Source organism: Furipterus horrens, unplaced genomic scaffold (genome assembly GCF_987537825.1).
Source record: "Furipterus horrens unplaced genomic scaffold, mFurHor1.1.pri manual_scaffold_3, whole genome shotgun sequence".
NCBI classification, from domain to species: domain Eukaryota; kingdom Metazoa; phylum Chordata; class Mammalia; order Chiroptera; family Furipteridae; genus Furipterus; species Furipterus horrens.
In genome coordinates, this window is record NW_028327173.1 from 17443888 (window position 1) to 17584997 (window position 141110).

General features: G+C 52.1%; 2 protein-coding genes, 1 long non-coding RNA gene and 1 pseudogene across 11 annotated transcripts; 2 read left to right on the forward strand and 2 right to left on the reverse strand.

The window, feature by feature from the left end:
- Window positions 1-13929: 13929 nt before the first annotated feature.
- LOC150014443 (uncharacterized) lies at window positions 13930-26269 on the forward strand. The gene is made up of 2 exons (XR_016509931.1): window positions 13930-14233; window positions 26038-26269. It is a non-coding gene; the product is annotated as an uncharacterized LOC150014443 (long non-coding RNA).
- A 2411-nt stretch (window positions 26270-28680) lies between these two features.
- AHDC1 (AT-hook DNA binding motif containing 1) lies at window positions 28681-92466 on the reverse strand. Of its 9 annotated transcripts, XM_090268890.1 has the most exons (9): window positions 91988-92190; window positions 91665-91762; window positions 79011-79107; window positions 78812-78926; window positions 50324-50501; window positions 44937-45048; window positions 44751-44788; window positions 39434-44341; window positions 28681-29329 (listed from the first exon to the last, which is right to left on the reverse strand). In XM_090268890.1, exon 8 carries the CDS (start codon window positions 44265-44267, stop codon window positions 39477-39479), a length of 4791 nt encoding a protein of 1596 aa, XP_090125016.1. In that variant the 5' UTR covers window positions 44268-44341; window positions 44751-44788; window positions 44937-45048; window positions 50324-50501; window positions 78812-78926; window positions 79011-79107; window positions 91665-91762; window positions 91988-92190; the 3' UTR covers window positions 28681-29329; window positions 39434-39476. The 9 variants fall into 9 exon arrangements, 8 of the variants coding, with proteins under 8 accessions (XP_090125016.1, XP_090125015.1, XP_090125011.1 ...); XR_016509653.1 differs by lacking the exons at window positions 78812-78926; window positions 79011-79107 and adding an exon at window positions 36672-36799; XM_090268889.1 differs by lacking the exon at window positions 79011-79107.
- A 7770-nt stretch (window positions 92467-100236) lies between these two features.
- On the reverse strand, window positions 100237-118049 carry FGR (FGR proto-oncogene, Src family tyrosine kinase). The gene is made up of 13 exons (XM_090268892.1): window positions 117864-118049; window positions 110666-110728; window positions 109394-109626; window positions 108799-108901; window positions 107918-108016; window positions 104627-104730; window positions 104173-104322; window positions 103435-103590; window positions 103158-103337; window positions 102527-102603; window positions 102197-102350; window positions 101151-101282; window positions 100237-101041 (listed from the first exon to the last, which is right to left on the reverse strand). The coding sequence occupies exons 3-13, from the start codon at window positions 109611-109613 to the stop codon at window positions 100833-100835; spliced, it is 1584 nt and encodes a 527-aa protein (XP_090125018.1). The 5' UTR covers window positions 109614-109626; window positions 110666-110728; window positions 117864-118049; the 3' UTR covers window positions 100237-100832.
- Window positions 118050-129912: 11863 nt separating this feature from the next.
- LOC150014446 (large ribosomal subunit protein eL32 pseudogene) lies at window positions 129913-130674 on the forward strand (annotated as a pseudogene).
- Window positions 130675-141110: the final 10436 nt, after the last annotated feature.

The window sequence follows — 141110 nt, forward strand, 5'->3', positions numbered from 1 at the left end:
GGGGGTGATGTGCATTTTAATAATATTAATGAGCACTAACATTGAATATTTACTATTGTAAATGTGCTAAGTGCTGTATATTCATTAACTCATAAATCTGCATAGCCAGTCCTACAAGTTAGATCGCATTATTATCATCATTTTACAAATGAGATAAAGGGAACAGAGAGGTTAAGTGACTTGCCCAAAGCTACCCAGCTAGGAAGCAGCACAGCTGGAATTTAAACCAAATCTTGAACCTGAGGGGTTTGCTGTTCTTGAGGGCAAGCCCTCCCTCTTCTGTTGAAGGAGTTAGAGTTATCACCTGGAGGGCTGAAATTACTCACTGCCAGTAGTAGCAAGTCACCAGGTTCTGAAAGTCAAGCCCTATTCCTTTGCTATCAATTCTAAAAAGTAACCCTTGTCTATTCCCTGTCCCCTGAGGCCGATAAGAGCAGAAAACAGGTCCTCTTCCTCTGCCAGGGGGATAAAAAATATTTGGAGTCACCACGTATGGGTCTGAGTCCCAAATATGCCACTTAATGGCTCTGTAATCTTGACGCAGTCACACCACCTCTCTGAGCCTCAGTTTCCTCATTGATGAAATAGAAATGACAACAGTCCTGCCTTTGGGGCTGTTGTGAGGAGCACAAAAAATAAGGCCTGCATAAACTACCAAGTGCTGTCAGCACAAGAGTCCCTCTCTTTGTTGCTATGGGGATGGCAAGAACTCTGGGAAAGCAGCCAAACCAGTATAACAGGCAAAATGGCCTTCTCTGAAAAAGAGTCCTAGGTTCGAGTCCAAGATCTTCCTTTTACACCCTGTGTGACCTTGGGCAAGTTACATAACCTGGCTGAGCCTCAGTTTCCTCATGTACAAAATGGAACGAATAATACTGGTCTTGTAGCGCTGGAAAGAAAACACGAGAATGCATAAAAAGCCATGAGCCAATGGCTGGTACAGAGCTGGCAAAGTGAAGCCTGCTAAGGGATTCTAGGGGGAGAAACCAGGAAGACTTACCCTGACCCCTCCATGCCACCCCTCTTTGAAGGGAAGAGAGTAGAGTGCTCTGTGCTCAGAATCTGGGTCTAGAATGGTCTCCTGCCACCACCCTACCTCATCCGGCATTCTCAGCTCTTTCTGGGATACCTTTCTGTCTCTCTCTCTGTCTCCCACTGTTTCCCTCTCTGTCTCTCTCTCTGTCTCTTCTGTCTCTGTCTCTGTTTCTTTCTTTCTCCCTCCCTTACTCTGTATCTATCTCGCCAAACAAGTTCTTCCCCACTGAGCAATCCCAGCCACCCCCCCACCCCAACCTCGGTTCCAGCCAAGCTCGAAGGCTTTCCCCGCCTCCACATCCTTAATCCACAGCCTTTGCATTTGCCATTCCTTCCACCTGGAATGCTCTCTCCTCCCAGAGCGCCTTTGATGGGGACGAGGCGGGTGCTCGAGGGAAAGGATCTGGAATGATTCTCCCCCACCTCCTCACTCCCCTCCCTTGCATCCCCCACACTGCATGCCTGACCTTCCCCCTTTCAGCTTGGGGACGAGGCAGCGCTGGGAGGGGGAGGATTCAGTGAAGGGCCCTCTGTGGGGTTTTTCACCTGCTCAGAAGAGGCAGACGGAAATGAAAGCTCTAGAAAAATGCCTGCTGCTCTGCTCCTGAGGCCCCAGCTTGGTGAAGCCTCCCTGCCTTCCCGCTGAGCCATCTTCTCTTCCTCCCCCTCCTCCTGCAAGCAGGTGCCACAGTCAAGGAACATTGGTGGGCGGCAGGCCACAGAGACCAGGGTTCAAATCCCATTCTTGCCACTTACCCAGTGAGTGGCCTGCTTATGCCATATTCTTTATGAAAGGGCACAGCAATGACTGCCTTTCAGGCTGCTGTGAGGACTAAGTAAGATGTCAGATGAAAGTCCCTGACATAACCAAAGTGCTCAACAATGGGGATAATAACAATGACAGCAAAGACACACCATGCCCAGGTGTGCCTGGCACAGCTCTCAGCACCTTGCATGTAGTAGCCTATTTAATTCCTCAAAAGGTAGATACCATTACTATCTTCATTTTACAAATGAGGAAACTGAGGTACAGAGGTTATATGACTTGCCCAAGGTCACACAGCCAGTACGAGGCAGAGCATAATCTCTGTTCTCACTCACCACACTGTTGTTGGTGTGCTCAGTGATAGCTGGTCATGATTACTGTTAATATTTGTTTTTATCTGCACTGACTCTATGCCTTCAGTAAGTATATGTTATTCTCTTTCCGCCTACCTTCAAAATTCCACCTGAATTTTTTCCTCCTTTATGACATCTTTTAATCTATTCATTGAATGAGCATATATTGCTATCTGCTCTGGCCAGGTTTGTGCAGGGCACTGGGGAACCAGGGACCGATCCACCCAGTCTCTGCCCTCCAGTGGCTCCCAATCTGGTGAGGAAGAAGACACATATATAAAAATTACAATAAGAGAGGGAAACACGAATTGCAGCAGGATCTGTGAGCTCACAGAAGCATAGAATTTAACTGGGGGATTGGGGCAGGCTTACAGAGAGGGGTCATTTGTGTGGGGTCTTGAAGAATGAGTAGAAGTTCCTCAGAGTTATGAAGTGGAGAACATAGAATATGATGTGTACTGCAGATCCTGTGAAAGGGACTGAATAAACCAAGACGAGAGAGTAACATGTCTGGGGTTAGTTCTATGCCAGGCCCTGGGCCCTCAGGGAATTTACAGATTTGGTGTGGATGGAGGCATGGGGCTGAGGAGGGGAGGAGGGGAATGGAAAGCAACAAGTAAAGTAAAAATATTGATCTTAAAGAAAAATCCAGAGGAGCTTTGAAACTACCAAAAAGATACTTAAACCTGTTCAGGGTTCAGTGAAGGCTTCCTGGAGGAGTATTTGATGTCCAGCCTGAGACTTAAAGATCAGAGCTGGATTATGCCAGTCCAGCCCATATATAAATTCAACATAAAAACAAAACTAACTAGAAAATAAGAATAAGAAACGCCAATGAAGTTCTGATTCTTCCCATGAACACTACTTCAATGGCTTTTTTCTTTTAATTATCAAACATCAAATTATTTTTTTAAACGTTTTTAATACCCCTGCTTTGCTGCTTGCTCTGTTCACTGGGTAATCTAACAGGGTGACAGGCCAAAGGGAGCAGCCAGGTGAGAGGTGGCGAAGGGTGTGGCAGGCACTGGGAATTTCACCTGCAAAGGCCCAGAGGCAAGAGGAAACACGGAGGGGAGGGGAGGAAGTCCTTTGTTGAGAACTGGTGAGTGGAATGTGGTGGGGATAAAGAACTGCACTAGGTTACTAGATTCCCAGGGTGCTGGGAACGCACAGAAGGGTTTTTACCAGGATTCACCGTAATCAAATACTATCCTTTTTGTGAGATCACTCTGAATGCAGTATTTACAGACTTATTTATGGTTTGAATTCCTTCATTCAAGAAACACCAGGTACCTACTGTGTTTCAAGCACTGACCCAGGCACTGGGGCTGCAACAGATAATTAAGAGTTCTTCAGACAGAGCAAGACGTGACAGGGACATTGAGTGCCACCCCCAGCAGAGGTGTCTGAATGGATAAAGGTTTGGAGTGTGAAAGTGTATGACTTTCACAAAAAGAAAGCTAAGCCTCGTGCTGGACAATGAAGCAGGAAAATGGGAGATGGCACTCAGGAAGCATGAGGTAGAAAGACCAATGATTCATAAGACGGGAGAATAAAGGAATAAAAGCTGGAGTAGAGGCAGTGGGTTAGGGGTGAAAAATCCTGATCTTGTAACCTCTTCAGAAGGTGGCCAAGTGGGCAGAGGGGCAGAGGCCCCAGCCAACCCCTTCAGCACCCCCATGCTTTCTCAGCCCTGCTGCGCCCTGCAGCTTGTCTTCTGGCTCCTGAAATCAGACCAAACCCTGAAGGAGAACAGAGGTGGGTGAAGAGGGGGCCGCCGGGAGACAAGCCCAGACCTCTCGCCCCAGCAGGGCCTTCCTTCCCAGCCGCTGGAGCCTACCCAGCTGAGGAACCAGAGGTTGCAGGGAAGGATTAAGGAGCTGGTTGCTTTTTTACCCAAACTATGGCTGCATTTTTCTTTCTTTTCCTCTCTTTCTCTCTCTCTCTTTTTTTTTTTAAAGAAAAATGTTCCTGTACTCGCACCCGGAGGCGGCTGTTGGAGAACCTGGAAAACAAGCCAAGAAACAAGAGAGAGGAAAAAGACCACGCCTCGCCTGGCAGATTCCTAATGGCCCAGGAGACCCGAGGCTTTACAGTGGGAGTCCAGTGGGGGCTGCCTTGGGGAGGAGGGAAGGGCAGGCCGAAGGACAGCCACTTGCTGGCCGGTGACCTTGGGCGGGATGCTGCCTGCTTCCCTCTGGTGAGAATGGGGAGGAGGGGAGCAGGGGCAGGGCTGGCCGGCTGAGGTCACAGGAAGGCCCCTTCGAGCCTGAAACGCGATCTCGGGATGTGGGGCCTGCCAACCTGCAGCGACCCTGGGCCAGCAGAGATGAAAGGCTGCCTGTCCCCAGCTTCCGGACCCCTGAGGCCCCAATGCCTCAAACTTGAAGGGCAGTAAAGTTGCTGCAGCTGGCTGGAGCCAGTTGCTGGGCTCCCCACCCCACCTGATGTCATCCAACCCTCCCTTCCCTGTTTTGCAGAAGACACTCAGGCCCAGAGAGGGTTGGTGACCTGCCTGAGGTCACACAGCAAATTGGAAGCTGAGCCAGGACTCATTACAAAGTCTTTGTACTCCAAGTGCAAGCCTCATTCCCTTTCCCAGAAACTTGGCTGCCTGAGGGCTTACCCTGGGGAGTTGGAGAGACCCAGACTTAGAGAAGACATTTGGGGGCTATGTCTGTTTGAAAGCTTAATGTTGACTAAAGTGCTTTTCTTTTCTTTTCTTTTTTTTTTTTTTTTAAAGACAAAAAGAACCCTTCCCAGCCCCTGCCATGAGCCTGGACTTGCTCTGCTGGCAGGGGAAGGAATGTGGCTCTGGCCGCCACAGCTGCTGGTGGCCAGCTGCGGCTTCAGCTCCTGCTGCTCCCGCCCCACCGGGCAGAGGGACAAAGGCCTCTTCTCAAGCCTGTCCCCTCCAGCTCCCTGGATCAGTGCGGGGAGAGAATCCACCAGGAGGCTTGGTCACTCTGACCAGCTAACAACTTAGCTGTTCCCCTCTGGACCTCAGTGCTCTTACTGGAAAATAGGGACACAGTATTTGCCTGACTTATTTCTTGGTATTGTTTTCCAAAGGGGTGAAGCTACAGAAGTATCCACCTCTCAACACCTCCTTCTGCCTGAGGATAGAGTGAGTGTCTGCCTACTCAGAGACCCCCTCTGCTTCAAATGCCCCTCCCTACTTCATACTTCACCTGGCCACCCCTACTCAGCTCAGCTCAGTGGGACCATCCCTTGCTCCGGGGAGCCTTCCCTCACCTTCAGACTGTGCTGCTCCTTCGGGGTATTTATCACTGTTGTGGTTAAATTATTAATTGTGTTATTGGCTCTGTCTCACCCATAATAATAATGATAGTAGCTGACACTGACTGAACATTTCCCCAGTGCCAGAGACTTTACATGTATTAACCTGCTTAATCCTTTTGGCAGGTACTGTTAGTTTCCCCATCTTACAGATGAGGAAACTGAGACAATGAGAGGTTCAGTAACTTACCTGAGGTCACAGCAAGTTGGAGGCTGAGACCGGACTTAGCACAAAGAAGTTGCAGAATCAGGATTCAGGCTGTAACGATTACCCCACTAGTAAGTCAGGTCAGCTTGTTTCCTACTTCTTCCCAGCTCCCAAAATGTCTGGTATACAGTAGGTGCTCCATGTATACTGGGTGAATGAATGCACAAACAGGTGATGAATGCACATGAGTATTTGGAGAAGAATAAAGCACCTTCTAGGAGTGAGTTTTACAGGCACCGTACGTGGAGCTGAGGCATGGTGAGGGGAGCAGATGCCCAAAATACAGCAGTTCCCCCTTCTCTGCTTTTTCTCTTTCTGTGGTTTCAGCTACTGGGAGTCAACCTTGAGGTCTGAAAGTATTAAATAGAAACTTCTAGAAAAAAACATCACAAGTTTTCAATCACATGCCATTCTGAGTAGCATGATGAAATCTCCCACTGTCCTGTTCTGTCCCGCCCGGTACAGGTATCCACACTGTATACACTCTCTGCCACCTTCTTAGCCACTTAGTAGCCACTTCAGTTATCAGTTAGCTCAACTGTCAGGGTAGCAGGAAACCTTGTGTTCAGGAAACCCTTATTTTACTTAATAATGACCCCAAAGCAGAAAAGTAGTGATGCTGGCAATTCGGGCATGCCAAACAGAAGCAATGAAGTGTTTCCTGTAAGTGAAAAGGTGAGTATCATAGTACAATAAGATGTTTTGAGAGAGAAAGAGACCACATTCACATAACTTTCATTACAGCACATTGTTATAATTGTTCTATTTTGTTATTGTTAACTTCTTCCTGTGCCTAATTTATAAACTAAACTTTATTATAGGAATGTATATATAGGAAAAGAACATAGTACATATAGGGTTTAGTACTAATATTTGGTTTCAGGCATCCCCTGGAGGTCTTAGACCGTATCCCCTGCAGATAAGGAGGGACTACTCTATTGTTAAAGACCAGTTATTGGGCTTCCTTCTGGAGCATATGGGCCAAAAAATTGGGACATCATATTTGACTCCTTCTACTTCATCTGTTAGAGCCAATCAGTCCCCAGGTTCTTCTTGGTTTCTCCCCAGTGACCCCCCCTTCTCCATCTCTTGAACACCTATCTTTTTCTTGGATTTTTTGCAGCAACTCCTACACAGGTTTCTCTGTCTCTAATGTCTCCTCCTTCAAAGTGGGCCTCTTAAAAACAGGAAGCTAGTTGTGGGTGTCATCCTTCTTTACCCCTCCCCTCACTAATGAGCCTTCCATGGCTCCCCATTGCTCTTGGGATAAAGCCCACACTCCTCACCAAGGCTTCCACCACCCAACCCCTTACCTCCACCCTTCCAGCCACGCCTCCTGCACCTCTCCTCCACACGTCCTTTGCCAAGGCCACTATATGTAGTAGAATTTAAGAGCATAGAAGCACACAGACCTGGGTTCAAGTCTCAGTTTCACCACTTACAAATCAATTCCTTTCTCTAAGCCTCAGTTACCACATCTGGAAAATGGGCATAATTATAACACCTAGAGTCATTGTAGGGATGAAATGAATACATAAGGTGCCGAGCACAGTAGCTTAGACTCTCAGGTGTAACTATAATTCTTATACTTTCTTCTGCCACAAAGAGCACTTCTCACTGTCAGTCTTACTTACTCTTTATGACCTAGCTCAATTGTCACTTCTTGGAAGAAATTTTCCTTGTTATTCACACTCTGTTCCCCAAGTGAAATCAGCCTCACTTGCTGTACTCCCTTGCACTTTGCACCTTTATAAAGCACTTGTAATGTTGCACACTATTTCCCTCATTACCCCAAGAGTTTCCCTGAGAGCGGAAACAATAATATTCTTAATTCTAGCACAGAGCCTGGCATGCAGCAGGCACTCCATAAATGGTGGCTGACTTGAATTGAATTGAATTACCCTTTTCAGTGCCTTTCTTGAGTACCTTGCAGGGAGGAGACCTGAGTGATGAGATAGCTGGGACTCTGCTGGGACCTGGTTGCTCGAGTCCCACTCCAGCTCTGGTTTGGGGTTTATTGGTATGTGTGGGAGTGGGGAGGGATGGAAGAAGCTCCTTACCTTTGGGCTCTTTCTTCCTGGCAGGCACTCTTCCGTCCTCCAAGGGAGAGAGAGAAAGGAGAGGGGAGATGAGGAGGTCCAGGTGCTGAACAGGGGTGAAGGTGGGGCTACCGCTGGAGTTGGAGGTATGGATGGGAGCTGGCAGACTCTACCTCCTCTAAGGCCAGGGTTGGGCCTGGCAGAACAGGGCCTCACAGCCCAAGTCCCTACCTGCAATGCGCCACCTCATCCCGGTACCTGGACTACGTGACTTTTCAAGTTGTAAAACTACATCTTAATTTGCAAGGAAGCGAAATCCAGGCCTGGCCTTTTCAAGTTACTGGGCAGGGAGAAAGGGGAGTGTTTCCTTTTATTCTTTTTGTGTAGGCAACATCTTACAATCCTGGTGTATATCACAGAAGGTAACACTCTAATAAGTTATCATGTATTTCTTATTGCACTCAAGTAATTGTGACTTTGACACCCTAAACTAGGCCTTCACTATTACTTTTTTGATGAATGTAATAAAGGTGCTTTATAGATTATTTGGAACATCTGAGAAGGTATAAAGAAATAGAGACTAAAAATTGAATAAGCAGAAACAAAATCCACCTAAATACAATCAATGTTAAAATTTGGCATCTTTTTTCAGATATTTTTTCTTTGCATTCAAAAATGTAATAGACATATTGAAGTTATTTAGTATCATGGAAAAAATAAAGAAGGTAATACTCAATTTTGCAAACCCAGGTTAAGGTCACTTTATCCCCAACTGTTGCTTCAATTGCTGCTCCTGCCACCCACTCTACTTAAAACCCTTCCCTGACTGCCTAGTCCGCTCAGGATAAAGCCCTAACTTCTAACCTAACCCATGAAGCATTGTGTGACCTGGCGCCTGTATACCTCTTGGACTTTCTCTGATTTCACTCTTCCTTTGCCTTCGCTCCACTTCTGGCCTTTTCTCAGTTCTTCCAACACACCTTGCTCCTTCTTTCCTCTGGGCCTTCACACATACTGTTTCCTCTGGCTTGAATGCTTTTCACTATCCCCTGATAATTTTGTTTTATGTTTAGTGCTTTAAAAACAATTCTTTTTTTAAATTTATTTTTAGAGAGGGGCAAGGCAGGGAGAAGGAGAGGAAGACAAACGTTGATGTAAGAGAGAAACATTGATTGGTTGCATCTCACATATGCCCCAACCGGGAATCGAAACGACAACCTTTCACCTTGTTGGATGATGCTCCAACCAACTGAGCCACACCAGTCAGGGCTGTTCAGTGCTTTTTTTTTAAAAAAAATGTTATTGATTGATTTGAGAGAGAAAGAGAGAGAGAGAGGAACATCGAGTTGTTGCCCCAATTATTATATGTATTCTTCGGTTGATACTTGTATGTGCCCTCACTGGGGATTGAACCCACAACCTTGGTGAGCTATCCGGCCAGGGCTGTTTAGTGCTTTTGATGTCTAAGAAATCTTTGCCTATCACAAGGTCATGGAGTTATTTCCATATATCTTCTTCTAGAGGCTTTATAGTGTCAACTTTCACGTTTAGGTCCATGATTCTTCTTGGGTTAATTTTTGTTTGGTGTGAGGTAGGGATTGAAAATTATTCCCACTCTGTTAATTCCTACTCATTCTTTACAGTTCAGTTTATACCTCACCTCCTTTAAGAAGCCTTCCTTGAGTACTCATGTGGTAGATCAGATTCTCCCACTCCACAGCCCATAGCACCCTCTACTTTATTGTAGCATTTGTCATGCTTGTAATTAAATAATTATTTGTGTAATTAGTTGTTTAATATCTCATCTCTTCTAGTATACTGTAACTCTGTGAGCTCAATGCTTGTAACTGTCTTTTTAAAAATCTTTTTACTGAAATATACATTCAGGAAAGTGTGCACATCAAAATACTGTGTTGGCCAAAAAGTTCATTTGTTTTATTCTGTAAGATGGCTCTAGTAACAGTTAATTGTCTTTAACTTCATTTTAAATGATTTTATTAAATCGCATTGTGACAGCTGCCATATCAGCATGCATTAAAAAAAAATCAAACTTGGTACATTTTTGTGTAGCCATTTTCATATTGAAGATGGAAGAAAATACACAACATGTTTTGGCATATTATGCTTTATTAAAGAAAGGTAAAAATGCAACTGAAATGCAACAAAAGATTTGTGCAGTGTATGGAGAAGGTGCTGTGACTGATCAAAGTTGTTAAAAATGGTTTGTGAAGTTCCGTGCTGGAGATTTCTGACTGGATGATGCTCCGCGGTTGGGTAGACCAGTTGAAGTTGATAGCGATCAAAACAAGGAATTGAGAACAATCAACATTCTACCATGCCAGAGAGGGCTGACCTACTGAAAATATCCAAATCAATCAAGTTATTGGTGAAAATGAAAAATGTGTCTTTTATTTTATGGAATAAACTAAACGGACTTTTTGACCAACCCAATATACTGTATAACGTGGTGAATTTTCACAAATTGCACACACTATGTAATGGTACCCAGATTAAAACACAGAATATTCTGACACTGAACATTTCCTATACCCTGAAGCCCCCTCATGTCTTTTCCAACTATAACTGTTCCTTTTTATTTTTTTTACGCCTATATTTTCAGCACCCAGCACAGACATTATTAGGCTTTCAAAAAAGAAATCTTCGTTGAATGAATGAATTAGTTGGTAATGATGCTTAATTCTCCTTCAAAGAACTCAACATGGAATCTAATATCTCAGCTCTAGCTCCAGTTCAGTGTGATCTTAGAGGTCCCTCCTGCTTTCTGGGTCTGTTTGCTTGTTTATGAAATGGGGATAGATGGAGGCACGTTGAACTAATAATCTCCTTGCAGCTTCTCCAGACATGCCATTTGGGGCCAAATTAACCCCCTGGGTTCTGACAATACATTGTCAGGAATTCTTTTGGTCTCCTGCCTGATAAAGAGGACCTGGGAGAATTAGGAACTTGATCCATGCAGTGCATCAGAAGCCTGGGCCTGAGAGTCAGAAGGCCTAGGTCTGATTCTTGGCCTGACTTCTGGGTGACCTTGGACAAATCTCTTCCCTTCCCTGCGCTCCCTGAGTCTCTTCACCTAAAATAAGGCATAGGTTCACCTCAAACATTTGAAGAACAATGATGCTGGCTTGGGGTCTCAGCACCAAGTGTCAGTCCCTGGAGCACTGGCAACTCTGGCTCCGGGCTCCTCCCTGCCAGGCACTGTGAGCCGAGAGGGAAGCACACTATGTGATAACTGCCCTGGGGAAGGGAATTCACAGTCTGGCCAGGGGGACCCAGTGTTCAGCCAGGAACCAAATGGAAAATGGGCTGATGGTCCAAGTGATTCTCTGTGTGGGGGGCTGAAGGGAGAGAAGCTAGAGTGTTCCAAGCAGGGGTAGGAGACCTGGGGTGCGGGTGCACGGAGACAGAAATGGCTTCCTGGGGGAGAAGCCTTTGAAAATTGGCAGGGCAGCCTAGCGGAGCTTCCCAGAGATGGGAGGAGGCAGGAAGGAGGAAATTGGGTCCAGGTGACCACAGAGCAGCAACTTGGCCAGGGAGTAGGAGAGGCGGGGCTGGAGGGAGCTTGGTCAGCCGCCCCGCAGCTGGGCCTTGAGGGGGAGGGGGGCTGCTGCCTCTGCTTTGGCTCTGGGAAGGCGCCATCTTCTCAGGCCACAGTCTGGGAAGAAGGGCATAGTTGTGAGCTCGGGCGGGCTGAGGGCCTCTCTCTGAGCAGCGCTCAGGGCCCTCCCTGCCTGGCTATGCTGGGGCTGCAGAGGGTGAGGAGCAGAGTCAAACTCCAGTCCCCAGCTCCTTCTACATGGCCCTCCCTTTGGCTTAGATCACATTTCTGCCTCTTCCTGGCTTTGCAACCAGGGGGCACTCAGAACCCCTTTACTGATTTCCATTCCTTAGACTTAGGCAGAGTGGCTACTAGCCACACTAAGAAACTGAGTTATAACTATGATAATGGTGACACACAGAAGAACCTAAAGTTAAGACCTTGACTGCCAAGGCTCAACTCTCAAATCTGACACTTAGAAGCCATGTGAGCTCAGGCAAATGCCTTAACCCTTCTGTGCCTCAGTTTCCTCATCTGTAAAGTGGGACGATAATATTTGTATCAGGGGCTGTGAGAATTAATAACTGTAAAGGATGTGGATATAAAGTACCGCCACTTCAGAGGCAGTACAAGAAACAAGTCTGGGGTCGCTCCTCTAGTCTGAGCCTCAGTTTCTTCATCTCTGAAATACCGCTAGTAATTCCTGCCTTCCAGGGCATTTGTGAAGATTAGTAAGGGCAAGTTGGTCCTGAATAAGAGTACATCAGAGGCCCTTCTCTCCCATCCTCTCTCTGCCCCACCATCTGCATGTTCAAGCTCTATTCACCTGTCCCCAGAACAGAGCTACCCCTTGGTCAGCTCTCAGGACTAGGAATCTACCCTGGTAGTGGGGTCTGGACTAGGCAACAGCCCATTCAGGCCCTGGAAGCTAATCCTTTGAACGGAACTCTAGGAGCTGAGTACCCAGAAGGGGTCTAGAAGTGGGTGGAGGTGGACTTTAGGTGGACATGGCCTCTTGGCTTCTCTGACTCCTCACTTTGTGGAGAAGGGCCCAACAGAGCTGGGCTAGAGTGGGCCCTCTGAAATGCAGGGGCTCCTGCCTCCCTTGTTGCCCGGGCCTAAGTGCCAAACTAAGAATAAGTGACAAAGCCCAGCACAGCACATAGTAGACACTTGGGAGAGAGCAAGAATGACTGCCATGCATTATCTTCACAATAACTCTGACAAAGCAAGTACTATTGAGCCAATTTAAAAGAGGAAGAAACTGAGATTCAGAGAGGTAAAGTCACTTGCTTGGGTCACACAGCTCTATCTAAGGGCACAGCTGAGACTTGAAGCTGGATCTGGTTCTGAAGGGACTGCTAGCCAAGGGATGGGAATCTCAAGGTCACCAGCAGAATCTTTCTGGGGCTGGGCCAAGAGCCAGATGCTGGACTAGGCATGGTATCTATCCCAAGATGATGGCCAGATCCATTCAAGACAGAGGGGTTTAATTTACCCTCAGAAACCTGTGAGCCCATCTCACAACCCTCTTGTAGCATTCTACCTGAAGTTAGTTATTTGCCCTGGCTGGTGTGGCTCAGTGGATTGGGTGCTGGCCTGTGAACCAAAGGGTTGCCAGTTCGATTTCCAGTCAGGGCACATGCCTGGGTTGTGGGCCAGGTTCCTGGTTGAGGGCATGTAAGAGGCAACCACACACTGATGTTTCTCTCCCTCTCTTTCTCCCTCCCTTCCCCTCTCTCTAAAAATAAATAAATAAATAATTTTAAAAAAAGTTATTTACTCATCCTACACACATTTGCCCACCCCTCCCATGTGTGGTGCTATATGCTGGGCCCTGGGGACCCTGGATGAATCAGACTTATTTCATTTGGAAACTGGGCCAGTCATGCAACCTTACTGAGACTCTGTTTCACATGTGTAAAATGGGGATGATGATACTTTCTTACAAGATAGCCATGAGGATTAAATAATATGAACATAAAATTCTTCTATAAAGTCTAGCACATAGGGAGGAATATTCAGTGAATATTAGCTCTCTGTAATTAAGTGTAATGGGGGCACAGAAGAAAAACTGATTCTTCTTGGGGAGCAGGGGTCAGGTTCTTCTTGGAGAAGGGGACATGTTTGTTGGGCCCTAAGAATGAAGAATTCACCTGGAGAAGTGGGGGAGGGGCTTCCAAGAGGAATGCACTGCATGGACAGAGGCCCAGAGACATGGAAAGATGTGACCTGTCTGGGTGTGGCTGAGCAGAGTCAGCCGGGAGGAGTGACAGGAAATGAGGCTGGAAAGGCAGTTTCAAGGGCCTCAAGTGCCTGACTGCTGAGTTTAGACTTTAAAGGACTGGGGACAGAGCAGGACTTGAAGAACTGGGCAGGGACATGACTGTGCCTATTTTAGAAAGATGATTCTAACTGCAGTGTGGAGAGTGAACCGGAAGAGGAGAGGCTGGATGCCGGGGAGCAGATCTGAGCATGCTCCCTGTGGGTTCAGGTCCCCCAGTGGTTCCCCACCAGCTGCAGATCAGGCTCTGACCTTTTACGTCCTGTCCTGCCTGCCCACGGGCTCCTTCCTTTGTCCAGCCACTTCCTTGTCCTCCTTCAGGTCTTAGTTCACCACATTTTCTCCTGGAAGCTCCTCTAGGCACCCCAGATGAGGGTTATCTAGATTACGTCCGCCTCCTCCTCCTTCTCCTCCTTGTACTTGTGGACCTGCCTGTCTCCCTGACTGGACTCTGGCCAGGGCAGGGACTGTGTGGTCCTGCTCAGTGCTGTGTCCACAAGTCTCCGCAGACTGCCCAACACACAGGGGACACTCAGCCTATGAGCGGATGAGGGAATGAACCAGTGTGTGAATGGATGAACCTGTCTGTCAGGGGCAGGTGTGACAGTTGCAGTGAAAATGATGGGGTCTGCAATGGCAATGAGGAGAGAGAAGACGGTGAGAGAACTGACGGGACACCAGACTGATGAGAGGTGAGCATAGTGGGAAAGGGAAGAGTTGGCGGTAACTCAGAGTGCCCTCCCCCGGATAAGCCCTGATGCCTTTAACCGAGGTAGGAAACATGGGTGGGGGTGGAGGTGGGGCAGGAGGAGCAGGCCAGGGCTGGAGACTGGGGCCCTGGCCCAGGCTGTTGCCTGGAATGCTCTTCCTCCCTGTCTCCCCACCAGTGGGTCCCCATCAAGGTCTGTGACTCTGTCAAAATACGGCCTCCTCAGAGAAGCTGTGCTGACCACCGTAGGTAGCCTGCCCCCCTACCCCAAATTATTCTCTACCAACACGTTGTCTCCATTTCCTTCCCGCTCCTCGTGACTGTAATCATGTATCTGTTGATTTGTATTTTACTTATTGTATGTATTGTATGGGAGTTCCTCAAGGCAGGGATCTTGCTTCTTTTATTGACCATGCATACCTGTCGTATGAATGAGTGAATAAATAAAGGAAGGAAGGATTTGAGCGCCGTGATAAGGAATTTGACTCTTAGCCTCAAAGGAATGGGGAGCCATGGAAAGTTCTTCAGGAAGGCAGTGTCAGGATTCAGCTTGTGTTTTCGAAAGCTCACCCTGAGGGCTGTGTGGAAGATGGATTAGGAGGGAAGGCAGGAGGAATTGAGGAGCCACAGGGGGAGACAAAGACATAGCACCTGGGGCCGGGCTTGGGAGCCCCCCTGCCCATGGGAGCCCAGGGCCCCCTCCCTGTCCTCCCCCACCCACCATTCAGCCGGTTGTCTCTGAGCCCAGTGCTGGCGGCGGGAAGAGCAGGGCTGGCAAAGCCGACACTCACTAATCACGGCCCTCACCCCGGAGCCTCACTGACTGTCTGGTCTCCATGGAGACACGGCAACCTCCGGCCACTTGTTAATGGCAGCTCAACAAGGCTGCAGCAACTGGGACGGGCCTGACCAGAGTGCCCCAGCCCTGCACCACCTGTCCCAGCCTGGGCCTTTGCAGCAAACCCTGGGGGTGCCTGAGTTGGGCGGCAGGACCAGAGGCCCGGTGGCCCGGAGGCTCCCCAAGTCCCTCTGCAGTCCCGCCTCGCTTGGCATTGCCAAGCAGTCAGAGGGCAGAGACAGCCTCTGCTCTAGCTGACTCCTCCGCAGGGCTGCTGGGAAGCTGAGCTCATGCAGGTCACCCAGGCAGGGTCAGAGGGCTGGAGGGGGATGGTGGGGAGAGCGTGTGTGAGGGACCTGTCTGCATCCCACACACCAGAGGAATGGAGGGGAGGGCACTTCGCCTGCCCTGACAACCCTCTGCTCTGCTTGCCCGAGGCAGGGACCTGATTGAGAACCATCTGTCCAGAACCTCTTCCCTAGTTTGCTGTCACTACATCTGAAATCTGAAATGCCACCATTAGCAGTTCACTCCTTCAGGAGTCACCGTGGCAGAGCACAGACAACCCCGGCTTTGTGATCAGGCGGGCCCGGTGGAAGGCCTGGCACTGGCTCTCCCACTCTGAGCGCCGATTTCTGTAGAACGGGGTAGTAATGGCACCTGCACAGATGCATGTTCAAGCAGGCCAACTGCGCCGGGCTTGCTCTGCCTCACCCCGGAGGTCTGAGCTCAGCCCCTGTGACTCGTCCTCCCGGAGGCCTTTCTTCACCCCCACAGGTGAGCTGGACGCCTCTTCCTCAGTTACCAGGACTGACCCCACAGCATTCATCACTCTGCTGCTCTGTCTCTCCCACATTTGTCCTCCCCACAGACTGTGCTGTAGGGTGGGGCAGAGGGAGCACAGGGAGAGAGGGAGGGAAAGCTTTATGGAATAGACAAAGGAGCTGGGCAAGGGGAGAGCCTCCCCTGCCCTTTGTCCTCCTTCCTCCTCAGGGGGTGCTAAGCCCCTGGAGCACTGGTTGAGGGCCTCTCTTCCCTTCTCTCCTTCATACCTTTGTCCATCTGTCTGTCCACCCATCCATCCTGCAAACTCCCAGAGTGGGAGCTCAGGGAGGGCCCAGACGCAACCCTAGCCTATAGGTGAGGCAGGGGCCAGAGTCCCCTGCTCCAAACATCTGAGACACACTCATGGCCGGCTAGGGCCAGCTGGGGACCTTGGTACAGCTATCTTCTCCGTTGTGTTTCTCCTTGGTCATTCCCTAGGCAACTGTCCAAGCTGAAAGGTCCCTTGGAAATGGTTTATTTCAATCCACTGCAGCCAGATGAAGAAACCAAGGCCCAGAGAGGACTGTGGCTTGCCCAAGATCCCACAGCAGCTCTGTTTTGAGTTGACAATGTACCAATTATGTGGGCCTGCTTGGGAGGTGGCTTTTGGCTCTCTTGGCCCTGCTGACAGCTGTGTTCCCAGTGGCAGCTGGAATGCCGGTGGGAGGCCTGTCTGGCCTTTGCACCCTGACTCCCCAGGGCAGAACCAGGTGGCTTGGGTGGGGCCCAGGACTGGAGGATACGGGGTTCTCAGAGGGGCAGTTGGGGGATGGATACAGGATGACTGGAAGATGAGGGAGACAGCATTGATTTTAGAGATTAAACCAGAAGACCTGAGGTCCTGTCCCAGCTTTGCCATTCACTTGCTAGGTAACGTTGGGTGCATCACCGACCTTTCTAAACCTTAGTTTTCTTATCTGTAAAATGGTGCTGCCTTTGTTGAATAAAAACATTTTGTCAACAGTGACAGCTATACAGAGGTGAGGAATTTTTACTGCTGGACAGAAAGGCTGAGTCTTTGAGAGGGGAAGGGACTAGCCCGAGGCAACAGAGTGAATCCACGTCTCCTTCTTATGAGTTCCCTGCACTGAATTGATACAAGCTTTTGAAGCTGGAAGAAGTGTCCAGATCCAGACTGTTCACTTGCTGAAGGAGGAAATAAGACCAGAGAGTAGGAGCAAGTGGCCCAAGGTCACCCAGTGAGTCTGGGGCCAATATGGGCCCAGAGCCCAGCCTGGGCACGAGGTCCCCCTGCCCAGCTGCCTTGCTTGCTCATCCAGCCCCCTTGGTTTTGTCTCCCCCAGTGAGTGGGCGCTGAATGGGCCCAGCTTCCTTCCTGCCGTCCTGCCCGCCGTCTGCCACGTTGGCAACCGCCTGCAGCCTTCTCGCCCCTGCTGCTGCTGCTGCTGATGCGGCATCAGCCGAGACCAACCCGCGGAGAGTTTGCCCAGAAAAGCCAGGGCTGCTGGAGCAGGGGCTGGGCTGGCTGACTCTGCCAGATGGGAGGGAGCGGAGTGAGCCAGCGGGCAGAGGGAGGGAACAAGGGCTGAGCCAGCCCCTCACCTTCCCAGCCCTCCCCAGTGAGGGAGGCAGAAGGCTGGGGTTAGGGGCCTGCAGCTTGAGTGTCTGTGTGTGAGGTTCAGATAGCTGGGTCTGCTTTTGTGAGCAAGCACACTTAAGTGTGCAGGGAGGAGCACGTTGGGGCGACTTGTGAGTCTGTGTTTGCCTCAAAGTGCAGAGGTGATGCTGTGAGTTTGCGCTGGTTTGTGCATGCACAGGGGGCCACTGTGGGTTTGTATAAGCACAAGGAAAGCTGTGTGTGTCCTAATTTTGAACACATGCCAGCCAGTGTGTGCACATGGAAGACAACTGTTAGTGACAAGAAATCCAATCCATACATGCACACATACATGCACAAAGGGGTGTTTGAGTTTTATGTACTTAGTTCATGTCTGGATGTGTTGGGGGCCACTGTGAATTTTATTTTTCTTTTAAATATTTTATTTATTTATTTTTAAAGAGGGGAAGGAAAGGAGGAGAAGGAGAGAAACATCAATGTGTGGTTGCCTCTTGCGTGCCCCCAACCGGGGGACTCGGCCCACAACCCAGGCATGTGCCCTGACTGGGAATTGAACCGGCGACCCTCTGTTTTGTAGGTTGGTGCTTAATCCACTGAGCCACACCAGCCAGGGCTGAATTTGTTATTATGTACAAGAGGATAAGGATGTAACTGTGAGTTTGGGCTCATCTGTGTGTGTGTCCAAGAGACAGTGTTTGTGTGTGCATAGGGAAATGCTGCATGCAGCTGTAACTATGCATGTCTCTGTGCCCAGGAAGACACCGCGTAACTGTGTGGGCTTGTGCAAATGTCCATGCAGTGTCCTTGTTCCCGGCAGACCTTGTGTTCTCTGCAGTGAGACAAGGGATCACCATGTGTGGCTGTCTGGCTATGCTTGGCTATGTGCACAAGAGAACTGGCAGCAATGGTGTTGTGTCCCTGTGATGCATCTGCACAGGGCGGTGGCGATGGTGACGGTGGTGGTTGTGCTGTGCAGGGAGACAATATGCTACGGGTTTGCACTTGCTTCTCTACATGGCACAGCCTGTGTGTGACTGTGTTTGTGCGTGTCTGTGAGCACCATGTGCTGGAAACTGCATGCTTCTGAGTCTGTGGGAAGCTGAGGGTAAGAAGTGGGGAGTACATGGCTGTGTTTGTACTTGTCTGTGAGCCGGGGTCAGATGCGCTCCATGTGCTGCCTCCTGTGTGCACAGGTGGCCGCTGTGTCCAACCGTGTCTTTGTGTGTTTTGGGTCGTCTGAATGTGCACAGGAGGAGGACATGGAGGGAGGAAGGATTTGAGTGCGTGCCTGTGCAGGCACCTTTAACGTGGCAAGTCTAAGAAATGTCGGCCTTCTTGGCAGCAAATCTGGGCTTGGTTCCACTGGGGGTGTCTGCAGAGAGGGGCTCTTAGAAGGGACGTGCTTGAACGAGAGAGACAGGAAGGGAAGGGGGGGCCAGCCCCAGCTTGGGGTTTCCAGGAGGGAAAGCCAGACATTGGAACTTGTCAACGCTACCTCCTTCCCCACCCCCACCTCGTGACTGCTGCCTCCTCTCCTGGCGCCTGAAAGCTGCTGGCAGCTGGACAGACAGAGAGACAGCATACACATAGACCGGCTCACCGGCCCAAAGCCCGAATGTGAGCCCCTAAATACACAAGCCTGCACACTGAAGGTCCAGAGAGGGCAAAGGATGTGGCTAAGGCTTAAGGGGACACATGAGTTTGTATGTATTGGGGGCAGGGGGAGCTACTGACCTCTGGTGCATTAACTCACACTATACCCCAGGCCTAGGAAGGGGAGGAGGATTCAGGAAGGGTGGGGGCAGAGGAGAGAGCCTTTGGGGAGGGGGCTGTTATTGCTCTAATCAGACTCCCAAGGCTCCCAGGCCCCCTCCCTGATTATATAACAGCTGCAATGTCTTTGAGAATCTCTGCCTCAGAAATCACTGACTACAACTTCCTCTTTGTACAAAACCAGAAAAGAGACTCAGAAAGGGGCAGCAAGTGATCTAGCATGGCACAGCAAAGGCAGGACCGGAACCCAGGGCTTCTTCTTCCAGTTATGTCTGCTGTGCACGTAGCATGGGCCCGCCGTCCTAGTCTTCTCTTGGTTCATTTAGCCCCTTCTCCTTCCCAGGTCTTCAGGATATGACAATAACCTCTTGCCTCGCCCCGCCCCCTCAAGTGACCTGTCTGTTTGCTTGTTAGTCCATCTGTTTGTCACAAGGGCTCCACTACCCTCTAAGACAGCAGAACCAGGAAGAGGAGAGTTTGGTTCTGTGCCAAGGGCTACCAGGGAGGTGGGGGTGGGATGGGGAGGTAGAGAAAAGAAGGAAAAGAATCAAGGAGAGAGTGAGGAGGGGAAGGGAATGAAAGGAGGGAGCTGGGGAAGATCTGGGAAGCACAGGCTCTTCTTTGTCTCCACCGCCAGCCTGTACACCAGGGTCAATGTCTGAGCTCAGAGAGAGTCCTGCCCCTTGGGGTCTGAGATGAGAACCTTAGGGTTTCTCTATGGCCTGGACTCAACCCAATAACCCTGGGGGCAGCAGGGTTAGAATCTTGAGGACAGCATTCTGGGGGCTTGTGTGGTGTGCAGTGACCACACTCACTTAAGAGAAAGGAGGGAGGGGGCTGTGGGGTCGGGGTGGGGGTGTGAACTTGGATATGAACTGACTTAGGGTGTATGGCCTCTTGCGAGCATGGGTGTTGGGTATGTATGTGAAATTGTGAATGTGCTAGGACTCTTCGTGTACATATATGAACGTGCAATGAACAGGTCTGACTTCACTGAGGGATGGGGAGAATTGCAGGAATGTGTGTATGCATGTGTCTGTGATGGAGAGAAATTTTACCAAGGGAATGGTTGTGTGCGTATGTGTGTGGAATGCATGAATCTTGGGGCTGTATTTTGTATATGTAGGTAGGTGAATCGTATAGCTATGTACAATGTGTGTGTGGCTGGATTTATGTGTTTGAATTGCATGAGTATATGTGAGTGTGCAATTGCATGGGTGCTGCTGTGTACACACATCTGTGAGTTTTTGAGGTACATAGTAGAGTTGTCTATATGAGTCTTGACTATGGGTCGTGTGTGCAGTTGTACTTGTGGGGCAGTGAATGTTAGGAAGCTGTTTAAACATGTGGTTGTATATCTTGGGGGATTGGCTTATATGTGTAGTTCTTTGTTTATTTATTTTTTATTTATTGTCAAAACTCCCCTGCCAGAATGTAAACTCTATAAGGGGTTGAATTTTTGTCTCTTTTGCTCACAGTATCCTTAGTGTTTAGAATAGTGCTAACACAGTACTAGGTACTGAATCACATTTCTGGAATGAGTGATGAATGTGTGCATGCTTAGCTAGGTGTGGGAAGTATGTTATATATATATATGTATATATATATATATATGAATTGTGTGTACATGTATCTTGGAATGTGAATGGATACATTTTGTGTGTCCAGGTGTGTGAGGTTTTAGGCACAAGTGGCATGTGAAACAAGTGTGTGCACAGGGGCATGTGTGTGTCTAGGCATGTGACTGCGTACCTGAAGCTGTGCCGCTTATGTGAGCATGGGGAGTGTTGGAGGATGTGTGTGCACAGTTGTGTGTGCATTTGCACTGTGCATGGGGGTGGGAAGGCGCTGTCGGCTTCTCCCAGCCTTCAGCACTCACTCAGCTTCACCCCAGGTCGCCTGCTGTGAAATGTCAGTGGCAGAGAAGCTAAAAATATCCCTCTCCTCCTCCTGCTCACTGCTTGGGCTGATGGGGCTGTGGGGCCCCAGCAGGCCCCTTGGGCCCTGGGGGGAGGAGGAACTGCTGGATGAGGGGCAGGGTGTGGGGTGAAGAGAAGGAGGCCTTCTTCAGTACACCCCCTCCCCCTTTCCTTTTGGGCTCCAAAGCCAGGCCCCAGGCTCACCTCTGTCAGGAAGCCCTCAAGAACCCCCCAGGAGCTACTACATGCTAGTGTGTGCGTATGTGTGTGTCTGTGGTGTCCTGAGCTGCTGGGGAGGGAGATAGGGCCTCCATCAGAGTGGGGCTCATCTGGACAATGCCACTTCTGTCAGTTCAGGGACTCTGGAGGATAGAGCTTCAGATAGGGGGCTCCTGGGGATGGGCTGTATCTTTCCCCTCAGTCTGGGGTTTCCCAGGGAAAGAGTTGGTGCTATTTCCTCTCTAGAACTGAGTCAGGGGTATAGCCCAGGCTGTATGGGCTCATCTGGCATTGGTCCTGGGGCCACTGGAGCTCTCTGACCCCAAGGCACATCTGCTGCTGCTCAGAGCTTGTGGGCAGGGAGGAGTTTCAGCTCTGCCCACGCCCTAGGCCGGCATGTGTTTGTTACGGGTATGTGTGTGGGTGCGGTGGGACATGTCAGGGCCCGTGGTCTTTCAGGGACCTCTTCACATGTTGGGATCCTGGGTGTGTCTCTGCCTATGTCAGTGGTGTCAGCGACTGCTTCCATTGAGCATTATGGGAAATCAATAGAAGTTTGGGGCATTGTGTTTTTTGTGTGTGTGTGCGTGGGTGACCCTGCGTCGGTCTGGGTTTCTCCTTTTATAATGCAGACCTGCAAACTCTAGCTGGAGTGAACTGTGTTCATGGGAGAGTTGCTGGCGTTAACACATGGGTGTTTGTGTGTGTTAGTGTTTTAAGTATGTGTTTCTATCAGATGATCAGTACCTGTTTGTCCTCCGTATCAAGAGGTCTGTGGGTGTGTGTCTGTGATGGTGTTTCAATCACATGATTACTGCATTTGTGAGTCTGCTTGCCTGAGTATCATCATGTCAATGGGTGTCTTTGCGCCTGTGTGTGTGTGTGCCTAAGTCAGTTTGACTTTTGTGGGTCTGTATGTCCATGTGTCCTTATGAATGTTGGTGTTCTCTGTGTGGGTTGAAATCTGTGCACAAGCTGGACATCCCCTCCCCCAGTCCTTGCTTAGTCTCCTGCCATTTCTGTTTTGAAGGCCTCAGGTTGTGTTTCTGTATGTGTGTACATCAACTTTTTCCAGCACTAAAGCCTCCAACTCTGAAATCTGCCCTCCCACTCTCTCCTACTGGACTTGAGGTAGGAGCCGAAGCAGAGAGCAGGCAGGCACGAGCCCACCACAGCTGGGTCCCGGGTCAGGCCGCCACCAGAGCCCTGCCTCAGCTTTCCTCCAAGCAAGCGCTAAGCCAGATCCTCAGTTACATGTAAACACCAGCTGTGTCAAGAAGGCGCAGCTTCTTCTAGGTCAACAGACAGCTGTGGGGTTGCTAGGCAACTGCCTGGCTCCCCCCTATTAGGTCCCCCTCCTACTCCCTCTACTTGCAAACCCTCTGCTGGTTGCCCCCACACCAGGGTACCGCCACTCCCCTCCATGCCAGTTAAAACAGTAGGGCTGAGGGAGTGGGGTGGGGTCAAGGTTGCAGGGAAAGTGGAGCTCTGGGACTGGGGTCAAGGTATGGGGAAGTGTTAACCTTTCCGATGCCACTGGCCCCCTCTCCTTAGTCCTCAGTGCACTTCTTGCCTCCATCCCACCAATCAGACTAGAGCAGAACTTAAGTGATGGTAGCTGATGCCCCACTCCCCTGCAGGTCAAGCCAGAACTGGAGAGATGCTAGAAGCAGCTGGAGAGGGGAGATGTGGGTAGTGTTAGCGATTGGTCAAGTCCTCTGCCCCTCCCAGGCCTAGCCCAGGGAAGACAAACTGGAGGGCCGGCTGGCAACAAAAGCGTTAAGTTCCCCCTTTATTTGCCCCTTCCCAGGATAGTCACCCCCACTTCCAAAGGAGCACCTGTGCTCTCAGCTGCTGTACCCGCTTGATGCCTGTGTCCAGGTTGGGCAGCCCGGCAGCGCCCCAAGCCCTCAGCTCAGCAGGGCCTGGGCCTTCTCTGTGGGCAGCCTGGGAGGCGAGGGCTCTGCAGCAACCTCAGGCCTCCCAACCACCCCCAGTCCCTAGGCAAGGGGCTCAGGCCCTCTGAGTGGGTGCGCGGGACCAGCTGCCAGACCCTGGCGACTTCGGCTGAGCTGGAGGAAGCAGTGGGAGGAGGCAGCCAGGCGGCAGGGGGCAGCGCCCCTGGCCACCCCATTAGTATGCGGCCGCGCTCCACGCACCATGGCAACCGCTCCCAACCACTCCCCCTCCCGGCCCCCCCTCCCTCTCGAGCTTCGCAGCAGGGCCGCCCCCGGCGCAGTGCGCACCTCTCCTCCCACAGGTGGTGACACGCACCGGCGGGTACGCACGCACAGGCGCGCGCACACTGTGCACACTAAGGGCGTCAGCGGGCGAGCTGGGTTTTCCCGGTGCTCTGGGGCCACCCTGTCTCTGCCCCCAAGACCTATAGGCGTGTCCCCCAGGTGCTCCAGAGTAAGCCTCTGGGGTCAGGGGTGTACCTGAAGAGGTTCAGCCCATGCAGGGTGCATTCCTCGGTGTGCCTATTGTGCCTGCATGTCTCTGGTATCCTCAAGGGTACTTGCCTGTCTGTGCTCATGTTTGTGCCTTCTCATTCCTGAATGTATGTGGTTCTGACTATGACTGCCACGGTGTAACTGTGTGCGATTGTCTGTGCTTTGTGCTTGTATAAAGATGTGTGTGTGTGTATGTCTGCATGTCCATGGCCCTGGGTTTCCTCTGGATGACTGCCCTAGGTGTGCCTGTACCTGGATAAGTACTTCTCAGTGCACAATCCCTTGGTGTCTGCATGTGACCCCCCATCTGGCATCCTTGTGTGTTTCTGGGCATAACTGCATATTGCAATGTGGATTTTTCTGGGTGTATGTCCCTGTGACTCCCCAAGAACCCAACTCTCCATGTCATTATGCATTCCTGTGAGTGCCGACTGTGTGTCCTGGAGTGTGGGTGTGTGTCCAGGGGCAGCTGGCTCTGTGCCCTCCCCAGCTTCACTCCCTGCTGCCTGAGCAAGCTGACACCTGCTCCCTGAGTACTGGGCCCCCTCCCCCCACCTGGCAAGGACAAGGAAGGACACAGAGACAGAAGCAGACATAGAGGCAGAGACAGTCTTGAGAGGGATACAGAGAATCAAGCAGGCTGGAGAGGTAGTGACCTGGGGGTCATGTGATCAGCCTTATAGTCCAAGACCTAGAAGCAAGACGCAGAGATGCCAAGATCAGGACATTAGAGAGACAGAGACCCAGAGCACCAAGTCCAAAACTGCTGAAACAGGCCAGAGAACAAGATGTGGGTCCCTGGCCTCCTCTGTCTCTCCCTCAGCCCTAGCTATACCTCCGCCTCCACATACCCAAAGCAGAGTCCTCCTGCCTCTGCGGGTCTGTGTCCTGGGACTGGAACCCAGCCTCTTCCTCGCAGCAGCTGGTTGTGTATGTGTGTATGCATGCATGTGCCACCATCTGTGTGCTGTTCTGGGCTGGTGACTACCTTGTACATAGCCCTCCCTACTCCTCCCCACCTGCCCCTACAGTTTCCAGTTTCCCATATACTCATTCAAACCCAGAAACATGCCCTGGATCTATCTCAAACACATCTGCACACAGGGCCAGAAGATCCACCATGTACACAGCCACACCAGCAAGCCCCATCTTCCTAAGCTCTCCCAGCCAGCCACTCACCCCTCACAATCTCCAAGGGGTTCCAAACCTCTGCTACCCACAGGGAAAGACAGAAGGCAAAATTGGTAAAGACTAGATAATTAAAGGCATGGACCCGATCTCTTTGGTTTACTGTTGTATCCCCAAGTGCCTGGGACAGTACCTGGAGTCTTGTAGGTGCTTAAGAAATATTTGTTAAATGAATATGTTCACAATGTCTAATAGTCACTGAGAAAATCCATAATAATTTACAGCCACTCAGAGTGAAAAACATGAATGCATACCATAGTGTACACACAGGAAGGCACAATAGCTAGATTAGAGGTTCTCAACTTTGGCTTCACAGAACCACCTGGAGAGCTTTTAAAATTTTTGATGCAGAGGCCCCACCCAGTTCAATAAAATCCAAATCTCTAGTTTGGGAGCCACTGATTGAGGTGAATGGCCTGGAAATGCAGACACAGGGGTTATTACCAGGGATGGCGGTGGAGTGGGTTTTCGTTTTACCGGTACAGTAAAGCAGACTCCTGAACCAGACTGCTTGGGTTTGAGCCCTTGGCGTCACTATTTACTGAGTGGTCTTTGTAAATTACCTCTCTGCACTTGAGTTTTCTATCTGTAAAGTGGGGATAATAAACATTACAATAAAGCCTCATAGGATTGTTGTAGAGAACGACTTTATATGTGCTTATGTACGTAAAGTGTTTAGAACAGCATCTGGTACATAGTGTTATAATTATATAATTATTTTCTATTTTTACTTCTATTAATTTTAATTTTTTTATTATAGAATGAATCAATTTTTTGATGAATTTTATGAGAATTTTTTTCCCTTTAAATTGTTATGAAAAAACAAGCGCTCAGTGTCAGATTCTGGACCATCCTGCTTCTGCCACTTTCCCTGTGATCTTGGACAAGTCTCTGAAGCTGTCTTTTCATTTGTAAATGAGGTGAATCTTTCTCTGCCTCAAGGACTGTTTGTTTTTAAATCCTCATCCGAGGACATTTTTTCATTGCTTTTAGAGAGAGAAGAAGAGAGGAAGGGAGAGAAATATCCATGTGAGAGAGAAGCATTGATCAGTTGCCTCCTGCGTGCACCTCGACCGAGATCACACGTGCCCAGACCCGACCAGAGAATGAACCCAAAATGGGAATCGAATCCACAACCTTTCGGGATGATGAGCCAACCAAATGAGCCACATGGACCAAGGGCTCAATTGTTTTGAGGAATAAACACCTTTGGCAGTATTTAATACATGGTGGCATAATCCAAATATCTAGAAGCCATCTTGCCTTGATACATTCTGGGACAAGGTGTGGGCTGTGGTAAGAACAGATCAAGTAAGAGTGCCACTCGTTCCTTCCCCACCCTCCTGGTAGGGTCTCTGCTGCTATTCCCCCAGAGGCCTGAGGGCCCAAGAGCACAGAACACCTTAAATACCAAAGGCTGGGCCCTTGGCCCTGACAGATCTTCCAAGTGTGTTCTCCAAAATACATCTTGGCCCTCCTTATCCCTTACTAAGTCACAGAACCCTGTACTACCCGAGCCAACATTCTCTCGTGGACCCCCTCCTTTCAGGGAGCCCCAGTTCTCCTCACAAAACCTGCCTCCCATCCCAGAAGCTATAAGCCCTTCTCTGGGTTCCAATCCCTCTCCCAGTGCCCCTCTTTATAGTAAATCCGTCTCTCCCAACAAGCCCTCAAGAGAATGAGCCCCCTTGCTGGGCTATAATCTCCCATTTCCTTCATGGGTCTCCTCTCTCCACCCTCATTCCAATTTCATGGCAAGCAGTCCTTCACTGGCCTTCCTCTTCATCTCAGGTGGAGTCCACAGCCACCCCCCACCCTCGCACTAGTACCCCCCTTTACCCAGCCTGCCTCACCTGGACAGCCTCCCCAAGTCTCTTCTGCTTCCTCAGCAGCCACTTAACCTTTTCTCCCTGTAGTGCATGAGATTGTTGGGGCTGAAAACAAGCTTCACCCCCAACCCCCCACTGGTTCCTGTGATGCCACCCACCCCCTCCAACCAACCTCTAGCCTTGTCAAAGCTCTCTCACGTCCCCAAACATGCAGTGTCTACTCCAAACAGACCTAATTACTTGTGGTCCCCACCCCTACTACTCTCTCACACCTACAGGCCTTTGCACATGCTCTTTCCTCCTCCAAGAACAAAGACCCCTCCCCAACCTTCATGGGGTCTTACTGCTCCCTGCCCCCATTTCAAGCACCATACTGGATTGTCAGTTTGAGACTAGTGTTGATGCCTTTGCTCTCACCATGCTGGAGAGTGAGAACAGTGTCTTCATCTGATTCTTGGGGATTCATGGAGGAGCCTTGGTTGGGTGGACGAGACTTCACATCCAACACAGGCTGCAGCTGTTATCTGCCCCCATCTGAATCCTTTGGCCTCCTCTTTCAGACAGGGGTGCCCAGAAGGGAAGGTCTCCCTCCCTCCCAGAGAGAGGGTTCCTTTGACTCTTCCAAGGCCTGGGCTTTGCTGGTAGGGTCAGGGAGGGCAGGCCATGTTGAGCTGGCCCTCAGGGTCTCCCTGAGCTTCAGCAGGGAGGGACACAGAGAAGCTACATTGGGCAGAGCTTTAACATACAACGGATCTATAGGAAAAGCTGCTTACTAAAGACCAGGCAGCCCAAGGTGGGCATTACTTGGTCAAGCAGCCAAGAATTCCCTGAGGTCAGGCAGTGGGGAAACAGCTCAGTTCTTCCAGGTCCACCAGAAATAGGCACATGATTGAGTTGTCTTTTGATTTCAAAAGTTTATGAAAGCTGGGAGGAAACCCAGAGCCAGCATTTGGGGCTCGGGATGGCAAGGGGAAAGCATAGAAAGAAATATTGGGGCTACTTGCCTAGTCACACCCTGGAGTTCGCAGAGGCAGAGGTAGGTGTCTTGGGGCAAAATGGAGGCCTGGAGACAGAGGAGGCCCCAGGCCCTGGGGCAAAAAGGGAGACACACAAAGAGGAGGGCACTCTAGTCCTTGTGGGAAAGCGGGGTGTCCCACAAGAGTTGTTGGGCTTCAGATAGAATGAGTATCTCAGACAGGTATCCCTGAACCAAAGTAAAACTGTGGGGCCCAGAGGCTGGGGAGACACAGGACAAATGAAGGGGCTAGTGTCAGAGACCTGAGACCTAGGGTGAAACGAGGTGCTCTAGAAGTAGGGGAGACCAGAGACTTGACCCAGGGAGAGGAAACTAGGAATCAAGGGAAAACAAGGTCCTAGTGGCAGGCATTCCTGCACTTTGAAAAGAAGTGTGGTCCAGGGGCAGGGACATAAAAAAAGACCCAGAGCAAGGGAGATCCAGGATTTGGGATAAAAGAGGGGTGTCAGAATGAGGGGAGACCCAGGATCTAGGGCCAAATGAAAAATTAAGGGCAGAATCCCTGTACCTGGGACAGGATGAAAAGATCAGGGACCAGAAAGTCCCTGAGGGGGCAGACCAGGGAGTCAGAGGCAGGGAGACCCAGGGCCTGGAGGAATTGGGGTAGGGGGCCCAGATGTGACAGTGACTCAGATCTCAGGCAAAAAGGAAGAAACACATGTCAGTATTTCAACCCCTCTGGGGACCCAGTGGCTGATGACCAAACCCCAGTGTGCCCCTTCCATTCCATCCACCCTCACTCACCCACTTCCACAAGACACAACGTGTGTGTGTGTTTTTTTTTTTTTTTCTTTTTTTTCATTTCTTTTTAATACAAACTTGGATCTTTGGGTGTGTCCTGCCAACAGAAAACAACAACAACAACAGAAGAGAAAAACCCAAAAGAGTGAAAAATAAGAAAGAAAAAAAAAAAAAGCTCCCGCAAGAGGTTCTTTTCCCTCCCCCCCACCATGCGAATTTGCACACCACGGGACCACAGCAGGTTTACAGAATGCAATATACAATCCACGATTTATAATAAAACAGTATATACAATAAATAGGATATTGTTCATTTTTGTCAAACGACCTGTAGATAAATTTCTCAGTGCATACTTGCAGGGCTCTGGACACCGCGAAGCCCCACTTGCAAACCTCTTGCACACGCTCGCTCTCTCGCTCTGTTTTTTTTTTTTGTCTTTTTCTAAAACTGTGTTTTGTTTTTAAGTTTTGTACATTTTTAAAAAGTATTTACAATTGCTGGTTTTGTGCAGAAAGGGCTCACCTTGGGCTTCTGCGTGGAGGAGGTGGGCAGGGAGGGGTGGGGGCAGATGGGGCTGCAGGGGGTGCAGGTGGGGTGGGGTGGGAGGCAGAGGGGCAGGCGCTCCTGCCAGAGGACGATGTGGACGCTGGGAGGGGTCTTGGCGTTGGTTTTCTGAAAGCTGCAAAAAACACAAGAGAAGAAGCAGAAGTCAGTGGCAGACAGACACTGAGCTCTGAGAACAGGGAGGCAAAGAGTGGGACCCCACCCAGTTCCTACCAGGGTTCTGGGAGAAGCTACCCTATTGTTCCTTCTCCCACAAAACTCAAAGCAGCACCCTTTGAGTCTCTGGACTGCTTCTGGCTTTCTTTGAGCTCAGATTTCCTCTGTAGAATCAGTGTGTAGCCCAAGACCCAACCCACTAAGAGGTAAAGGGTGTGCCTGGCAAGGAGCTCGAGTTCCAGGCAGTGCAATTTGTTAAGAGCCTGAATTCTAGAGTCAGACACAGCTAAGTGCAAAAGCTAGTACCACCATTTAATAGCCCTATGACCTCAGGCAACTCAGTAAATCTCTGTGAGTCTCAGTTTACTCATCTGTAAAAAGGGGATAACAGACCTATCCCATAGGTTTGTTGGGAGAACTCAGTGGCTTAAGGCAGATTAAACCTGGTACATAAATGAATAATAAATGACACTAATTACTCCTCATTATTATTTTCCTGGGGACTGGGCCAACCAGGCTCTCCAAGCCTGGGTTTCCTCAAGTAACAACTCCTCCAACCTAGGCTGCTCAGAGGAATGAGGTAATGCAGAAGAAGATGGAGCCTTAGCACAGGTGTGAACTGCAGTTTTACTGTCTTCTAAATGGAACCCTCTCCCCAGCCCCCACCAATGCCACTCTGTTACTTAGAGAAGTAAGATGAGGAAGAAGTCTGTCTGAACAAAGGAATAAAGAAATTGCCCAACACAATACCATCTGTGTTTGGCTGCACCCCCTGCCTTCCTGAAGCTCAAGAATTCCCAAGTCCCCACTCCCTAGAATCACCAGACACTGAAGTCTGAAGTACCACCATCTCTAGAAGGTAGATTTATGTTTGCAGGGACCTGGGGGACCCGAGTTCCTTATCCAGACCCCAGATTTGCTGGGATGAGCAGGAAGGTGCTCAGAGGGACAAGAATGGGCTTGGTCATTTTCAAGACCTCCAGTCATTAGCTTGACCCTTTTCAGAGTTCTGTCATCCTCTCAGGGCTCTGAAATTCAGGTCTCCCACACCTGGTGAGTGACTGTCCCACCAGAATTCAAGGCGTGGTGGGTGTGCTAAAACCACCTTTGAGGACTCAGCAAACCAGCCCCCCAGTCCCACCCTTTCAGGAACCAGCAGCCACAGAAAGCCTTTCCTCCCTTTCCCTGTTCTTGGCTTCCCTTTCCAGCAGGGCCACATTTAAATTCTGCTCAGCCTCAGCTGCTGTCTGCTGGGCAGTCAGCCCTGCGGGAAGACTTTTGTCCTGAGGCTGGACTTGCCAGTACTCCCCCAAGGCCAGGGGACCCAGGTGGGTTTCTGAAAGGTGGGGACAGCACCCCATCCAGGTGCCTCAGCCCAGGTGGCAAGCAGGTGTGAGGGAGAGGGTGGGAGCTGCATCTTTGTTAAGCTGTCAGGTTCTCCTGCAGCTGAGGGGAGGCTGGAACATTAGCCGCAGGGGTAAGAGGTGTGCCCCTTAGGGTGGCAGCTGTATTACAACTGCAGTCATTGGTAGGAAAGGAACTCTTGGGACAGGGGTGCAGTTGGGAGGGATGTGAGCTCTCCACAGGTAGGGCGATAAACAGGAACAGCTGCAGAGATAAGCAGGGTATCCATCGGGGGCAGAGCTATTGGATGTGGGGGGACAGGTTCAGCTGGAGGGCCGGAGGCACCCTTCTGTAGGACAGTTTTATTGCAGTTTAAGAATAGCTGCTAAGGGGAGACAGGTATAATGTGTTGGGGAGACAACTGAGGGGGAGACTTAGAGTGGGTTGCTTCAAACCACTTAGCAAGTGAATTCTACCAACCCCCAGCCTTTCCTGCTCCCCCTAAGGGCCCCAGGGCAGGCTGGGAGCCTCCTCACAAATCCCTGTCACCCCCACCCCCTCCCAGCCCTTAGCCACTGCCAGTGACCCTCTCCAAGCCAGGTCTCCATGGTGATCTCAGCCCAGCAGGCAGCTCCTGCCAGAACCATTCCCATGGTGCCGCTGGCCAGGCAGCAGGGAGGCTTTCTCACCCTCTGCTAAGCCATCCCTGTCTCACCTTCCTCCTCCCACCGCCCTCCCCAGCTTTCATGACTTGGCCAGAACCTGGGGGATGCTGGGGGATGGGGAGAGAATCAAACCCAGAGGTTCCTGAGCAGGGAGAATGGAGAATGCGGTGGCTCTGTAGAAAGGACCCTGACCTCACCGGGTTCAATTCTCCACAAAATGGAACTATGGCTGACATGCCAGGCAGCCCAGGGCCGGGCACGGGGACAAAGCAGAGAACAAAACTGCTCGGCATGGCCCTCAAGGGGCTCACAGAGCAGAGAAGGAAACAAAGCAGAACCCAACCCAGGAAGTTCCAATGGAGGGAGATGAGGACTGTGCCAAGGGGAGCACAGAGGGGCACCTAGCCCAGCCGTGGCGGGAGGGGCTGTGGCCCTTCTACCCGCTGCTGAGCACGGTGCCCTGCACATGCTGGGGTCAAGAATGTGCACTGACTGAATGACAGCGAAGACCGGTCTAAGTCCGATGAGCGTGTCAAGGTCCAGCTCAGGTCGGGCATACCTCCTGGATGCCTCCTTAGACCACCCTGTTACCATAGCTACCAGTGCACTTGTCATTCCCTTCCCTGCTCCTCCAGGGCAGAGACCTGTGCGTGGTACCTCTGTATCCCCAACACCAACACCGGCATGTGCCTGGCGCCCCAGGACACCAGCCATTGTTCATGAGACTTAACCTTTTAATGCCTCCATAATAAATGACTGCAGAGTCACATGCCGAGTCCTTGTGCTCCAGCAGTTTTACTGTCCGAGGTGCCAGGGCATTAAATGATCTCTGCCTGTCAGCGGGGGCTGGCACTGGGGGGCACGAGGGGATAGATGAGCCGGGCCTCAGAGGGCTGCAGATGGTGTACAAATCAGTTTGTCCAGACGGAGCTGCTCTCCCCACAAAAGGAGCATTTTATCTTCCACGACCATTTAAGCAGCCAGCAGACATAGATCCACACCCACTAACTGCAAGCCATGAAGCTAAGGTCTAACCTCCACCTTCTAGTCACTGTCCTCCGGAAGGGGGCCTCAACATCAAACAAGGCAGTGGAACAGAAGGCCAAGAGGATACATGGGAACTGAGACTGATTTGCTGTGTGGCCTTGGACAAGTCCTTTTCCTCTCTGGCCTTCCTAAGTTAAGGGGGTTGAACAGGTAATGGGAGAGATCTTCAGGCAAAGTGGTCAGAGACAAACTGTAGCCGCCCAAAGACTAATGCACCCCTGCGACATTTTCAAGCAGTTAGGCCAGCAAGCCCTTCAAATGTCGAGAGGACACTGGTTCCCTTGGGGATCCAGATTACACGTGAGAGACGGACATACACTGAGGGGTGAGGCTTCCAACGGGGGACGGGCAGGGTGTGGGGTGTGGGGTGTGGTTCCCCTCCCCAGGGAAGTTTTCAAATTCTGTGTCCACCAGTCAGGTGCTTCTCAACTCTAGCTTCCCCACTCCATCCCCTCCTTAGGAATCTCCCGCCTCCTTCACCGCTGAGCATATAGGAATGCCATGGGGCCAAAGAGTGTTCACATCCATGGTCGTCCACCAAGCTGTGTGACCTTATGTCTATCTCCCACCTCTTGGAGCCTCCTACGTCTTACCCGTCCTGGGAGGAGGCTTATGTCTTACCCCACACCCTCTCCAGCCTCCTGATCGGAGATGCCTGTGCAAAGACGGGTGTTACCAACGGGTACGTGTTGGGATGTGGCTGAAGTGGAGGCTGAGGAAGGAGCAAGAACAGTGGAACTGCGTGATCCCTGAGTGCCCTTCCTGGCTCTACCATGCTGTGTTTCCCTGCCTGGGTGGCTGTGTGTCTTCAGGCAAGTCCCTCTCTCCCTCTCTGTAAGCTGGGAAGGTTGTACTTGGAGACCTCCAAAAGCCCAGCTAACCCAGCTCCACTTATTTGATGACAGTGGGGGTAAGAGAAATCATCTTCTACCCATTCCCCAATACTTTCTCCTCTCACAATTTCCCCCTAATCTACATGCTGTTCTTTGACTCAAGGGGAAAAAAGAAACCCTGACCCTGAAATGTCCTAGGCATGATGACACACTGGGGAGGGAGATGGGGACAGTGCACAGAGATGAGTAACCAGCCTAAAGGAGCTGATGGCGTGGGGAGGACATTCCCAGGAAGGGCTGTCATGGATGCATAAACGTTTGGAGATTAGATGGACCTGGGAAGGATCCGGGAACGCTTCTTGGAAGAGGTGATGTCTGAGTGAAAGATAGGAATTGACAGGTGGGAGATGGATGGTGACTAGGAAAGGGAAACCCAGACCAGAGAACAGCTAGAGCAAAGGCACAGGGCACACTGGGAAAAGCCCCCGCCCCTTCTAGTCCAGAGCTGGAAAGGGAGGGTGTGAGGTCAGGGCTGAAAAAGTCTTGAATACCCAGAATATCAGACTAGGAAGTTGGGCTTTCTTTGGTAGGGAAGGAAGCTAGAGAGGGAAGGATGCTATCAAAAGGTGTTAAGCAATGAGGTCACAGGAGCAAATGTGTCTTAATCGATTCATCCAGTAAATATTTTGGGGGCTCCGGACACCATGCACTGAAGAACAAACCTTTTGGTGGCCACAGCTGGGAAGAATGCACTCAGGCAGGAGGAACAGATCTTGGGGCAGAGAACTGGAAGGCACTGGGTGCTCTGACCCAGTTGGCTCAGCTGGCACAACAGCTTCTGAAGCCTCAAATTTGTTCAAGACCCATTTTCTGCCTCCAAGAAGCCCTTGCTGCTTGCCCTGCCATGGTTCAAGAGAGTGGTCCCTGACATTTCTGGTGGGAGTGTTTCAGTTCCTCCCCTGAAGAGTGATGCCCACATAAAGGCAGTTTTTAAAAAAACTTTATTATTTACTTTTAGAGAGAGGGGAAGGGAAGGGGAAAGAGAGGAAGAGAACATCAGTGTGTGAGAAATACAGTGATTGCCTGCCTACCCCACGCCCCCAACTGGGGACCTGGCAGGCAACCCAGGCATGTGCCCTGACTGGGAATTGAACCGGCAACCTTTTGGTTTGCAGGCTGGTGCTCAATCCACTGAGCCACACCAGCCAAGGCTACTTGGAGGCTTTTAATAAACACCTATTTATAGGCTGCAAACTCCATGAGGGCAGGACACATTGCTTGTCTTGTTCAGTGGTACCCTTCGCACTAGCTGCAATGCCTGGCCCGAAAATGTGGCTGGTGCATGTGCTTTGAATACACAATTAACCTACTTCCTCCTGCCCTCCAGCACAGAGGGCACTATGGCAGCAAAAGTTATGGTGACAAAGGTGACAAATCTGCCAGGGGAAAAATCATGACCTATTATATTACAAAGTCACAAAAAAATCTTCTTTAGATTATCTGCACTGAGAGAGACAGGAATGGTGTAGGTAAGTGTGGACAGGGTTTCTAGTTCACTTGGGTCCTGATGTGCATTAGGCTTCAGGTCCTTTGGGGCAGGGGCCTATAACTTACCCCCCCACCCTCCACATCCAGGGAGGACTCAGCCTTAGTTGTTAAGACAAAGACCTGGTGGCATTTCATCTCCCACCAAAAGCCCCAAATCCACAAGATCCTTCCTAGGAGAGAAGCAAGTTGAGCAGGTGGAGGCCTGACTACAGTGTCCTGAGTAAGCAGGAAAGGGTCAGGGGTGTGTGACTTAGACTGGGTCAGAAGGGAGGACTTTACCCCTCCATATACCAACCGCTGATTATATGCTTACTACGTGCTAGGGATTGGGCTAAGTGCTTCATGGGTAACCTCATTTAATTGTCATAAGAGACACAGCAAGTTGCCGTGACTTACCAGGTCAGACAGCTAGTATGAGATGGAATCAGACTTGCACAAAGGCCTATCTGTACCCACAGGCATGCTCTTAGCCCACCCCCGACCCCCCACCCTGGCCCCCCGTTTCAGAGCTTTGCTCCCTTGGGTTCTTCTTTCCAGGGCCACAGGGATGTGGCAGAGAAGGAGCGTGAAAGGGCATGTTCATGGAGAGATTAGATTTCCAGGAAATGAGGGCTCAGAATAAGAAGGTCTGGCCTGAAAATGGCTGCAGGAAAGGCAAGAGATAGGACTGAAGGGAGGAGAGTGTCAGGGAGCGAGAAGAGGAGCCCAGAAGAGGCAGGGTAAGACTGGCTGACCCCTGACGTGGCGGCCTCTTGCTCAGAGCCAGAGGCAAGATCAAGTGACCTCTTGAGATTTCAAGACACGAAGAGACAAAGCCCAGAGCAGCCGGGGCCTGGCCCAGGTCTGGGCATGCCTGCTGACCCTGGCTGGATGGTGGCCTTGGAAACTGCTTCCTGCTCTGGTCAGGCTTCAGCCGGTGTAACCTTGGAGGACCTGTGACATTTCTCTTGGCCTCAGGTCCAGGCCTGAGAGGGAACAGAGAGGAGAGGGGGACTCGAGATTCCTGAACACCTTGGAGGGCCCTTCCTACCCTCCTACCCTCTTCCTAGGGTCTGGTGGGGCCTATCCTCAGCCATGAGGGCCCAACGTGGAGCCAGTCTGTCTGGCTCTGCTTTCCATCTAAGGGACGAGAGAAGATGTCTGCCTGGGCTCAGGTGCCCCCACCCCCACCCCTTTCCTTCTCTGTCCCATTAGCTCAGCTCCCAGACCAGTCTGGTCCCACATTCCCCACCCTGGCTCCTCTGAGCTTTCCTCTTTTATTCCCACTGGGATGTGACCTGTCCTTGCCCACAGTTCCCTCTGCCTGGAATGCCCTTCCCCCATTCTCCAGTTTCCAAATCCTGCCTGTTCTTCAAGGTCAAGCTCAAAGGCAGCTTCTTCCACAGAACCTCAAACCCATTTAAAATGTCAGACCCAGAAACAGTTGTAGGGAACTTCCAACCAATCCGTCATTTTGCGAGTGGGGAGCTGGGGAAGTGGGATGGATGGGGAGCAGTGTGGCAGGGGACGTGGGGGACACTGAAGTACTGGATTCAAATGCTGGCTCCACCATTTACTGACTGACTGGATCCCCTGGGCAAGGTTCATAGCTGCACCTATTTCCTCAACTCTCTGATCGCGGGTGGGGCCTCACCTCCCAGGCTGTTGTGAAGGGTCAGTCAAGTGGTGTCGCACAAAGGGCCCAGCACAAAACGTGTCCTTTTTCTCACCACAGCGGCAGAGAGATACGTGACTTCTGACCTCGACACCCACTTTCCTGGTGCCCAAGCTTTGTTTCTCCTGGCCCCTGCGCACCTGCCACTTCCCACCAGGTGTTCTCAGGTTCTTTGCGTACTTGTTTTAGCTCCCTGGGGTGGATGCTCACCTCTGAGAACAGGGCCATGGCTGCTTTGTCTCCCTGTGTCTGGCACTGGGACGAGCATGGAGGGGCTCAGGATGTGAGGCTGAGCTGAAGGACTGCTTCTCCAGTGCCCGACATCAAGTGCTCACAGCCTGTTGGTGAACGAGCATGTCACTGTCCTCTCTGCTTAGGCCCTCTGCTGACAGTGACACTTCCTCTGCTAACTCTTCTTCCTCACAGTTCTACTTCCCTATATCCCCAAATCCTCCTCATTCCCATAATGATTTTAATTAGTGCCTGGCACCAGAGGGTTGTCTGAGATGAGGGACCTGGTGTGACATCTTCAAGAAGGAAGACAGCCTTACCACAGCCTTGGTCCAAGCCACCGTCAGTGCCTGCAGGGATTACTGCAGCTGGTCCCCCTCCTTCACCCCTTTTCCCTGCTCCGCTGTGACTCCTGGCACATCCCAGCTGAGGTTCACCTCAGTGGTTCCCTATCTGTCTTGGAATAAAGTTCAAAATCCTTCCAATGCCCTGCGTGATTCTGGCCCTGCCTGCCTTGCCCCCTCACTCAGTGTTACTGTCTTTAAAGCTGAGCTCCTTCCTGCCTCAGGGTTTTGCCCACTGCTGTTCCCTCTGCCCAGAATGTTTTTCCCTCTCCCTCATCCTTGAAGCATAAGCTTCAGATCTGGTCAGCCTGCTGCAGTCCTGTGGCCTCCTAGCTTTTCTTCTCTGTGCAGTCTTTCCTACAGCGATATTTACCAAATACTTTGCGTCATTCTGTTTACTCTCTTTCTCTCTAAACTGGAAGCCCCCTGAGGACCAGAACCTCATTTGTGGTATTCACTGTGGTGTCCCCCCCCATGCCTGGCACACAGCGGGTGCTGGACAGATGTCTCTGGAATAACTGAATGCTTTGGTCTGAGGATAGTGCTGTCAACTCCGAGCTTTGAGTGGGGAGCAGGGCCAGAATGTGGGGCTGGATGGTGTCCCAGTTCCTCCTGTGTTCAGGCCTCACTGGTAGTTCCATTATGTATCTCACTGAGCTGTGACCTGCCCAAACACCCAGCCCCCACACCTCCCAGATTCTGGGAGGAATGGCTTTCGGATTATTTCACATTTCTGATTATCCACAAGACTTCTCCCCTCTAGTGAGAAGGATCTAGAGTTTGACATTTTAAACCTAAGCAGCTCCCCCCTGGCCTGCTTCAGATCTGTGGTTCTAGTGCTTGCAATGAGACACGTGGGGAATGGTAGGCAATTTTAATCTTGGCCTGGCTTCATTAGGAGGAAAAATATACTGCCAAAAAAAAAAAAAAAAAAAGGTTTGGTCTATTGTCTATGCCATGTGGAGTTGTGAGAGCCTAAGAGATTATCAAAGTCTATTTCCTTGAACACATGGGGAAACAAGAGGCGGGAATTGGGGAAGGAAGGATAAGAACTTGGTCAAGGGCATATAACAAGTTGAAGGCCAATTGGGGAATGGTCCTTCTCTAGGCCTCCAGACTCCCATGTGCTGCCTTTGCCACCCCAGGTACCAAGGGAGCTGAGGTCAGGAAGAGTGGGTAAGAAGTTTCCACTGACATGACTTTAGGACCCTGAGTCACCCTGACCTTGAATGGCCTCCCCAGATCAGGATGGGGCTTTCCAGAAGCCCTGCTGTGCCTTCTCCAGGAAGAGACACTCCCAGGAGGCTGCAGTGGCAGCAGAGGTGAAGAGTGAGGGGCTCAAGGCCCTCAGCCCACTCCACCAACACCCATCCCACCTGAGCCAATTCTGCGGCAGGGCTGTTGTTCAGCAGTGAGATCTGATGGGCCAGCTGTGGCTGTATTTCTGGAGCAGGTTGTTCATCAAAAAAAAATTTACTCCCATGTTCTCCGCTTGTACTATTTTGGGGGGCATTTTCTCTCTTTGGTTTTCCTTTTTTCTAAAACACAAAATCTTGAGAATATTAAAAAACTGTGACTCTTAACTACTGAGGTCACACTGCCTAATAAAAACATCTAAATATCTACCAATAGTTAACTCTTAGCAAAGCATTTGGCTTCAGGAAAGGGACTGGCTTTTTTCTAGGCAGGAAACATCCCGCGTGGGGACAGACCCACTGACACAGGCGCGGCAGGACCCCAGCACCCCCTTCTCCACTTCTAGGTCCTTGCCCCGTATTCCTGACCACACCGAGCCTACCTCAGGCCAAAGATGTTGAAAAACAGCCTTTGGGGGTACCATGTGAGACCAGGAAAAGATACTCTGGGCATTTCATAGAGCCCTTGCAGCGAGTATGACCAGACACGCTGGCCATACCTTTAGCCTGGCCCTTGCCAGACTGCACCCTGGACTAAAGAAAGCTCCTAGGGAAACAAAGGAGCCCACAAGGGTGGGTGCCCTCAATAGTAATTACGCAACCTGCTTCCCCATCACAGAGCAATTCAAACACCTTTTCTTACACGAGGTCAAGTGGTAACTGTTTCTGGGGACTTAGGTGGTGCCCGTCAAGGACTTAGCATGGATGAGGGAAATAAATGCTCGATGAACCAAACTAGATGAGACTGTCCGGGCTGTGGTTCTCCAGCCATTTCAATAACATCCAAGCCCTGTGCTGGGTTCCCCACTCAAGCAACCCATCTCCATAAAACTGTTCCCAACATAACAATCCCAGACTCCTTCCTGAATCCCAACATCTTTTTTTCCAGGTCCCCAATCTTGTTCTTAAATCCTTCCTGCTCATCACTATCCCCTCCTATCCCCCAGGCCTCTTCCCACTACACCCACATCCCCAGACTCACCCAGGAACAAAACCTCGAGGTCCAGTCGGCACTTCAGTTGGCACTACAGGGAGGTGACGGTGAATGTGTCCTCAGGGTGAGGTTCCGCCATGGGCCCCAGGAAGCCGCTCTTGGGGCCCCCACCCAGGCCGGGATGCGCCTGTGGCATAAAGCCTGGATACCTGTAGGCAGTATCCTGCAGGGGCAGCAGCGAGTCCCTCGGCACAGGGGACAGTGTCAAATCACTAAGAAGCGGGCAGCCATAGCCAGCAGTGGCTGCAGCAGGGCCACGAGGTGGGCCAGGTGGCCGGCCCATCTCCAGTGGCTCCTTGTCGGCCTTGGGCGTGGCTGGTGGGCTAGCCAGGTGTGGGGCACTGAGGCACGCAGCCTCCGTCCTGCCCAGGAAGTCAGCTAGCAGCCCTGTACCCACCTTGCCTTCATAGGGTGGACTGCGTGCAGCTGAGCCTGGTGGGTACCAATATGCTGTGCCCTTGCAGCTGGGGGAGTCGTAGTGGGGCTGGCCCAGTGGCAGGTCCCGGCAGCTCAGGTGGGCCTGGGCTGCAGCAGCATGGCCCAGGCTGGCCCCCGGGAGCCCATGCTTGAGGGGCTCACAGGCAGCCAGCTTTGTGGGTGGCGGCCGCAGTTCTTCCTTGAAGCCCAGTGTGGGTGAGCAGGTGGGTGAATACGCCTTCTGCAGGCCAGCATCGAACACCGTGGGAGGATGGGCCAGTGGTGGGAAATGCTTGCCATCCAGCTCAGGGGCACCCAGGCTGGGCGAGTCACAATGGAAGCCTTGGCCAAAGGTGCCATCAGATGGTGTGGATGGGTTCATGGAGTAGGGTCCCATGAAGTCGCAGGGGTCTCGCTCACCCACACCAAAGGCCCTTGACTGTGAGGGCAGTGGTGACATGCTGCTGTCCCCACTGTAGTAGTCCAGGCCAAGGTCTGGACTGTCCTGGAACAGCGGGTTGACTGGCTGTGGTTTGGGGATGAACTTGGCTTTGGCTGCTGCGCCGCCCCGTTCCTTCTTTGCTGAGCAGGCCCCACCGCCCCGTCCCCCCCGTGGCTGCCGGGGCCCTGTGCTCCGTTTGGACGGGTAGACTGAGGCAGTGGCTGAGGCAGATGACGGGAAGCCCAGATGTGAGGCCTCAAACAGGTCAACCTTCTTCCGCCGTCCACGGCCTGGCTTAGAGCTGCTCTGGAAGAGGACGCTCTGATTCCAGTTGTAGCCGGGGGCAGATGATGCCTCGTTCCAGTCCATCATGAGTTTCTCCAGGCTGGATAGGCTCGACTGGCCCTCACTGCTGGAGGCCTCACTGTTGGCACGCCTAAAACCGCCACCGACTGGCTGACTGAACTGGGTGCTGTCGGAGGACGACTCGGAGAAGGTCTCAGACACAGCTGTTTGCTGCTTCACCTTCTGCGGCGTGTAGTTGGAGATGTCCAGGATCACGTTGGGCTCACTGACATGGCAGTCGAAACCGGGATTGTAGAGCTGACTGAAGGCCTCTGAGGCCCAGTCCAGGCCTCCATAGCCCTGCCGGAAAGGCCACTGAGAAGCCCCCACAAACTGCCGACAGTTCTCAGGTGAGGGCTGGAAGGAGGAGGAGGAGGAGGAGGCAGCAGAGGCGGCAGAGGCTGTGGTGCCCTTGGGCACCATGTAGCCACCAGGTGAGACAGTGCTGGCCCGGCTATCACAGCGCAGGGGTGTAGGGGCTGAACCGGAGAAGGCAGCCCCTTCGGAGCTGTTGAAGAAAGAGGCCTTGCTTGGTGGCAGGCAGGGGCCACCGGTAGGCGGCGGGGCATAGCCAGCGCTGTGGGCGCTGCTGGGCGAGGCAGGCAGGCTGTTGCCGCTGCCATAGGCAAAGCTGCAGTCCTTGCTATTAGCACAGTCCTGGCCAGTAAAGGGCTTTGCTGGGGCGAATACACTCTGTCCAGCCCCATAGCCACCGTACTGTGGGGTGTAGGTATTGGTGGGTGGGTGGGTGGTAGGTGAGCGGGCCACAGCTGAAGGGGGGGGAACCAGCTTCGGAAAGGTCTCAGCTGCCCGGCAGTCTGAAGTGGCTGGGGTTATCCCATAGCTCACTGCCCGGCCCGGTGGGAAGGTCTGGCGAGTGGGCAAGACAGGCTGAAAGGAGGGGTCTGCACCAGCCCCACTGTTGCCCACTGCCACTGGGCTGGCCTTGGATCCCCGGCTAGGGAAGGTGGCCAGGCCCCGCTGGGCAGGCAGGGCGCTGGTGGGGGGCCCTGTGTAGGTGCCTGATGCCTTCCGGGACTCGGGGCGTGAGGCCGAAAGGGCAAAGTCCAAGAGGTCGGAGGAGTCGTCCGAATCAAGCAGGGAGCGAAAATAGCCAGTGAAGAGGTTTTGGCGCTCCTGGCTGAGCTCGGTCTGGCCGGCAGGTGTGCCTGTGCTGTAGTAGCTGCCACGGCCTGAGGCCCCACTCTCTAGCCCGGTGGAGGCAAAGGCCCGGGCCTCAGTCCCCTGGAACCCACAATTTCGACCAGCTTGCCCGCCTGGGTGCCCATGGTGAGGGGCCCAGCCACCACCCTTATCCCCAGCCCACTCGGCACCTGCCTCCCCAAAGCCTGGACCACTGGGCACCTGCTCTGGGAACAGAGTCCCATTCTTCCGGGACCGTCTCTTGCGCTTGGGCTTCCCAGTCAAGGCGTCCACCTCACCCCGGCCCCGTTTGCGGGGATGACCCAACTCGGTGAGACCGGGGCCCCCCACCCCAGCAGCTGCCACTGCCACCACCTTCTTTTTCTTGCCAATGCCTTCAAAGAAGTCACTGAAGGAGCATCGGGCTGCCTTGGCTGCATGGCCCCCACCCCGGCCACCAAAACCACCTGCTTTGCCACCACGCCGCCGGAAGCCCTGCACGCGATGCAGGAAGTGGGAGATGCTCTGGGTATCGGGTGCCTGATGCACTGACTCGGGCTCACTGGGGGTCCAGCAGCGGGGTGGTGAGCAGCGCCCGGCACACTGGCTCTGGCGGTTCAGGAAGGCCAGCTTGGCGAGAACGTCAGAGTACTCAGCCTTGCTGTCGTTGGCATCTGCTGCATAGGACGGCTGGGGAGATGCCAGCTTCTGCTTCCGCCGCCGCCGTTTCTTCACCTCTGGTATGGCCATGGTGGCCGCTGTCACAGTGGTTGCCTCAGCCGTCACCACAGCTGGCTCCTTGGGCTTGCCGGGACCCAGCAGCAGGTTCTTAGGAGGGCGGCCACGCTTACGTTTGAGAATAATGGGCATTTCACCGGGTGGGAAGACCACCACCACATTCCGTCCATTGTTCTTCATCTTCAGCAGTGGGGTGGGCTCTGCGGATACACGCAGGCCCAGCTCCTTGCCCTCCACGCTCAGGCTACTGCTCAAGGACGACACCTTGTATGTGGTCTTGTTCCGCCGTCCCAGTGACACAGGGATCTTGGCCATCTTCACCACCATGCGCCGCACGCCCCTGCACTTGCTTTTCCGGGTAGGAACCACTGGGGTCTGGGAAGATTCCGGCTCCAGCTCTGGGACTGGGACTGGGCCTGGCAGGGCAGGAGGTGGTGGCGGCCGTGGTGGTGGAGGCTCAGCCAGGGCGGCTGCCAGCCCTGTGGGCATAGGCAGAGACAGCAGGCGGCCCTCAGGTCCAGCATCTGCCTTACGCCCCCGACCGGCTTTCCGCCGGCGACACAGAATCTTTGGCCTATCAGTACGCCTCAAGGCGTACTTGGGGAGACCCTCAGGCCCAGGGGGGCCATGAGGTGAGCATAAGTCCAGGCGCAAGGGCTCGGCCAGTGGGCAGGGCCCTAAGGGCTGCTGGGGCTCCAGACGCCGGCCAGGGACGTCAAGCAACTTGGGCAGGGGGTCAAGTCCCTGAGGGTCAAGCAGCTGTGACTCCAGGGAGTCAGGCAGGGTATCCAGGGCCTGAAGAGCCAGGCTTGGCAGCCCCAAAGGATCAGCAAGAGGTTGCAGGGGCGGCAATTCCAAAGCTTCCCCAAGTGGCTCCAGTGCCTGGGGGTCCAGGAAGCGAGGCTGGGGGTCCAGGAGCTGAGGCTCTGGTTCAGGCGATGGTGGCTCAAGGGCCTGGGCCTCCAGCAACTGGGCCTCGGGGCAAGTAAGGGAGGCCAGCTCACTAAGGATGTCGGCGTCAGCGAGTTCTGAGTAATCAGGACCGTCCGGCTCAGGCTCTGGGGGCAGACCAGTGGCCGCGGCCGTGGCTCCGGGACTATGGCCTTGACTGGGCTGAGGACTGTCCCTAGGCTCAGGCTCAGGCTCGTAGAGGGGGTGGCTGGGCCGCTCAGGTTTGGCGTGGGGGGTGGCCCGCTCCTCAGGGCTGCGGATGCTGTTGGCTAGACTGGGGGAGGAGAAGAAGCTGTACTGAAGGTCACCGGGGGGTGGGGCGGGCGGGCGGCTAAGTCGGAGCCCACCGCAGTCCAGGTGCACGCCGCTGTGCTGTAGGTCCTGAGAGAGCCGAGTCAGGTCCTTCATGATGTCAATCAGCTGCACCACTGGATGCAGGTTCACCCGCCCGTTGTCCCAGCGACGTCGGGAGCTGCTGCCGTCTTCAGCAGGTGTGGGGCAGTGGGCCTGTGAGACTGGACGGGCTGCCCGAGGGGGCAGCAGGTTGTCCCCCTTGGCAAGGACTGGTGGGCGCCGGGTGCTGGGGTCCCGGCGTGGGGGTGGGCGCGGGCTCTCGGAGAAGGTGTGAGTGAAGGCCTTGTCAGGTGGGCTGGCAGGGGGCCGGGTGGGAAGCAAGGGCCGGGGGGTAGGGGGGCCGCTGGGATAGTACTTGGGCTCCCGGAGGTAGTCAGGAGAGCTGCACACAGCACTGGAAGTCACCACCAGGCCCTGGGGCTTCACACGCATCCTGACCTTGTCCTCCGAGGGCCGCCGGGCGGGGCCGGGGCTGACATGAGGGTGCGAGAAGCCGGGACCAGGACCTACAGGGCAGGACAGACAGGTCTCTCACTGAATACCCAAGTCCTTGTCAGCTTCCCATATCCTCAATGAGCCCCTGAGCCCCTCCCTTAAGTGCCCTCCCCAAGTCCAACCCACTTGTCAACCCCCAGCTTTTCCTAAACCACCAAATGCACCATGAGCCCCTCACAGCCCCCAGTTCCACTTACTGACAGCTCATCCCCTTTAGACCCTGGCTATTTGCTCAGAGGGAACAGGACACCTGTCTCTGAGAGGGAAGAAGATCAGCAGGGCAGGGCAGGGCAACCGCTCCAGATCAAACTGAAGGAGAGGGCCAGGCCCCTGCCAGAGAGCCGGGAAGTCCTATCAGGGACAAGGCCTCCCTCCTTCTGGCCCCATCCCCAGGGTTCCAGGGGAACCCCGGCCACTCACCCTCGGCTCTGCCGCCTGGGCTGTCACACTGGATATCTCTGTGGGTGACAAGACAGACAACAGGAGATCTGAATGGTCTGGTGGCCACAGCCTAATCATTGCCCACCTGCCCATCAACCTGGTCTCTTCAACATATGCCACCCGCAGCTCCCTCGATGTTCCCTCCAGTGCACACACCCGGCTGACCTGGGAGAGAGAGGGCCACGGTGCCTGGGGGCTCTGCCAGTTGCTGGCTGTCAGCTGGGGGTGCTGTGGAACAGCTTCGGCCTGAGCCCAGGCCTCAGGGTGTGGAAAGCGCCTGGAAAGGACCATGGGAGCTCAGGTTTAGTGAGCACCTACTACAAACCAGGCACTGGCGCTGGAAGATGTCCAGGCATCATTTCATTTAATTCTTCATACCAATCTTGTAAGGTAGGGGCTACCAATGACCCCATTTTGCAGATGAAGAAATAGAATCTCAGAGATGACCTAACATACTCATTCATATTATTTATGGGGTGCCTCCTTTGTATCAATACAAGGACTGGGTAGATAAACATCAGATAATCAAAATGACTTAATTATTATTGGGATAAAAGCAGCACAAAAAAAGTGAAGAGTGCCTGAGGTCAGAGGCTTAGCAATCATACCAGGGAGTCAACAACAACAGAAGCTCATACTTTGGGGACCCTTTCTCTGTTGCCAAACAATGACCTAAGTATTTTACATGAATTATCTCATTAACCCCCTGCAAACCCAAGATCAATATGATTATCATCCCCATTTTCACAGATGAAGAAACCATCTACTGGAAGGCTTTAAGCACCACGAGGGCAACGATTACTGTCCTGTTCACTTCTGCGTGTGTCTCCCAACACCCTGATCAGCATGTGGCTCACAAGAGTGCTTCAAAAAATACTGATTGAATGAATGAAGCACAGGGTACCCAACCCTGCCTTTTTCCATGGGGCTCTCTCCTCTCCAGACCTGTGGCCCAAGAAGGGTGAGGGAGGGAGACAAGAACATGGGAAGGAACATTTTCTGACCTCTCTTCTACCTTGATCAGAGAGGCCCTCTCTGACCCCCCAGCATCCTGCTTCTGCCTTGATATGGCCCCTGCTACACACTCTCACACCCCTCTCTATTTCTCCTTCACATTTTTTATCATGACCATAATCAATTACTTGTATAAGTGGCTGTTCAGTGTGTCCCCCTGGAATGTGGGCACTTCAGGTGCAGGGGCTGCGTCTGTCTTGTTTACCGTTGTATCCTGAACCCCAGGGCCTCGGCTATGGATGCTATATAAATATTTACCAGCTGATTCCCAGAGCTGGCCTGGGCAGAGCTGGGATTTAGATCCAGGTGTGTCCAACTTTCAAGAAAGCCTGGGGACTCAGGGCCCTGGCTGTTCCCCAGGAGATGAAATCTTGGGGAGCAAGGAGTTGAATGGGCCTTGACTATCATGAGGGTCTTAAAGACTGACTCTGCCCTGGCTGGTGTGGCTCAGTTGGTTGGAGCATAGTCCCATACACCAGAAGGTTGGAGGTTTGATCCCTAGTCGGGGCAGGTGTGGGAGGCAACCAATCCATGTTTCTTTTTCTCTCTCAAGTCAATAAACACGTATATATAAAAGGCTGACCCTGACACTGCATAGTGTTTGGCCCTGACCTGATCCCTAGGGTCCATCTCTCAGAGACACATGCAGACTCTCATTGGCTGCCGCACTGCCCAGTACTGTCACCCCACAGCAAGACTGCACAGCAGACCCAGAGACAGTATGGTGTAGATAAGGACACTCTTCCACTCCTCTTTGGTAGACATTGATTTGCAACCTACAAAGCATGTCCGCACATATGATCCACTGAATCCTCAAAGCAACCTAGAAGGAGTGGCTTATAATTCCCACATTACAGAGGAAACAGGCGCAGAATGATTGTGTATCTTGCCTTAAGTCACACAGCTACTCAGTGGCAGGATTCCTAATTTTGCCCTAAGTCCAAAGCCTCTTTCCACTCCCAGCTCCTGCAACTCTCCTCCAGCCACTCCTAAAAGTGCTCCTTCTAGAGCCGTGGTCTAATTTAAGGTTGGGAGGAACCTTAAAATCATCTAACCCACTGGCTTCCCAACCCTGGGCTGGGGGAGCTGTGTAACATTCCAGATGCCCAGGCCCTAGTCCAGGGGAGTCTGACTCATAGATGTGAAGGGACATCTGGGAATCTGTATTTTTAATCAGCTCTCTCAGTGGATACACTGTTCTAGTGCCACCTTATGCCCCTCCTATTTTATAGGTGAGGAAACTCAAAGAGGGAAAGAGACCCAAGGCACGGGGAGGGCCTTTCTGTTTCTCATCCAGGCAGAACATCCCTTTCCACTGTCCCTTCCCTCTCTGTAACAGGTCCCAGGTCTTAGCTGTTCCTCATAATTGTCCCGCCTACTGGATCGCTCAGGATTCTGCTCTTTCCATGCCTAGCCCCTCCCAGGCCAGGCTAAGTAGGCTCTCTCTGCTTCAAGGATCTCGCCACTGCTCTGGCTGGAAGGCCTGAGGGTAACACCCTCACAAAGGAGGGAAGAGGCTGAGATTCTGGAATCTCCAACTCTGATTTCCAACAGTATGATTGACCCATGGCTCCTGATGCCTTCCTAGAGATGCCTCCCAGAACCCACTAACCCTCCCCTTCTGAGGGTGGTGCTTACCAAGCCTCCCTGCTCTAGGGACCTCCCACTTGGGGCTAGAGGCTGTGATCTTGGCAGACAAGGGAAACCTCTCCAGTGGTTGCTTCTGTTCCACCCACCAGTGAAGACCTTTGAGCATGTCCTCCTGCCAGACCTCCTGACTGTCCACTGCTCTCTTGCAGCCTCTAGGATCTGAGGGAAGCAGCTGGCTCTCCTCCCCACCACACCCAGGTGGCCATTTTCTTGGACTCCTCCCAAGGGCACCACCTACCCTATGTCTGAACAAAGCCAAAAGGGTCCTTCTGTACCTCTGTCTGCTTCTGGGTCAGTGTGTCTGAGCCTGCCCATGGGGACACCAGACAGCTGGGAGAGGGCCCCAATCTGCTGTGCACAGTGCCGGGAAGCGCCAGCCCACATCCTTGAGTCCCCAGCCCCACCCTCTGGTGGCTGCGGCGGTGACCACCCCACCCCTTCCCCAGACAGCCTCCCCCTCCCCCACCCACAGCCTCCCCAGGGGAGCCAGACTGCCAGGCCTAGCTCTCACTTCCGGCCTCATGACCCTCTCTCCATGCTGCACACCCTGCCCCCCCACCATTTCCCTCCCAGCCTGGATTGAAGGTCCAGGGATGTCCTCAAATGAAAAACACTGCATCAAAAGGGCCATTACTGCTGCGGTGAAACCTCCAGCATCTCCCTTTGGGCCTTTATCTACCAGGACCTGTCCCCTCAGGACCTAAGCATGCCCTCTCAATCTCCTCCCTCCTCTTCACCCCCCTCCCACCAACCCAATTATACAAAAAATCTTCTTCGAATCTGACTCCAGTTCAAAAACCATAACAAAAATAACAATAATGAGAAAATATGAGTAGCTGTCACTTACTTGGCATTTAACTGGAAGCACAGAGAGGTTAAGTTATGCCCTTAAGGACAAACAGCCATGAGGTAGAAGAGCATAAGTCTTAATTTAGGTTTGGCTCCTTAAACCAAACTTCTTCACTGTCTAGAGTCAGTCCCCTACCCTGCAGCCTCCTCCAAGAGCTCCAGTCCCAACCACTAGTTTTAATTTTTGACTTCTAATCTACCCCTGTCAGCTTCTTCGCCTTCCCCTCCCACCCCAGCCATCCTGATGCACTACCCTCCCTCACCACTAGGTGTCCCCTCAGAGCCACCAATGCCCCCAAGGGGAGCAAAGCCCCGCCCCGCCCCCTGGAGCCAAGAGCCCCCGCCCCAGCACAGCACACCCCACTCCACCCTACCCCCAACCACACAGAGCTCCTTTGTGCAGCCCTCGCCCACCCCCTTCCTGCATGGAGTGGGGCACCTGGCAAGCAGGTCTGCCCTAGCCCCACCCCCTGCCAGCCCCCTGACCTGGGTGCCAGGTGTGCAGACACCACAGCCAGCTCTGGCTGAACCTGAGGTTCACCCTGCTGGGTGGCCCTCCCTTCCTCCCTCCGAGGTCACCCAGGGACTGTGCTTCCCGCCCTGCTCCGCCCCCATCCCCTCCTGCCCTTGGCCCTTCCAGACTTCTGTCCTTGTCTTTCCCTCTGTCTCCCAGAGGACTCCCCTCCTCCAGCCCCATCAGGCCCTCCCCACAGACTCTCACCCCCGCCCACCTCCTTCCCCTGAGAGCTCCTTGTTCCACCCCCCCCCCCTCCCTGACCAGGTCTGAAGAACTCCTCCTCCTGGAAAGTTGCTGCTGGAAAGGAAGTGACTTCAGCGATTTGGCCACAAGGCTGGGCACTGCTGAGCCCAGCTCAGCTGAAGGCTTGCTCAGCCCACCTCCAAAGCACAAATGGTGCCATGTGCACACACCACCCCCAACATGCATCCAGAACCCTGAACACATGCTTTCCCAGTGACACATGGAGAGATCCCAATGCATATGCACCATACCATCCTAGTGTACCTGCCTCTCTCCATGTACACTAGCACCTTATATGCATACACTATCCAGTGTGGCAAACACAACACTCCAGTATTCCCGCACCTGCCCAGGACACACTCTGAATCCTGCACACTCATCACTCCAATGTACCACATACACAGCCCTCAAACATCCCCAGCTCAGTCTACTTACGAAAGAACTCTTGCATACAGATCCCTGCACACCTAAGGACAGAGCCCTACATACACCTGCTTGCATGCATGCTTGTGTGCTTGCACACAAGATGCCCTGTACTTCTACAGTGGGTACACACAGCTCTGCATCCTCCCACAGCTGAACCTCCCCGCCCTTACAATCCCAGGAGGCCCCACCCCCAGACCTCAGGCCCCAGGAATGCTCTTTTGGAAGCTGGGTGGGGTCCCCAGGCAGGCTGGGCTCTGGGGAGCTTCCTGGAGCCTGGAGGCTTCATGTGTCAGTTCAGGGAGTTGCCTCTGCAGGGCAGGGCAGCCCCACCTGGCCTCTGGCTCTTGAGCCTGGGTGGGCTAATCTGGGCCAGGAGAAGGGAGGCGGGTCTTGTCCCCTGCTTCACCTCATCCTAGTTGGGCAGCGTAGCATACCTGGACTACCCAGGTCTTACCTTGGCCTCCCAGCTCTTGCTTCCACAGATTTCAGTTCTGGGGGAGAGCAGCATACATCAGGCACACTCTGGTTTCCCCTTTGCCCTGAGTTCTGCTCATTGTCATAAACCCTCTCGTCCCAGTTCTCTCAGGTCATCAAGGAGCAGGGAAGAGATCCCAGACTAGGGAGCAGGACTCCAGGAAACCTGCTGTATACCCATGGGCCTCAGTTCCCCTTTTTGGGTAATGGGGAGTCTGAGTAAGTTGGGTTAATATATTTGGATTCTCTCAAGGGCCTCTTTTTGGCCTACGCTGGCAGGGAGAAATCCCTGCTAGGATGGGAAAGTAACTCCCCCTGATGCTCACTTCCTGGGGGAGGCCGAAGCACAGACCTAGTTTCCCTGTCCACTGTTACCTACCTGAGCAGGCTGTGCAGACAGTCCCAGCTCAGCAGGAAAGGCCAGTCTTCACCAGTGATTTCAGGGTGTTCTCTGCGGCAGCCTGAGAGTTGCCCCAAACCCGGGGCCTTCTGCACGCACTTAGCTGGGTGGGCACTGGGGTCCAGGCCAATGGGCAGACAGGCAGGCAAGCTCCCATCTGCAGAAGCAAAAGTACCACAGGCGTTAAGCATGGACACAGGATGAGCTAAACAGAGGGACCAGGAGGCTGTCCTAGACTGGGTCCACTCTTGATTATAATTAAATCAGCTCACACCTCATTTCATTGGGGGAGTTGTGAACCTTGAAATCTCAGGTTCCTATTGGGAAGCAGCATCTTGGTATATGTAGGTATATGCATGAGTGAACATGTACACATACTATGGTGGAAAGAACCTGGCTTTGGGAGGTAGGCAGTCCTTTTGGGCAAGTCAGTTAACCTCTCTGGCTTTCAGTTTTCTATCCATAAACCGGGGAGATCTTGTGAAAGGGGAGGAGCACTGTGGGGAAACTGTAAATGCTAAGAGCTTATTTATAATACAGGTACGAGTTGCCATTCAAAGTGATGGTGTATGCAGATTTCCCTGAGGAGTGTGTATGCAGCTGGCATTTACCCGTCTCTATCAGCTGGTTACAGCTCTAGTTTTCTGTAACAGCTATAGCCCTTCTGACTATCCTGCTGCTTCCTGCCCATTTGTCTGCCTTGAGGTCTGTACTGGAGCCCAGTGGGAGTCTGAGAACCAGGTCTCACGGACTCCTTACAAGTTCTGGTTGCCTGGGACTGTATGAATGCATGTCTATAAGTGTTCAGTTGTCTCAGTAAATACACCTCCATGTGGGTTCCTGCGTCTGTTTAGCTTTCTGTATGCTTCTCTATATTTTTGCATGTCTGTGCAGGTATATGTATGTGTATTTGAGTGTACATATATGGGATCGTATGTTTGCTCAGTTGTGGTCTGTGTGTGTCTGATGTGTACCTGGGCTTGGTGTCTTCAGTTATACATGTGGGTGTGTGCATCTGGGTCTATTCAGCTTTGTGTATGTCCAGCTGAGCCTGTGTTTGCATGCCTGTGAGGACAGAGGTGAAAGTATGTGCCTCTATGTGACAAGGTGTGCCCAGTGTGGTCACGCTGTGAGTGTGCCTCTCTGCATGCACTCTGCCTGGCTCTCTGCATCCTACTGTGTCAGGATCTGCACTGGCTTCTGCCTGTCTCAGAGCTCTCTGAATATGTATGTAGGGTGGGGAAGGGGCATGCGGGTGACCCTCTGCTGTCCCTGCAGGTTTCTAATCTCCAGGCCTGCGATGTGGGCACTGGTGTCACTGTGGATCAGTGTTGACTCTTTCCTACCTCTGCCTTTCTCTGGGTCTTCAGGATCATAGTGTGATGGCATGACTGGTCACGGTGTCCCTGTGGATCTGTTTCATCGTGGATCAGTATGTGCTTATGCATGTGTCCATGTATGTGTGCACAGTATGACCTTATCACACTGTGTCTGTGGGTCCTTGATGCCATGTCATTGCATGTCTGTACTAGTACAGCTCTGTCAGTGTCAACATGTGTGAGAGTCTATGTGCCAAAGTGTGCCTGTCAAACCAAGGGTGCCACAGTATCTGTGTGGTACCTTTGTGTAACTCATCAGAGCGTGTGTGTGTGTGTGCGTGCACGCGTGCACGTGAGAGACCCTTTGTGAGACAGTGTGTGTCTGTGTCATTGTGTTTGTAGGCCTGCTTGCCTCCTCCCTATCTACTGCTCTCCCTCTCTCTCCTTCTCTCTCTGTAGGAGCCAGACAGCTCCCCAAGCCTGGATTAGGGACAATTTATCCACAGGCAGAGAAGGAGAATTCCAACCTGCCAGAGCCTCCCTCCTCTGATCTATCCCCCTTCCCCTGTGGTTGGGTGGGCACAGAAATGCAGCCCAGCAGCTCCCAAGCCCTCAGGGAGCCCCCACCTCTGCCGCTCCTCAGAGGCCCAGGAGGGCGGAAAAGATGGAAATCTGGGTGGCTCCAGAGCCCTCCATGGAGGTGGACTGGCTGCCCCCCCATCCAGACCCCCACAGCTCAGCTCATCTTGGCCCTGTTCTCCTACATATGGTGGTAGTGGTGGGGAGTCTGCATGGGGTCTGTCTGGCCCTGGGGGCTGGGGGGAACCAAAGGAGCAAAGCTGCTCCCAGCCCCTCCACAACCCGATACTCCCCAACTGATAAAAGACAGTTCCCCCCAAACCCCTAAAACGTAACTGACTGGGGAACTGTGACTGTGCCCACACAGGCCAGGGGAGCTGCTGGGAGGCGGGGGACAGGGCGGGGGGGGGGGGTTATGCAGCGAGGGGGGAGCATGGGCTGAGCTGGGACTAAGGCTCCCTTCACGGTGCTCCAGGCGAAAGGCAGAATCACATGTTTCCCATTAGCTGCTCTGGCCTGCTTGTTCAGGGGGTGTTGGCTGGGGGAGATTTGTTCTGGTTGCAGACACCAGCCGAGACCACACAAGAGAGAGAGAGAAAGAAAGAGAGAGAGAGAGAGAGAGAGAAGTGCCAGAAGGAAAGAGAAAAACACAGAGAGTGAGAGAGACACCCGCACACACAGAGACAGAGATATGAGAGACAGAGACAGACAGTGACAGACAGAAGCTGTGTGAGACACAAAAACAAAAGCGGAGAGGTGGTGGGAGAGGCGAACAGAGATTGGGGGACAGTGACAGGGAAATGACAGAGGCGGAGAGGCTAGTGAGAGGCTGAAGAGCTCGTTAGTGAGGCGCACAGTGTGAGTCAGGCCAGGTAGGACTGGGAGGGAGAGAGCCAGAGGGGATGGTGCATGGGGGAGGCCAGCCTGACAGAGGGAGACCGGAGGGCGGTGGAGGGAGACAGGCCAGGATGAGCCAGGCACGAGGGCTGGGTGAGGACGCTGTGTGGGCAGCTGCAGGGCCAGGAGGGCAGAGGGGGGATGGGTGGGTGGGGATGCGGGCAGACGGGAGGAGACAGCAGTGTGGGCAGGGGGAGTGAACCTCCGAGCTGGCGGGACGGACGGGGGTAGCCAGCACGCCTGGAGCCTCCGCCTCCTGACCCTCGAGCCTCCGAGAGATAACAGGCCCGGATAGTGCTGACTTGCGGTTCAGAAATCCAATATCCTCCGCTGCGCACTAATCGACTACCTGAGCTCCCGGCCCGCGCCGAGCTGCCCCGATTAATCCTGCAGCTCCACAGCCTTAATTAGTTTAACAGTTTCAGGGGCAGAAGAGGCAGGGAATAGGGTTCCCTCAGGCCTAGGGGGACAGCCCCTCATGCAAACCCCTGCCTGGTGCCCCACCTCTCCAGTTACACCTGCCCCAGTCCCAGAGGCCCCACTGCGACTGTCTGAAAAACACTGGGTCTTTCCTCCTGGGGAACAGTCCCCAGGGTCAGCAGCTGGGTCAGAAGGTAGGTCATGTGGGAATGCGCACCGCCCCCCCCACCCCCCAAGCCAACCCAGACTTGTTCTGGTGCTGGGGCCTTGAGCGCGCCCACTGGCCAGCCCTTTGGCCCCTGTGGTCTCAATGGGAAGGCCCTGCCAACTGCAAGCTCCATACCACCGAACACCATGTTGTCTCTTTAGGGTGAGAGACAAGCTCCTAAGTTACTGACAACCTCCCAAGAGCATGAGATAATCATACATGTCACTCCCCACAACAGCATGAGATGGGCACATGGTGACATCTCACACATACCCAACAGTCAAGAGACAGGCATATGAGCGACTACTCCCCTAACCTGTCACTTCCCACAAGCGTAAGAGGGGTACATCTGATACCCCCAGGCAGTATTAGACAGGAACACAGGCTATGGCCCTCACAATGGTGTAACTAATGTATAACCAGGTATCTCCACACCCACTCATTGGATGTGAAATGCATGGAGAACCTCCCCTGACCCAACACACAGAGGAAGAAACAGACCCCCACAACCCCATCCCATGGTATATGTCAGGAACACAACCTTGCTCCTTCCCCTTGAGTCCTCCCTCCAGAATTGGATGGGTACATGACATGTTATCCCCTGACTGCTTCGGAGAGGTGACAGCCCACTCCCACCCCTCCCCCATCACTGCCAGCCTGGGTGATGCTGTCCTCTGCCTGCAGAGGCGTCACAGCTCACAGGGCATGAATGTCACCCCAGCACTGCCAGAGCCAGGCACAGCCGCACGTTGCCCCAGTGACAAACACCACTGGCCCCAGGAGGAGGTGGAGGCGCATAGGGCTCTGGGTGTGACCTTGGTTCCTGGACACCAGGAGAGGAAGCACAGCGGTGTCCCTCCTGGGTAACCCAGTGTCCTGGTGCTGGGGAAGAAGCCTCCCGGGCACACAGACAACCTGGAACTACCACCACCACCCCGAGCTCCCACCCTCACCTCATTACGATTGAATGTAATAGTTGTTGTTTAGGGAGGGGGCAGAATGAGTGGTCACTGAGAAGCAATTCCCATAAGACTTAGAGATCGGTGGAAGGGAGACAGGTTATGGGTTGCTGTCTCTATGCCCTTAGGGTGCAGGACTGAGAAGGGAGAGAGACGATAGCTTCAGAACCCCTCCTGCTGCCAGGGGAGCCCCTCTTTCTTACAAAGCCTCCCCTTCCAAATTCAGACCACAGAGCCTGACAAGGCCAAAGTCCCAGGGCATGACTCACCCAGGGAACAAGCCCAGCCTGCTGGCCAGAGTGAAGGAGGCCAGGAGCCAAGGGGCCTGGGTTCAAGTCTGGGCTCCTCCCAGGCCAAGCTGAGTGACCCTGGAGCAGCAGCTCAGCCTCTGGCTTTGGAGTGGGGGGAAGGGGCAGCAGCCAGGAAAGTGCCAGGGTCTGAAAGTAGCCAAAGCTGGAGACCAGCAAGTAGAGCACCGGGGGCCATGGGAAAGAGGACACAACCATCCATCCCTGGCTCCCACAGCTTCCTCATCTTCCTGTACCTCAGTCTGCTCATCTGTAAAGTGGGGACGATAACATCAGTCTCAAGAGACAAGGTGGCATAAAGTGGGCAGGTGCTCAGGAAATGGGAGCTTCTTATTAAAGAGAGGGAAACAGACAAAGAGGGAGCAGGAAACTTGCCCAAGCCACAGAGCAAGTTAGTATCAGCTGGGCTCAGCCTCCTCCACCTCCCAGCTTCCCACTAGAGCTGTTTTTGTAAGACTGCTTGGAGTTCCATAATGTGTGTATGTGGGGAGTGTAAGGCAGGGAATCCTGGGGTGCTGCTGCATACAGAGCCACTGAAGACCAAGGAAACTGAGAGGAGTCTCTCATACACCCAGACTTTTACCCTAAACCTGACCTGGCCTACCTTCAGACACTGGGCGAGAGAGAGGCCTAGCCTATACCCTAGCCCCACATGACCAACATCAGCAGCTGGTGCTTGGAAGGACTGGGGGATCTAGGATGTCAGTGTCCAGGGTCCTCTTGTTGTCTAGGAGCCCAGAGAGGGACTCTGCCTAGCCTGAGGTCCCACAGCATGACAGCCGAAGAGACTAGAGCCCTGGCCAGGGACAGCTTCAGAGCAGAGTCCCTCTAGCCCCTGGGGGTGGCTGGAGCTGGGGGACCCTGGGGGACTGAGCAAAACGTGGCGACAGATGGCCTGCCGAGGCAGCGGCGATCTGGGCGGCTGGCAGGCATGCTCGTTCCCGCGCAGGGAAACGGCTAATTTTAGCTGAGGCCTTGATGCCAGCTTTGTTCCCCCCACCCACCCGCCGAGGGGGGCCCAGCATGCCTTGCGTGCAACCCGCCTCCCCCAGGCACCCCTTCTCCCCCTCCTGGCCCCTTGGTAAGTAGTGCCAAGACCCCAGGGTCCTAGAACTTCTGCCTGACCAGGCCTCATCACACCCAGAAGCAAGGGCTGAGCCCTGGAGTCCTGGAGCCCCCATCCCAGGGCCTGTTTCCCATGACTCCAAGCTCATTCCTAGAAGAGGGGCTGCTGGGAGGAGGGCCAGAGGCCACTGCCCAGACTGGGAGGGAGGGCCTGACAGCAGGGGCTGCCAGTCTTGGAGTCTTGGGGGGAGGTGGGGCACTGTCCTCCACCGGATACTTAAGGAGACAGGACCCTTATTCTACCCCTGCCCTGAGACAAACAAATTCTGTGCTGGAGCTCTTGTGGGGTTGGTGAGCAAGGGGGCAGGAGTCACTCTACCCTTTCCTTCTTCATAACTTTGACTTTGCTCCTGGTATGCAAAATAGTATAAAGAACTCAAAGATACAGCAAGAGTACCCCTGTGCTGTTGAAGGAAGCTGAGGCACAATCTGAGATAGCCATCACTGTGGTAGGGGAGGAGACAAATCCAAGGAATCATTGCTTTTCTTTGAGTCCTTAGAGCTAGGGAGCTTCTTGGGCCAGCTCAGGCCCTAGAACTACCTTCTGTCCCTACTTAGAACAGCAGAGGTAAACTAGACAGACGGAGCCCCATCCTCTGGAGCCCTGGAAAGGGAGGCCTGGCACGCTAGGTTCCTGGTGCTCCATTCGCTATAGACTCTTTGACCTTAGACCCTCTCCTCCCCATCTGAGATTCAACTACACCTGCCTAATGGGGTGCCAGGAACATCTGGCCCCTACTTGAGAGGGGACTCCTTTGGGGTGACTCTAGTAGGACCCCCTCTCTCAGCTCCAACCCGGGGGGGAGGGCCCATGAGGAAAATGACCAGGTGGGAAAGAGAGGAAGAAGACTTGAAGGAAATCTACATATTTAGAGGGAGAGACCCAGGGAGAAGAGAAAGAGCGTGGGAGAAACCAAGGCAGAGCATCAGATTCAGGAAGAGACTGAAAGAGGAAGAATGGAGCGGGGGGCGCAAGAAAACAGGACAGGATGAGGCAGAAAGAGATGAGGAGGGAAAGGATGAGAGACAGAAGGAGAGGAGAGGAAGGCAGAGAGAAGAGAAAGAAGCACAGGATGAGGCAGAGACAAAAGACAGAGTGAACAAGATACACACAGGGGAAGAGATGGAGAAGGGGCCTGCCACAGACAGGGAAAGGCATGGAGAACTGAGGACACTGCAGAGAGCTGGAGACAGACAAGGGATTGACACACCCAGAGACTAAGAGACAGCCAGAGAGAATGAGACACACTCAGAGAATGGGGCAGGAAAGAGGAAAAGACCCTAAGTGATAGATTGTGTTTGTGTGTGTGTGCGTGGGGGGCAGCAGTAGACAGACACAAGGAGGGAGGGGCTATGAGGGGGAGAGATGTTGTCGCCAGAGTTTGGGGTGGGGGAGAAGAGGACAGAAATGGAATGTGGGTCTGGGCATGAGGCTCGCAGATGCATCAGCTCCAGTTTCAGCTGGGGCAGTTGGCTGTTGGGGTGGGGGGAGGAAGGAACCAGGGAGGAGGCCTGTTGCCATGGCTGCGGGCACGGCAGGGGCACAGTCTGCTGGCACTTGGGAGTTCTGGACATGGTAGGGGGCTGACTGAGGGGAAAGAGGGGGGTGATGATGTAGCCTCACTCCTGCCCTCCTGGCTGTACCAGGAAAAGTTTCCAGAGTGGAATGGAAGCTGAAGAGGGCCCTGGGCCCTGCCCCACCCCTTGGTGGTTGCCAGTGGGGCACTACTTCCCAGGTAGCCTGCAGGCATCCCAGGTTCCCACCCATGCCTCAGCCTGGCCCCTGGGGATTCTCCTTCTCTGCCCCCTCCAGTCTAGCTGAAGATCCAAAATGCTGCAGCTGCGGCTGCTGCTTCTCTGCTTGCAGGGGAGCAGCAAGATTGTGAATTCAGAATCTGTAATCCTAACGCAGAGCCCAGGCCTACCGGGTGCCAGTTGCCAAGGCGACGGAGGGTCAGAGGGCAGCTCAGGGCGCCTGCTCCTCCAAGTCAGAATCCCAATTGTTAAAGCCCAAGAATAAACAGCTGAAGCGGCCATGGGGGGGCTGTGAGGGGGGCTGAGGTCTGCATCAGCTCAGTGTGGTGTTGTCAAGCGAGATGTCACTAATTGTCTGAAGGAACGGGCTGAGGCAGCTCTTAACTGCTTCTGTGCCACCAGAGACACCTTGGCTGCCTGGCCCCCATCCCCCAGGCCTCCCAGCATTCCACCGGGCCAGCTTGTTGGTAGGGGGAGTGCTGGCCCAGCACAATCCCTGACTCCCTTGCACTGAACCCCCACATACTTTGGCTCCCCACACTCTTCTCTGCCCAACTTGGAACTTCCCACCTGCAAGCTAAGTCCTTATGTCCCCGTAACCAGTACCACCACCCCCCAAATCACTGGGCCCACAATACTCCTTGCAGCTCAGAACTGCCCCTTTTGCCTGCAAAAGCCTTCTCACCTTCTCCAGTATCCTCTCCCCCCACTGTTCCTTCCAGAAGTCAAGGGTTCTGGTACAAGGGATATGGACTGCAGAGGAAGACAGACTTCGGGTTCCTTTGATCATTTTTGGGGAAGGGGAGCCTATGGCACCTTTCCGTGTAACTCCCTACTCTTAGCCTCACACAGGAACCAAAGAACTGAATGGAGCCAGGAAACCTGGTTTCTAGCTTTGATTGTTCTACCTACTTGCTGTGTGACTTCTGACAGAGCCTGTCTCCTCGTCTATCATTATCCTAAACATTTAGTAGTGGCTCTTCTGAGTGAGGCCATGTCTGAAATGCCTATCCAGAGGAACTCCCAATCCAGTGGGTGAGACAGGCTCATAATACAAGATCGAAAGCAATCAGAGATCTATCATCAGGTAAGATATTCCATGAAAAACACGGAGCAGTCGGTACACAGTAAATTGCTCAGGGGATGGCAGTTGGTGTTAGTAGTAGTGCTGGTATTGCCATTACAGAGCGTCACTAAAAGGGTGTAGGCAATCAGAAACATGATTGGAGGAAAGTCAGTTCCGGAAGGCTTGCTGCAGAAATTGGTACCTGGTAAGGGTTGGGCAGGTGGGCAAGAAGATAAGAGTGCTCCAGGAGAGAGAAGGTCTTGTGAAGCTCTTCAATGGGAGCTGAGCTAGCTCTAAGGTCTCAGGGCCGCTGTTCAGCCCCTCCCAGGGCAGGAAGGGCGAGGCCTTCGACGGTCTCCCCACCCCACAGGCCGGCCTTGCCTCCTTCTCCACCCACTGCACCGCAGGCTGGCAGGAGCGCGGTGCCCAGGGGGAGCGGCCGCCCGTGGGCAGGGCTTCCGGAGATTGGTAGTACCTGGGGTGATGTCACGAGGGGCGTGGCCAGGGGTTCGGGCAAGCCTCCTGTCCCAGACCCCTGCCCCAAGACCAAGGCCCGTTCCCCGGGAGGGGGCGCTCAGGCCGCCTCCCAGGTAGCCGGCGGAGCCAGGGCGCTGTCGGTAGGCGGGGAGCTGGGTGCGGAAACAGGGGATCCCCCAGAGAGGGCCCAGCCCAGCCCGAGGCTGGACGCGTACAAAAGGCGACTTGTTCTTTCTTGGGATGCCTGCGCCTTCTCAAACATACCTACAGTCACACTCCTGGGACAGTTATACCTACATGTGGCTGCACGAAACATGCCGGCAAGGGGCGAGCAAAGAAGCAGCCTGCCCCAACCACCCCTTGTCACAGACTCAACACCATTCGCCTGACCCCATTTCACCCCAAGTGACCTGGATAATTCCACAGCCTCAGGCACAGCCCTGGGGACACTGGCCCACTCACATTCTCACAACTACCCTCTCCCTCATCTATAGCTCACCAACTTCCTGTTCTGGAGCCAGACCAGCCTGAATGCAGCTCCACACTGCATGTGACCTTGGCATACAATGAAGTTAATTAAGGTTACTTTTTACCAAGCACTTATTCTATGCCAATCCTTGCATCAGCCTTTATGGTGAATACTATCAGTCCCATTTTGTGGTTGGAAAACTGAGGCTTAGGTTAAATAACCTGCCTAAGGTGAAAGCAAGGATTGGAGCCCAGGTCAAGCGTGACTTATCTCTGTCTCCCATCACACCACCTTACACCCTAACACCCCACCACACTTACAACCACAGACGGCAAAGCCATCTCAGAGTTGAGGTGTAATTCTCCACCCCAAACACATCTCAATGTCACAGTCTAGTATCAGACAGTTTCTCACACTAATCAGTGTGTGTTAGGGGATGGGGGTGGGGTCTCCTACCTTTAAGCTTTAGTCAGAATTATAAATGGGGCACAGAGTGAGAGCAGGGCCAGAACAGGCCACCTCTAACCTTTCCAGCAGGCTCACCTCCACCTCCCCTGACCCGAGGATGACAAAGCACTGACATACTGGCTGGGGCACCAGGCCTGCAATTCTCCCTGACCCCTTTGGCCAGGATCCTCCCCTAGACCCCAACCCCTGCTGAGAACAGAAACTAAGTTCTTCCTGGGGATGTCAAAGCACCTTTCCTGGGGGAGATGGCTCTATGATCCCTTGAGCCTGGCTAGGGAGAAGGATCAGATTACTCTTTCCCCAGCTGTGCCTGGACTCCTTGGGGCTGACCTTTCACCTCATCCAGGCCAGGACCCAAAAGGGGCAGGAGTCCAGCCCTCACCTCCTGTTAACCCTCTGCATTCCTCATCTTTCCATTCTAGGGCCCCTGCCAGGGCCCCAGCAGGTCTCAGGAAGCCCAGCTGGGCATGCCAACCTTTCCCCATCCTCCATCCTGGGGTCCGGTTTCCCAGAGGGCTTTACAGAATGCTTCTCCCTGCCCCCTGCCCAAGCTGCCCTGCCCTCCCAGGATCAGATACCTCCGCCCAAGCAGCTGAAAATGACCTGGGCTATTTTCGCTCTGGGATCGTGTTGCAAACTCCCCCTTGAGCTGGAAGCTTCCCACAGCCCTCCAGACTATTGCCCCCCACTCCTCATCCCTCACCCAGAAACACTTAACAGGACAGGAGGGCTTTTACAGACCACTGACTTAAGCCCCTCAGATGGGGAGACTGAAGCCATGAGTCAGACACAAGGCTGGGCAGAAAACCAGGTTTCCTGGGTCCCCGCCCAGGTCTCTTTCTACTGTCTAGCACAGCCTGCTCTGTACCCTAGATCTCAGAGCCTCTGACCCAGCCAAAAACCCAGCCGACCTCCAAGCACCAGAAAGTCACACTGGAGGCTACCCACAAGTCTCTGTGCCACCCTTCATGTCAGAAATTGCTTCTAACAACACTCTTTGTTTAGAACTGGGACCAGGTCTATACCTGTATCACAACTATGTGGACCACAGGAACATTTTGAAGGGTGCAAATGGGAGGAAAGACAGGGAGACTGAGGCCCAGAGGAATGGGATGTGGATTCAGTCTTCGTCAGGTCTAATACTTCCAAGTTCTGAGCAACCCCTAGCCCTAACTTCTCAGTAACCCGCCCCCCTTTCCAATCCAACAAACCCAACTCCTTCCAGGCCCTTGCCCCTCCACCTCAGGCTCTAGGCCTCCTGGGCAGGAATGTGACTGGTCAGGTCTGAGCTGACCACATGAGTGGCTGGCTATAAGGCGACAGACCCCCCCTCCCATCCTCCCAACCCCCAGCCTGGGGGAGCTCACATACCAAGGCAAGGTGGGGGGAGGGGAGTGCTTTAACCCTTTGCAATTAGGCTTCTAGGGTGAAAAAGAGGGGTACTCTACTACCAAAGGCCAGTCCCATGAGTGCTGCCAGGTAGGGGAGAGCAGGCACCAACGGGATGGGATGGAGGTATTTGCCCCACTAGTCTCTGTTAAGAAAAATTAGACTTTGCCACACTAACTGTTTGATTTCATCTCCCATGACATATGGAAAAAAGTCATGAGGCGGTGCTGAGGGGCAAAGGAAAGAAGGCATCATGAACCCCAACCTCAGGAGCCCCTAGCCTGATGGGAGAAATACAACCCTGCCCTGGGGAGTCTGATTGGGGAGACCAGCCACAGAGGCTGGGACAAAGAGCTGAGAGCAGAGAGAACACGGAGCTGCGCAGAAGTGGGAGGAAGCCAAGGCAGGAGCAGAACAAGCCAGGTGGGGTCAGATCGGGCAGGCTTCCCAGAGGCCCCTCGGCCGACACCCCTCCCCCCAGGCTGTGGAATCTCGGGGGTCAGGGCTGAGGGACAGCCCCGCCCCCTGCTCCCCTCGGGCTCAGGAATTCCACCAACCAAGGGAGGGGGGCCTGCTTCGGCCTCAGTCCAAGTTGGCTCCCAGTGGACCAGGAACTGCAGCTCTTCCTCAGTTCCCCCCACCCACCCAAGCCGCTGGGCTGGCCCCCGTCCCCCTCGCCTCTCCTCCCCCTCCCTGGCTGGCACCATGTGTGCCAGGCGCTGGCAGAAAACAAACCCGCCGGGGTGGGTTTGCAGGAGCGGGGTAACCTTGACACAGTTGCGGCAGTCGCTAATGGCAGACACACACTCCGCCTGTTCTGGGGGGACTGTTGCCGTTGCTAGGAAACTGGCAGCCGCGTGAATGGAAATGGGTCAGTAAACCTGGGGAGAGATAGTGTGACACTCGAACCACTGCAGCTGCTCCAGCCCACACCGAAATCCCTCCTCTTCAATATTTATCACTCCTGCCTGGGTCCTCAGCTTCTTCACTAGCCTGGCCCTCAGGCCCCCCAAGGCTCAACAGGGGAGGGGAAGAAAGATGGGGCTGCTTATCCGCTCCTTGGTGGGGGGGCCCCCAGGCGGGATGGAACTGGTTCTGGAGGAGAATGAACAGGAAACAGAGTCTAATCCCATGGCGGGTAAAGGGTTAAAAGGTCAATTCACGCCTGTTCCTGACTTAGGCACCATGGTAAAATTACTTTGAGTGTGAACAGGCTTGCCTGCTGGCTTGCCTACCTGGGGAGGGACTGATTAAGGCCAGGAGACATCCCTTCCAGTGTGTAAGCAATGTGGTGGGGGGAGGCACCCAAAATATGGCCAGGATTCACTCACAGCCTGAAATCATCCTCCCTTACAACCCAGCAATCCCAATGTAGCCCAAGGCTTCCTAAAAGCCAGAATTGATGCCCCCAGTACAATCTGATAAGCACCCCAAATGGATGGAAGCTGCCCACTGCCTTACAATACCATCCTGTACAGACACATGCACCCACAAACAGCCACTCACTGTTCAGAAAATCTTGACAAACACCCTGACACAGATACCCCCACAACAGAACATGACAGCTGCAGTTCAGACCAGTGAAGCTCAGGTCAACACCTATAACAAGCGGACAAACCTAGGCACAGGCAAGACTGCACTGTGTCGCACGGTGCTGAATCTTCAACCACGCCTCCCCACATAGCCTGCACTAATCCAGAGCCTGGTTCTCTGGTTCATCAATATTTTTTTTCCTCCCTCCCATTGCCAGATTCCTTGTCTTGCACACACCCCAATATACTGCCCCTGCAATCACTCTTTTGGACACACCATCCCACTAACTAGCTGCCTCGTGCACCACACCCCCCATTCCCTGGAGGCTGACTGGTCACTGACACATACATTCCCTTCCCCTAGAAGCCAGGAGTCTCAACAGTTCTGCCTGAGACACAAGCTCCTGTTCTTAGGCGCAGGCCTCTCTACTTGTAGCAGAGACCCTGGGATCTAGTAGTACCACTCACTTGGGTGATCTGCTCCCTCTACCCACCACAATCTCAGCCAGTATCCCTAAAGGGTGTGTCTTGGGAAGGGAGGCACTCCAACCTTGGGAGTGAGGGTGGGGGGATACCTCAACAGGAATCTCCCAGCTGACTGGGTTCTGTGTGCTCCTATCTCCTAGGATACATCAGTCAACACAGGCTCAGTGTGTCAGAGCTGGAAGGTGCCTTAGGGAGTCACTAATCCAGCCTCCTCCACTGTGCAGGAGGAAACTGAGGCCCAGAGAGGGGAAGTAGCCAGCCCAAAGTCACACAGCCCAAGTGCTTCTTCCAGCCCCTGACTAGCGCCCTCTATGGGCTGGAGAGAAAGTGAGGAGAGGAGATACAGTCAGCCCAGGAATGCTTCCCTGAAGCAGAAGGAGGTGGGACTGGATTAGTTGGAGTTTGTAGTACCAAAGAGAAGTTTGTGAGAACTGAGCATTTAGTGACATGGGCACCTGGCCACCTTGGAATCTAGGCCACATAAATTTGCGTGAAGATGGACTTTGGCAAAATGATCTGATGGATACTCATCCCCACCCCACTTCCTATGCCAGGACCCCAGAGAGCTGTCTCCCCAAACCAAAGGTACAGGAAGACTGCTCAGATCTCAGATCTACCAGGAATCCTCTGGGATGTGTGTGAAAGAGATTTTATGCCAGAAAGTTTTTATTTCAGCTCTATTTTGCAGAAAAACAAGTTGAGGCTCAGAGGTGGGGTAGTTTGTTCAAGTTCACACAGACAACAAATGGAGCCTTGAGTTCCTTCCAGTACACAAGGAAGGCCAATCCAACAAGGAGACAGGGAGAACTTGGGGCGGGGTGGGGTGGGGGGGTAGCTGCCATAGGCCCAGGCCCAAAATCCTAGGCTGAGGGGGAGCCAACAAGCATCTGAATTTAAATCTGGGTTTCTGGGTTCCACCCCTACCCACTCATAACAGTGGTGGAGTGAAAGGTCAGCATGGAGTTGGGAGGGAGAGGAAGCAGAATTCCACCAGCTTCTCAGCCAGCCTGGGCCATACCCTAGGGAGCTGGGCCAGGGGCTGCCCCAACCTTCCCCAGCCCAGAGCTCTTGCCAGCCGCTGTCCCCACCCCTACTGGAACAGCAGAAGGAACATTATGAGGAGACCCAGCCCCCTTGCTGGGCCTCAGTTTCCCCACCTGTACTAAGAGCTAGCCTAGCAGGAAGGCATTCTAAGGGTCCTTCCAGCTTTAACAGAGCTTGGTGATGAGTCCTAGTCCTAGTTCTCAGTCCACAGCACAAATTCAGAAGTCTCTCCCCCAGTCTGAAGCTAGCAGAAAAGCACCAATATTAAATGTGTTTAATGAATGAACACAATAAAAGCAACATCTTTCAATCTTCCCAGCCTAAATAAGGCACTATTACCCTTGAAAGCCATATTTCACAGAGTTGTAGGGGAAGCAGATTTAGATACGTTGATGACTCTGAATGGGGGCTGTATGTTACACAGGTGCCCTTCATTTCCCACCCTTACTATGTGCTAACTGCTCTAAGTGTTGTGCAACTTTATGCCCCACAACAAGTAGGCAGGCCACAACCTACCTACCATTACCTAGTTCTTCAGATGAGCAAAGAGACTATAGATGGAGTGAAGGGACTTGCTCAAGGTCACACAGCCAGTGAGTAGCAGAGAAAGAACTCCAACTGTAACTATACCTACCTTCTGGTTTTGTTCAACATGGTGAGGAAATGAAGTTGAACTGGGACCATTGGCAAAGGAAGACGCTGGGTCCACTTAAGGTGAGAGAAGTGCCTGCTGAGTTGCCAAAAGGTTCATCAGTTTGCAGAGCACCAAATGGTACTGGAACTAGCAAAGTTGAGGGCAAGCGTCCATTCTCCTCCCCCACAAAAGACAGGGTACCCTGACCTCTTTTCCCTCCCCCAACCCACAGTGCCAAGAGTGAGCCCTGAGAAGTCACTTACCTACTTCCCTGGATCTCAGGGCTCCTCTAAATGGGAGCCCCTCCCTCCCGGGAGCCCTTTTCTGGACTTCGGGACCTGCAAGGGGCTGAGCCACCCTAATAAAAAGCTGCAGCCACCGTCGGAAAAATTGTCCAGGGTTTTTTTTTTTCCGGGACGTCTGACCCCTACACCGGCTCGGTAGTTGCGGAGGTAGGAGTGAGGGGCTGTTGGAAGAAGACTGGCTCGATTCCCGCCTAGAGGCCCTGAGATGCCTTTTGCTCAAGCAGGAGGCTTTCTCTGGTCCCTTGGCCCAGCCCTTCTCGGGCCTGAACGGTCCGCCCCGAGTTTTCCCCGCTGCCGCCTCTCTGGCTACCTGGCAGGCCTGTGCTGCCCCCTGATCCCTGTCACCCCCGCCCCCCTCCCAGATGAGGCCGCTGAGCTTCTGACTCCCGGAGGAGGTGACGGGCGCGAGAGGGAAACCAGGCGGCTGGGGGAGGGGCGTCGCCTGCACCTGGCCCCTCTCCGCCGCCCAGGCCTGGAGGGCGGGACTGGACCCCCGCCAGACCCTAAAAGAGCAGCGGGGGAGGGGAGGTGTGCCTCCTCCTCTCCCACAGTCTAGGGGCAAATAATGAGATCTCCCCCCACAACCCTCGCCGCCGAGGCGCCCCCTAGGGCCAGGCTGCGAGCGCCCCTTCCCGAACCGCGCGCTCAGCCCGCTCCCTAGAACGACCGCGCTCTCCAGCTGCAGGAAATTCCAGAAGCTCTCCATCATCCCGGCGCAGCGCGCAGCTCGGGCTGCCAAAGGCTCCCCGAAGGAGAGCCACATGCCGGCCGGCCGCGCGGCCCGCCCTCGCCCCCCCTTCCACTCCGGCGGGGCAGCCACGTTGGGCCGGGCGGGGGCCCAGCCGGCCGTCCCATCCCGCGCCCCGGGGCTGACAGAATGCGTGGCAGCCCCTGCCGGGGGCTATTTTGAGCGGGAGGGGGAGCGGCCCAGCTCCGTGTTTTCGGCTTTTTCCTGGCCCCCGGCCTGCCATCCCGGGTCCTCGGCTGCCCGCGGAGTGGGGGTGGGAAGGTCACGTGGCGGGGCGAAGGGCAGTGGCGAGTAGGGGGGGAGGGCCGAGACCCGGCTCGGCCGGGGCCCAGGAGGCGCCCGGCGACGGTCCGGACCTGCGCTCTCGGCTGAGGCCGTGGGCCGGATTATTAATAGCGCGCCTGGCTCCGGCTGCGGCTCCAGGGCGCCCGCTACCTGCACGCCCCTCCTCCGAGGAGCACAGGCGGCCAGGGCACTCCCTCCCCAGCGACGGACTCAGGCCTCACTGGATAGCGCCACGGTGCACCAGTGGCCAATCACCAGCCTCGATTTCCTCACCTGTAAATTGGGATAAATTGGAAATGAGCTCCCTGACTTACATGGCGGGTCCAAATAAAGCTTTGGCTTGCTGTCTGTTTCTCCTTGGGCAAAATGCCTTCCCTTTTGGGGGCTATTTATAAAATGAGGGGGTCTGAGAGGACTGAACTTTCCAGGGGAAGAATCTCTTACATTTGAATAAGGCATTTTCAGTTACAACCCTTTTGAGCTTATTGATTCCTCAGTGGTAACAGCCACCACTGAACACTTGATTATAAGGTTCCTACTAAGTACGTAATATCCCCTTTTTGCTGATGAGGAAACTGAGACTCAGGAAAATTAAGTGACCTGGCAAAGGCCACACAATGGCAGAGGCCAGTGTCATAAACTCTGACTCCAGAGTCTGAGTTAACCACTGAACCATACAGTGCCCTGAAACAAGCAGGACAACCTCTGACCCCTTTTGTAGAGGAGGGAAACAGGCTCAAAGTATGACTTGCCCAAAGTTGGTGGCAGAGCATTCAACACAGACCTTCCAACTCATAGTCTAATGCCCTGCTGCAGTTAGTGAGGGCCCCATGATTAGGTCCTAGAAATGGGCACACAGGCACTACTCCCATGGATACCAAGCTGTGTCCAGGGCCCTAGAGATCACCCTCTGTTCCCAAGGGTAAGACCCAGACTCCTAGGCCCCCAGGATCACTAATCCACCAAATTCTAGATTCAGCCCAGTCTCAGCCATAGGGGTGGGGGGCATCTAGGGGTGAAGCAAATTGGCTTGCAGGGGTAACAGCCTGGAACAGGGACTGGAGTTGCTTCCTGCCCCCACCCCCACCCCCAGGCAAGGAAGCATAAAGGTTGGCAGGCCCCCCACTCCTCCCCGGAAACCTGGCAGTTTATTTCTGTCTCTGGGCCCCCTGTTTCCACAGAGTCAGTCCAGGAAGGCTGGCAGCAGCTGGCTTGGAGGGGTGGAGCTCCTGCTCTCTCAAGGGTCCAGCTGCTACCCTGCCCCATCCCCACTTGCCAGGCCAGACTAGACTCCAGAGTCAGAGATGACTAATAGTATAACCTCTGGTGTGTCCAACTCCCTTTATTCCATATCATTCTGGCTCATGACTACTCTGGACCCTAGTCCCAAAGAAAAGCCTGCTTCTAAACCTGTGCTGCCCAATGTGATAGGAACTAGATATTGAGCACTGGAAATGTGATTAGTTGGAATTGGACAGTGCCATAAGTATAAACATATACCAGATTTTGAAGTCTAAAAATGAAAATAGTAAAATATCTCAATAATTTTTATAATTAAATGTTATAATGATATTTGGATATACTGAGTTAGATAAGATACATTATTAACATTAATTCACTTATTTCTTTTTACTTTGTTTAATACAGCTACAGAAAATTTAAAATCCATATGTGGCTCCCATTACATTTCTATTGGAAAGTGTTGTTCTAGATCATATGGTGCTCTGGCTTAGGACCAAGACTTTGCCTGCTCCAGATCAATATCTCTGTGGCTTCAGCCCATCAACTTCCCCATATCCAGACCACAGTCTCTGTGTGGGTCTAAATCTCAACACTGTACCCCGCCCCATCCCACTCCAGCTGTCTGTGAATTTGGGCTCAACCAGAGATTATGGCTTGGTCTGCTTTAAACCACTGTCTAGTACATTTCTTGTTCACCAATTCCCAGTATCTAGATCCCAACTAGAGTGCAGCTCTAGATCACCCTCCATAGTATCTAGCCTGACACCCCAATCCTGTTTGCTTAGAAATTACAGTTAGTCAGATTTGAGATCTAGATACCCTGAGGAGGAATAAGCTTCTAGGTCAGGGGTTGGAAAACTATGGCCCAAGGGCCAAATCCAGCCTGTGTCTGTTTTTATTAATCAAGTTTCACTGGAATGCAGCCATGTTCATTACTTTATGCAAAGTCTATGAATGCTTTCAAGGCACAATGGCAGAGTTGATTACTCATGACAGAGACTCTATGGTCTATAAAGCCTAAACTTTTCAGACTTTTTACAGAAAGTTTGCCATCCCATTGTAGAGAACCAACTAGTCCAACCCATCATGAATCTAGATTCTAGCCTAAGACTATGGCCTAATCTAATCTAGATCACCTCCTGCAAGATGGTGCTGCTGACCAGGATCTGAACGAGAGCTGAATATATGTCCCATGCCGCTCAAGTTCCACATTCTGCTCTGATCTCAGGAAATGGGGCCCAGTACTCTCCTCTGGGATGGAAAGGGTGTCTCCATTTCCCAATTCCCTTAGAGAGATCAAGGCCCATTGGCCCTACTCAACAGCCTTGGGAAGAAGGAGGGAGGGTGGATTCCAGGGACAGCTCTGGAGGCTAAGCCAAAGAGTCAGGGGTAAGCCCTTCCTGCCAAGGGTGCAGAACAAAATCAGGCCAAGAAGACAGAGTAGCTGCATACTCCACCCCTTCCCAGCAGGCCACAGAGCAGGTCACTTAGCTGAGGGTCATGTGAGACAGATAACCAACCAATCCAGAAGCTGGACCAAAGGGCTCCAAGTAGAATCTTTACCTCCGACCGACCACCTGAAGCCTATCACCTCCAGAATGAGTGGCACCACTTTCCCCCTGGTTCACCTCTAGCTCTGCTTTTTCACGGCCTTCTTTGAAAATCCTCCCACATCTGCCTCCCTCCCTTGCCACTTCTCCTTCCTCCAGACTAGAAATTCTAGCCTTAACCATAGCGGTTGAGATCTTAGGTACTGGAGTTGACAAACCCAGGTTTCAATTCCAGCTCTGCCTTTGGGCAAGTCATTCCACCTCTCTAGGCTTCTTCAGTTTCCTCATCTATAAAACAGAATAAAAAATAACAGTACCTACCTCACAGGGTTGTTATACGGACAAGATCGTGATGTATGTCACTTTGCACAGCTCCTGGCCCATAATAAGCATGAAATGGTAGTTGCTATTTTTATTACAATTGATAACCTAGCATGACTGCAGACAGACTTTGGTAGGTTTGTAAACCTTACAATATTTTAACCAAAACCTATTTTGTATTTTTCTGAAGCAAAGACCATGGCCCTTATCATCATCTCAAAGTGAATTGCTAGCCCAACCGGTTAAAAAAAAAAAAAAGGTGTGTGTGTGGCGGGGTGGTGGTGGTGGGATGGGCTTTAGTTGAATCCATATGAGGGAACAGAGGCAGACAGAGAGGAAAGGACTAGTCCAGGGACTAGTCCCTCAGAAAACATGAGGCAGACCAGAGGCTATCACCCAGGAGTGCCATCTCCAAGGCCCCACCCTTCCCACTAGGCCAAGCTGTCTCTCTGATCTGACTTCATCATTTCTCACCTGCTCAGCAATGACAGCCCCTGACAATGGGCTCCCCACCTGCAAATGCCTCCACTGAATCTCCTCTACCTAGTGCCAGATTCGTCTTCCTCAAATCTCATTCTCATGACACTGTGTCGCTGCTCCAAAACCTTTAATAGGTCCCTACTGCTGACGACAACATCAAGGCTGAGGTCTTTAGCCTGACATTCAAGAGCCTTCACAGCCAGCTCTGGCTCCTGCCAACCTCCTCACTATTCCCTCTTGTCTGGTCAGTGGAGCTGACTTCTTCCTCTCTTCTCTCCCCCTTCCTACAGTCTCCATTCCACCCACACAATCACTCAGTTCTGGACAGATTCTGCCCCTTTGCTCAATTACACAGTGTCTCAGGCCCAGCCTGCTTCCCCCCGCTCTGCCCTCAGGGTTGCCCCTGGGTCCAGCCACTCTCTGAACTCACCCTGATCAGGCCACGCCTGGGTATGTTGACTGCAGCTCTGGCTCCAGGAAGCAGGCCTCTGTCCTTGCTCTCCAGCCCAGTTCCATCTCTTGACATTGACCCACCTTAGCCACTGCCCATAAGCTCTCTGGTTAACCTTTCTCCTTCTTTCCCCTAGACTTTCAGGAACACGCCCCTCATCATAGGGAGACAGCTGGAATAGACTGTCCTTGGAGCCATGACTCCTAGGTCAGACTTTACTCTTTGAGCCTCTAAGTCCTCATCTATAAAATGGGGATAGCAATGTGATTCTCATGTGGTTCTCATGAAAGATAAATGCCTTATAAACTGGAAGGTACTTTTTCTCCTAAAACTTGCTATACAAATAATACTAACAATAGCCCCTATTTACAAGTTTATTTAAAATTGCGCCCTGGCTGGTGTAGCTCAGTGGATTGAGTACCAGCCTGCGAACCAAAGTGTTGCTGGTTTGATTCCCAGTCAGGGCACGTGCCCGGGTTGCAGGCCAGGTTCCCTGTTGGAGGCGTGCAAGAGGCAACCACACATTGATGTTTCTCTCCCTCTCCCTTCCCCTCTTTCTAAAAATAAATAAAATATTTGAAAAAATAAAATAAAATAAAATAAAATTGCAACCTTGGCACTCCCTAAGCCCTTTCCCTGTTTCATTTTTCTCCTTGGCACTTATCAGCAACTAACAAATCAAATATTTTACTTACTTTTTTGTTTATTGTCTGTTCCATCCTCTAAATGTAAGCTCCCTGAGGGCAGGGATTTTGTTGGTCTCTGTTGTATGCCCTAGAAAAGTGCCTGTGTGTACTTGGTAGTTGAGGAATGAATGAATCAATCAATCAAGTGCTAACTATGTGCCAAGCACTATGCTAAGCACTTCTCAGAGATCGCCTCATCTTAGGAGATGGGTACTTTCATTACCCTCATTTTGAAAATGAGACTAGTGGCTCGCCCTGATCACCAGGTAGGAAGCAGCCTGGCTAGGATTTGACTCCAGGACCTGCCCTCTTGAACGCTGTGCTCTATTTCCTGTCCAGATTGCGGGGGGAGGGGTAATTTCTGTTTCAACAATGGCTAAACCTCTTGAATCTGTCACCCTCCCTGTCTCCCTGCGGCTGTTACTCTCCCTGTGCCCCTGAGGCCACCAGTCCTCCCAACCTACATTCTCTCTCAGCCATTTTCTCCCACTTCTCGGCCATAAACCACGATGTTCATCCTCACCTCAGGGCCTTTGCTGATGCTCTGTGCTCTGCCTGGAATGCACTGACACCATCTCTTTCGACTCGACCCATTTCTCAAGAGCCAACTCTTCCAGGAACCTTTGCCTCCAGTCTTTACTTGTTCCCTTCCCTGACCTCACGCCTTGTTGTTTACTGCTGGGAAAACCACTAGGAGAGCATATGCTGGCTTGGTCCATACACTCATTGTTTCCTGAATTTGGAGGCCTTGCTCACCTCTGTTCGTCCCTGGCCAGGTCTCTGCAGCCTTCCTCTGCTGAATCACTGCTCCCACCCCATGCCATCTCTTAATCAGGTTTAAAGCTCTGTGATTAAGAGCCTGGCTTCTGAGTCTCTCAAACTCCATCTCCACCCCCTACTAGCTGTTTCTTTGGGCACATCATTACACCTCTCTGAACCTGTTTCCCATCTGCACAATGGGGATAATATGAGCACCTGCCTCATGAACTAATGTGCCTAGTACACAGTAAGCACGCAATGAATATCAGATTGTTATGTCAGCCTGCTCTCTTCCTCCTCCCCAGACAGCTCCCTCCTCTAGAATATAACTGATGACGATAAGATTGCTAATACATATTGACCACTTAATATCTGCAGCAAGTAGAAATATGTCTGGCACCCAGCAGGTGCTCAATATTGCTTACCAAATAAATGAAATAACTAGTTTAATCCTCACAACACCCTATGGGAAGGGCACTATTATTATACCCATTTTACAGACAAGGAAATCAAGGCCCAGAGAGGGTATACAACTCATCATGGTTGGAATCTGAACCCAAGCCATCTGACTCTAAAGCTGAGACTTTCCCTGCCATCCTCACCTTCGCTCTTCCCATCTTGCCCTGCTCCAATGCCAATCCCCAGGCCAGGACGCTTTCTTTCCCCAGAGGTTGGACTTCAGCATCTAGATGGATGCTCACTGAACCCTGGCTCCAGAGCGCAAATTCTTCACCTTTTATCTCACTGGGACCTCACAAAACCCTATGGCCGTTATTTCTCCTTGAGAGATGAGGAGACTGAGCCTCAGAGAGCAGTCAAGTAACTAAGGTCACATAGGACTCAAATTCCAAACTCTTTCAACTGCATCATGTTTTGTGATATTTTTCTCCCACTGTATTATACAACTGTTGATAACTGTTCACACACATCTGAGGGAACAGTCTGAGGCCAACCCTTCCACGTGACCCCTACCATGACCAGCACTACAGCGGCATGGGTCACGCCCCTCCAGTGAGGATTCCTAACTGCTGATCTGCACCTCCCAGCCAGGCACTCCTTGACACTCACCTGCTCTCTGCCACAAAGCAGGTCTTTATTTGTGGGCTGAGTGTGCCCATTCAGACTTGGGTTTGGCGAGGGCAGGGCTGGATCTCCCCTTCAACCTAGAGGCTCTCCAACAATGCCATATCTCCCAGGAACTCAGGGCTCCCATCTCTCACTAAGAGCCCTAAGGAGGCAGGATAGCCTGGTGGTTCAGAACAAGGACTCTGAATTCCAATGTACCAAGTTCAAAGGTTGGCTCCACCAGGTACTGGCTGTGTGGCCTTGGGCAAGTCACAAGGCTTAACCTAAGCCTCAATATTCTGATATGTAAAACAAGGATGATAATAATAGGGTTGCTATGATGATTAAATACCTATAAATTTAGATGGCTGTCTGGGACATGGTAAATGCCATGTTAGTGTTTGTTAAATAAATAAAAGTAGGGTTGTACCTAGCTATGGAAGGGTCCCCCTGGTAGCGTACAATGCAAGTGACGAAGCAAGGCCCAGTTCCAAACAGACAACTGAAGACACAAGGGAAATGGAAACAAGTGGCAGAGATCTCACACCTCAGGAAGCCCCTTGTGGCAGGGACCCACTCCTCCTCCCCCCACATCCTCCAGAGCCAGAGGACCCCATTTCCTGGCCACATCAGTTTTTTGACCTAATACTCTTACCCTAATCCCCAAGCCACTTCCCCTCCTCTCCTTCCAACTGTTAGTTAACTCATTCTACACCGCCAGACAGATCACTGCCAGAATCCAGGCCCTGCCTCTCTGTTGCTATGTGACCTTGGGCAAGTCATTAACCCTGTCTGAGCCTCGTTTCCTCATCTCTAAAGGGGATAATACACCCTGGAGTCTGCCCTAGCGATTAATAACTGAGATCATGCCTACAGATATGTTCACAGGTGCTTGGACATAGTAGTGTCCCACAGGCCATGGAGTGGTCTGCTATTTGGGCAACAGGGTAGGGAAGGGGGCTGCCATTAAAAACTGACTCCCACTTTAGAAGTTTTCCCAACAGCCCCTAAGCAATGCTTAGGTTGCAACTCAAGCTCTCTGTCCTTTAAACTACCATCCTATGACATTAAAATATTGATTATTGGGGAGTAGGCAGGGGCCGCATGTTAGGCCTCCCTTCACCAAGTTACTGAATCTGAGGCCCTGAAGCAGATGTGGTGGGAAGGGGGGAGCAGGAGGGACCACAAGTGAAGGAGGAAGGAAAAGGCCCCCTTGGAGGAGAACCAGGGAGAGTGGAGAAGACCCCTGGATTGAGAAGGGGAAAGGGGAAGAGGGACTTGTCCCCAACACCCTTCCTATCCCTCACAGTTAATTCAGCAATCACTTGGCCTGGCCTTCCACCCCTCTGAAAAGAAGAGGAGCAAGCGGCAGCAAGTTACGATAGATGATTACGCGCCCTTAATTAATTAAAATAAACAGCAAATTAAATACAGTAAAATTAAAATAGAACAGGAAATTAATTCTCTACCAGCCCCACCTCACAGGTGAGATGCTTAAAGGGCCCCTTGCAGCCAGGATCCAGGGTAGCTGAGGTGTGGGGGGTGGGAGGGCGGGTGTTACCAAAACCTGTCTTAAACCACAACACCCAGCAACCCCAAGTATCAGTGGCAGAACCCAGCTGCCCACAGGCATTCACCGGGCTCTGCCACCTCAAGATTGGTCTCCTGGATCCTTAACCTCAGGGCACTCCAAGCCCTGGGTTACAACACTCCTAAACCCAAGCCTTGCTCCTTGGTCAGCAGACAGGAAGGGTCCTGGACACCCTCTGGGCCAGGAGGGCACAGGAGGGAGGAGGGGACCTTGCCTTCTCTTCTGGGTCCCCCCTGGGGCTTGGAGTCAGATCCTGGCAAAAAGCCCTCCTTTCCATGCTGGGTGCCTGGCCCCTCATTTGGAGCACCCAAAATTTGTCTCTGGGGACCCCCTCACTTTGCTCTTTCCTTTTCCTCAGAATGCTCAGGAAGAAAGCACTGCTGAGGCCTGAATCCCAGGCCAGAATTGCCCAGAGTCAGGTAGACAACCTCTAGGCCATGATACCCAATTCCCTCCTATACAAGACTAACTGCTTCATTGCACTGATGGGGTCAAGGAGGGCCAAACACTTGTTTGCCATCATCCAATGGCTTAGTGGTAGAACCTGGAGCAGGAATCTCTAATGGGCATGTTCTGTGTCACCACCAAAACGTGGTATTTCTCAAGTGCAGTTCAGCTCTGTGCTGACACCTCTCTGAGCCTGGCCACCAAGGCCTCAGGTCCATAATCCCATCCTGTGACTCCCCCTTCTTGTGTCCCACACAAAAGCCAGATTAGACTCCTCAACCTGCCCTCGGGCTCTTGTTCACAAGCTTCCCTCTATCTGCCTGCCCAAGTTCCACCAGACTAATTTAGAGCCCAACTCAATGGAAGCTCCTCCATGGGCCACCCAGGGGCCCTGACAGGTGATGCCTCATCCTCCCTTAACCTCCCAGCATGCCTTGCCCTCCTCCTATGCCTGGCCCTCCCTGTTGTCTCTGTGACCTGTGGTTTCCAGGTGCGTGAACTTCCTGAAGCTGCAGACCGTCTCGCCTCGTGGCACAGGACCCAGCACTCGGTAGGTGCTCAGTAAATCTCATCTGGTGTCCCCCATGTCTTACTGGTAACTACAATTGGCTATCATTTATTAAGCATTTACTATACGCCTGGCTCCTGCAGTGTCCCATGCTAACATGATGGACCCAGCTCAGATGGTCTCTTTGTGACTCTTTCCAGAGTCACAGTTCTGGGACTGGAACTCAACCAGTCCTTGCTTCTAAATGAATCTCCTCGCCATCCTGCTTGCCTCTTCTGGGTCAGACCAGCATTATCTCCCATCTGTACTACTAAAACCTCTCAGCTAGCCTCCCTGTCTCCATTCTCTCCCCACCCTATGTCACTAAAGACTTCCCATGACTCCTTGTGACCCACTGGACAATATCTAAACCTCTGAGCATGGCATCTAAACTTTGTGACATTAGGCCTCTGGTTACTCTGCAGCTTCTCTTCTAGTCTCTGTTCAGCACCCCATTTTCCCAGCATACATATAATAGTTTGATTCATTTCCAGGCTTTGCATATACTGTTTCCTTCCTACCTAGAATACCTTTCCCATATTTTTCCTACACATTCTCCAATATCCGATATCAAATATTGCCTTACAATCTAGTCATACTAGATAAGCAACAAACAAACAAAACTGGTCACCAAGTTGAGAACTGTATGAAGGAGGGACCTGAGTCACTACTGTATCCCCAATGCATAACACAAAATCAATGCTTGATCAACATTTGTTGAATGAATAAGTGAATGTTCCATCTATAACTGTTGACTAAACAGAGAGCTGACAAGGCCACCGTATGCAGGGATGGAGGTGGAGGGGAAGAGACTGAGGCCAAGGAGGCCAAGGACGCAATGGAGAACAGTGACAAATGCTGTCAGGGCTGCTCTGCATCAGAGCTACACTTCTGGCAGAGGGAGTGCTTGTGAGAGACAGAGGAAGAAAAGCGATGGTGTGAGGGAGGTCCTCAGTGTGTGTGCGCATGCACACGTATGAGCAAGTGGTAAGGATGTATGTGGGGCAGTGCGTGTGTTGGCTTTGTGAATTAGTCTGTGAGAGAAGGTGAGGAAATTTGTGTGTGTGGGGGGGTCCGTGAGAGATGAGGGTGTGGAGAGCTTGTATGTACTAGCTGTGTGTGGGTCCATGTAACGAAAGGTAAGAATATGTGCCATGAAGACTGTGAGCATGTGTGCTGGAGGTTGTACATGTCTACATGGGCGGGGGGGTGACTAAGAAAGACAACAAGGGGACACCTGATGGGGTGTGTGAGAAATCTTAAGTACATGTATGTGGGGGAGGGGAGCTTTAGGAGCATGTGCAGGAGAGAGTGTGCCTGAGTGTGTCCAGTGGGGAGGATAAGGTAAGAAATGTCAGGGCTCTGCTGAGGGTGTGGTTGCCACAGGCCCAGTGCCAGAGGTGGGGGCTGGCCCTGGGCCCAGGGTGGGGGGCTCTGACTGAGCAGGAGGTTCCTCAGAGTTCTCCCTGGAGCCACAGGCACCGTATTATCATATCCCCGGGCAGGAAGGTCGAGGAGGAAGCCCAGATGTGTGTGTGCCTTACATCTGTCCACAGCAAAACCTCTGGGCATTTATTTGTCTTTGTCTGTGTCTGGGTGTGCACGTCTGTGCTTGTGTGCGCACTGCTGGCTGTGTGTCTGTGCCTGTCTTTGTCTCTGTATGTATCTGGGCCTTTGTCTCAGTGTGTGTGGCTGTGGGTCTATGCCTGTCTGCATGACTGTGTCTGGATTTGTGTGTGTCTTAAGTGTATCTGTGTCTAAGGGGTGCTATGCGTCCTTGATCTGTGCACGTCTAAGCCAGGCTGCAAGCATCCCCCCAGGAATGCCTGTCTGCATCTTTGTGTCCATGTGGCCTTAGTGTGAGAGAGGGAATGTTGCGCTTTTGAGGTTGTGGGTCTAGATCTCGGTGTATCTAAGTGTGAGTATGTGCTTGTGTCTCTGCTATGTGCTGTAGTATGAAAATGCTTATCTGCATCTGTGGGATATACATTTGTGAGACCAAGGATATGTGTGTGTGCATGTGTGTGTATTTGTATGTATGTGTGAAAGTATGAGGGGTTTGTCACAGACTGGTGAGCAAGTTAATCTCAGACTCTGTGACACGTGGAATAAAATCACGCTCCCATAATGGGATCATTCGTCTTCCTGTCCAAGGAGAGAACCAACTCTTCACCCTCTGCCCTGGGGGAGCCCGAGGGGCCAGAGCCAGGCACGGGCCCCCATCCAGGCCCCCTCTGGCCTCAGCACCCCACCCATACCCCTCCTCTGCTGCACCAGAACCATCCTGCCTCCAGAGTGCCCTGGTGCCCACTGCAGGCTGGGCAGGGCTCCAGGACATGTGACCAAGCCTTAGAGGCCTGTCCTGGGCCCCCCAGCCCCACCCACTGCCGAGGAGGGCCCGGCCCCAGATGGGAGGGGGTGCAGGAAGGAATCTCTGGGCCCCTCCTCCTCCCGGAGGGGAGGGATGAGCTGCAGGCCCAGCCGGGATTTTCCATCTCTCAGCAACAAGATTCCTGGTGAGCAGGCTGCAGGGTTTGGCAGGACGCCTGCTGGAGACCCGCCCTCACCCGCGAGGACGCCTGGGTCCCCAGGGCCAGGCAGCAGTCAGTTCCCTGGGGAGCTAGGAGGGCCCCAGAACTCTAGCCTACTGCGGCCCAGGCCTGTGGGAAAGCCAAACCCTCCCAGGCTCCTGCTCCCAAACAAAGATGGCTCCCCAACCCCCAAAGCAAATCACCACCCTTCCTCTGGTCTGCCCCCCAACCTCAGCTTTTGCTTCAGAAATTCATCACAGACCTGCACCACCCCACTACCTGCCTGAACCTCAGCACACACCCAGCCTGGGTTCTAGACCTCACCTCTGGGTCTGAGGGCTCCCAAGGCCAGGGCTGTGCTTCTCTCAGACCAGGGCTTCTGAAGACAGGGCCATGCGTCCTGCAGCTGCGCAATCCCTCTTGGTCTTAGCGCTCCTTCCTGAATGAGCAGATAGGTATCAGGAGAGAATTTCAAACCCCAGGCTGAGGTAACTGAGGCACTGAAGCCCTCTGCCCTACCTACCACTATGAATCAGAGGCCAAATCCAGTAGTCTGGACATACAAGGTCTTTATCCTGCCCAACTGCAGTGGCTGCATTTCAGAAGTGGGTAGGCATCAGCTGGAGGGAAAGAGGAATGGGTAGGTGGACTCCCTCAACCCCAGCTTTGGATGAGCAGCTGGAGAGCAGGTTTGGTAAGAGATTAGGGTCCAGAAAGTGGAAAACTGAGGCGTTTCAGGATTTATGAGCTGAATTCTTCTCCCTTAAACTCCTCTCCAAGCCCCCCAGCATCAGCTTGATGCCTCCAGGGTCAGGTTGTGGCTCCAGGCCAATGTCAAGGCCCTAACCCATTCATCAGCTGTTGCCAGGAAGTTTCCACCCCAACAAGTTCCTAAAGGAGGGGCTCAACTGACACTAGGAGCCCAGATTGATGGGGAGGGGGCATGGCCCTAAAGAGACAGCCAACAGCCCCCTGCACCCTCCCAGGAGCTGAGGACTCACAACCTCCAGGGAAGAAGCTAGGCTGGTGGGTGGGGCCCAGGAGGAGGTACCTCCCAGCCCCAGTACCACACCCAGCCCCACCCTTCCAACAGGCGAGGAGACCTGGGATCCCATGGGGCCCTACTGGGATCCCATGGGGCCCTACAACTCACAGGGTGTGTGACCTTGGGCGGTTGCTGCTCCTCTCCAGGCCTCAGCCTCCCCACCGCACAAAGCAGGAAGTGGCTCAGAAATCCCAGGTGTCCCCCCTCTTCAGCTCAGCTCCCTCAGCACTAAGCCCTGCCTTCTTTGCAGTCCAGGGGTGTCACCCAGAATCTGGGCCAGATGGAGTCAGGCTGCAGCAGCTCCCTGGAAGAGTCCCTGAAGCCACCCAAGTCAGAACTGAAGAGCCTGTGGTGATTAGCCCTTTGCTATGCACCCATTTCCCAGAGGAGTGAAACTAAAGCCCTGAGAAAGTGCCCGGGTCTGGACCAAGGCCTCAGTTTTACTGGTGGTTAAGAGTAGGAAGAACAGAAAATCCTGGATTAAAATCCCAGCTGCACCAGAAACTTATGTGAGGTTCTTTGCCTTCTCTCAGCCTCAGATTCCTCATCTGTAAAATGGGTAACAGTGCCTTTGGCTTGCAACTGTTAAGTTGAAGTGAGAAAATGCATGTAAGAGCTGGGCAGTGTAGCAAGTGCTTTCACGAGGTAGTCCTCACGACTGTGGGGAGTGCTAACATAAAACCAAGTGGCCAGGGTAACGGGGAGGATGACTCATCCTCCAGCCAGATCGGGACCCCCAGGGCCTCAGCCCAGGAGGGCCAGCCAAATTCCTCGAAGCCCCCAGATGTCTCCCCTATTCATTAAAGGACTCTCATTAGTGAGTCTGGGCACCTGCCCCTACGCACATAATAAGCCTCATTAGTATCTTAGCCCCAAGCTCTGTGCCCAGAGTCTATGCATGTACACACGGATGAGGGTGCGGGGGGTGGGGGGCTGCAACAGGCCACCAGCCAGGAGACAGCATCCTCGCCAACCACACCCCCTGCCTGTCATCAGCAGGGCCCGTCACCCAGCTTGTCACCTGCCTGCCTTGCACCCGCACCACCTGTCACCCACCCAGCTCTTCACCCACCCAGTCCATCACCTGCACCACCTGTCACCACCCAGCCTGTCACCAGAGCTGCCTGACAGGCATCTGGGTGGGGGGCAGAAGATGGGGAGGAGAAGACCACAGGGGTGTGGAGCTGGGGGCCCCAGAGACCCTGTAGGACCCCCACTTCAGCTCGGCATCCTGCAGCATCGCCATGGCAACCTCTCAGTCGCAACCACTTTCCCAAACATCCCCCCCCCCACAAGCCCTGCTCTTAGCTGAGCTGAGGCTCACAAGAGCCTGAGTGACAGCAGAATGGGGCAGGAAGGAGGTGTTCATCAGCTGGTTGGCCTTGGCCATCCTTCCGTCTTTGGACTCGGTTACTCCATCTGCAAAATGGAGGGGCTGGGATAGGTGAGGCCCCTGTAAAGCAGGCCATCCTTCTCCAGCCTGGATTTGCCAAGCCAGATGCCAGTTAACCTGTGAGGGCTTATCCTGTGAGGGCTGGGACATGGAACAAAAAGACAGGGGGTTCTGGGTTCTTCCACACTCCTTTGCCCCTGGCCCAGCCCAGAGAGGCTGAACCTCTGGCTCAAGCTCACACAGCAAAAGGAGGAGTAGGCTGGAAGGGAAGGGGCTCTGCCACCAGTCTGCCAGCTGGAGACACCACACTGGGTGACCCAAGGTGACCAGGGACTGAGTTGGCCCCTACCTCCGAGCTGCATTATTTATAAAACCCAGAGCTCGGAGCTGAGCAACAGCTGCAGTGCTGCCCCTCCAGGGGCACATGCCAAAGTGGAATGGAGAAGACAAGGTGCCTCCTCGGTGAAGGCCCCTGGGGTCCCTGGCTCCTTCCACAGCTGGCCGGGGCAGGGACCGAGGTGGGAGAGGGGCAGCAGCAGCCCATCCTTCCTCTCCCGCCCCCTGTCCTCTCCACTCCTCCAGCCAGGCAGCGATAGGATTACTTCTGCATGACTGCCTGCTCCACGGGGTTCCAGAGACCCTCCTGCCTGCAGCAATCTTTAAAATTCCTCCAGCCCAACCTCGCTCCCTTTCTCACTCCCTTTCTCCCAGCAGTGAATGCTCCAGCGTCTACCGCAGTGTGCCCGCTGCCGCTGCCACTACCAAGCAAGACAGGGCCCAGGTCCCCGGCGCCCATGGGCAAAGGAGAACCCATCCTCAGGGTGTAGCCCAGCATCCCTGAGAACCCTGTCCCAGGCCCTGGCCCATCCCCTCTGGCCCCTGGTGCTGCACCAGCCCCACAGAGAATGGCTCAAGCTGGGGTCAGGCATGCCAGCTGTGCCAAGGTGGAGGGGCACATATGTGCAAACACATTTGGTGGATCCTGGCATGCCTGCCTGTGTCCTCTGCTGCCAGACCCTGGCGGCCCCCGCCTCAGCTCTGACCAACCCCTCCCTACCTAACCAATCCCTGCTACCCCTGGCGTGGGCAGACAGCTGGGCCAGGCCAGCGCCTGTGGCTCCCCAGAGCTCAAGAGGCAGGCAAGAGATCGATCCACTGAATTTTTCAAGGCTCTAATGGAGCCTGCATCCTAGGGACTTGGGGCCTGGGACACAGGGGATGTCTCAGGGACCCCTCCCTCAGCACTGCAGTTGCTTCATCTGTCAGGTCTTGGGGGTCAGGGGATCCTTTCTAGGAGCCTTCCTCCGGCAACAAATGAGGCATGAGGGGCCCCTGGGAAAGATAGGGTACATGGGGGGGCTGTGAGCAATACCCAGAGGCCCCCCCAATCTCCCCAGCCCTAATGCGGGCAGAAGCAGCTCAGCCTCTAAATCACTCCCCTCATGCTGCCCTCTGAGGCAGATTCTGTGCATCTGTAATTAGGGGGTGGAACAGATGGTGGAGATTCCGTTTAAAATCATGCGTCTAGTAAAGTAACCTTCACTGTCGGAACTGACTCCCAGGGAGACCAAGCCCCAAGCCTGAATCTGGGGTTGGGGGGCAGCATGTCCAGCCAACACCTTCACCATCTCCTTCCCTGAAGCCCATGGCCCAGTGTCCCTCTCAGGGGAGCCAAGGAGGGGGGAATTTGGTAAGCACCTGAGGAAGCACAGGCTGGGGGTAAATCCCCTTGTTACCCCAGCACTACATGCCAGAACCAGGGTAGGGCTAGGTACTCAAGAGTTCTTGGCTGAGAGACCAGAGTGACCAGGTGCCAAGAACCTCCAAAGAGGCCCCAACACCCCCCCCCCACCCAAACCCCAGGCCAAGGTGCCCAGAACACGGGGTCTTGGGTGGGGCAGCTTTGAACCAGATGTACAGCCTCACTGTCCAGGAATGAAAGGCCTGGGGCAGCGAGGGGGGTGGAGATGCCTCCTCAGGCAGAGAAGGCTCTGGGAAGTGGGGGAGGTCTGGGAAGCAGAGGGAGAGAGAGAACACACAGGAGTGAGCAAGGGTGTGTGCAAGGCTAAGGCTGTCTGGGCGGGGGTCTGGGGAGAACAAGGTGGGTTGGGGGAGCTGTGATGGAGAGTGCGAGGGAGGGAGGGTGTGCTGGAATGTGTGATGATGGGAGTGAGGGCTGCAGACATTTTGAGGCGGGGTATGTGACAGGGTGAGGTGGGGCTGCAAGGGGAGCAGGGAGTAGCTGCTCCTGAGCTTGAAGGGGTGAACGGGTGCAGGGCTGTGACTGAACTGAGGCTGTATGCGTGTGTGAGTGCGGGGGGCGGGTGGGGGGAGTCGGTGTTGAGAGAGGTATGTGTGGGCTGTCCCTGGGCTCTCGGGTAGCTGAGGAAAGTTCTGGAGCTGGAGCTTGTTGGGGATGTGCAAAGGACTGCTTTTTTGAGGAGGTGTTGGGTCAGGGTGGGGAGAATAGGGTGTGTGTGTGTGCGCGCGTGCATGTGTGTATGCACACGTGTGCACATGCCTGGGAAAGTACAAGAAACCGGGGGACGTTATCTGTTTATAGAGATATACTAGACCTCAAGCTATCTATGTCTGTGCTTGAGGTAAATGGCGTGGCTACAGCGGGTGTTCTCATCTGGGGGGCTGTACCTATGTGTATGGCGGGGTTGTGTTTGGAAAGGTGCAGGGGCTGGAGAAATGTGTTGGGGGAGGTGCTGGGCTGCAGCTGGGGAAATGCTGGGGCAGTGGGGAGAATGCGCACTAGCGAGGTGTTGGGGCTCAGAGTCTGCATATGTGCAAAGTGTTAGGGCTGTAGTGGAGTCCTGGGTATTTCTGGGGAGGTGTTGGTGCTGGACAGGGAACTGATTTGTTTGAGGACGTGGTAAAGCTACGTGTGTGCATGTGTACGTTGGGGTGTTTGGGGGTATATTGCGGGTCATAAAAACGTGGGTATTGGTTAAGTATTAGGGTTGCAAATATGTGGTGGTTGTGTGTTCAGGTGCGTGTTTGCGCTATGTGTGATATGGGACAGTTGAATGTCAGAAAGGTGTGCTTGTATGCGGAGGGACTAGGTGTTTGTGGAGGTGTTGGGGCTGTGTGTTTGTAGGAAGAGCGGCCGTGTGTTTGGGGGGTACTGAGTTGTAAGTGTGTGGGGAGCAGTTTTGTATATTTAGGAGGTGGTAGGGGCTGTAGTTGGGTCCCTGTGGCCAGACAGGTGATGGGGCTGCAGGGTAAGGGTGGGTGCCCCTCTGGGGAAATGAAGGGCAGAGTCCTGTCCTCTGTTTAAGGGACCATTTAGGGGCTGCCGGCCCACTTTCAGACCCTGTGTGGGGGTGTCCAGAAAAGCAGTCCATCTGTCTCAGCCTGTGCCCAGGCCCAGGAGCAGCCGCCTCCTCGCTCCCTGGGGGACGGCAGCAGATCCTAGCCCACCCATCTGCCTTCAGATGGTCGAGGCAGGAGCCTCCACAAAGCTGCCTGGAGGGCATCACTGTGTGAAGAAACACGGCTGGGAGTGGGGGAACTGCACAGCAAACAGTCCTCATGGAGGCTCCTTTGAAAACCACTGACGCCAGGAGAGAGGAAGAGGGAGGACAGGGGCGGGTCTGTCTGTCCTTGTGCGTCTGTGTGGGTCAGTGCCCAACTGTGAGCGTTGGAGCCCCTTCGCGTGTGTTTGCTCTGATGGCCTCTGTTCAAGCAGCATTTGGCCTTGGAAAAGAGCCCTCCAACCCAGGCTACACGCTCCCAGCCTCACACAGGCAGCTACCCTCTCCTCTGTGCACACTGCCTACGCTCACACACAAATACCCCACACACCTTCACATCCACATAACATGGAACCCTCCACACATGCAGCTCACCCCCATGGCCCTATACCTTCACATCTGTACACACTTCACACATCCCCTGACTCCGAAAAACCAGGTAGTCACATACCTGCCACATGTGCATGCATGCACACATACATACACAACTACCACACACACACACCCGTGCACTCCACACACCTTGGATCCGGTCCCACCCATGTCCCATCTCATATGCATTAGGTCTCTGACATACACCACAACAGACACTCTCCATCCCTCATATCTGTACATATGTGTGTATTTTGTACGTGCACACCTACCCCCTCAGCAACTCTCAGCTCTTTCATACCATGCAGCCCACAAGCCAACTGATCTGTGTCCAGACCCAGCCCTGCAACTTCCCAGGAGGGCTCCAACCAACTGAGGGTCCCCTGCCACCCTCCCCGGCCAGCCGGGTCAGAGTGAGGGGATATACCACCCCCACCCCCACTGCTCCCTGGGAACCCTGATCTTCATGTCAAGAAAGAAAGAGCCTTCTCTCTGCTCTGGTGACTGCCACTGCACGTGTGAAAGTGTGACTCTGTGTGTCAACATATCCTGAGACCCCCTGGCAAGGCCTGTGTCACCACCTGTATGGGTAAGGAAGAATCAGTATGTATTCACTAGTTAGCTTTGATATTTGAAATGAGTGTGAAAGTGGAGATTTTTATGTCACAAAATGTGTGTGTGTGTGTGAAGCAAAGCCTGAGTGGACAGGTGTGAGTATGTGTGTGGGGGGGGTGGGTGCATTTATACAAGAAAACATACACTCAGTGAGTGGTGAGTGTGAGATGCTACTTTCCAAGAGCCCAGAGGTATATACATCTGTGAGTAGGGGTCAGGGCTGGGAGAGCCTCTCTCAGCAACTCCCTCCCCTGCAAAAAGAGCAGGGAGGAGGGGGTCTCTGGGCTGCTTCTCTTTCTCTCTGTCTCCCTGACCTCTTTAGCAGCTGGAAACTGAGCTGGGGGTGGAAGGAATGGAGACTTGGCTGGCCTGGGGGTTTGGGGAGGGAAGCAGGAGAAAACACCTTCCAGATTCTCATCAAACCCTGTTTGTGGTTTACAGCCTCAAGTCTCTCCTCTCTCTGTGTCTGGGTTTCCCACTTTTATCTCTTCCTGCCTCTCTCTCCCCTATATCCCTCCTTTCCCTTCTCAGCCACCCGGTCGCCCTTCTTAGATTGCCCTCTCTCCAAGTTTCAGTCTGTTTCTCTCTCCCCAGGTCCTTCCATTTTTCTGACTCTTCTCTCTGCCAGCACCTCTGTCTGTCCGTCTCTCCCTGTCTTGGTCCATCTGTCCGTCTCTCTCCATCTGCCTGTGCGTGGGTGTCTCTGTCCATCTGTTCTACCACCCATCTGTCTGGTTGTCTGTTGTGAGTGGGGTTGCCCACTCACTCCCAAGGCACCCTCTCCCAGGTCAGCAAAGGTTTCTCCTGGCTCAGGGTGTGGGGAAGGGGTACAGAGCTGCAGCTTCTGGAAGCTTCAGTAGCAGCTGGGCTGAGCTAGGAGTTCGGGCCAGCCAGCTGCAAAACTGGCCCCTCCCCTGGGCTCTCAGGCCAAGGACCCCATAGCAGAAAGAGGAGAGAAAGGAGGGCCTCACTGCAGCTGAGTCTGTGTTATGTGTGTAAGGGAGGAGGTGGTGGTGGTGGGGTTCCCTTTACCCTCACTTTGCCATTGCTCCCCAAAGCCAGATCCTGCAGGAGAGGGATCCCTAGTGTTCACCTTCCTTATCCCCTAGGAAGAGATGATGGGATCCAGGAAGGAGGGGCAGAGGGCTGTCAGGCGTTGGGAGAAGGAGGGACTGAGGGACTGTGAGCTTTAGCTACCTGTTAGTGGGCAAGGGTGGGGGCTCGCTCCTCCCATACTTCCTTCCAGGCAGTCCCTGGGGATCTCTCCAGTCTGGTCCCAGCTCCAGGCAGGAGAGGCTGCACAGGCAGTTCTCACCAGCTCCCCACAGGGGCTGCTCCCACCTCCCAACTTCCCCAGAGCCTCTGATCCACAGGGATATGGGGGAATCACATGAGTGTCATCCCCAACCCCAAGTGGAAGGTGGTTCTGGACACGTGGGAACTTTGGCCCTGTCTAGGCACTGGCCATCCTGAGAGGCCCTGGTAGCCCACCTTCGTCACCAGATCAGCACCTCATACACCAACTCATACACACAGACTATACCCCAACATTCATGGCCAGTCACCTCTACTCCCTGGCCCAACAACTCAGAGGGCTCAACAGGGAGCCTTCTCCAAGAACTTGCACCCTATTCTGTACCAGTGGCAGCTCCAACAGTGCTCCCAGCACAAAGCCAGCAGCTGGAGACAGCATCCCTTAACACCCTCCCAGGATGCTATGCCCCTACTCCCTCTCCCAGAACAGCTCAAGGTCCAAATCCCATAATGGATGTAGAAACTGAGGAATGGGAGTACACAGTCATCCCCCTGAGACACTAGGGTGGGATCAAAAGTGAGGAATAATAGGGAAAGAAAGGAACACTGCAGAGGTAGAATCTGGCTCCCTCCTGACCCATCACGGGCAAAGTCCATATTGGCAGCACCCTCTGCACAGCACAGGCCTGCAGCTGGGCCAGGGCCAGGGGCGGGCTCCCTCCCTCCAGAGTTCTCCTTGCCCCTGGCTGGGCCCCCTCCCTCTCCTTGCTTTGGAGCAGCCCTCCCAGCCCTCTCCCTCCTAGCGCTGGCTCTCTCATCTTCAGCTCTTGGAAGCCTGACTCACTGTTTCCCCTCCTCTCTTCCCTCCCTCCCTCTCTCTCCCCACAGAGGCGCCACCCCCCTCCCCTGGGGGGGCTCTGGCCACAAGGGTGCCTGCCTGCTCCTCTCCCCAGGCTCCAGCCCTGCTCTGAGCCCAGGAGGCCCCCTGCAGCTGTTCCAATTCTCCAGCTACAGAGAGGTGGAGCGCAAAGGGTCTGGGTCCCAGGCCTGGCCCTGCCAAGTGCCTGTGATATTGGGCAAGTGGCCCCCCTCTCTAGACTTGGTTTCCTCCTGTCAAGTAAGGGAGGGGGACCAACTGGACAATGCCCCTGGTGTTTCTGGGACCCTAATGTTCCCCACTTTTAAAACCCTAGTGCCTCTTGTCATAGAGCACCCACAACCTGTGGGGCAGGGGACCTGCCTCAGGCCCCGCCCCCAGGTCCAAAGAAGAGCTCTGCTCTGTACCCAGACATTTAGAGAAGGCAGAAGGGAGATGCTGCCCTGGAGCAGAACCATGAATCCAGTGACCCCTGGAATCCCCATCTCCCTAGTCTCCCTCCTCCTGTGGGAATCTTTCTCTCTCTCTCCCCCACCTGTCCTCCTCCCTCTTTCCAGAGACATCTGCTTGTCTCTCCTCCAAAAACAATCCCAGCATCTGATCTTGGGTGAGGGGCCCCTCAGTGCCTGCTCATTTTGGATGTGGCATGGGGACTGGCACATGCCTAGGCCTTCTTGGTCACCTGGTCCCCACCTCCTAGGGCTGTGATCCTGGCTCTTCTCCTTGCCTGCTTTCTCTCTCACCCCTTCATCACTGGCTTCTGTCACCATCTTTCCCTCTCTCCACTCAGCAAACGGCTGTCTGGGTCTCTCTCCTTCCCACCTCCCCCATTCTCACCCAGCTTTCTCCCGGGGGGGGGGGGGGCATCTGCTGACATGAGCAACAATGTTACCCATGCTCCCTCCTGCAGTCCCCAGCTCCACCCCATCCTAGCTTCCCCTTCCAGGCTCTGTCCCAAGAGACCCAGGGGACCCAGAGACAGAGCTGGGTTCCATCCCATAATAGTGAGTCTGCTTGACCTTACTCAACCAGACCAGAAGTGCCTGGGCATCTGGTACAAAGACATGGCACCCTCCACCCCCAGGGTCTTGAGTGGCTAGCTGGCATGAGACACAGAGTAGTCCACAAACCAAAAATAAAAAATAGAAATAAATAAATACATACATACATAAAAGGTGACCTAGGGATAATGAGGGGGCAGGGAATCGGGGACATCAGGTCTGCCTCTAGATAGCCCCTGTCCAATGGCAAACAGAGTCAAGAGGAGGGAGTGGCCCAAAGTCAGTGTTCCAGGTGAATCTGAGAACAAGCAATGTCCCTCTAGGGCTCTGCCAGTCCAGAGCAGCTCCCCCCCAAATGTCCTCTGGTTTCTGTCAGGGACAGTTTGCCCCTCAATCCTCTAGCACAGCCACAACCATCAGGTGGAGAGCCCATCCATACCTTAATCTCCTTTAGTCTCCAAGTCCAAACTCCCCATCCACTTAACTCTGCTGGGGGTTCTAGAAGCCTTCCTGCCAAGATCTAAGCAGGTGGAGTGGGGAGAACAAAGCCCCCCAACTCCAAAGCTCCCTCATCAAACACCCCTTAAAAACTGGGGAGCAATGCAAAATAATCCTGGAATGCTCATACCCCCAAACTAAGAAGCTACGCTGTCTATCCACAGCACCTGGGGTAGGGGTGGGGGGCTGGGGCTCCCTGCCCCCATGACCCAATTCCAGACCCCCCAGCCCAGCAACCGTAAGAAATAGCAAGCTCTTTTTCTTTATGACATCAAATTTCTCCAAGCCCAACAGTTCCTTCCATCAATACCTCAGCCATAGATCACATTAAAAACTCACAGAGGGCAACTTAAACACATCACATTTGTTTCTCTCTATATTATTTCAAAAGTAACGGCATTAAAAATGGATTTTACTACAGAAAATAAATATCAGCACGTGGTCCGGGAGCCTAGGCAGGAGGGGGAAGAGCCCACCCGGAGAATGTCCCTGAGGACTTGGGCACAGCTTAGACCCTGACCAAAGAGGTTGCTGAGAGGCCAGATTACACCCTGGGATGTGGGGGTTTGCCTGGGGAGGGGCCAATGCCTGCCCAGCTGGGCACCTGCTCTGATGTCAGACCAAGAGAGATTAGAGTTCTGGTTTGAACTGGTGCTCACTGGACCCCCAAAGCTCATGCCCTCACTGATCTTTGCAGCCTCTGAAGGGTGGGAGCTCTGGGGCAAGAAGTTCACCAGTCTCAGGGTTATTCTAACTATTGACCCAGTAGGGGAAAAAAATGAATTTAACTTACTATCCAGTTTGATTTTCCATTACTATAAAAATAAATATACAACTGCTCAAAAGAGGGACACAGCAAGCGCATGCATGCACATGCCACCTGGGGGTCCCCCACAACTCACCACCACAACCCAGCCTCCCCCTCAAAGCAAGGGTTGGGGGTGGACTGGTAATCTTTCACTTCCAGCCCCAGCTCACAAAGCTACACACATGGGGCCAAACAGTGCAGGAACAAGCCAACAATAGAAACACCCCAAATGCTCCTGGCAGGACTCTGCCCAGGCCTGAGCACATGCCCCCGCCCCGCTGGTGGCAGCAGTGGACAAAATGTGGCCACCCTGACTGAGAGGCAAAGCTTGTCCTCACACCCTGAGCTCTGCCCAGGGAGCTGGGGCCAAGTCCCGCCTGACACCAACTGGTCGGGCGGGAAACGCCTGCCCAGCCAGACAGGCACAGGCCCCCCAAGGGTCCCTCCTTGTGCTCAGGAACCAGGCTGGTGCAGCCCAGCCCTGACTCCCAGGGTGACGCCTGGGCCCAAATTCATCTGGCCCTGCCAGTCAGGCACTGGTGCAGAACCGAGGGCACCACGCTCAGCCCCTCCCAGCCCAGCCTCAGGGCCCCCAAGCTAGAAGGGAGGAGGGACTCCCCACCCCTCCACATCTGGCCCTGGCCCCCAGGGTCTGCGGTAGAGAATTCCCGCCCCCGCTTCTCTCTCTCTCTCCCCCCCTCCCTCCTCCCTCTCTGTGCCCGCTGCCGCCTCAGGGACAGCCCCAGCTCCCGCCTCCGGCCAGCAAGGCCCACATCCTTCCTCCCTCAGCTGGCCCCTTCGCCTGGCAGGAGGCTGGGGGGTCAGGCTGCTGGGGAACCCCTCCAGCTCCCATCAGTCCTCATCCCCAGCCCCCAAACTCTGGGTTGCTATCCCTTTTCCTGTAGAACAGGAAACAAGGTTATTTCCTAGACTCAGAGCCAGCCCCCTGCCCCTCTGGCTCTGCCTGGGGACCAGGACCCAGCAGGGGAAGGCGCCCTCAGCCAGAAAGCAGAGGGATTCAGCAATTCACCCCCAGCTACCGGCCCAGGGGGCTGACAGCTGTCACTCAGCACCCCACCCCCTGGGGAAGTGGGGGCCGAGTCAATCAGAGCCCCAGAGGAAGCACATTGATAGGTGATTATTTATTTATTTATGCAAAAGTGAGCCGACTTTGTTCGCCAGGTAACCGGGCACGCGGCCCAACCCCTCCGGCCCTGGCCGCCCCAAAATCCCTCCTCCGCCCCACACCCCCTCCGGGTCATTAGGTCCCCGCCCCTCAACTCCCAGAGCACCAGCGGAACCTTGGGATTTGGGGGTTGGAGGGAGGGGCTCCTCCCTCCGCAGTCCCCCCCTTTCCCAGCGCCGTTCCTAAAATCCAGCCTTGTTCTCTGCTCCCACGGTCCCCCTTACATCCCCCCCCCACATTCTCAGCAAGCTGGAGAGCAAATTGCAATTTTAAATCCAAAGACGGAGGGAGGGGGAAGGAGGAGGGGGCGAGCGGCAGCGCTGGGCGCGCACCTCGCCCCCGAGCCGGGGGAGCCGCGGGGCGGCCAGGAAACCCGAGAACCCCCCCTCCCCGCCCCCCCTTCTCGTCCACCTCCCCCTCCCCCTTCCCGGCACTGCCTGCCAGGCTTCGAGCCGAGCCCAGCCGAGCCGCGGGCCCCGGTGGAAACAAAGACCGATCGCACCGCGGGCACCGCAGCCACGGGGTCCGGCGGACCGGACCGGGGCGCGCGGAAGGGGCGCAGGGCCCCCACTGGCGCGCTGCACAAAAGAGCCCGGCCAGCAGGTCCCCAGCGGGTGTCTAGGGCTAGGGAGGAGGCGCCACTCACCGGAGTGCTGGGCTGCCGGCTCCGTGGGTCCGAGCCAGGCAAGGGGCTTTGGGGGGCGTCTGTCTTCCGGCGGCGGCAGCGACGCGGGCGCCCGGCTGCTGGGGAGAGGAGTCGTGAAGGAGCCCTGAGCCTCCCGCTGTTGCTGACAGCATGGCTCGCGCCTCGCTCACATTCTAACTCCGCTGGACACGGCCCCCCGCTCCCGCGGCGCCCCCCACCTCGATCACTCCTTCGCTCTCTGCGCCCCCCACGTTACCCCCCTCCCACCGCGCACACACTCTCACAGTCCTGGACACCCCCGCCCCCACCCCCCAATTGCAAACCTGGGAGGGAACGCACCCCGCGTAGTCCTCCTCCTGCTCCTCCTCCTCCGCCCTCCTCCCTCCCGTTCTCTCTGGCTGTCTGTCTGTCTGTCTCTCCGACTGTCTCTACCTCTCTCGCTCTCTGCCTTTCTCTGCTCTCAGAGCTGGGTGGGAAAAGGAAATGAGGACAGAAAGCAGACGCTGGCTTTGGGTGGTGGTAGCTGGATTCCCTCTCTCCCTCCCCCTCCTCCCCTCCCTCCTCCTGCCTTCTGCTCTCTCCGCTGCGAGAGGGACTGAGCGCAGCCTGGCGGGTGGCTCGCTCTGCCTGCCCGCCCGCCTGTCTGTCTGTCTGGTCTGCCTCGCTCGCTCACTCCCTCCCTCCGTCTCTCGCCCTCGCCCTGCCTGCCTGCCTCTCTCCGTCTCCGCCGCCGCCGCCGCTGCCTCTGCGAGCTCGCCTTACCTTCGCCGCTCACCATCCGGAACCCCAGGGGGGAGCGCACGCTCAGCACGCCGGGACTTGTAGTCCCCGCCCAGCAGCTCCGTGCGCGGGGCGGGCGGGGCCGTGCGGCTGCTCCGACGGCGCGGCTCGGAGCCTACAGCGCCCTTGCATCTGGATGCCTTTGGCGGGGTCGCGTCCTCGTTTGCCCAGGGGTGCTGTTTTTCCCCAAAGACTGGGAATGTTTCCCAAGTTCCTTGTCCCCTGCAAGGGGCTCTGGCTCGAGGCAGGTTGCGGGTGGGAGCGAAGGGGCGGGGTCTGAGAATGGAATGAAAGTCGAACAGGGGATCAAGGGATTAGCCAAAGACTTGAGACTTTCTGGGGCGTCCCAATTAAATGGAAAAGGAAGAGATGAGAGAGGATAGGCTCTGTGAATTTGGGGACGTTCTCCCTTTCTCAAACGGTGTCTTACTGAGTAAATCGCAAGAACTTATGCGGGAGGGATGTTCCAGAAAACTCAAACCCCACCAGCGCCTCCTCCTCATTCGTGACCCCGTCTCAAGCTGAGCTCTGGGTTTAGCCTCCACCCCCACCTCTTAGTTTTCCTAGAAGTCTGAGGGTGGCAAGGGCACAAAAGTCCTGGAAAATCCACAGATAGCGCGAGCACGCGCCTGCCCGCGCACACGTGCACACGCATACCTTTCCAGAATTCGACTGAGCGTTTTCATTGTGTCAGGAAGTAAGATTCAAATTCAATAGTTCAAAGCTCCTGCTGCGGCCAGGGGGCTGGGCTCAGCACTTTCACCTACCTCCTCTTCAGGTCACATCTGTTATCCAGCCCCTAGCTCCTAGCTCTGGGCCCCCTGCCTGGCCCATCCCCACAGATGGGAATGTGCACTGCCAGGGCCTGGTTACCAAGGGGAGGTAGCTGGAGAGCTAAGGAAGAACTGCTGCTGCTGCCATTTGCTGGACACCACAGGGCCTTGAGTCTGACAAAGACCTGGTGAAATGTTACTGTTAGCATTTCTAAAGATGAGGGCACTGTTAGACTCAGGTCCTCCAATTAGGAAGTGGTAGAGCAAAGCCTACTGCTTAACCTCTGAGCCGGTCAGGGAGTTGTGACTCCCCAGGCCTCTGTCTGATATTCTCTCCCAGGGTCTGAGTGTAGCTCACAGAGGACACAGAGATGAATAAGGTATGGCCTCTGTCCTGTCCGCAGTGCCTCCCAACACCAGCTCTGACTGGTCCTGAGTTAGTCCCACTTGGTCTGTGTCTGACATTCCTTTGCCCATGTCTGTCAGCTTTGTCTGTCTTGCCCCATGTTTGAAGTTTCTCCAGCACTACCTTTGTCCTTGATCCACCTGTTTCTGACTCCTCCTTTGGCCTTGTGGGGTGAGGCAGGGTAATGGCCAGCATGTGACAAAGGCACGTGGTGACATTTGCCAAATGCAGCTTCCTGTCACCACCTTCCTTATACTTCTATCTCTTCCAAGCTCCTCTTCTAGAACTTCTAGAACTGTCTGGAATCCCCAGAGGGCAAGAGAAGGGATCTGGATGGGGGCACTCTTTATTGGCCCTTTTTGAAGGGGGAGCAGCAGCAGCAGTGGGATAGGTCTAGGGCTCTAAATGGTACACCTATTGCTCTGGCTGGCATCATGGGACTGGCATTGCCAGTTGAAGAGACTTCCATTTGGAAGCAAGCTTCTCCTTGCAGGCAAGCCTTGGGTTTAAAGATGTATGCATTGAATGGGTAGTATCATAAGGTCAGATATTAATGAGAGTAGTGGTTAAAGTTGTTAGAGGCCCTTGCAGCAACAAAGTCTGAGTCTAAAGTTATCACAGATAGATGAACCTTTGGCATCTTGCTCTAGTTGGTCCCGCACCATGGGAGAGACTTTAACATTGGGGAGGATAAAAGAAGCTCAGCTTCCCCTTTCTTTTAGCTCCCCTCACATCTTTACCTATTAGGCTCTGCATGAAGACCCCAGGCACTCTGAACCAAATTTTGGGAAGGAATTGGATGGAGTAATGCAGAATGACTTCAGGGAGATAGAGAGCCTCAAGGGAATTGGGATGAAGAGGACTTTGAGGCGGGCATGGGAGGGGAAAGGTTAAGTGATGAAGTGCAGAGGGCAAGGCTAGTAGGGCCCATGGTTCCACAGGGAGAGAATAGAAGTTCGGTAGGGTTTTCCAAGCTTGAGCCTCCCAACCCAGGCTGTTTCAGCTGTCCCCTCCCCAGAGACAGAGTGTGTTGTTAACTACCAAGGTGTTGGGCATCGTTGGAAATCAAGCTTTACAGGGTTTCACAGTCATTTGGGAGCTGGTCTTTCTCTTGGAGCCACTCCAAATTGTGCTGGGGTGGGGTCTCCCCACACAGACTCAAGCTGAGTTTTCCTGTGGGCTGCTGCTGCCACCTAGTGTCTAATGTTCATGTCTGCCTCGGCAACTATAGCGTAAAAGGGTTAGGGTGAGTTACCCAGTCCTTAAAAATAGGGTAGTGGGTTCCCCACCCCAAGCTGCTTAGGGAAGCTGCTGTAAGCTCCCTGAGAAAACATATTTGAAGGAGGGACCCAAGTTCTGGAAGAGCCTGCATCATCCCTTTCCGGGCTCAGCTCATTGCAACCACTTTTGTTTCCATGTAAGCAGAAGGTGGTACAGCTAGACTCTAGTAAATAGAGGGGAGAGTCTAGAATAAAGCTGTGGGGCCTCAGGGTTTGGAGGCCATGTGGAGTAGGAACCAGATATACGTAGTTCTGATTTTGCTTTTACTTGTATGTCCTTAACCTCTCTGAGTCTCAGTTTCCTTAGGTATAAAACAGAAAAGTAATCCCTTCCCTGTGTTACAGGCATTGCTTGTAAAAGACTTACTGAGCACATGTATATGAAAGTACTTTTAAAACTGGCAAGGGCATGTTGAGGGGTTATTGAGTCATATAATAATAATGACAATAACTGAGAAGTCACAGCAGGCTGGAGCCAGGCCCCTGGGGTCCATGGAAAGGGCAAAATGAAGTGAGCCTTGGGTAGAGATGGGCACTGCCTCTCTGACTACAGAAGTTCTGGGGCTGGTTCCCCTCTTGGAATTCTGTCAGGAAATGTGTGGATTGCTAGAGAGGGGTTTATCCCAATCCACAGAAGGGGAAACTGAGTCCAAACGAGGTTGAGGACCTTTCCTAAGCCACTGAGCTACAGATCCAGGAAAAAGAGGCCCATTGGACTGCAGCCACCATGGCCTTGGTTTTCCCCTCCTCTGGATGAGAACAGTTCAGAGCTGGGGGCCCAAGAGACCATGAAAGCAGAAAGCTCCTCCTCATGTGGTACAGTGAGAACTAAGGCCCCCCAGGCCTCCATTATCCCTCCTCCTGTGCTGGCCCCTCTCCACTCCTCCCTCCCTACAAGTCCTCCCACATTCCTCCAGGCAACAGGAAACCCCAGCTGCAACCCAGACTTCAAACAGCTCCTCCCTCTGGGCAGGGGGTGTGGGAGGAGAGGCCAGAGGCCAGAGGGCAAGGGTCAGCTTTGTTCCTGCCGGAGGTGATGGGGGACCCTGGGGGAGACAGGGGGGCAGGGTAGGGCCCCTGTGTGTGTGTTTCTGTGTATGTGAGGGGGGGGGGGGGCGGGGAGAATTCCTATGTCCATTAGGGTGTGTGTGGTTCTCACTGTCAGCTCCTTGGTTTCCTTTTGACTTGTGAACCTGAATTATGTGTCTGAGTGTATATGAGCACGTGTATGTCTATCTGTTGGTGTTCAGCCTGGGATCCCACCGACATGTCTGTAGGTGTCATTGTGTGCTTGGTTCACAGGCCTGCTCAAAGCTATGTGTCTGATGAGTGTGACCTGGTATGGTTCTTTGTATCCAAGAGCACTGTCCCTCTCCCACTTCTTCCCCTCCCATTCTTTTGTCACATTGGTCACCAGAACTTTCCATCTGGAAAATGAATCTGACTTTGTTACTCCCCTGCTCAAAACCCTTCAGTGCTTCCCATGGCCTCAAAACTTAGACTCTTAGCCTGTGTGCATGGCAGAGAAGACCCATGCCTACCTTACCATCTCCATCTTTAGCCACTAACCCCCCTCAAATTTTTCACTCCAATCACACCTACCTAATTGTTACTACCTGCACAGTTCCGTTTGAGTCTGGAATGACTTTCTCTTGGTTCTTTATTAAGCAGAATTTTTACTCTTTTTGCAAGTCTCTGGTGAAGCAACACCTCCGTAGAGAAGCCTTCCAGACTTTGTCATGCCCAACTAAGTTAGGACCCTTCTCTGTTCCCCACATTTTCTGCCTGTGTCTGTCCCCTTCATCCTCATCGCCATTACTGTGAGCTCTGAGAGCAGGAACTCCTAAGTCCTCCTATCCCAGAGGAGTTTCCTGCAGTTTTAAAATGAGGTACCCAGCCCTGGCTGGTGTGGCTCAATGGATTGAGTGCCGGCCTTCGAACCAAAGGGTCACCAGTTCAATTCCCAGTCAGGGCACATGCCTGGGTTCCAGGCCAGGTCCCCAGTTGGGGGCGTGCAAGAGGCAACCACACATTGATGTTTCTCTCCCTCTCTTTCTCCCTCCCTTCCCCTCTAAAAATAAATCAAATCTTTTAAAAATAAAATAAAATGCAGTACCCAGAGTAACTATTAGAGGGCGTATGGACACCTCTGCAGGATATCCAGGTTGTGGTGTGTGTGTGTGTAATGGGTGGAAGGAACGCTTTAATACTGTATCTGTGAGAGAACTACTGGAGTGGATAGTGGGTCCACCCAGCTCAGTACTATCACAGTGGGGCCCAAAATAGACTCACCCCCCAATAGGTCCTAGGCCCCCTAGATTTCTCTCTGACTTTTCTCCACAACTCAGGGTTGTGGCTTTCCAACTCTGATCTTCCAACTTTCTTCTGTGCCTCATCTGCACCCTCCACCCTTCCATACATAATTATTTGCACTTGCCTGACTTCCTCTACCATACCTCTGGGCCTTTGCACATGCTATCCCCTCAGTGGGAGATGATCTCACCCTCTGGCTGCTTCATTAGACTTCTTTTTCTTTCATATCCTCCAAGAAGTCTCCCTTGGCCTACAGACTTAAACTTGCTCCTAAGTGTTGTAATTGTTTACTGTTCTGCCTTCTGAGCAGAACCAGCCTACAGGAGATATCAGTCAATGTGTGCTAAATTAAGAAATGACTTGATTCTTTTACAATCCTCAGAATATATGGGCTACTCCAGACCCTTATCTGCCCCATGCCCTCCTTGGGCCTGACGCTGAGTTAGTATTATACTTTCGCATGCTTCTCCATCAAATAAAGGAATGTGACATAGTGGGATGCGTGAGACTTTGAAGTCACACAAACCTGGGTTCAAATCCTGACTCTACCAGCCAGCTGTATGACCTTGGGCAAGTGTTGTAGCTTCTCAGGATCTTTTATAAAGCAGGAATAATCACACTTCTGCACTGCCTCAGGAGAATCATATATGATGATGCATGTGAAACACCTAGCATTAGTCAATTATGTGTCCTCCCCACCCCTACCATGAACTTGGAAATAAAATTTCCCTCTGAGTCTTAAGCCAGTAAAATCCACACATCAGGAGAAGAGCCAGGTGGGGGAGTGAATGAGGCGAGAGATGGTTCTGTAAACGATTGAAGGGTTTTGTGAACAGTGGAAACCGCAATCAAGGTGACCCGCCTGTAATCTCAGGGAGGCAGGGTGAGGATGTGATTGAAATTGAGAAAACAGAGGCCTAATCAATTGCATTGTGCTCTATCTGAAGGGAACAGAAGGATGCACAGAAAAGGGGTGCAAGGGAGAATTTATTCAGCTGCACCAGAGGGAGGGACAGGGAACCAGTAGATATAGGGATTCCAGGCTCAGGAGGCTCTGGTCTCTGCTGAGCAATAAGGGCCTGGTGAGCTCCATGTGGTTCACTGCCCTGATAAGCCTTCATTTTAACTCAATGGGCATCCAGGTACCAGGCAGAGAGTTCCATCAGGCAGACAAAAATATTTTGGTCCCAGGAAAAGTCTATAGAGAATAAGAGCACTGATTCTGGAGTCAGAGGGTCTGGTTCAAGCCCCCACTCTGCCAGTTATGTCCTATAACCTATTTACGAAGTTGTGCCTCAGTTTTCCTATTAGTAAAATGAAGATACAGTAGTCTTCTCCTCATGGGGTTCTGTAAATATTAAATGTCAGCATGCACTTAGCAGGATACCTAATATAGAGTAAGTAATTTGTAAAAGGTATTAACAAAGAAAGCTATTGTATTGCCATTTCACAGATGAGGAAATTGAGGCTTGAAGAGATTAATAACTTGCACAAAATCACACAGCTGGGGAGTGGTGGAGGCAAGATTAACACCAGGCAGTACAGCTCTACCGCTGTGTCCCTATCTGCTTACTCCATGGCAGATGGAAACACTGGGACTCTGGCTTATACATCAGGCTCTTATGAGTTTAGTTGGCTGGAGACCACGGCCCTCAGGAAGCCTTAGCACCTGAAAGTCTGAGTGTGCCGAGCCAAGGCTCCCATTCCTGTGACCACCTCTCTAAGCAGCCACTTGGCCTCTCTCCATCTTATTGCTCCCCTTCAGCAACCTCGAGCATAGGGCTGAACACAGCGAACTCTCAATCTGCATTGGCCACATTGTCCCCTTTCTTTTAGGTCACTCAACTTGGGTTTCCAGAGGATTTTTTTTTTAACCAAAATCAAGAGGGAGAAGAATCCTCCAAACATCCAGCTGGGGCAGATATGATTTCTTCCCAAAGTCCAGAGGCAGTGCAGTCTATTAGAAAGATCATGGATCTGGTGTGAAACCAGGGTTCAAATCCCATTTCTATCACATATATCTGTGTGACCCAAGCCTCAGTTTTCTCATCATGGAACCAGACTCAGTAGTAGATTAAGTGGTTGTAAACACATCTGGCATTCAGCAAACACTTAATAAATGAGTTATTATTTTTATTTCTCTCCAGCCTGACTGTGAACTCCTCTAGGACAGGGAGTAGTCTTCTTCGTGTTTGTGTTCTTGAGGTCCTGCCTAGCAAAGGGCCCTTCACAGAGTTAATGCTTAGCAATTGTTTGCCAATTGCTGCAGTGATCCCAGCTCCCATCCTCTTTCCCACTAGCAAGTCAGGGGTCAACAATTTCCTGATGGAAGATATGGGTATCCTTATTCCCTGTTCCCCTTGTTTCCACATAAAGGCACATCAGTTGTCAAAAGTAAGTGTCTCAAATGGGGATCTGGGGGTGGGACAATTCCTCACTGCACAGGAACATGGCAGGTAGTTTAGCACCTCCAATCCTTGCCCACTCCATGACAGCAGGATGCCCTAGTCCTTGTGACAAATAAAACTGCCTCCATACCCCTCCAAAAGCTCCCCTAGGGGACAGTGCTGCCAAGTGAAATCCAATGAGCTAGACTAACTCCCAGGCCTCACCCCTCTCCTCCCTCTGTCTTCTTTCTGCAGAGGGTCCACTGTGATCTTCCCCCACTGCACCTTTTGGGGGAGGCCTACTGCTGTGCCTGTGATGAACAGTAAATCTGTGGAAATCAAGTAAAGAATTAGCAAATCCACTGCACACAGATTAAAAGCCACATTAGTAATGAAGGAGACATTTTGATCTCCCGTTGCCTGTCTTCTGTATCTATCTCTCAACTCATCCTAAATTCATATGGGGGGCAAGCATCAGGACCTTTGGGTGTCCTAAAACACCCCTTGGGTACTCTGTGCTTAGTAGGCATTAGGGCACTCTCTTACATTCCCCTCTTCCCAGCAGCCAAAGCAGCCCCACTCACCTCCCACTGACCATCCCTCCCAAAGGAAGGAATTTTCATGGCTCAAGAATTCATTCCATCATTTTTCTTATTTATAAAATTAATATACACACACATGATTTGGGGAGGGGGTGAACCCTCAGCAACCCTCTCCCTCAGTCTTGGCCTTGGACCCCAGTCCTGAACTATAGAGTATACCCAGCAGAAAATGGATCTAGCAAAGTCTTTCCCTTTCTTTGTAAGTTACAGACAGAAGATAATTGAGTAGGAGATGAATTCTGGTGTCCTGGACCAGGATGAGATGACAGGGTAGCAATGAAGGAATGGGAGTAAGTGAGGGAAAGGATATACAGTTTATAAATAACTAGACAAGGTCTGACCATTTCTTTTGGTGTGGGGGGGAGTAGGGAGGCTAGAGGCATGTAAGGTCTTAATTTGGAAAGAGAAATAGTGCCTGGGACCAAACTGGGTGAGGGGTGATCTCTGAGCCTCAATTTGTCCATCCTTAAAATGAGTGGGTTGCCCTCAATGGCATCAGATCAATGGGCTTGCTCTGACATGCTAAAACTCTATAGGGTTCTAAGCCTTGGAGCTTTGGGACCAGAGCCCTGGGGATTGAAAAGGGCTGGTGGGTACCCCCAGAGAGGTGGCGGATGCCCCAACAGGTTATGTCTGATCCCCTGGCTGGTACTGGGGTTCTGTGGAGGTGAAGTAGTCCTCTAGGAAGGACTGCAGGTACTCGAAGGTAGGCCTCTCCTCCGGGTCCAGACGCCAGGTCTGCAACATGACCTCATACAGGGATGATGGGCAGCCTAGGGGGCATGGCATGTGGTAGCCATGCTCCACCTGTTCCAACACTTCCCGGTTATTCATGCCTGGAGAGTGGGGCTCCATCAGTCAGGGGGTCTAGCTCCTCCCAAAGAAGCAACCAGGAGGAAGTCCTTCCCCATGACCACGCTTCCACCTCCCCACCCCACAGCAAACCTGGGTAAGGGACGCGGCCCTTGCTGATGAGTTCAGTGAGTAGGATTCCAAAGGACCATACATCTGACTTGATGGTAAATCTGCCATAAAGGGCAGCCTCTGGGGCTGTCCACTTGATGGGAAACTTAGCCCCTGGAGAGATTGGAAGAGAAGGAAACATTAACAAGGGGGTTCCTGGGAACAGCTGGATTAAAAGAATAGTGTCTTTAGGATTGAGGACCCTGAGCACAGAGGTCTGTGGGCATAACAGAAAGGACCCCCAATACCTAGCCAGCACTTATTGTCTAGTATTATATGTCTAGTATAGGGCTGGGCACTTTGCAAACACTGTAATAATTCCAATAACATCTAACACTTGTACAGTAAGTCTTCACTTAATGTCATTAATAGATTCTTGGAAAGTGTGACTTTAAGTGAAACAATGTATAACAAAACCAAATTTTATCCTAGGCTAATAATTTATTAAAAACCAGAGTTAAGTTCCTGTGGCATATTTCTGGTCACAAAAACATCACCAAACTTCTAATTAAAGACCCCAAATACTTCTAATATTAAACATTGAAAGAAATGTGAGCTGTACATTCATTTAAGGAAGATAAATAAGCCCTAGCCAGTGTAGCTCAGTTGGTTGGAGCCTCGTCCCATAAACCAAAAGGCTGTGGGTTTGATTCCTGATCAAGGCACATGCCTGGGTTGAAGGCTGTGGGTTTGATTCCTGATCAAGGCACATGCCTGGGTTGCAGGTTTGGTCCTTCATCAGGGCGCATGTGAGAAGCAGCTGATAGATGTTTCTCTCTCACATGGGTGTTTCCCTATTTCTCTCCTTCCCTTCCCCTCTCTCCAAAATCAATAAGCACACACAAGAAAAGATAGCTCACAGAGGTTAGGTGACTTGCCCAAGACCACATGGCTGGTAAGTGGAGGGGCTTGGATTTGAACCCAGAGTTGCCTCTTATACTACATCAGGGTGGGGATGTCCCAGATGGTCTGGGCTGGGGAAGGGTTCCTGAGCCTGTGAGGCTCCAAGGTGGAATGAGGCAGGGCACCTTGCCGGGGGTTGTACTCATCATCCTCGATGAGGCGGGCCAGCCCAAAGTCAGCGATCTTGCACACCAGGCGCTCCCCCACAAGGATATTGGCTGCCCTCAGGTCACGGTGGATGTAGTTCATGCGCTCCATGTAGGCCATGCCCTCAGCTACCTGGCACCAACATATGGAAACACCATGGCTATGAGACAGATCATTTGAAAAACCAACTTTCCAAATAAGGACACTGAGGCTCAGAGAAGGCCAGTGCCCTGCCTCAGTTCAGGGATTTGCGGAAGGTTAACAGGAGGTGGGGCGTCTGAGAAATGAAAGCTGCTATCCCTGTTTACCTGTGCTGCCATGTCCACCAACTGGGGCAGACTCAAATCCTGGCCCTCTTGGTCCTTGAGGAACTCCAGCAAGCTACCTGGGGAGAGGAACCCAGAAAATCAGCAGCAAGACCCTACTCCCACTTTCAGGCCAGTTGTGTCTCCCTGGGCTCTGCCCCTATCCAGAACCCATCTCCTATAGCCCCGTCCCCTGCGTCCAGTCCTCTTATTTAGATCCGCCCCCCCACCACGTCCCCCCCAGGATCCTGCCAGGTACCTCAGCCCTTCACAAATCTTGCCCAGGCCCCGCTCCCAAGGACACCCTGATTCTGCCCACATTTCTTCTCTTCCTACGCCTCCATCCCCAGACCCTTCCTCACCACAGATCCTGCCTTCACTTGCCCAAGCCCCAACCACCAGCTGACCACACCCACCAGAGGCTCCGCCCCCAGACACCACCTTGTCTAACTTGGCCTGGTCCCTCCCTACACCCAGTACTCGCGTGGTTTCACTTCTCTGTCGCCTCACTCGGAATTTGCCCATTGTGCTTCCTCCCATCACAGATTGCCACCCAAGTCCTTCCCCCAGAGACACTCAACTTGGCCCCAAATCCTGCCCCCTCCCAGACTTCGCCCCCTGACCCCCTCCGCACCGTGGCACATGAACTCTGTTACGATGTAAATGGGCTCCTCTGACACCACTGCGTACAGCTGCACCAGCTTGTCATGTCGCAGCAACTTCATGACCTGCGCCTCCTCCAGGAAGGCCTTCGGGGACATGGTGCCCGGCTTCAGGGTCTTCACTGCCACTTTCGTGCTGCCATTCCACGTGCCTGCCGGGCGCCCATGGCTCGTCAGGACGGGCTCCCTGCCTGCCCAAGCCCTCGCACCGGCCCTGGGCCCCGGCCCTGGCCCCCGGGACCTCCGTACCCAACCACACATCTCCGAAGCAGCCGGTGCCCAGCCGGCGCTCGAGCGTGATGGAACTGCGGCTGATCTCCCAGGCATCCTTGGCCAGGCCCAGCGTTTGCGGCTTCATGGTCGTGCAGGCCACTGTGAGCAGGTAGCACAGCCCGTCGTTCACCTCTGGGGAGCGGGGTGTCGTAGGTCACAGTCAGGCAGGATGGCCCACACATTCTTCATCCCACCCCAGCCTCTAAGATCGGTTATAAGGAACTAGGCCACAGGTGAGGTCACAGGCCAGGGCGTGACACCAAGAGGGTGAGGTGGTCCCTGTAAGGACTGAGGGACTTCCCACAGGAGGTGGCCTCCAGCTGGGTCTACAAGGATAAGGTGGGATTCTGACAGGTGGAAGTGGAATTGAGGATTCCCCAATAAAGATGTAGACGTGAAACCCTCATCCTTCCATGGACCTTTTTGTTTTCCTAACCAACCAAAGCAGAAACCTGGGAATGATTCCTACCTTCCCCTTAACCCCAGAGCCCATCCTCCAAGTCAGTCCTATTCTGCCTCCTACCCAATTCAGACATTAGTGGGCATCATTTTGGTACAACGAACAGCCTCACACCTCATGTCTTAGTTTCCTCCGGAATCCTACAGAGCAGTATCCTGGGTGAGAGCCCAGACTGGGTTCTAGTCCTGGGCCTCAGTCTCAGTGAGTCGGGTCAGAAATCTCAGCACACACCAATCCCAAGGGCCCACCCTCACCCATGTAGTGCTCCACCAGCTCCTGCACTGAATCAAACTGAGCCCGCGCAGTGATGTAGTAGCCGCCTGTGTCCAGCTTTCGGATCTTGTAATGCTTCACGTGGTCGCCTCTGGCCTCGTCCCAATCCTTGATGGACAGGGAGTAGGCGCCTGTGGGGAAGGGTCACTTTCAGGCCTGCTTTCCTCCTTGCCCCCAGTCTGGAAGCTGGGAGAGGCCCAAAAGGCTGGGGACTCTGAAGTTGGACGGCCACATCCCTTGAACCTAGTCCCAGTCTTAGCTCTGTGCCTCCACCCTGTTTAGTCTTGGCCCTGATTCAAGCCCCACCCCACCACTCCTAGCCCTACTCACTCCCACCTAGCCCTACCCTACCACGTTTAGCTCCACCCATTGCTCCTAGCCCTACCCTAAGGACTAGGCTGTCCCCTCCAGGGCCAGCCACAGCACAACCCCCACCTTTGGTGGTCTCGCTCTCCCGAATGAGAAAGGCTCCCCGGGGGTTGCTTGGGGAGAGCAGTTGCCTCTCGGAATCCTTCCTCCCGATCTTTCCAAAGTACCACCTGTTGGGAAGGGCCAGCAAGAGTCAGGTACACACCCAGTTCAACCACCAGGTCAGCCTCCTGGGGAAAGTCATCTCACAAGCCAAGATTTAATGTCCTCACCCATGAAAGGGGGCTCATACACCTGCTTTGCAGCCTGGGTACGAGGATCACAGAAAAGTGGAATTAGAATGCTTGGCACACAGTAGATGCCCAATAAAAGTTAGGCTTTTCCTCTCCACTCTCTGGGTTTCTCTTGAATTAAAATTGCTAGAACTCCAGTCACCAGTGACCTCATCAGGGTGCTTTGGTCTATCAGTCTATGTCATTGCTGCTCCTCCAGGAGTTCATTTTACAGATGAGGAACTTGAGGCTGGTGAAAGAGAAGTGACCTGCCTACAAAGCCTGCAATAAACTACTTGAAATCCTTTGCAGCCCACCCTAGTTCTTTTCACACCATCCCAGGCAATTGCTCAGATCCCTCTCCCCACACCCACCAGCAAACCCTTTCCTCCACTGGCTTCCAGAACAACACTCTTTCCTGCTTCTCTTCCCCTCCTTCTGATTCCTCCTGCCTGGCTCCTACTGCTGCTTTTCCTCCAGTCTCTTAAATTTGGATGTTGTTCTAAGTCTCAACTTCAACCTCAGGCCTCAAGCATTCTTGCTCTCCATTGGATATTCTTCCTTGGGCTGAACTGTAGCCTCAAATCAACTGTTAAATTTGAAGTGACCACAGGTGCCATAGAGGAATCAGATGTTTGCAGGCTCCCTCTCTGGAGCTCACTCGTACCTTTCCCTTCCCCCTATTCTTACACCTGGACAGAGTTACCTTTGCCTTCTCCTAACTTCAAGAGCCTTTCTTTGGCCTCTGTACCTTGTTTCCTGAGCCATCGCAGCCCAGCTGGCTCACTTCTACTACCTCTGTAACTTTCTAAATAGACTTTCTTACAATTAAGAGGAAAAAAATCAGATGTCATTCAATCATTAAATTGGCCCACAACCCTCTTGGGCTCGATTAAAAGGAGCACAGTTTTCAAATCAAAGGAGGTGGCAGTCTCAGTGAATTCTGAAATCGTCATCTCACACCTGGGTACTAGGTACATTTTGGGGAACAGGGGAAGGCATTGGCAAATGGAGTGTCCAGGAGGGTAGGCAGAAAGAACTGTTGCAGGACTGTGTAGGCAAGACACATTTCCAAGCTTTATCAAACCTGCTCCCACCCAAACCCATGACATGAGCTACTTCCTTAATAATCAGTATAATGATAACAGCATTTATTTTGTGTCAAGCTCTGCTTTAATACATATATTTATTAATTTGACTCTTATAACAACACCGTGAGGCAAGTACTATTATTAACCACCATTAGAGAAGGAAATTGAGATATCTTGTGGTTAAGCAACTTGCCCAAGGCCACAAGCTCTTAAAATGTGTTGCCAGAAAAGGAACCCAAGCTGTCTGCTTGAGGGCCTGCACTCTTAACCACCACACTACACTTAACAGCAACACTGCACGAAATGTCTCTCAGGGCTTCCTGACACTGCCCCCAAGATGTGGACACAGCATGAACCCCACAAACCTCTCGTCTTCTGCATCATCACCCCTCCTCTCCTCCATGCCTTCTACCACCCTCCAAAGAGCTCCGGACCCTGTCTGCTCTCCTCTGCTCAGAGACACCTCTCCTCCGCCAACCAGCCTCCATCTGCAGCCTCTCCATCCCAGCATCCTCCACCTATGCCTACGTTTCTTCTTTTCCCAAAAGAAACTGTCCAAAGCCCTCTCTTGCCATCAACATTCTGTTATATCTCTCATTTTCCTTTAACTTGAAAAAGCACTTCACACTTGGGTCTCCACTTCCTCACCGCCTACTCCCTCCTGGGCTCTGCTGTCTGGACTCCACCCCACTTCACACAGAGAGATCTCTCACAAAGGTCACCACCATTGCCAAATCCAGTGCAAGCCTCTGATACTCCCTCTCTTGTTTCCTGAAGCCTCTCTTGGCTGATCTGACATGGCCTGGCCCGGTTTTCCAGCAGCAAATTCTCCTTCATGGGCAGCTTTTTTCAAAGTTGGGTCCTAGGGCCAATATCTCTCACATTCCTCCCTCACCCTCCTATGCAGCTTTAATGATCATCTCCACTCTGAAGAGTCTCAAATTTCCACCCCAGCCCAGGTGTGCCAAAGGCGAGAGCTACAGTAAATTAAGAGCCTTATTGCCAATTAGGAGAAGATGCTCCTTCCTCTGGGCAAATTCAGGCATGGCTTGGCATGAGCTGGATGCCTCTCATGCAAAGCACAACCTAACCTAGTTGCTGGCTGTCTCCTCCACCTGGGTGTTCCTACCCATGAAACTTAACCCAACAAGTCTCCCCCAGAAACCGACTTGCTCCTATGTTCCTCACTTTAGCAAATGGTACCATCACCCACCCCATTCCTCAGGAAGACTTTGGGCCAGCTTGGATTCCTCCCACTCCTTATACTCCAATGGCAAATCAGTCACCAAGTCCTGCTGACTCTCACTCTGCCATCTCTCCAATCTTTCTTTTTCCCATATATATGTATATGTGAGGATAGATTTTTCAAAATGTGCAAGCCTCAGTTTCCTCATCTGTAAAATGGAGACAACAGTAATATCAATAGTGTTACTATGAGAAGTAAATGACTCAAGGTAGGTAAAGTACCTGTAGTAGTATCTCGAGTATATAAAGGAACTCTACAAATAATCCCTTGCCTCCTTAATAGAATTCTAATTAATATCCCTTGCATTTGTTTAGCACTTTACAATATTTAAAAGCCCATACACCGATGTTATCACTGAGAGACAATAAGTATAATGCTTGGCAAATGCAACCAGACCATCTGGGTTCAAATACTAGCAGCTCCACCTATTTAGTAGCTAGGTAAACTTGGTCAGGTTATTTAATTTCTCTGTGCCTTAAGTTTCCTCATTTGTAAAACAGAATAATATTAGGTCCTAATCCATTAATACACATAAAGCCCTTTGAATAGTGCTCAGAACATAGTAAATGCTAGGTAAGTATAATCTACTATTATTATCACCATTATTATCTTCCTTTATTCTCACAATGACCTTATAGAATTATAGATGAGGAGAGAGAGTGGAGCTATGACTTGCCCAAGAGGTGACCTTGAGTCTGGACTCCAGAATACTGTTCATTGGGCTGGTGTCCCCTTAACCCGTACTCACTCTTCAGCCTGGATGGAGTCCACTGGGGCCACATAGTTGCTGGGAATGTAGCCACTTTGTCCTGAGCTGAGAGACCGAGCCTCCCACCAGTCACCTTCACTGCAGGCACAGAAGAGAGGGTGTCAGCAGCAACCTAGCCCCTGGGTCACCTTGGGACCAGGCAGGGCCACACACGGGATTGGTTGGAGACTGGTCCTACCAACCCCTTACCTTGGATACCCCCCCCCCCAGGGCTTTTGTCTGTTTTGACCCCAGTCACTACAGCTGTCCTGGGAGACTGTTCTCTGCAGAAGGAATGTGTTTGGGAACATCCGGGCCTTCTGATTCCTCAGCTGGGCTGGGGTTCGGGTAGGCAGTGGACAGCTAACTAGGTCACTTCCCCACTGGACCTCACCCTCAATTGCTACATATTTCTTTCTGGATAAAACTCAGACTCTCAACATGGCTAAAAAAGCCCTGCAGATCTGCTCCCACCCACCTCTCCAGCCTCTGCTCTCTCTGTTCGGCGGCGCCTCACACTTTATGATCCATCTAAACTGAACCACTTGGTGGTTTCCAGAAGTCACCATTTATTCTCATTCTCACTCTTCCTCTTTTCTCACCTCTTTCAATGTCTATTCCTTTCTCTAGGCTCAGCTTAGAAATCAACTCCTCCAGGAGGCCTGCCCTGATCACCACTGTCCTGGAGACCATATCTGGTGTTATTTCTGTGCCTGTAGTTCCTCACAATCCCCTCACGTAGTAGCAATCCCCCAGGGTGGTAACTGTCATGTATCTGTGTCTCCAACTAGGCTGGAGCTTTCTGAGGATAGGGACCAGGTAGAATTCCTCTTTGGGTCCTGCTCCCAGTTCAGGCCGTGCTGAGTGGCCTGGTCACTTACGTGTTGTTCAGGATGTGGAACTTCTCGCCCTTGGTGAAGGTGAGGTCTTCTTCTGTCCGGGCCTCATAGTCATACAGAGCGATGAACAGGGTCACCCCAGTCCCTGTGACAGTCAGGGCTACTCAGCAGAGTAGGGCACAGGATGGGAGGCACCAAGGGGGCTGCACCCCTAGAGTCCTGTTCCCCAGCCAGGTGCTGTGCCTCCTCACTACTGTGCCCTCCTTCCCAAAGGCCTCGGGAGTCCCGTGGATGTCCACTTTGGGCTTCATAGCTTGGCCCCCCTTGGATTCAGGACACACACCTTCAAGCCATCCCTCCCCACCCGGAGAGTCACCAGGTCACCAACTCCTCTTCTTCCCCACCAAGAAGAATTCCCATTTGCATCTGTCTTCAGGGTCCCTCTCTCAGACTGAGACAGAGCTATGTCTCCCTCGGACTGGGGTTTCTGAGGGTAGGACTGTGTGTATTCCCTCAGAGGGGATGCTGAAAGCAGGGCTGTGTATCCCATGCCACCCTAGAGGCTCCTAAGGACAAGTCCTTATCTTCCCTTTTCCCTGGGTCCAGGCAGTGCCTGCTTCCAGTCTACTGGACTCACCTGAGATGCCCCTGATGGTGCCCCCATCGAGGTAGGCAGGAGTGGTAGGCTGAGTAGGGAAATTGTTGTAGTTGGGGATATGGACAAAGGAGGACACAGGCCGGGCCAGAGTAGGGTCAGGGCCATAGCGGTCTGCAGCCCCGTAGCTCTTGAAGTCCCCTTCCAGGCCAACATCCTCCTTGGGTCCTGGCTCTGACTTCTTGCAGAACACACAGCCCATTCCAGGTGTCCTGCTAAAGAATGCGAGCATGCCTCAATCAGGGACCCCTGCCAGATCCACTACCCTATGCATGTAGGCATGCATGCGTGTGCACATGTGCACACACACACACTCCACCAGGTCCAGCTTTCTCGCTGATGACTTTGACACAAGCATGCAGCTTTTCTTCTCAGGTCCTCCCTAGAGAGGGATAAAGACGGGGCAGGGCTACCATGGGATCTGCTACCAGCTGCCTTTGTGGGTTTGGAGAGAGCATGTGTATCCTCAGTGGGTCTGGTGTACTGCTTCCAAATGTTGCTGTGCTTATTTATATTTTTTGCCTCCTATTGCTTCAATATGTTGTATTTCTGTGACTCCTTCAGAGTGCTTGTGTATGTCTTGTGTCTCTAAGTATTTGTGAGTTTGTTTGTGGGTATGTGTCTGCGTTTGTAGGTGCAGCCTTTTGTGAATGTCTGAGTGTCTGTATATGTGTGTGTACATATCTGTGCATGTGATGGCTCTGTGTGTGCTCATTTCTTACAAGTGTGTGCGTATTATGTCGTTTCTGTGCAAGCGTGTATGTGTGTGCCTGTGTGTGTATTCATGTGCATGCAGGGCTGTGTGAGTAGGTGCCTCTGTGTCTGCGTGTCATCACCATGTGCATAGCTCTGTGTGGGAATATAAGTGCCTGTCTCTGTGTGCGCTCTGTGAAAGTATGTGTGAATGTCTCAGTGAATATGTGTGTCTCTGCATGTGTGTGCATGTTATGCATGGATTTGTGTTTGTGAGTGAGTGTGGGCCATGTGCCATGTGCCTGCACCTGGAGAGTCCCTGCAGAGGGGGATCAAGGCCATTTCCTGTCGCGGGTCCAGCCTCTGGCCTCTCAAGCTGCCTCATTCTGGCTCCCCCATCTGTTACCTAGCAACAGGGTCCTTGTAGGAGGAGGGGTCTGTGAGGAGTTGTGGGACCCAGGAAGGTCACCCCAACCCGAGTTTCCAGCCCTCGAAGCTGATGACTCTTGGGGAAGGGTTCCTAAGTATGTGAAGCCCGCAGACCCCACTCTCCTCACTCACCCCTCAGGGCCCTACTCCTCAGTCAGTGGGGCTGCGGCATGGTCCTTGGGAGGGGCCAGACACCTGAGGGTGAGACAGAAAGACACGGAAGATGAAGGTTCTGCCAATGTTCCCGCAAGCCAGCTGCTAGCTCTTGCCCTCTTCAGGAAGCCAGAAGGCCTGGGCTCTGTCCCAGCATGACTTCTGCCTTAATTTTCCTTCCCACCACCCCTGGCGCACTTACACATTCACTCTCACACAGGGCACAGCACCCACATTGATGCTGTCATACCCATATCAGCCTGACACACCAACACACCGTCACATACAGTAATACACACACACCAGCAACAGTCACACACCAACATTCACAGCATACACTTGCATGAGTGTGCTAAACACCACCACCACACACCAACACAAACCCACACACAAGCCCAAGCTCTGTGTAGTAGTGTGTGCACACATGTGCAGGTGCTCACACACAAGGGATGCCTCTCAAGTAAACAGACTTGGACAATCAGACACTCATTGTTTAGTGTGAGATCCATTCCTCTAATTGGATTTCTATCAAGCCATGCTCTAGTCATTCTTGGACTGCTGGTCACCGTCTCCTTCCTTTGGAAGCTGCCTCTGCTCCCAGCCTGGGCTGGGTAAACCCCAGCAGGCCAGGGCTACATCTGGTGGCAGAGTAAAGGTAGACACCTACCTCCAGAGCCTGCTCCTGTCTCCACATCAGGAAAAAGCCCAGGTCAGAAGCCAGAGCAACCAGGATCCCTTGGGGAGCCCACCAATGCGCCTAGCCTTTCCCGGTAACTGTGTCCCCTGAGCAACAGGCTGACAGGTCATTGAGCAAGGGCTCCCCACGCCCCGCCAGAAACTCCCATTGCAACACTCACAGAGGAACTGCTGGGGAGAGAGCAGTTTCCTAAGATGTGAGAGGAATGGAGAGTTGCAGGGTGGGGCCAGTCTAGTGAACACTGATTTCCCTAGAGGGGCCTCAGGGCCCCTGCCTTGCCTTTCTGTTTTTTGTTGTTGTTGTTGTTTTTAAATATTTTATTTATTTATTTTTTATAGAGAGGGGAGAGAAAGAGAGGGAGAGAAACATTGGCGCATGAGAGATGTATCGATAGGTTGCCTCTCGCACACTCCCAGCCAGGGACCTGGCTCGCAACCCAGGCCCGTGCCTTGACCAAGAATCGAACCTACTACCTTTTGGTTCGCAAGCTGGTGCTCAATCCACTCAGCTTCACCAGCCAGGGCTGTCTTGCCTTTCTTGACCCCCAAGTCCAGGTCCCCTTATGGATATCTCCCTCCTCTTCTCTCTGGGTCCTGTCCCTCCTACCAAGTACCACTTACCTCTTACTCTTCCAGGAAGCCTTCCTGGATCCACCAGGTCCAGTTGCCTAGCCAATGACTCTATCACATCAGTGCCTTGACCCCCACCCTAGCCCTGCCAGCCCCTCTCACCCTTCACTGTAACTGTTCTCCTGTATAAGGGGATGCTGACGCCCATGTGGTGAACTGTGAGGCGAGCTGTGGTTAGAAACCTAAAATAGCCCCTGTTCACTAAGGCATTGCAGAGATCTTCACCTCAGGACCCCTCCCCTAGGGCAAAACTAATGTGTTTGAAAGGCTCCAGGATGTTGCAGGGCTGGTTGCAGGGACAGAATGAAGGTGGGAGTGGCATCCACGGGTTTCAGGCCCTGAAGGGACCGGTGAGGGTAATATGAAAACAAGGATTACAGGAAGAGAATAGGGGTTTTCTCACAGGAAGACACATGTATATTTCAAATGGCACACAGGGTCTATACCCAGAAACACACAGCTGACACATTCTCAGACACACACATTACTTCAGCCTACACACAGTACCTCATGCAAAGACTCTGTACAGAGTCTCACACACACACACAAAACAGATTCATAGACACATATATCTTCAAGGATACCCACACCCCCATAGATAACACACAGCCTCTCCACAAGAATGGCGTATTCAGAATTTGTAGCACTTACTATGTGCCAGCCACTGCATTAAACATTTTATGGATACCTGTATTGCTTCTTTTTATTCTCATAACAACCGTATGAGGTAAGTATTTTTATTACTGATAAGGCAATGATGCACAGAGAGGTTTAGAAACTTGCCCAAGGTCACCCAGTTGATACATCCTGGCATTTGGCTCCAGAATGAGAGCCATTTCTTTCCATGGCCTGGTCACAGACATGGATATTTACAGCCATCCGTACAAGGAAGCACAAACACAGAGCCCCCATAAGGACACACAGCCCTCCCCGATGGCGGACCCACACAGAGCTTCCTTCTCTAAAAGACTCAAACTTATACTACCTCTTGGGTCCCCACATAGATACAATGTTGCCACTAAGGTCCATATTTCCACAATGTTTTTAAATCAGCCTAAGGGGAGCCCCAAATTCTGCATACCTGGAATGGGGTGGGGTTCAGAAAACTGTCAGCTATTGAGAAGGAAGCAGAGGGCCCTGTGGGCTGAGGAAGAGCTGTGGCAGGTCTGATATCATGGGCAGCCGGCAGCAGGGCCAGTTCTCAGGGCTTTGCACTCTAGACCTGATAGGGACCAGAGCCCAAGGCTAGGCCTGGCTCTCTGAACACCAGTGTGTTGAGGGAGTTGGGGATGTGGGGGAGGGTGTAGGGCACAGGGTTTGGCATCTGCATGGCTCAAGGCCGTAAGGGGGCCACACTGAGTGTGGCTATGTTCATTTGGCTTTGTCAGAGGAAAGAGATGCGAAGGGATAGAGAGAAAGCAGAGACAGAGATTGAGAGATACAGAGAGACAAGTGTAGGCAAAGAGACAAAGAGAAACTCAGTGTGATACGCTGCTATAATGACTCTTAAAAGAAAAGAAGGTCCTGACTTGTAGCACTTGCTGATTTCCATGGTGTAAATATTCCCACCATGGCTGATTTCAGGCTGCTGAAATGACTTCCTGAACACTGGGCTGGGGAGAGATTAGCAGGATCAGCTCCCCAGAGCCAGCACTAGCTGGCTCCAGCATTTCACTGCCAGAAAGAAACAAAGAGAAAGAAAGAGACAAAAATGAGAAGTAGAGAGACAGAGACAGGAAAAGAGAAATGCAGAGATGAGAGTCAGAAAGAGAACCAAAGGGAAAAAAGAAAGAGAGAGAGAGAGGGAGCGTTGGAAAGTAGTTTGACTTCCTAGAAATCTGAGAGGCAATAGCTATTAGTTTAAAAATGCTGATTTACTGAATACCTACTCATTGCCTGGTATTGATGCGAGCAATTCCCATGCGTGATCTCACTTAGTGGTCCTATGAAGTAAGTGGGTTTTATTATTACCCATATTTTACAGATAGGGACTTGACTCTGTTCATGAATATACATCTTGAACATCTGGTTGACAGGAGTCAGCTACTAGAGGCCTATCTGGGTCAAATCAGGTTGTAGCCCTGACCAGTGGTGTGGCTCAATTGGTTGATTGCTGTCCCACAAAGCAAAAGGTCACCAGTTCAATTTCCAGTCAGGGTACATACCTGGGTTGCAGGCCCAGTCCCCAGTTGGGGTGTGTGCAAGAGGCAATTGATTGATGTTTCTCTCCCTCTCTTTCTCCCTCCCTTCTCTCGCTCTAAAAATAAATAAAAGCTTAAAAAAAAAAATTAGGTTGTAGATGTCAGAGCTGGGATCCAACCCTGGGCCATGGTGCTCTGGCCTTTAACATTTCCTCTGTGTGGCTCTACCCAACTCTGAAAATTTGGATGAATTACATAAGCTCTCTGAACCTCAATTTTTGTACCTGTATCTTCTGTGCAGTTTTTGGGAAGGCTTGAGGAGATATGGCTCTTGCCTGGTGTGCAGTGGCTAAGTGAAGCTGAGAACCACAAGCATCATAGTCAGAATGGCCCCCAGGGACCATTAATCAGAGCACCCCCATCTTGCCATCTTGTGTGTAAGGGGGAAATGGCTTGCTCAAGGTCAAATAGCCAGATGGGGGATTTAAAGCCAGGACTATTAATTCAGGTCAAGTTCTGTTCCTGGCACTGTGGCTGTGTTCTCCAAAGGCTGAGCAGGGCAATGTCACATTTCCTACCCAGCCCCTAGCCAACTGAACACATCACCCCCTGCCATATCATATGGCAGCTGGCCACACAGCAGGGAGCCTGCCTCCCTCCTACCCCTGCTCCCCCAGACACAGGAGCCCCTGGCCCACACATCATTTCTTGAGGCCACACTTCTCAAAGCTTTGATGTAGACCCAGGATGTCCTGTTCCCCACTAACCCCTGCCAAGTATCTGTAGGATCTGGAGACAGGTTTAGGAGCAAATTCTATCTGGCCTGACAACTAACTTGAGACAGTGGGCAAGTCAGTTCACCTTCCTGAGCTGCAGTTTCTTGGCTGAGAAAATAGGAATAGAAATCGCTACCTCATGAGGTTGCTTCTGAACATCAAATGTGGTCAAGCCCCTGAAAGCACCTCCAAAGCTGAGGGAGGAGGAGTGGCAGGGCTGAGAAGAAAGAGAAGTTCCCAGGGTGAGGAGGGAGGGCTAAGCTGGCCCAGCTGCCTGGGGGATTTCACCAAAAGGGAACTGGGTCTTTGGGCAGCAGGAGGAAACCACCATCCTGCAAGAGTTCCGGCTTCTCCTCAAGGCTCTGGGCTGTCCACGGGAAGGCCAGGGCTGGAGGAGCAGGGGGCAAGTCTCAGCACCACGTCACCCCACTGTTACCAGTCACCAAGACCTGGTCCCTCCCCTCCGCCCCCGCCCCAGGCTGAAGGCTTTCATTCCTCACTGAGACCTTCCACCCCTCCTCACCTAGCTCCATTGCTCCACTGCCCATAGTGAGCTCTGATCTCCTTCGCTGAGGCCCGCACCTTTCTCCAACCATCCCACATCAACCCTTCCTGAGGCCTTACTACCCTCCACCCTGAACACCCAGAGGCATAGAAGAGATACCTTAATCTGAAGTTACTACTCTAGTGTGAGGGGTAGGATGGTGGCAGGGGCGGGGGGAGGGGAACTATCTTTATCACAGTAGCTTTACCCTCTCCATAGTCCTGAGGGTGTCAGCTGAATTTTCCCCACTTCTTGTGGGTAAAAGTAGTTTTTCATTTGATGTTGAAAACACACCCACCAGCCTCTAAAACAGGGGTCTTTAGAAACTCCAGATTTTGGGGAGATGTGAAGCATGGGTGGTCCAGGGGAAGCTGAAGGAATAGGAGTTTACATTCCACAGTGTGGCCAGACAGGAAACCCCCTCTCCAAATCCCACCTTAGGCCAGCCGGAAGGGCCCTGGCTCGCACTTCCCCAGCTCTGGGGCTCCCCTACGAAGCCTCTCAAGGTCTGGCCACTTCCTTTACCACATCAGCCCCAGGTAGCTGCAGAGAAAACCCAAATACCCACACAGATGCCTAAATGCTGATGCTCATTCACTCAAGGCCCAAACCCTAGTCACAAACGCTCTCACACCTTCATACCCACTGGGGATCAGGAGCCAGCCATGAAGTCTGTCAATGAAGCCAGGCCTTCTACCACTCCGCCTCCACCCATTCAAGAGGGCTACCTGGGATTTGTTAGGGATGAGGGGGGAACTCAGGCCTCAGCTGTGGCTACTTCCTTCACCATATCAGGGGCAAGATGCTGTGAACTCTGGGTCCCTACCACTGGCCCTGTCAGTCGTTGACTTCCAAATCTCCATCTTCCCATCTGTGACATGGAAACAGAGCCCTGTTTTTCCACAACCACCGCAGATGGAAGGAGGCCAAAGGACTCCGGATCACTGGGCGTGGCACCATGGGGGTTGAAGACAGACCTCAGACTTGTTGACTTTTCCAGTATGGACCCTCAACAGATCACAAACATTTATTTATTTATTAGGCATCAACTGTGTGCTCGTTCCTGGAGGTCCTGTCAGGCTTTCTGGTTCCCCTACAGGCTTTTGAGAACGTGAAGGGTAGGCTCCTGAGGTCAGTGATAAATAACTCTTAACCTCTCCAGGACACTTTGCAAAAACCGCTTGTTGCACCTGATTCTCGTGACCAGGGATGGAATGGGAGGTGGGGGCTGGATAGGGGCAGACATGATTTTCCTCCATGATTCAAATGAGGAAAATGAACCCCACAACCAGCCCAAAGCCACACAGCAATCAAGGGCCCAGTCTGGTCAAGTCCCAGAAACTACAGGTCGCCAGGATCCCTGAACTCGGATCATCATGGCCTCACTCCTCTGTCCAGTAGAGACTCCTCCGACTGAGGATCCCAAATGGAAGGGAAGCAGGGACCAAAGTGGGCTACGAGGGCAACGCGCTCCAGCAGCCAAGCGCGGGGCTCTGCTTCTCCGCCCTCTTGTTGCCAGGGAGACAGCCCCTCCCCGCAATCGCGGTCAAAGGCAGGATTTCCGTCGGGGCGGCCAGCAATTCCCGGATCCCGAGAAGAACGTGCACCGAGACGGCCAGTGCGGGCGGGGAGGGGGCACCCAGAGAGGCCCATCCCTGCCGAGGGCGGGGACTTCCCCAGGAAGCTGACCCACACCTCCAGTGCCTTGAAGGAGTGTTCCCCCAGATTCCCCGCCCCGCCCACCGGTGAGGGGGCGGAGGGTCTGGGGTGTTGATTCAGGCCCGCCTCCGCTCCCCGCTGCGCTGGAGGCTTCGCCCCCGACGTCTGCCAATTCCAGAGAGGGGACTGAATGGACCCCCGGAATTCCACCCCACCTTGTACGTCCTCCAGAAATGGTTCCCCTGAACCCCCTTCCTGCAAACTACCTCACCTGATCCTCCCAGACTCCCCCACCCGGCGCCCCTCACCCAGACCCCGCGGCTTCTCCCCAAACCCTCACTCACTTTCAAGGACCCCGTCGGTTCTCCCCCAGCCCCTTTCGGAGGTCCGCTTAGTCCGTCTCCCCCGACTCAGCCTTTTTTCCAAATTCTATCAAGATCGCTCTACAGGTTCCCTCCGTTTTCCCCACCAGATGTTTCTAGGAGATCTGCTTTCCCCGTATTCCCTCCCCTCCCCACCTTTTATCAATCTTACTCCAGGTGTCCTCAATTTTCCTCTTTACGTCCTTTTCTGGGCGCGGGCCCCCTGGCCCTTAGCTCCCTCGGCTGCCCTCCCTAAATTCAGGCTTCTCTCTCCCCGCAACCCCCGCCCCCAGCCCTTCCGCCCCGGCCTTCGGCGGGCGGGGGCGGGGCACCGCGCGGCCCCTCCAGTCCCACCTGATGTCTGCCTACCTGGTCCCAGCGGAGGCCGCTTCTGACCGACCCCAGGGTGAGTCAGCGGGGCTCCCAGCTGCCAAGAGTGCCTACGTGAGGGGAAGGGGAAGCAGAAAACTGGGGTGCTGCCCGCCTCTGACCGCTGCCCCCTCTGGACAGGGAGGAGGAAGCCGTCTCGGACTTCTCTTACTGCAGCCGCAGCGGCGCGACGGCGGTGGCGGCAGGGAGAACTTAGAGGCACGCCCCAGCCCCAAGCCAGCTGCCCGCAGCGGGGAGGGGCCCTCAAATCACAGTCCCGCCCGCCCCCACTTCCCACCTCCCCTGGGTTACAGGGGGTCGGCTGTCCAAGCCCTGTCTCTGCACCCCAGCTCCTCTCTGCAGACTTGAACCTCCAGTACAGCCTTCCCAAGGGCCCCTTCCAAAGCACCTGCTCTTTTAGAATCATTGCATTTGAGGGTCAGAGGGGCTTTTCTCTGTCACTGAAGCCACTCTCCACTCCTTTTGCAGCCTGGAAAACTGAGGACCAGATGGGGACGGGCCTTATCCAAATTCTCACAGCCAGTTGACCTCAGGCTGCTGTCACTAGAGCCCCTGCAGATCCAGTCACCAAGCCTTGCCATCCTCAGGGGCTGCGCACTGTGTCCCCAGTGCGCAGCCCCTGAGGATGTCTGACAGTGGGGAGCAGCAATAGATCCTTCCCTTAGGAAACTGATTTTCAAAGGAATCAACCCTCCCCACCTCCGACTCAAGTTTTAGAAAAATTGAGCATCATCTTTTATCACAGTTCCAGCCTTTCCAACTAGCAGGGATCCCTGGCCCCTCTCAACCAGTAGTTTCATCCCCTCTTCAGTCAATGTTACTTCTTCAGCCTTAAACCAAGGACCAGGAAAATCCCTCTGTCTGGGGAGAAAGAGATGTGTGTGGGAGGGCTGTTTGGTGTAGAAGTATGTGTGTTGGGATATGGTGGGGAGCGGGGAGGCTGTGTAACTACAGTTGTGTGTGCACGCATGCGTGATTGTAGTCAATGAACACAATGACTGCAATTTTGGAATCAACAATTAGGACACATTATGTATGTGTGAATAGGAATGTGTGTGAATGCCTCTGTGCTTGTGCATGCATTCAGGTGTGCCCCAAAGTGATTATGAGGTGGCAGAGTACAGTGAGATGCAGGTAAGAATGCTTTTCTCCTAGGAAAGTGAGAGGAGGAACGGGATGGAAGATGCAAGGGAAGAGGTAGAGGTGGAGGGGCAAGGACGTGGGAAGGGAGGCCTCACCCTGGCTGGGCGCCATCACCTCCACCATCAAGCACTTCCTGACTGGCCATTCGTCCAGGTGTTCAATTAACAAAGAGACATTTATTATTGCCTGTCAGAAGCCAGGCAATGGCTTCTGGGAACACAGAGATGAAGGAGACTGATCCCTGTCCCTGAGAGGGCCCCACAATCTATCAGGCTCTGTCTGCCATCCTTCAAGTTCTGGCTCCTCAGGAGGCCTTTCCTGACTGCCACCCCCACCCCCAGCAGAATACTCAGAGCCTTCTGCCTGGTGACCATTAGTTCTCAGGGTGTGTGGGTGCGTGATATGTTCCTCTAGGGCAAAGACTGGGTCTGGCTCTTGTCAATGCCCCCAGGGCCCATGCAGGGTCTGGCACAGAGTCTCATGGGCAGAGAAATGCATTAATTATTCAGGAACAAAGGAATTAACATGTAAACAAATGAAAGTCCAATGAAAAAAATAAACAATTGAATGTAGGAATAAGGAATGTATTAAGAAATTCCAGAATCAATGACTAAATTAAGCAAATGAGGAATAAAACTGCTTCTGATTTTAAAATACAAATTGGACCAAATTGCTTAAAACTCTCTAATGACTTACTTCCCACTTTGCTTGTATTAAAACAACAACAACAACAACAATAAAAAAAAAAGAATAATAAAATCCAAACACCTTGCCATGGCCTCTCAGGCCTTGTGTGCCTGGGCCCTGCCCACCCCTCCAGTTTCAGTGGGCTAGCTTCCTGTTCAACCACTGGAATAATTTTCCGTTCTTAATACATTGAATTTTTGCCTCCGGGTCTTCTCACATGCTGTTACCTCTTCCTAAGATAATCTTTTCCTTGCTCTTCACAGTATTGGCTCCTTTCTGTTCTTTACCTGAAATACTGCCTCCTCAGAGAAGCCTTCCCTGACCACCTCATCTGAGGAGGTCCCCTCAGTTTTGCTCTTGGCACCCAGTTTGTCTCCTTCATGGTAGTTGTCACAACCTAGAATCATGTATTTCTCAGTTCACTGTTTATTGTCTCTGGATCTCTCTGACCTCAGGAGGTATCTGGCATCACTCAGGACAGAGATTCTGACTCTTATTTATCCATTTACAGTAACCTGGTGGCCCTGGCTTGTGTGGCTCAGTTGGTTGGACCGTCGTCCTATAAACCAAAAGGTTGTACATTTGATTCCTGATCAGGGCACATGCCCAGGTTGCGGGTTTGATCCCCAGTCATTTTAACCTTTCTGTGCCTCAGTTTCTTCATCTGTGAAATGGGAATAATTGTAGACCTGTTTCACAAGAATCCTGGGAGAAATCAATGAGCTATTAGACTAGTGCTTGGCACCTAGTAAGTGTTGTACAAGTGTTTGCTATCATTCATTCATTCAATCAAACCTCAAGCCTTCCCTGTCACTACTCTGTGCCAGGCTGGTTGCTGGGGGCTCAGATAGGAATCAGGTCCAGTCCTTGTCCTCCATGTGGCACTTGCTCCCTATCTGGTACAGGTGATGGTGGGCACAAGGCAAAAAGGCCACAGAATGGATCTGCTAAAATCTCCCACCATCCTTTCAGCCCCCCTGCCCACAGGCTCCTTTAAATCAATTTTGAAAACTGATACTAAAACCAAAAATCAAGACCCAGCAAGCTGGCTGAGACTTTCCATCCATTTCCCATCTAGCCGTCACTCGCTTGCTCTCACTTCTGTTTTTAAGCAGCTTAGATTCTGTTGTCACTCCTGACAGTCCTCCTTTGCAAAGGTCCTACACTGCTTGCTTCCCTCTCCCTCTGGTGTGTACTTGCCTGGAAAGCCCCAGGCCTGCAGCAATCCACCCAGCCACTTTCTCTGGGCGTGGAGGAGAAAACTACCTGCCATGAAGACAGGGTCGTAACTCCCAGCCTGAAAAGGACAGTAATCCTCTGGGGCAGTTTCTTAGTAAGCTGGCCCTTTGTATGTGCCCAGATGACCAGTTCACGCCCTTTCTTCTGTCCCCCAACTTCCCACCGCTTCTTCCCCTTCCCCACTTGTACTCCAAGTCCTTTCACCTTTTGTGGACTTCACACTTTTGCAACCCCTCTCCTGCACCATCCACCGCTCCCTCTCCATAGGATTATTCTCTCAGCATACAAACAGGTTCTAGAAATTTTCAATTAAAAGGAAAAAAACAAAAACCTTCCCCTAGAGAATGAAGTATCTATCCTGCCTTTTTGAGAGGAACTGCAGTTCTGTTCATATCTAGTTGATGAGGAAAAGCTTTGTTGTCGTTGTTGCTGATGTTTTGTAGAAAAATGTCAGCTAACCCACTAGAAATAATGTAAGAACTAGCAAAACTCCATTTTGCAGCCCCAATTAGATCATCGATGTAGGCAAGAATCATCAATGGATTTGTCATCCGGGGCTGCTATAACAAAATAGCATAGACTGGGTGGCTCGAACAACAAACATTTATTCCTCACAGTTCTGGAGGCTGGAAATCCAAGATTAAGGTCTGGCAGGTTTGGTTTCTGGTGAGCACACTCTTCCTGACTTGTAGAAAGCGTCTTCTTGATGTGTCTTCACATGGCAGAGAGAAACCAACTCTCTGATGTCTCTTCTTTTAAGGACACCTGTCTGATTAGATTAGAGCCCCACACTTCTGACCTTATTTAACCTTAATTCCTTCCATAAGGGCCCTATTTCCACACAGAGTCACATTGAGGGTTAGGGCTTCAAAATATAAATGGCGGTGGGGGTGGGCACAATTCAGTGTATAGCAGATGCCAAAGCCATTAGTTGAAAGGTTTTAAAGAACAGAGTGTTCACCCAGTGCTGAAGGGGCACTGCACAGCTGATCTGGTATTTGCAAAGAGGATCTCTCCTTTTCAACAGGGAGATCTGGTGGGCACCCCATCACTGGTGTCAGCAAACTGTGGGGCAGCTGTGGCCCTTGGCCTGTTTTTGAGCCAAGAATGGTTTTTACATTTTTAAATGGATCCAAGAATCAAAGGAAGAATAATATTGAGTGACATATGAAAATCACGTTAAACGAAAATTTCAGTGTCCAAAAATAAAGTTGTACTGAAACACAGCCACACTCCATTTACATATTACAAATGGCTGCTGTCATGCTACAATGACAGAGCCAAGTAGTTGCGACACAGACCGTATGATCTGCAAAGCTAAAAATATTTACTTTTTGGCCCTTTACAGAAAAAGTTTGCCAACCCCTGCTTTCGACCTAACTTCCAGTGACAAGAGATACAGGGTTTAGAGAGTAAGGTAAATCACACTATGAGGGAACCTTCAGATTCATCTTTAATGTGGAATATTCTAAAAGAAAACTGGCCAGGTGGTTTTAAAAAGCTGTTGTCATTTAGAAAACAAGATGCAGAATGCGGGTGACTCTGCTATATTAAAAGAAAACAAAGAGACATCACCACCAAATGTAATATGCAAACCTTGGTTAGATAATTTTGGGGCGAAAACTAGCTATCATTGTGTATATTAGTCAATGTGTTTTTCTCTCTCCCTTCTAGACTTTCAACTCCTCTAGGCAGGGGTTTTGTTGTTTAATCTACCCAGCACCTTGCAAGTGCCTAGCACCTGGTGGGTGCTCGATAGGTGCTGGTTGAATACAGGAATGAAAGAAGGAATAAACTTTGCTTGAGGGAGAGGGTTGACTTCCCAGAGGAGGTTCTGAAGGATAAATAGGAGACTGCCCACCGGTAAGACCTCTGGTAGAGATTCCTCCTCACCCTATCCCTCAGCGGCTCTGGGACTCATTCTGAGGTCCCAGACAGCAGAACTCTGACCAGCAGGTGGAGGCTCAGGCAGGTGGAATTGCAGCTCAGGAACAGGAAGAACTACAATCATCAGAAAGACGCAGCAGCAGAATGGTTGGTCTCAGGAGGTGCCAGGGTGAGTGAGCAGAGAACCACAAGGACTGACGCATGTATGGGCAGGAGATGGGCCTCTGTGGTTCACAAGTCCCACCGCCAGGCCTTTGCCCAGAGGTTTCCCCACCTGGTGGTCTCTCTCTTTCTCTCTCTCTCTCCTGGTGGCCTCTTTTTCTTTTTTTTTCCTAGGCTCAACCTTCTAAGCCAGGAGTATTTTCTCTGAACCTCGAGCACTTCTCGTCTGTACCACTAGGGGATCTTTGTCAGGCTTTGCCTATTATGGGCAGGCAAGACTTCACCTGGGTAAGAGGCGGGCCTCTAATCGGTGCGTGACCTTGAGCAGGTGTCTGCCCATCTCTGGGCCTCTGTTTTCTGATCTGTAAAAAGATAGGGTAGGACAAGATGCTCAATGATATCTGTTCAACCTCCCTATGTCTTGCTTGGAGTACAGTTCTCTTGTCCTCTATTAGACTAGGGACTCCTGGAGGACAGGATTGGTACAGGGTTGGTACCTGTCAGGATCCCTAAAAACAGACCTGGCTCATCTTCCCGCAGCACAGGATGGGAGGCAGAGGTGGAAGAGGGTTATAGTAGGGCTCTGACACCTTTCCTTTGTCAAAGTCAGTGTGGTTTCAATTTAGGCCTCAAAAGTTACTAGTTGTGTTATCTTAGGCAAGTGATTTAATAACTCTAGGCTTTAGTTTCCACATCAGTGAAACCAGAACGTATTATTTATCCCCCAGAATGAGGAATACAGGAAATGCTGGCTTTGAAAATACCTTGTACATAGCAGGCATACAAAAAGTTGTCAGGAGCCAGGGAGGGAGGTCTGATCAGGAGTTTAGAATCTTTCCCACTACTACTCTATACCCTAGTCCCTTCATCCTCATAAGCTAATTGATGCAGATAGAAATAATAAAATACTTTATGCCTACATCTAAAGCAGACCTAGTGTGTAGTAGGCATTCAATAAATATTTGTCAAGTGAAAGTTTCATTCTATAACTACTCTCTCCTTTGAGACTTGAAGAAAACTGGTAAGAGGCGAGACCAGGGCTATTATTCTGTTTCAAAGGCAAAGACTGCAACTCAGAGAGGGAAAGTGATTTGCTTAAAGTGACACAGCCGAGCGGGGCTTGGAACCTGCTTCCTTCTGCTTGCAGAACCCGTAATTAAGAAACCCTCCCATGAAGTCACCTGTGGTCAGAGACTTGGTAGGCTCTGCCTACACTCACCCTCACATGAGGGTGGTCGGTGGGTGGCACTTGGACAAGCACAAAGGGCAGGTTGCCCCCCACCCTCCGCAACCCATTCCCAGAGGCCTAGCTCTGCTCCCTGATAACCCAGAGGCCCTGATGCGTCACTGTGTTCCTTGGACAGAAGCAGCTGGGCTTTGGCCTGGGTGCAGACCCATGGTGCCACAGGACAGGTGTCTCAGAGCAGGACAGTGGGGGAAACTGACTGAGTGCTGGGGCTGACTGACGGAGCCCGTGGGACTGCCTCTGGGTGGCTGACCAGTCAGGGGGCTCACAACAAGTCAACCCGGCAGGTCAGAGGTATGCCAGCGTCCCTCAAGACTTGGGTGCCCTCCAGCTTTGGGTCGTACTACCATGTTTCTGGTTAGTGGGGATCTTATCCTAGAGACAGGGAGAAGGTTTCTAGTGGGGAACTCTGCTAGGCTGGGAGCTCCATGAGAAAGACAGTGGGGTCATCTCACAACCTCCTCCCACTAGGGGTGCTGATCCTTCCCTATACTGATGTCCAGGAGCTGTTTGAGGCCCAGGGGGACATGGGAACCAGCAGGAGCCAGGTTGAGTGCTACTGTGGAATTCTCTGGGCAGGCCTAGGAGTCCATCTTTCCCTCGGGGCAGGTCCGAGCATTACAGAGGTACTGGGGTATCAGCATGGGGCTGGGCGGTTACTGAAGGGGCTAGAGGATTTTCACTGGGGCTGGAGTATTAAAGTGGGGTGCAGAGTATTATAGGTGTTGGCATATTTCAAGGGGCCTAAAGTCTTAAAGTTGGAGCACACATTTTAAAGCTGAACTGGAGTTTAATAGTGGGATGGAGTTTCACAACAGGGGCTGGAAAACATCATAGATGATTGGAGTAGTATCCAGTGTGGGCTGCAGAATTCACTGAAGGCCTGATTATTTCAGAAGGGAAGCTGGACCATAGCTGGTGTGGCTCAGTGGATTGAGTGCTGGCCTGTGGACTGAAAGGTCACTGGTTCAATTCCCAGCCAAGACACAGGCCTGTTTGTGGGCCAGGTCTCCAGTTGGGGGCATGCAAGAGGCAACTGATCCATATTTCTCTCCCTCTCGTTCTCCCTCCCTTCCCCTCTGTCTAAAAGTAAATAATTTTTTTTTTTTTTTTTAAAGAAGGGAGTCTGGACTATTATGGAGGTAAAGTCTTCCGAGGGAGGCTGGATTATTTCAGAGGGAACAGGATTACTTCTGTGGAGGGGGTGGGGGTGGGGGCTTGTGTCTTTTCCAGGGTGGGCTGAAATATTTCAGAGCTGAGTGAGAATGGTGGTGAGATGGCGTGTGGCCTTGGAGGCTGCCCAGAGAGCCCCCTGTTTAGCCCTGAGTCTGCAGGCCAAGGATTATGGGGGAGCTGCTTTCTCCTGCCCCCAGGACAGGTCATCATCCTCCATGTAAACCACAAGCAGTTCTTCAGTATGGGCTAGAAGGTGGTGCTGGTGACCATGGCCTTGGGGGCCAATGACTCCTGTTGCCACAAAAGAGAAACCAGTTCCCAGGAAGCATCCTGCTTGAGTTCTGGGGCTTCCAGATAAGGGTCAGGTCAACTTGGCCATCCCACTGCTTCTGGGCAGGACTCCCTGTCCTTACTTAGCAGCCTTCTCCCAAGAATGGGACTCCCAGTTAAAGTAGGGAGTGTTGCTGGGCACAGAGCCCTCTGCTTCTATGACTCTCTTTGCAGTCTAGCTTTAGTCCTTCTTGCTTTGGTGGGGGAGGGGCTTGCTCATTTCCTGAGTATGGGAGCTCTGTTGGGGAGGGAGAACCTACTCTGCCTCAGTGATCCCTGGTATCTCCTGCAGCCTGCGTGATCTGAGGCCCTTGGGGACCAGGAGCGCTCAGTGTTGAAGAGGGTGTCAGTAGGTGGTGGGTGGAAGAGCATGTGCCAACTCTCTGGGTGGCCTCAGGCCCCCACAGGACAATTCCTGTTTGCACCACGATGCAAAGCTTTAGCTACCTACGGGGCTGTCACTTCAACAAGTACCAGCTGAAATATGCCAGCTTCTCCAGCTCCCGTCCATATGCCATATTCTACCTTCCAAAAGGTGAGGACCCCAGCAGCTCACTCTACATAGGACAGAGCCACAGACACCCTCCCTGCCAGAACACCGACACTTCTGCCTTTGATGTCCACATCCAACCTACACACCCTGTGCAATGAGGTGGCACAATGCTGTGGTTTCTCACTCGGTGTCAGGCCTGGGGCCAGTGTCTCCCCTCTCCGACTAAACTGTGTCTCCATCAGACTGGAGACTATCCCTTCACCTCTCTCCCCTAGGAGACTGAGGCTCCCTGGGAATGGAGAGACCCTGGCTGGGGACAGCAGTGCCCCAGGCCTTAGCAGGGGAGGAGGGAACACAAATATTGTCTCTGAGACAGCTAGGTCAGTGTGGCCTGGCATGTGCCCAGGCCTGGAGGCCCTGCCAGAGGAGGGAAAGAAAGAAGGGAGGAGAGAACCATTTTTATTGAGCACTTACTGTGTGTCAGGCCCTATTCTAGACATTCTGCATGTATTATCTCCCTGTGAAGTGGAGTCATTCTTCCTGTTATAGGGAGAGGGAAAAAGGCCAGAGAGCTCCAGACTTGTCCAACTTCACACAGCTAGTGAATGAGTGAAAAAGCTGGGGTTTGGCCCAGGGTCTACCTGAACCGACTAACATCACCTTCCCTGCATAACCCTGACATGGGCCACTGGGAAACTCCTGACTCCTCCTCCTACAATCTGGGTGGCCATAGGCAAATCCTAAGCCTCAGACTCTTCATCTGTAAAATGGGTATATTAATAAAGTTGATGTTATATGAGGAACACAGATGATGTGTGTGAAATGCCTGTTGTATTGTATTACTGTACAGAGTAAATGTTAGGTAATACCAACCTTTAGAACACATAGAAGAGACGTAGCCCTGCTGCCAGTATGAAGGAAGAGACAAAGCTCTGCCCTCAGGATCATCCTAGTCTGAAGGAGAGACTAATCAAAGTGGCAGAAATCACCTCACTGATAACTTCATCAGGACCAGGGGAAGAGGACCACAAGCTAGACAGTGGGACAGGTTAATTCTGAAAGACTCTCTGGGTCAATCTCATCGTCTCTATTTTACAGATAGGGAAACTGAGGCCCAGGGAGTCTGAGTTACTTGTTCAAGAATGAAATGACTCAATTAACGTACTGAGCAGGGCCAAGGCTCTGCACTGCCTATCCAGTCCCCTCAGGCCCAGGGTGAGAGTGGATGTGATATTCCAGGGGTCCCTGTACCCCCACCTTCAGATGTGCCTGCACGAAAGTCCTCAGCCTGAGGTGCAGCATTGCATCTGGTGAACCCCATGGCAGACTTCCTGGGGGCCTGGCAACAACTCAGTCTTCAATTTCTTCACGAACTATAGCCCCTGGCATGAGAGGAGCTACAGCAGCAAGAAGAGCCTTCCAGCTTCTAGCTCCAGGTCCCCCTTGCCGGATGAAATGCCTCTACAATCTCATGTGGGGGGTGGGGGGCTGGGACTGGCACTGCTCCTACACAAGGGCTTAGGACCTTGAATTTGCCATCTGTTCTCTTCCTGCGCCTCCCAACCACCCTGCCCCCTCATGTGATGATCCCCACTGTTTGGTGAAGGAAACTGAGGTTCAGAGTGGAGAGGGCTTGCCCAAGGTCACACTGGAAGGACCCAGCAGAGGTGAGATTAGAAGGCAGGGCCTGCTGGCTCAATCCCAAGTCCTTATTTCTGTCCCACCTTATTTTTAGGCATCAGTCCCCATCCTAACTCCTGTCTTTTCCCTGGCAGGACCAGAGAGTGTGTGCCTTCCCCAAGGCCACCCAGTAGAGCAGCAGGCAGGTGGGATGTCATCTCTACCTTGTCCCCAAGTACTTTGTTGCTTGGATTTAACTTTATAAACATGAGTTTTTATATCTGTCTTTCCCATTGCATCCTTGAGAAGCTGGCCCAGAGCTGGCATCTCTCAGTGTTGATTAAGTTGAAATAACATGTTTATTGAGTATTTACAATGAGCCAAGTGTTATACTAAGGGCTTTATATATACAGTTAACTCATTTAATCTTCACAATTACCATATAAGTAGGGTGCTATTAGCCCATTTTACAGACAGGGAAAGAGAGATTAGAGAACATAAAAGTGCATAGTAGGTGCTGGCACATAGTAGGTGCTCCTGACCTTTACTCTGAAAGGCTGAGTGAATGGATGGATGAATTAAGAAGGGAGAGGTGGGCGTGAGGTGTTCAAGGTCCTCATCCAGGTTTATTAACTACCACAATAGTTCCCACCACACCTCGTGCCTGATGGACCACAGTTCTGGAGTGCTGGCATCCCTTCAGGGCCTGCTGAGATCCTCTGAGCTAAATAAAGGAGAAATCTTTTCTGCCAAGCAGTTGGCCAACATAGCCCTGCCTGAGAGCCTGGACTGGAGACTCCATGGTGAGGTCCCACCCCCAAGTCCCTGAAAACCAACAAAAGCTGGTAGAAAGAATTGGCTAACCACTCTCTCAGTGGCCCTGGGGATCTAAGAGGAAACTTACTTGTTCCTTGTTGTAGTAAGAATGATTTTAGTTAGACTTAAGAAGGGACTTACTGACAGAGAAGGGGAACAGACTTGTAATTTCTTACCAGAGTCAGGAAATGACACAGTGGTCCCTGTGGGTAGCTAAACAGGCTGAGCTCTGGGAAAGGAGGGAGGCAGAGTGAGGCAGAACCGCAGTTCCCACAGTTTCTGCACAGGGGAACCATTGTTTAATGGAGGACGCATGTCACATCTCAGGTCAACAGTTGAATATAAAGGCCACTTGGAGAGGAGAAAGTAGAATTGGGTGAGAAAGGGGGTTCCATGGGAGTTAGGGGTAGGGTAAAGAGAGAGGGAAGATGTCCAAGGCAAGGGAAAGAAAGGGAAGGGAACCCTCTACTGTGTGCCAGGCACCATGCTAAGCATCTTACATATAATGTCTCATTTCATCCATTCACTCAACAGATATTTATTGATTGTGCTAAGGACAACGGATACAGCTGTGAACAAAGCAGACACAGGCCCTCCCCTCTTGGAACGCAGAAGTGGGAGGAGACAGCAGACAGGGCGAGGGGATACATGCTTTGAAGAAAAGTAAAGCAGGAAAGGGGCTAGAGCCTGTGGTAATTGAGCTGCTGCTTTATTTATTTGTTTGTTTGTTTGTGTTTAGGTGAGAGATGGCATCTCTGCAGCCGTGACATTTAGCAGAGACCTGAATGAAGTGAGGGAACAGCTGGTGCAAAGGCTCTGAGGTGAGCGTGCCTGGTAGGCTCGAGGAACAGCAAGGCCGTCTTTGAGGCTAGAGGAGAGTGAATGGAGGGAAATGAACTGAGAGCTGTGGAGAGGGTGCTCACCTCTGGTGGGTGTTTGTCAGCCACAGTAAGGATATTTGATTTTGTTATAAATATGATGGCAAACCACTAGAGGGTTTCGAGTAGGACAGTGATATGATTTGTGTTTTTAAATAATTTTTAATTTAATTTTTAAATAGACAATATATTTATATGGTTCAGAAAGAAAAATAGATAAAAAGCCTGAAAATTGCAAAGCTCTCCAATCTTGCTCCCATCTGTCCCTCATCTCCTTATCCCTTCCCTTCTGCCAACCACATGTATTAAATTCTTTTCTTATTTTTAATTTTTAAATGTATTGATTGATTTTAGAGAGAGAGGGGAAGGGGGAGAGAAAGAGAGAGGGAGGGAGCAAAACATCAATTTGTTGTTCCACTTATTTATGCATTCATTGGTTGCCTCTTCTATGGGCCCTGACGGGAGATCGAACCCGCAACCTGTGGTATTGGGACGACGCTCTAATCAACTGAACTACCCAACTAGGGCCACATCTGTTAGTTTCTTGGTTGTCCTTCGAAGAGCTCTTTATGCAAATACAAGCATATGTTTAGTTAATATTTGTACAGCACTTACTATGTGTCAGGCCTTATTTAAATTATTGAAGTCTCTTCCTTGGCGCTGCCTACGGAGGTGGCAGCCATCTCTTAGTCGGCACCATGGCTGCCCTCAGACCCCTAGTGAAACCCAAGATTGTCAAAAAGAGGACCAAGAAGTTCATCCGGCACCAGTCAGACCGATATGTCAAAATTAAGCGCAACTGGCAGAAACCCAGAGGTATTTACAATAGGGTGCAGAGAAGATTCAAGGGCCAGATCTTGATGCTCATCATTGGTTATGGGAGCAACAAGAAAACAAAGCACATGCTGCCCAGTGGCTTTCGAAAGTTTCTGGTCCACAATGTCAAGGAGCTTGAAGTGCTGCTGATGTGCAACAAATCTTACTGTGCTGAGATTGCTCACAATGTCTCCTCAAAGAACCGCAAAGTCATTTTGGAAAGAGCGGCCCAGCTAGCCATCAGAGTCACCAATCCCAATGCCAGGCTGCGCAGCGAAGAAAATGAATAGGCAGCTTGTGTACACATTGTATTTGTGTTAATAAAACCATAAAATTCTGCCACAAAAAATTATTGAAAAGGTTAACTCATTTAATACTTATAACCTCAACCCTATAAGATAAGTACTATTATCCCTATTTTATGGATGAGGCAATTAGGGCACAGAGAAGCTAAATAACTTGCCCAACATTGCACACCTTCTAAGTAGCTGTATTAGATTCCTAGGGCTGCCATAATCAATAACCACAACCTGGATGTTTTCGAAAAACAGAACTTGATTCTCTCACAGTTCTAGAGAAATCCAAAACTGAGCTATGGACAGGGTTGTTCCTTTAAGAGGCTGTTGGGAGACTCTGTTCCATGCCTCTCTCCTAGGTTCAGGTGGTTGCCCGCCATCCTTGGCATTCCTTGGTTTGTAGATGCACCACTCCAATCTCTGCCTCTGTCTTCATATGGCATTCTCTACTGTGTGTCTCTCTCTGTGACCAAAATTTTCTCTTCTTTTAAGGACAATAGTCATATCAGATTTAGGGACCACTAATCAGGTATGATTGCATATAAGCTTGATTATATCTCCAAAGACCCTATTTCCAAGTAAGGCCACATCCACAGGTTCCAGACAGACATGAATTTTGATGGGACACTGTTCATCTCAGTATAGTACCAGAATGTGTACTTGAATTCAGGCAGTCTGGCTTCTGAGTTCGTGCTCTTAATCACTGGTTATGTTGCCATCAGTAAGATTATGAATATATGAATATTTATTAATATATATACAATCCCCCCTTCCTACAAAAAGGTGAAATCATATATGCTGCTCTGCACGTTGCTTTTTAAACTTAATATCCCTTCAGAATTTCCCCAGTCAAGATACACAGATCTCCTCTGTTCTTTTTCACACTTGCATAGTATTCCGTTTAATGGCCAGACTGTTCTCTATGTAACCTAACCCCTTACTAACAGATGGTTGAGTTGTTTCCAGTCTTTGCTATTGCAAACAGTGCTTCAGAGGACAATGTTATCCATACCTCACTCCTCACCCATGCAAGAATATACGAAGTGTAAATTCCCAGAAGTAAGGATATCTGGATGCTTTCAAAATTTTGATAGATTTTGCCAAAATGCCCTTTTGGAGACCTATGCCAATTTATATTCGCATGGCTGAGAGTACTCTGTGAGAACATGTGTGAGAATGTTGCTTTTTAACAGAAATGCCTGCAGAGTATGTTATTAAACTTTTGGATTTTTTGCCAGACTGGTAAGAAATGATAGATATCCCAGAGTGGTTTTCCTGATTTGCATTTCTTTCAAGTGACTTTAAGCTCCTTTCCGTATGCTTAGAAGACATTTGTACTTACCTTTCTGGAGATTTTCAGTTCATATCCTATGCTTGTTTTTATCAGATTGTTGCTCCTTTTCATGAATTTCCAGGTCTTTTTAATAATTTCTTTTTTTACTTTATTGTTCGATTACAGTTGTCCTAATTTTTCCCCTGTTTAATAATTTCTTTATAGATGACCCTTTATCTGTGATCTGAGGTGCCATTGTTTTCCTCTTGTTTGTCGTTTGTCTTTTGACTTGCTTTATAGTGTTTTCCCACGCAAAAGTTTTTTATTTTTATACAGTGGACTCTATCAACCTTTTTAAATGGCTTTTTGGCTTTTGAGTCATGATTAGACTTTTTCTACTATGAGATTATAGACTCTCCCATGTTTTTTCCTAGTGCTTTTCAGGTTATATTTTGATTTTTAATTTTTTTTTTTTTAACATTCAGTCTTTGATTCCTTTGGAGCTTATCCTGGTATTCAATATGAAGACAGGCCTAATTTTCCCCTCCAGGTGGCTACCTAGTTGTCCTAACACTGCTTTTTATTTATTTATTTATTTTTATTTTTGACAAGTTTTAAAATAAATTTATTTATTATTTTTATTGTTTTATTCTATCACAGTTGTCCCAATTTCTTTTTTCCCCTTTGACCCCCTCCACCCAGCCTGCCCCCTTCACCCACAGTCAATGCCCCCTCCGTCATCCATGTCCATGAGTCATCCATACGCTAACACTGCTTTTTAGAGCATCTGTCCTCCACTTTGAGATGCCACCTTTATCAAATCTATCAAATACAAAATCTGTACAATTGGGTCTATTTCTGGAACTCTATTCTAGTCCAATGGTCTGTTTGTCTCTTTCTGCACCCAAATCAAGTTGTTTTAATTATTGAGGCTTTAAATATCATTATATAAAGTAGGAAGGTGATTAGTGTTGCATTTTCTTTTTTTGGTTTCCTTGTATCCCTCTCTCTCTCTCTCTCTTTTCCTGAGGGGTGGGGAACCTGAGAAGATCTCATAGCATTTCTACTACTGCAGTGGAACAGACAAATAATTATATGTCACTTGGTAGTGCCAAGAGAAAAATAATAAAGCAGATAAAAGGAATAAAAGAACAGAAGGCAAGAAGGGAGTAGTATTTAGGTGGTAGCCGGGAAGGCCCCTGGATAAGGTGGAGATGCCTGAGTGAAGGGAGGGAGGCCACATGGGTACCTGGAGGAAGACATTTCTAGCAGCACCAAGGGCAAATGCAAAGGCCTGAGGCAGGAGCATGCTTGGCATGTTGAAAAACAGCAAGGCAGCCAGTGCAGCTGGAATGGCTTGTTCAGAAGGGAGAGTGGGAGGCGATGAGGTAGATCATGCAGGCCTTGCAGGTCACAGCAAGGACACTGGCTTTTCCTTTGAGACGAAGAGCCATGGGAGGGGGTTGAGCAGTAGAGTGACATGTTCTGACCTCTGTTTTAACAAGATGGCTCAGGCTGCAATGCATAGAGCAGACTGTACTGATGAGGGCAGCAGCAGGGAGGGCCATAGGATTTGGGATGGGTGAATGAATTGTAACTTGGTTTCTTTGTCTCCCTGCTAAACTGTGAGTTTTTCAAGGACAGGGACTGAGCTTGTTTGGTGATATATGCACAGAGTAGGCATGGATAAACATTCGTGGGAGGAAAAGGGAGGGAGAACAGACAGGAAGAGGCAGGAAAGGCAGCATCCCCTGGGGAATGGTCCTGCAAAGGCCACAGATAGTAGAGGGAACAGACGTGATGAGAGAGCAGAGGTGGAGATGGAGAGGGGAGGAAGCTGGGGACACAGGGTCCCCCAACTCAGTGCCCACCCTAGCAGGATCTGTGATTGTGACCCCCATCAAAGACTAGGCTATGGGCAGTTTACGCTGGAGTTCTGCCATCTCAGGGACCCTGGACGAGGCAGGCCTCTTTTCCTCAAGGTGCGAGGTTTCAAGGGTGAAGTGGCATGGGAGAGTGAGCAGCTTTTCAGAATTCTGGCACACCAAGGCCCTGGGAAGGAATAATATTCCCCCTTTACAGATGATGAATTGAAGCCTCAAGAAGGAAAGGAGCCCAGCCAAGGTCATACAGCAAATAAGTGGCCAAGCTGTCTCAGGAGCTTGGTGTTTATAAGACAGCTCCTTGGCCATGACCTAATTTTGGTTTGGGTCCCTCTGCAGTTTTGGGGAGTGACCAAGTACAGAAGGAAGGGATGACTCCTGGTATTCAGTATAGTACAGTTGCTGAGGCCCTGGTGGGGGTGGGATCCAGATGTGGGGAACAAGAGCCATAGGTCCCTTCAGGACTTGATGATGCGTTGGGCAGAATGGGCTTGGGGCAGGGCAGGTAGACAAGAGGCACCAAGCTGAGAGGCAGAGGAAAGAGGTTGGTTTTTAAAGTTCAGCCTGACTTTGCCACTATCTCACTGTGTGACCTTAGGTAAATAGCATCCATCCAGAAACCTTAGTTTGTGCATTTGTAAAAAGGGAACAGCACCTCCCACTTTAGAGGGCTGGCAGGGAGGTTGAATGATGCAGTAGGAATCCAGCACTTCCTTCCTGGCCTCCCCCAACTCAAACTAGGTTGCTGGTGTCCCTGTCCTCAGCAGAGGTGGTGATAAGCTGCTCCTGGGTGAAGAGGAATATGAGCTATGATGGTGTCTCAAGTCCCCCACCTACAGTGAATCCAGGCTGTGGGGGATCTGGTCAGTGCTGTCACCCATGGACACTATCAGGGCCAGGCGAGTCTGCATGAGCCCTCAGGACAGGTTGGTAAAACCTGGCTCTGCACCAAGACCTCAAAGTACTCATTCGCTCTGTGCATCAGTTCCAGGGACTCTCCTGAGCACTGGTTGGGAATGGCGGGAATTGGAGGCCTTCTAAAGGGCAGCTGGAATAGGCTCCTTCACAAGTAGTAAGCTCCCTGCCTCTGAGGTAAGTAAGCAGAGACTGGCAAGCACTGGGCAAGGATTCACTCACTTACTCATTCGATAAACTCCTATTGGGAACCTACTTTGGGCCAGGCTCTGTGCCCATCACTGGGAGGTACATTGACAAAGCAGCCTTACTGTTCCATAATTTGCATTCTAATAGGGGTGAGAGATGTTAAACAGTGGTGAAAAAGTATGTACTTTTTATGGGGAAGGCTGGTCAAGGAACCCCTTCTCCCAGCCCCTGTGAGGAAGTGATTTCTAAACTAAACTCAAAGGACAAGTATGAGTTAAGTAGGGAAGAGAAGAGTATTTAGGTCTGAGAGAACAACAGGTACAAAAGCCCAGTGGCAAAAACAAACAAACAAACAAACAAAAACAAAAACCCAAAACCCTACATTTTTAAGTAGTTGAAAGTTCAGCATGGCAGGAGGATAGGAAGCAAGAAAGGCAGTGGTTGAGCTGAGTGGGCAAGGTCCAGAGTCACAAGTTCTCATCTGAACAGTGACCCCTCTCAAGGGTCAGAATCAACTGTGTCCCATGATGGTCAAAGACAAGGAGTTAGTTGGGTGAAAGAGGATGGGGCAGGGAGGGAACTGTCTGCGCAAACACCTGCAGGAGGGGAAAGTGAGCTGAAAGCAGCTCAGTCTGGTTAGAGCCTGGCTGGGAGAGAGGGGAGGGGCCTTGGCTGACTAGAGACACTGTAAGTCTTGCTGAGAAGCCTGAAGGCCAGAGGGAGACACAGAGGGGTTTTAATCAGGAGAGTGGCCCAACCTTGGTAGGCATATTAAAGAAGGTTGTCTGAGACACCCTAGGATTGTGCAGAACCTCTGGGGAGCCCAGCCATTTTAGGCACAACCTCATTAGACCCATCTCAAGGAGGATGAGGAAGTTTACTTGTCAGAGGAACCTCCAAGAAGGGACACCAGGAGATGGGGTTTGGTCTCAGCTCATCACTGACTCAGCAACCGAGAAGTCTTAGCTCACAGGACCTTGGGGCTGAAAGGACAATTCTCTCATCCTAAGAAGTGAGGTTAAGTGAAACTGCTCCAGGCCACACAGCCAATCAGTGGCAGGGTCAGGGTCGGAAAGAAGGAAACTAGTGTCTTCTGAGCACCCAGTATGTGCCAGTAGAGTGCTGGTCACTTTATATATCACATCATTTAATACAGGTACAGCTTTGCAGATGAGCAGACTTAGGTCCAGAAGGCATGACTCTTGTTGAGGGTCACACAGAGCTAGGACTAGAAACCAGATCTGCACACTCCTCATCCTGAAACTCTTTTGGGTCTGAGTTCGGGGGTGTGGGGGAGAGGCGGAGCGTGTCCAGGAGAGTGAGGGGGTGGGTGGGGCTGTGTTTCTGGGACTTTCCTCACTGAGGTCAGAGGCCCGAAATAGCCGCGCTCCAGTGAGCACCCCAGGCGCTGCCCCACCCACTGTGGGAATCGGTCCAGCATCAGCGAGCGTCCCCTCCGCTGTCCCATCTCCTAGCAGAAGCGGAGTGAGCCTTGCCACTCTCCGCGCCTACTCTCGCCCCGCCGGCCACGTGAACGTGCCCCCGGGAGCCTCCAACGCTCTGAAGCTGGCGCTGCTGCACTACAGCCTCGAGGCGCTCCTCTTCTTCTACTCCCTTGGTGTCTACTCCGACGGCAGTGACAAAGAGTTACAGCCTCCGCCTCGCGCTGGCCAATCGGGAAGCAGAAGCTGATTCAGGCACGCCTCCCTCCGTGACATCACGAGCCCAGACGCCTCTCCTAGTGGCCTTGTCTGGGAAAAGCCAGAGGGGAACCAGGGGTGGGGGCTCTGGAAGGGTGAAAATACCCTGTGAATCACACATACTATAGCTGACCCGAGAAATACACGCAGGGTTGAATAGATTCCTAATTTTAAATGTATTTATTAACTCAATCACTTCTCATCCACCCACTAGGTAACTGTGCATCCACTTATCCAAAGTTATCAGGAGCATACTATGTGCCAGGTGCTGTGCTGGATGCTGGAGACAAATCACAGTGAACCCTGAGTGAGTCTAGTGAGGAGGTCTAACAGTAACAGATACTTACACTAACCATGCGTCTATTACAATCGTGATCAGTTCTAGAAACATAAGGTACAGGCTGCTGGAATAACGAAGTGTTTAATTAATTAATTTTTATTGATCCGAGAGAGAGAGACATTGATTTGTTGTCCAACTTATTTATGCATTCATTGGTTGATTCTTGTATGTGTCCTGATTGGGGTTGGAACCTACAACCTTGGCATAGGGGGACAATGCTCTAATCAAGTGAACTACCCCGCCAGAGTACGGATGTTTAATTTAGAATAGGGGCTCAGCTTCCTGGCGAAGTTACATTCAGGTTGACTCCTAAAGCAACAAGAGTGCTCCAGCCAGAGGGAAGAACCTCTGGAAAGGCATTGAGATTGGCAGGCACTTGGAGAGTTCTGGGAAGGAAAAAAGAGGCCAGCCAGTATAGCTGGAAACGAGTTGGAGGAGGGGAAGCAAGGTGAAATAAGACTCTGGAGGCTTGAGCAGGTTATTCAAGACCTTGAAGGCCAGAGTAAGCAAGTAAAATTTTAGTCTTAAGTGTGATGGGCAGCCATTTGGGGGTGGGGCAGATAGGGGGTAGTTTAAGCAGGGTTGGGGGGGTCACTTGTGGAGAATAAACAAGAGTGGACACGGGGCAGGAGTAGTCACAGGGAGACCTGTTAGGAGGACCTTGTAGGTGCCCTTCAGCCTGAGGGTAGCAAACTAGATGAAGAAACTAGATGAGGAGAGGGGGGCTATGTGGGTAGATACTCAAGAACAGACTAAAAAAATAATTAGAAGATAGAATCTACTGGCTGGCTGGTTGCTGGATTGAATGTGGGAGGTGGGTGAGGCAGATGGAGATTAAAATTAAGTAATTCCTTTATTGGATAATTATTTATAGAGTCTCTCTGGGTGCCAGACACCATTCTAGAGAGACTATCTGGGTTCAAATCCTGGCCATCAATTACTAGCTGTTTGCCTTAGGGAAGTTTTTTAGCCTCTCACCACCTTGATCTCTTCATTTGTAAAAAGAGGATCCTAAGAACACCCAAGAAGCACTGGCTGGGTAGCTCAGCTGGCTGGAGCTTTGTCCTGATACCCCAAGGTCACAGGTTTCATCCCTGGTCAGGGCATGTACAAGAATCAACCAATGAATGCATAAATAAGTGAAACAACAATCTTTCTCTCTCTCTGTCTCAAAATCAATAAATTTATAAAAATTACAAGAAAAAAGATTGTTGTAAGGATTAAATGAGTTAACATATATAACACTTTGGATCTGGGTGCTTAGGGCTGGGTTCTGATGTTGAGTACTTGGACTTGGGTACTTGGGGCTAGGTGCTTGGGCCTGCTTCTTGGAGTAACCAAGCTCCATTTCTTTTTTGGTCTTTTACAGAAAATTAAAACAGGGTGATATGCTAGAGCAGTGGTTCCCACACTTGTCTGTCTGCACATGAAAGTCACCTGGAGTTGTTGCTTTTTAAAAAAATTCCAAAGTCCAAACTATATCCCAGACCAATTAAATCACATTCTCTGTGGGTGAGACAGGTTTTTGAAGCCTTAATATATTTTGAGCCTCCAGGTAATTTCAAGGTGCATATATATTTGGGAACCACTGAGGCAGAGAGCAACAAGGAGGATACTTTAAAGTATGCAGTCAGAGAGGGCTTCTCTGAGGAGGTGATATCTGAGTGAAAACCAGAGTGAAGTAAGAGGTATCATTGGAGGATCATGGGGGAAAGCCTTTCGGAAAATGTCTGGCCAAGGTATGTGCATGCTAGAAGGTGCCTTTGCCCAAAGTAGGGTAGATTGAGGGAGAAATGGGCTTGAGTTGATGGGTTCCAAGAGAATGGGTAAGTAATTGTGGTTAAGTGAAGACCCTCTGCCTCTTCCTCATGTTGGCACCTGGAGCTGCTGAACCACACTGCTCTTGGGCGTAAGCTATGGGTGCTCTGTCCTTCTCCTCACAACCACCCCTTGAAGGGGGCAGGCAAGGGCTGTCCACTGGCCAGACAGAGGCTAGGCATAGGCCCAGACAAAGTCATGCAGCAAGGCTAAAGGGTAGTGAGCCCCAAATCAAGCTCCTGTCTCTCTGCCTAGGGCTGGTTTCTAGAGGCCTCTCTGGCCTTGACCTAATTCTGTCCCTGTTGGGGAGCTCTGGTTCTCCATCAGATCGAGGATGTGGCTAAGTGAGGGCTGGGTACCATCCTGGACAAGCAAGTATGTACAAATAGAACAAAAGCAGTAAAATTGTACCAATTGGGTTTTGTGATTATTCATCATGGTTGGGCTAGCATTTTCCCTCGGTGCTGGTTACAGGGAAAGAGAGTTCAGTAAATACATTCTGGGAGAACGAGTTGGGACAAGTTCTCCTACAGGGCTACTCCCCCTTGCAGTGAAAGAGCCACTGGGCCCCTGCCAACCTCTGTCTGGGCACTGGACACCCCACTGGGAGCTGGTGCTTGGAGCTGGAAAGTTGGGGCTGGGTTTCCGGGGCTGTATTCTGAGGATGGATTGGTGCTTGGGGCTAGGAGCTTGTGCTTGCTCCTTGGAGTAAGCAAAGGTTCCATTTCTTTACTGACCTTATAGAAATGAGACTGCCCTTAACTGGACTCTTCCTTCTGTGGCTTCACAGCACATGAGGGGGTGTAAGCCTGCCTGTCTGTGTTGTCTGCTCCATGGAGACTCCAGAGGGAAGGGAACTAGAAGGTGCTTTGGGCCTCTTCATGGGACCTCATTCATGGGGCCTTCCTGGGGTCCCCTTCCTTTTTCCCTGGGCCAGGAAGCCCATGCTTCCTAATCTTCACCCCTCCCCCACAGCCATCTGTTGAAAGGAAGTGGCTCTTCAGTTCTTCACAGGAAGCCACAGACCTCCTTTGCTTCAGCTCCCTCCAGCTACTGTTGACCAGGCTCTCTGCTGGCCCAGGCCCCCTTCAAGGCTGTGTCCAGGGATGCTCTGCTCTTCGCATCACCTCTGCTGCGCAGCCAAGTGAAGTGTGTGTGTCACATGCTTCTCTTATTTCCTTTTAATCCCTGTGACTCAGGTCTAGAAGCACAGGCTGCGACCCTGTGCAAGGAGGCGAGACCTGCTTGCGAAGAGTGCAGAATGCCGTGCTCAGGAGCTTGGAGATCCCAGAGAGAGGAGGGGGCAGGCGCTGCAGGATTCCTCGGGACTGACCACTGTCAGGAGTTTCAGGAGCTCCTGCTGCAGACAGGGGCAGGGTTGGACTCATTTCAGTCTCCAACACCCATGATGGGGTCTGATCCAGGGAGGGCTGCTGGTAATTGTGAAGCTGCTCAAGGACAGGACAGGCTGAGGATTCCAGGATGGGACTGCACTGTCACCTGGTGGCCGCACTATTACATAGCACATGGAACTGTGGGAGGCCTGCTAGGGCCAGGAGTGAGCTGACTTTCAAGGGTCTGGGGAGGACCTTAAAGAATAAAAGAAATCCCTAGATAGAGAAATCTTATTAAACAGCATGACAGCTCTAACTTGAGCACTTAGGAAAGGCATTCTAGGTCTAGATGAGATTCCAACTCCTCCCATCCTCCATTTTATAGGCTGGGACACTGAGGTCCAGGGAGAAATGATGAGGACGGAGGACCTCAGCATTGTTTTCCATCAAGGCAGCCACACAGATGGGATCTATTTTCAGACTTGTCTTTGGACGTGATCCCAGAGTGAGGAACTGCCCTGCTAGTTTCTAGTCACCCCCATTTGTGACCAAACATGGCATCTCTCAGCACCTTCACCCACCTTAGTACCAAAGTTGGTAACAATATGGCTTTTGTGAGCTTCAAAATTAAAATCCACTCTCAGAGGGCCAGGATCTGGCATGGCCAAGGGGATTCAGAAGCATGTGTTTCAGCCTCAGCGGTTTTAGAGTAGGAAGTGTCCCAGGGAATATGATCTTCAGCCATAGTGGTTTTTAAAAAATGAGGAAACTGGGACTCAGGGAGGACAAGTAACCTGCCTGAGGCATCCCACCCTGGAGCCGGGCCAGGGCTCAGCTATGTGTTTTTCTGAAGGCCATTGCCAAGGAGGAGTCTAAAAGTGCATTGGCATCTCCTGACTTGTTGCATCAGTGAATTCTGGCCTGTGTTTGTCATTCTGCCTACTACTTTGCAGACAAGGTGATTGTGATCTGTGAAGGCTCACAA

Bases quoted from the DNA above. Each gene is read 5' to 3' on its own strand.
- AHDC1 (XM_090268885.1), bottom strand. From the start codon at position 44,267: ATGCGTGTGAAGCCCCAGGGCCTGGTGGTGACTTCCAGTGCTGTGTGC.
- FGR (XM_090268892.1), bottom strand. From the start codon at position 109,613: ATGGGCTGTGTGTTCTGCAAGAAGTCAGAGCCAGGACCCAAGGAGGAT. The intron at 108,017-108,798 runs GTAAGTGACCAG...CTGTGCCTGCAG, and splicing joins TTCCACATCCTGAACAACAC to TGAAGGTGACTGGTGGGAGG. The intron at 102,351-102,526 runs GTAAACAGGGAT...TGTTGGTGCCAG, and splicing joins TGGTGGACATGGCAGCACAG to GTAGCTGAGGGCATGGCCTA.